General features: G+C 40.2%; 1 protein-coding gene across 1 annotated transcript; it reads left to right on the forward strand.

The window, feature by feature from the left end:
- Positions 1–14,713: 14,713 nt before the first annotated feature.
- On the forward strand, positions 14,714–105,466 carry LOC124622524 (aldehyde dehydrogenase, mitochondrial). The gene is made up of 10 exons (XM_047148256.1): positions 14,714–14,923; positions 48,512–48,616; positions 48,740–48,880; positions 52,224–52,470; positions 70,871–71,055; positions 78,856–79,005; positions 86,953–87,090; positions 87,224–87,388; positions 87,478–87,635; positions 104,951–105,466. Exons 1-10 carry the CDS (start codon positions 14,813–14,815, stop codon positions 105,096–105,098), a joined length of 1,548 nt encoding a protein of 515 aa, XP_047004212.1. The 5' UTR covers positions 14,714–14,812; the 3' UTR covers positions 105,099–105,466.
- Positions 105,467–144,179: the final 38,713 nt, after the last annotated feature.

A 144,179-nucleotide genomic window follows, 5' to 3' on the forward strand; every position in this document is an offset into this window, starting at 1 on the left:
ATCAAATATTAAATGCTCTGAATAACCGGACATCACCCATTGGTATTTTTTGTGATCTCTCAAAGGCCTTTGATTGTGTAAATCATGGAATTCTTTTAGATAAGCTAAATCATTATGGTTTGAGGGGGGGCAGTACACAAATGGTTTAATTCATACTTAACTGGAAGAATGCAGAAAGTTTAAATAAGTGGTTCATGTAATGTTAAAACAACAGCTGATTCCTCAAACTGGGGGGCTCTCAGGTACGGGGTCCCACAGGGTTCGGTCTTAGGTCCTTTACTGTTCTTGATATACATTAATGACTTACCATTCCACATTGATGAAGATACAAAGTTAGTTCTTTTTGCTGATGATACAAGTATAGTAATAACATCCAGAAACCAAGAACTAAGTGATGTAATTGTAAATGATGTTTTTCACAAAATTATTAAGTGGTTCTCAGCAAAGGGACTCTCTTTAAATTTTGATAAAACTCAGTATATACAGTTCCGTACAGTAAATGGCACAACTCCAGTAATAAATATAGACTTTGAACAGAAGTCTGTTGCTAAGGAAGAATTTTCAAAATTTTTAGGTGTGTCCATTGATGAGAGGTTAAACTGGAAGCAACACATTGATGGTCTGCTGAAACGTCTGAGTTCAGCTACGTATGCTATTAGGGTTATTGCAAATTTTAGTGACAAGAATCTCAGTAAATTAGCTTACTATGCCTACTTTCATTCACTGCTTTCGTATGGCATCATATTGTGGGGTAATTCATCGTTGAGTAGAAAAGTATTCATTGCTCAAAAACGTGTAATCAGAATAATTGCTGGTGCCCACCTATGGTCATCCTGCAGACATCTATTTAAGGATCTAGGGATCCTCACAGTAACCTCACAGTATATATATTCACTTATGAAATTTGATGTTAATAATCCAACCCAGTTCAAAAGTAATAGCAGTGTGCATAGCTATAACACCAGGAGAAAGGATGATCTTCACTATGCAGGGTTAAATCTGACTTTGGCACAGAAAGGGGTAAATTATGCTGCCACAAAAGTCTTTGATCACCTACCAAACAGCATCAAAAGCCTGACAGATAGCCAACCAACATTTAAAAACAAATTAAAAGAATTTCTAGATGACAACTCCTTCTACTCATTGGCTGAATTTTTAGATATAAATTAAGGGAGGGGAAAAAAACCAACTTAATCATTACTGTCATGCAATATTTTGTGTAATGTAATATCTTGTACAGACATCTTTTATTAACCTGACACGTTCCACATCATTATGAAGTGTTGTATTCATGATCCATGGAACAAGTATTAATCTAATCTAATCTAATCTAATCAACTAGAGATTGGTCTCTCGCTTTTGTATCCATAAACGCATTTTACCACTGAAGTAGCGTGTTAATATGTAGTGTTCACATTTTACTTGAGACAGTTATGTCAATTACCTTAGAGACACTGAATGCACCAGGAGCCGAGAACGTCAGTCCTAGAGGGCATCGGCATATTTCTGCAGCGATATCTTTGTACAAGTTGTAGAACTTTGGAACGTGTATCAGATCTTTCGCTATTTAAGAGCACAGCAATCTTGTTAAAACCTCAGAAATGGTACCTCCTATGATTGTAAAATGTTTAGTTGACAGTTATGAAGAGATTTCTCCAGAGGACAACCTTGCAAAAATTCCACACCTAAGATAATTTCTGCAAGTTGCCTAAGTTGGACATCTTTAAAGTTCCTGCACTATGTGGTTGCACATGTATTTCCTTAAGCTGCAGCCATGCGGGGTAGCCGTGCAGTCTAGGGCCCCTTGCTATGGTTCACACGGGCCCCCCATTCGGGGTTTGAGTCCTCCGTTGGGCATGGGTGTGTGTGTTGTCCTTACTGTAAGTTCAAAATTCAAATTGACTAGGACCTATCTTAGCTCCGTTGTGTGCAAGCACGCCACTACTTTGGCATCATTGTTAATCAAAAATAGTATACCTAGAGATATCGATTTTGATAACTCAGTGTCAATATTTGCAGCAGAAAAGATTAGAAAGAAAAGATTCCAAGCTAAATTTTAAAATCACCTATCAGTAAGAAGACCTTTAGTTGTTCCATAAAATTTCGGGTGTGCAGATGCATAAATTCAGCTTCTTTTTCTAACATTTCGGCTGAATACCGTCAAGCCATCTCCAGAGTGAGCCAAGATGACTAACGCTCCAGCACTTGCTCTGACCCTTTACACCCGAAGGCCGAAACACTGTGTATGCAGCCAAAGATACACAAAACGCCAGAGACATTGATAGGCAGCAAACAGATGTAACATATGCGTGGAAATCAAATCTATGGGTGCGCAGTCGTTCCACATGGTGATATCGATGTGTCACGGAGAGCTGCACAGTTGCGACGTCTTTGTGATTTAATTACAGAAATTCCATGACTTGTCCGAGCTGAAGCCGTTATTTCTATTAATTAAATTCGTCGCCAACTGAATTTCAATTGCTTGTTTCACTTCTGAGTCCCATGAAGGAGAAGCTGAATTTATGTGGCTGCATTCCCGAAATTCTATGGAACAGGCTTTACGCTGTGAAAACATGAAGATGCACAGACTGTCAGGACTCTTTCATTAATAATCAACCAAACTGTGTTATTTCTAAAAAGATGTTTTACTTATTTGTTTCCATTCATAAACACTGTTAACAAAATAGTTAACGTTATACTGTTGTTACTTAACCATTGGCATAAAAGATTTGCCTTTCTAAAAATAATTAAACGTTTGTGTGGGGTTGGTGGGGCTGTAGTGAGAGGTTTGGGGGGAAGTAGGGGGAGGGGGGGGGTGCTAAGGGCCCTGCTGCACTGACATGCCACGGCAGCTCTGCTGGCGGAGACGCCAGACAGAAGCATGGGACGCAGTTAGGTCTGCCACGATTGGCATCTACCTGAGCATGGCAGCTCTGCCGGCAGAGCAACGGCCATCAAGTTCTGCCAGCAGGCTTGCCAGCCAAACACACGGCAGCTTGCGACCACTCCCGCACCTGGACGCCAGCAGACTGCCGAGAGCTACATGCCATTCGCCCGTACCTAATTATTTTCGCCAATGTGAACGCTAAGGATAGTTTTGACACTGAATCTCTTATCTGCAAGATTCATATGAGACCAGCAACAAGGATACTCCATATCAGGACTACTCAAAACGACAACTGGAAAATGAAGCAAAGTTCAGAGGATAAACTTCCCCAAGCTACAATCACATTCAAACTACTTACAACAACGCACCTTCTGGATTCTGGCCAGCCGGAAATCGCGGAAATTATCTGTTCCCGATACTCCACTCCACTCACAAGAACTTTACACCACTGACAAAGCACGTTTTACTATCCAGGCTACAGAAGTTTTCTTCAGAACCTATTTCCAGACAGAAACAGCACAGCTACATGTCATGCTGCAGAAAGTGATGTTAATGGGTCTCACACATCAGAAACGCCAGAATTATTTTAAGAAATAAGATATGTAAACAAATGACGCAGGTTTCGTACTTTTAGTCTACAGCAATTATGAACTGAATTTCAGTCTATAATAATGTACTCTTCAAATAAAAACTGAAAAATCATTTCTAATTATACTTTACAGTTAGAGCTAAAAAGGTAAACATCACTCCAGACAACAGATAATTACATACCGATTAGACAGGTCATGAAAACCTTTTCCTCTGGTGAGATTACTTTCCTTAAAACAGCATCGTTTTTCTTCGGTTAATGTCGGGAGAGCACTACCTCATCAAATGAACATACTGACATTCTCACGAAACTGGAAAATTTAGCACTGTAATTTCTTAAATCGCTATACAGCATGTGAAATAATCTGTCCATGTCACGACCAGCAATGAAGGGATGCATTTTCCTGCATTCCCTTTTGAACTTGTACACTAGGCTACTAGGTCCTCTGTTCAGCACAGACTGAGAGAGTTCCTCTGGCGTCTCTGGTGGCATATCATACTGCTAGAGCTGAGCGCTGCCAGCAAAGCAGCCAGCAGACTTTCTGTGTCATCTCACAATGCAGTAGTACCCTTCGGCTCACACTGGGTACTGAACTATATAGCTACTCCACTGTCAAGAGGTACATGCCAGGGTTTATTTGTTGCTAGATAATGCATTGGGAAACTTTTTAGAGATTCACAGTCCTGTCTTTACGAGTGTATTCTTGAAAAATCGGTAACATTAGCCCAAAGCCCTTATCTGTTGGATCTTCTTAAAAGATCGGAAAAATTCCTCCATATCCGTTTTTACGTGTACAGTCTTGCAGAGTGGGGGAAAATCGGTAAAATAGATGCGGAATGCGTGGTTATGTGAGTCGTCTTAAAAATCGGAAAAATTACCCCAATTACCCAGTGGTGTCTCCTATATGCTTGATTGGAGACAGATCTGGTGATTGAGGAGGCCAAGACAATATGTCGACACTCTGTAGAGCATGTTGGGTTACAACAGCAGTCTGTGGGCGAGCATTATCCCATTGGGAAACAGCCCTTGGAATGCTGTTCATGGTCGAATCACCAGACTGTGATGTACAAATTTGCAGTCATGGTGACTGGGAAACCATGAGAATCCTCCTGCTGTCATACGAAATGGCACACCACACAATAACTACTGGTGTAGGTTCAGTGTGTCTAACATGCAGATATGATGGTTGCAAGCCCTCAAATGACTTCTTCCTGACCGACACACGACCAGCAATGGCACCAAGGCAGAACCAGCTTTCATCAGAACACGCAACAGATCTCCACCCTGTCCACCAGTGAGCTCTTGTTTAACACCAGTGAAATCGCAGATGGTGGTGCTGTGGGGTCAACGGAATGCATGCTTGGAGATTTGTAACAGTTTGCTGACACTGTGGTGCAAACTACTGCTCAAATTGTTGCTGCAGATAAAGTACAGTGCACTAGAGCCATACACTGCATATGACAGTCTCCCCTGTCGGTAGTGCCATATGGTTGTCTGAAGCCCAGTTTTCTTATGACTATACATTCTTGTGACCACTGCCGCCAGCAGTCATGTGCAGCAGCTATATTCCTACCAATTATTTCTGCAAAATCGCAGGGCAGCATCCAGCTTCTCATGGCCCTGTTACATGACCTCATTTAAACTCAGTTTGGTGTTGATAATGGCGTCTTTGTCGCCTTAAGGGCGTTCTTGACTAACATCAGCTTACCACATCCAACCTCGAAGGTACTTAGAGAAAATCTTATTTGCATCCTCATAGTGGGGTCACTCTGGTCTTAAGCGACAGGTGGCAAATTCCAATAGACATCATCTTTCAGATATAGAAACATGACTACCAACTTTTGCTTATGTCGCACAACTCCTTCTTGATGCTATGATCTTTTTCCATCGGTGCATATTTTAATAAAGTGATCTAATATTTTACACGTTATTGTTCCACTCCATCTCCTTTTGGAGCAAACCAAAGAACCCACCGCTGTGCCTGTGACTGTATTTTCGTACAGCACAACAAGGGAAACTAGGGCAACTGGCTATTATGTTTACAAAGGAGAACAGCGATGTCTTTGTCCCAGGAATTGTGCAGCTCCACTACTGTTATACTCTCTTGATGACTCTTTTTTTTACTTAATTTCTCTTATTCTCAAAGAATACAACGTTTCTGCTGGCCAGTATCAATGTAGGATTTATGGGTATGTAACCTACTGGATCTTCACACTAGCCTACAAAAATATACTTGTTAGCCGTTGGGTCCCATTTTCTACCAGAATTGTTTTGGGATCTGTACCATAGCCCCACATCCAAAAAGCTTTAAGTTGCTTAGATTTGGCTTGTTGCTGGCCACGCTTCATAATGAGATCTATTTTTTACTGCTTTGCTAAGCGATTGACTGATCAAATACACAGCTGTCTTCATCACCTCTGCCCAAAAGCATTTAGCTAACCCAGCATCAGTTAATATACTTCTTGCTTTTTCAATAGTAGTCCTACTTGATCTCTCTGCAACTCCATTCTGGGATGGACTGTATGTGATGGTGGTTTGATGTCTAATTGCTTCTTCCTGCAAAAGTTTCTTAAATTTTTTTTGTATGCTCTGTCTCATTATCATATCTGATAACTTTAATCTTCTTTCACGTTTCACCTTCTACCATATGACGAAAGTTCTCAGAAATCTCATTCACTTGATCTCTAGAACTTAAAAAATGAATATAGTTACATCTTGAGTAGTCGTCTATAATATTAAGAAAAACTGGCTTCCCAGTATAGACTCACACTCCATTGGCACACAAACATCCGTTTATATTAACTGCAAGACATCTGATTTTACTAGGCTTAATGGGTAATCTAATGATTCCCTTAAATACATATTTCACAGAGTTCCTTCCATTCTTGTTGTCACATCATGTAACAGTTACATGCCTTTTCGTTTAGGTGCTCAAGTCTTCCATATCATAATAAACCTTTCGCAGGGTACACATAAAGTTGACATTTTCATCGATATCTGTAGCAGTATCTAACTTCAAAATTTCCATTTCATTTGTCACCATAGCTAGAATTTCTCTATATTTGTAACTTATTTTTTTCCATTTATATCAAAGGTTATTCTGTTGTCCTTCATGACTACTTCAATTACATACAGCAAATTAGTTGCAACACCTTTTACGTAGTAAACATCATGTCATGTAATATTTTCTGGTTCTCCATTTACAGTTATGTTATGATCAACTTTCTGAGCAAGCTGACATTGTAATTTGGAACCATTCACTGTAGATATATCCATACATCTTTTATTAGTAACATGATAAAGAGCTCTTTTGTCTCTAATAATATGTTATGAAGCTCCTGAATCTGAGATCCATTCTTATTCTCTGTTACCTTTTTTTACCAAAACAGCAATAAACAGAGAGTGCCTTACCTTCATTAACAGTTCTCCTCTCTTGAATATGTGCATTATACCTTTGTCCTTTATACTTACCCTTCTGCAGCATTGGAATGAAATGTAATCCATCTTCCAAAAGTTGTAGCACTTGACTGGTTGCTTCTTTTTCTTCCTAGAATGAGGTTCTGCAGCTTCTTTCTTCTCTGAAATATGGCGGTCTGATATACTTTTGACTTCCTGCAGGATCTTAACTTTTATGCTGTCTCCAGTAATTTGTAATCCTGAGGTTCATAAGCCCATAATCATTGGTGCATATTTTTTCAGCAGTTCTGCTAGCAGTAATGAGTCTATTCATTCATCAGAAATTCCGAATCCAACGTTCCTTAGTCGATTTGGTGTAGATATTATGTTGACATACTCAGCCCCACTCTGGCATGTATCCATCAAGTGGTTAGAAGTTCACAGAGGTTACAGTTTTCAAATGCACTCCATGTGCTCCATAACTTGTCTCAATCTTCTTACATCATCACAGCTTTCTCTATATGTATGTGGTTCACTGGATCAATCAATAATATCAGCTTTGATCTTGCCTTCTGGTCCTTCTCTATGTGTACATAGTTGACTGGATGAATCAATAATATCAGCTTTGACCTTTCCTTCTAGTCCTTATTTGCGAAAGTTTGCTCAGTGGACTTCAGTGTACTATTCAGTATATCCCAAAATCGTCCAAGCATATGTATGCTTCCACAGAAGATTTCTATGTAGAGTAGTTCTCATGACCTACACGTCACTCTATTTGTGGTACCTGCACCACACTAATTTTTCACAGTTACCTTTACTGTTAGCAAATTCAGTGTTAAATTATGCAAATTCCTGTGCAGCCAGTTTGTCCTGATAGCTTTTACTACACACTTTCAGAAATAATCCGATTTTTTTCTTTGAATATATCAGAATACTTATTGTGAACACATTCACTTGTGCCTGGGCCCATAATCTCTTGGAGCTATATCAGCTAAAAAAATAATTCTGAGTAAAAAATTGTGGGAAGAATGTAAGCTGTATTTTAAAATCCACAATTACATGTAACAGTGCATTACACTAGTCAGTAAGATAGCCCCAAAGAGTATACAAAACACAGTCATAGAGGTCTATTGCACTCTGTGGAGTACACTTTGCCACAGACACATACACATACGAAATATATTGTTCATATACCCCCAACAAATGGTCATTATGCATACTTATGCCATGATATCAAGAATACTGGTGTTAATTATTGTGACAGTTATTGCTACATTGCCTTGGTGTACTCATATAATCAACACATAATTTAAATATACTTAACGAGGGTTTAAAATGTACTGATTTAGTTCTTTAAGTATTACTGTTGTGAAGTAAGGAATGTAAGTATCATAATGTTAAACAGTTAATTGTTGTATAGCAATATTAACGATATAAAATCTCACTATGAAACTTCTCAGCAAAAGCACTCAAACACAAGTCATATAATTTACAGTGTAGATTAGATTAGATTAGATTAATACTAGTTCCATGGATCATGAATACGATATTTCGTAATGATGTGGAACGAGTCGAATTTTCCAATACATGACATAATTAGGTTAATTTAACAACATACTTAAGTTAATATAACAACTTTATTTTTTTTGTGTTTTTTTTTATTTTTATTTTTTTATTTTTTTTATTATTTTTTTCTCAATTTATATCTAAAAATTCCTCTACGGAGTAGAAGGAGTTGTCATTCAGAAATTCTTTTAATTTCTCCATAAATACTTGTTGGTTATCTGTCAGATTTTTGATACTATTTGGTAAGTGACCAAAGACTTTAGTGCCAGTATAATTCACCCCTTTCTGTGCCAAAGTTAGATTTAATCTTGAATAGTGAAGATCGTCCTTTCTCCTAGTATTGTAGTTATGCACACTGCTATTACTTTTGAATTGGGTTTGGTTGTTAATAACAAATTTCATAAGAGAGTATATATACTGAGAAGCTACTGTGAATATCCCTAGATCCTTAAATAAATGTCTGCTGGATGATCTTGGGTGGACTCCAGCTGTTATTCTGATTACACGCTTCTGTGCAATAAATACTTTATTTCTCAATGATGAATTACCCCAAAATATGATGCCATACGAAAGCAATGAGTGAAAATAGGCGTAGTAAGCTAATTTACTAAGATGTTTATCACCAAAATTTGCAATGACCCTTATTGCATAAGTAGCTGAACTCAAACGTTTCAGCAGATCATCAATGTGTTTCTTCCAATTTAATCTCTCATCAATGGACATACCTAAAAATTTGGAATACTCTATCTTAGCTATATGCTTCTGATTAAGGTCTATATTTATTAATGGCGTCATACCATTCTCTGTACGGAACTGTATGTACTGTGTCTTATCAAAATTCAGTGAGAGTCCGTTTACAAGGAACCACTTAGTAATTTTCTGAAAGACAGTATTGACAATTTCGTCAGTTAATTCTTGTTTCTCAGGTGTGATTACTATACTTGTATCATCAGCAAAGAGAACTAACTTTGCCTCTTCATGAATATAGAATGGCAAGTCATTAATATATAATAAGAACAACAAAGGACCCAAGACTGACCCTTGTGGAACCCCATTCTTGATAGTTCCCCAGTTTGAGGAATGTGCTGATCTTTGCATGTTACGAGAACTACTTATTTCAACTTTCTGCACTCTTCCAGTTAGGTACGAATTAAGCCATTTGTGCACTGTCCCACTCATGCCACAATACTTGAGCTTGTCTAGCAGAATTTCATGATTTGTGTAGGGAAATACATTACTTATATTAATAGCCTTAAATATTTTACTTAAATATTCAAATAATTCTACTAGCTAGTCTTATTCTTGATATCTCTTTTAATTGCAATATACTGTACATTGCTTAACTTCTGGGGCCATCAAAAGTACATTCATATTTCAACACATTTCATGCAAAATATAATTTTTTTAGTCTTTTATAAATCTTGTTTTAACTTGTTAGTCAGGTGTCTATGTGTTACTTCTTACAATTTAGACTTTTGAATGCTTCACTGGTAAAAACTACATTTTTTCTCATATTACATTGATGGGAATAGTAAGTGATCTAGCAGCTAAATGCTAGATTAATATTCTAAAGATCACACCTTCAAAGTCCAACTATCCCAATTTTGATAGTCTTGGTGTGGTTTCTTGCATTGCACTATGTGAGTGTTGAATTGGTTTGCTTATAACATAATGACTGCTTTGATCTGAGAAACATAAAAGACAGAACTATAGGCCAATATGAGAAACTAAATGTTTAAAATTAAAAGTAACAATAGTTAATTCAACTGTGTTTTGTTAGCAAACACTTTATTTTTGCTATTAAATTGCATTGTTAACAAAAAGGAATTGTTTTCATTATATCTGCAAGAATCCTTTGTTTCTCATACAGCTGACAAACTTATCACAGCAACATAGCATGTGATCTATTTGAAAATTATTTTGAAAACTAGCTAACCACTTTTCAAATATGCACGTAATGTGTCTTAGTTTTTAGTGGTCAAGTATATGTCACAGTTGTCAGAAAGGTCAATGAGCTCTGTTAAAAATGATGCTATTTTCGAATTAGTAATGCCATAAACGTGAATCAGTAGTTATCACACACAATAAGGTATTTGAGCTGATCTAACACTTGACTTCCATTCTTGCATCCACTCAGAAGATAAACTCTTATAGTTTTGCAAAAAATCCATTTTTTGATAATATTGTTCAAATTCACTTAAGTAGTGTCTTTTCATAAAATTGAGCACCTCGTGAATTTTCAGAAGTTCAGGGAAAACCAATTTCGTGGGTTGTGATTGTTTCCAGTCTTTTATATTAGTGAGATTATCAACAGCTTCACATTCCATTTCTTGCAATAATGCTTTTCGTCTACTCTTTAAACAGTCTTTGATAAAAGCAATATTTCCTTCCTTGATTCCTTCATTTAATAGATACTGAAGATTAGACTCTATTTTCAAAGACTCTGAAGCAAACGCATCACTACCCAGCATGGATGGGTTCATTTCTCTGATAGTTTCTTTCAGCTGTTGTGGCAAAGAACAGAATATGTCTGCTTCAGAAATTTTGTCTTGGAAACTCTGTAATGTCTTGCAGATAGTTATAACACGATCTAAGTATTTGTTCTTAATGTTGTCCAGGTATTTTCTTCCTTTTGTAATAAATAGTGAAATTTTGTCTTCAAGATCAGAGCAAGTTCTCTCAATTTCCTGTTCTAGATCTTCCAGCAACGTTTTGTTGCTTGGGTAGCCATGCACCACTAGGAGTTTGCGTTTACAGTTTCCACGAATACATTTATCTTCTTCAAGTAGGTCAACTTTCTCTGATTGATACTGACTATAAACTTTCATAAGTTTTTGAATTTTTGTTCCATGATATTCAATCAGTCTCTTGGCTACATACAAATCAGCAGCATGTCTCAGTCTAGATAACCACTGAAACAATATTAATGTTTCTTCACAGCAAGACTCTAGACATTGCTTAGAATAATTTTGAAACATTTCAGTACATTTTTTCATGAAATTGTCATATGTTGTTGGGAGCACACTGTTCGCTAGAGGTGACTGTGTGTTTCTGGATGCGTAAAATAAACATGCCTTTTCTTGAAGGGAGGACACAGCATTTCCTATCTCTTTATAGACAATTGAGGCAAATGGTATTTCTTCTAAAAATGGTTCAGTGTATTCTGGAAATAGTTTTCTGTAGTCAGTAAGCTTCGTTTTTCCTACTGCAACTTTAAGAGCACTCCGCACTGCTTTTCCTTTCTTCATGAATGAATGACTTTTCCGTTTATGGTCTATCGTAGATAAAGATTTTCTGTTGCATGGATAGAGAAGTGCTAAAGCTCTTTTTCTGCTGTTTCTCATAAAATTTTCGAAAGTTTCAAGTAGATGAGACGACGGGGATGCCTGCAGTTCATTCAACAATATCAGGATAATAGTTTTGAATTCATCTGTGACTCTATTTCCATCTTTTTGTAAGTTACAAAACGTATTTTTTAAAGATTTTTCTGCTTCAGATAAGATCAAAGTGGTTTCTTCAGCAAACTTAAGCTCATTTAATACATTAATTAAATATTCACCAATATTTGAATAGCATTCATTCATGTCTTGCATGACTACAGCACAGCAGCTATTTAATTCATTATCAAAGGCAGTTTGTTTTGTAATAATAAGTTTATCAACATTAGCAAGTTCAGACAAAAATAGCTGCACTTCTTCTGAGCTATATGTTCCTCCTTCACTGAACATTCTCAATGATCTTATAAAATTTAATTGGCAGTCTTGGAGGTATCGAAATTTCCGATTGCATTGCTCTTTAAAATGAAGTACTGCATTTTCAAAAATATTTTCCTCTTTAATTTGTTTATTATTTATTTTGGTTACCAGATTGTCAACTAAACTTGAGTTTTCAGATCCAGCAGCTATCATTTCCACTTCAGCAAAATAAGCTTTAGAAATCTCTATAGTGTTACTAAAAATTGAAACAAAATGTTCTAAATCTTGAAAAATCTGAGACAAATATGATTCAACTGCATTTTTATGAAGTTCTAGTAACATTTGATGATTTCTCAATTCAATTAACCTTACATTGTACACTTGTTCCACTATTCTGTTATATTGTTTGCTTTCCATGTGAATGTAGCCATCAAGTTTATCAACTAATCCATAACTCTCATCAATCATCCAGCTTTCCATCCTGAGGGAAACATCTCTTTCACAAATCTGATGGTATTTATAAATCTCTTGCATTAGAGCACAATTCCAGTTTTCCATTGCATTCGTATGAAAATCACAAAGTTGAAGATGTTTTGGTAAATGTGCCACATATTCAAATTCAGCAGAACCATTCTGATCTAAAAAATAAGTGATTTGTTTTTCGAAATTATATTTTTCTTGCAACATACAGAATTCAGCACCAAGTAGCCGTCCTTCAATTTTAGCGAACTCTCTAAACTTTTCAAGAATGTTTATTTCTTCATTTAATTCATCTTTACAACATTGTTCTGTGTCTTGTACTAGTTTTGAAATTTTCTGCAGATGTTGATTAATAGATTTTTCACTGTATTCCATCCTTATATTGGCTATGGCCATTAAAATACCAGCCTGGTTTGACCTACGTCTCTCTAGCTGTGTTTCAACATCTTTGCCAAGAACGACTGCTATTAGAGCTTTTGTGTCCTTCAGTCTCTGTAGATGTTCGGTCCATATTCTAGCAAAGTCAGCAAGAAAACGAAAGCACCTCCCAATCTTTTTTTGCATTCTGCAAGTAGCATTGTGCCATGTTATTATTTTATAGTGAATATTATCTAAAGGGTTTTCTTCTTCTTCATTAACTGATATTTCCCATAATTGCTTCAGTGGTTGTTCTTTCTCGCCAGAGCCGTTACTTGTTGTCATACGCTCCATCTGAGATATTTCAGAGTAAATTGTATCGAAGCTATCTATGAACAACCGTAGTGCTCCACTCGATTTTTCCTTTGCTATTGAATATGTTTTTATCAGCAATTCCAAAACAAAATCGCACTGATTGCTTTGCAGCTGATCTGGCCAGTCCTCAGTTGTGTCGTCAAGAAAATAATCCCACATGAACTTACTTCCTTCCTCATTGCAAAGAAAATTAAGAAACAATTTTTGTTTTAGTTTTTGTATGTAGCTTTGACTTATTTGATCACTGCAGGGTTGTAGACTATCTTTATCCTCTACTGGCGCAATTTTAGGAACAGCATCTTTAAGGTATTCCGCCTCTTGCGCCTTCACTGAGATCCAAGCTTCAAGCTTAGATGCTAAACTAAGTTTCATTTTTATAAGTTTCGATAGTTGATACAGCACTACGTGACGCGAGAAATTGGCATATTCTCGAATATTATTCAAAAATTGGGCGTTCATATTCAGTATGTCTTGCTCAAACATGTCCTTAGGGAAATTGTTAATCACTCTCCGCATTGTTTCGTAATGATGCTTTATTAATTTTTCTGCTTTCACAGAATATTTTTTTTCACACGAGTAACAGTCTTCGAAGAAAGTTTCAACACAAATACCAGCGTCATATCTAACTTCTTTGCATTTTATCCATATTTCGATAAAATCTTGCTTTTCTATCAGCGATTGATCAGAAATTTCTATACGACTGAATTTTGTCTGTACAGTTTCTTCTATCAAATGGAGTTTCTGGACTAACCACTCCACTTTGCCTCGTATTTCAGTTTCTCTTTGAGCATCCAGATCGTTTTTCTCCGATATATAGTCTTGAATCAGACCAGTTTTTCGCATATCTGTACTCTTATTCATAGTTTTCTCTTTTTGCTTACACACGATTTTGTCTTTAACATCTAACGAAGTAACGTTAATCATTGTACACTTTATAACTTGATCTAAATAAATTAAAGGTGGCACAGATTGATGGTGTGACTGTAAAAGCAGCTAAACAAAGGAAATACGTATTTACAACTCCGTGTTTTATTTCATAGGTATTTATAACCTCCCTTCCTGTACTGCATTTAATATCATAAAGGAAAGTATATTTTCTTCATAATTTGTGTTTCAGTTGCTAACTATTCGGTAAGACTGTATTGCTTGTGCTGTTTTTTTAATTATTACTATAATATAATTTTGTATGTAATGTAAAAGAATCGAGCACAAAAAATTTTATGTTGTGTTTTACATGTATTTTTTGCATGTGTATTTCGGATAAATAGTTGCAATGAAATGCACTACGTCGCCGTACTTCATGCCTACCGCCACAGATTTGTGTTTGAGGTTGGCAGCGCCGTTAGCCTTGCGCACTTGCTGATAAGCAAACACAACACAGTAGTAGCCGGTATAAGATTGACAGCTTAGTGAGTAAGTCACTCAGTTGTAGTTTTTATCGAGTGAGTGGAGGTAGCCCTAAACAATATGTTGCGCTCATTTGTGAGGGCTGGCGTTAGCCAGATTCAGAAATCGTGCATGGCAACAGCAGCAGCCATTCCAGCACCAAATACAAACCCTGAAGTTCTCTACACTGGAGTACGTGAAATTTTGTTTTCTTAGGAACATACATACTACTTTCGTAATCTTAATGACCCTAGCAAGATGTTATTCATTGATTATCAAGTGTAATAATAACAGGTGTATTTTGTTGGTACGTGCCGCTTTTTTGTGTGTGTGGTGGTTTGTATTACTGACGTATCAATACTTTTAACGTATTAGTTTGTTTTCAAGGAACTGTACGTTTCGAATCCTCATGTGCAAGTTCGAATAAGTAAAAATGTAGTCAACAGTAGTGTACGATGTTGTGTAAGTCTTAATTGAAATGCATGAGATAATTTCAGCAGAAGCTTCTCTGCAGTATAAAATTCTTTCATCTGTTTGTATAATTTCATTGTTTCAGTCATGTAAATGAGTAAAATGACACTTTGGTTTAATATTTTAGAACTTGAAAAATATTAGCAATGTAATGTGTGAATGTTGTAGAACTTTTGCCATTGACTTTCACACTTAAGAAAGTTCCTGAAGAAGACACAATGCCTTTATCATATACGGAAGGGCTCTGCCGAAGATGAGTCGTCATAGGTAACATGCCTTTAAGACTTTCTGGATTCTTTCAAGCCATACACTTTTTTTTTCCTTTTTTTAAAAAAAAGAATGGCTGTGGTATTAGGCTAAATCCTGTATGGAGACACCATCTCACTTCTTTCACTACTTGCTTTTACTTCTTCAGGGGGCTACAAATGTTCAGATTTGCAGTTACAATCTTATCAGACTAATCAACATTGCAAGTATACAGGAGATCAGTTCTTTGGGGAGATTCAGCCAGCAAAAGATGGTTAGTTAGATAAGCTGGCGGAGAGCTTTCAGGTTGAAAAGTATGTGCTCAGTGAGTCAATACAACAGGCCTTAAGATGCTGTATGTACTTCAGTGAATGATGGCAAGAGGAATGTTCTGCCAACTAGTCCACCACCGTCATGCGTTTCATTAAAACCTCTGTGCTTTATGTGAGATCACGATTAGATTAACTTTCATTGCAGTTGATACATTGTGAGAAGATCCTCCAGGATGTAGAACATGTCAGAAAAACAATAATACATGATAAATATTTGCAACTAAAACAAATCAGCTAATGTACCTTCCACAGGTCCCATGTGGATTTCACAACACTCATTTACTAAAATTGCATTAATGCACTGATTTTAAAATTAATTTTTTTAAAAATATATAAGGCAATAAACATATAATAGGACTACTACAGTACTTATTTGCAATGAACACATTATTGTACGAAATGGTGCAGAAGTTTGATTGCACTTGTGGCACACACTCACTCGCACACAAAAATCAGTTGGTGCACCAATAAATCCTTTAGGCTTCTCTTAAACTGAATTTCATTGGTTGTTAAGCTTTTTATGGCTGCTGGCAGGTTATTGAAAATGTGTGTTCTTGAATAATGCACACATTTTTGTTCAAGAGTAAGTGACTTCAAATTCTTGTGGAGATTATTCTTATTTCTAGTAGTGAGCTGCTGGTCTGAAAAAGTGATATATTTTTAAAGACAAATTTCATTAAAGAATAAATGTATTGGGAAGTAGCAGTTAGTATCCCTAGTTCCCTAGACAGGCCTCTGCAGGATGTTCTTGAGCTTACACCACATATAACTCTTATTGGACATTTTTGTGCTTGGAAAACTTCAGCTTGGCTTGAGTTACCCCAAAAAATAATCCCATATGACATTATGGATGAAAGTAAGCATAGTATACCAGCTTTTTCATATTTATGTCCCCATGTCTGACAGAATTTGCATTGCAAATAGAGATTTGTTTTGATGCTTCAGCAGTTCTGTGGTGTGCTCCTCCCAGTTGAATTTTTTGTCAAGCTGTAATCCCAACAATTTAACACTGTCCACTTCTTTATTTGCTTGTCATCATAATGTTAAAAGTTCTGAACTGCATGTAGTGTGTTTTTTCAAAGTTAAGTGACAAAGAATTGGCTAGGAACCAGTGATTAATGTCCACAAATATTTTATTAGCCGATCTCTGTAAGGCTACACTTGATTTGCTATTTATTGCAATGTTTGTATCACTGGCAAACAAAATAAACTTGGCATTTGGTAATGTTACTGATGAAAGGTCATTGGTATACAGAAGAAAAAGTAAGGGTCCTAAGATGGTACCTTGTGGGGCCTGACATGTAATTAGTTTCCAGTTGGATGATTCCTGATAGCTTAATACACGTCTCTTTCCTAGTAACCTTTTTGCTTCCTGCCAGAGATATAAGACTTGAACCATTTTGCAGCATTTCCTGTTACACCATAATATCCTAATTTACTTAAAAGGATATTGTGATTTACACAGTCAAATGCCTTTGACAGATCACAAAATATACCAGTTGCCTGAAACTTTTTCTCTAATGAATTAAGTAGGTTTTCCCTGTAAGTGTAGATAGCCTTCTCAATATCGGAACCCGTTACAAATCCGAACTGCGACTATGACAGTATGTTATTTGTGATAAGATGGTTATAAAGATGATTGTACATTATCTTTTCTAAAATTTTTGAGAATGCTGGCAAAAGTGAAATTGGATGGAAATTTGATGCTATTTCTTTATCTCTCTTATTAAATAGTAGCTTAACTTCAGCATATTTCAACCATTCAGGAAATGTTCCACGGATAAACGACTGGTTCCACAGATAGCTTACTTAACTCAGAATCACATTCTTCTTTAATTAACTTTGTTGATATTTCATCATACCCACTAGATGTTCCTGATTTTAAAGATTTTATGATGGACATTACTTCTCTGGGGGTAGTAAGGATCAAAATCATATTATGGAAGTTACTTGAAATGTCTGGTCTGAAGTATCCCGTGGCAGCATCTACAGAGCCTGACAAACCCATATTTCCAGTAAAAGTTATAAAATGTTTGTTAAAATGTTCTGCAACATTATACACATGTCACCAATGTATCATTTACTCTTAATGCTATTTGCATCTCTTCATGTCTGCTTCTACTGGTCTTCTCCTTCACTATATCCCATATTGTCTTTATTTTGTTACCTGATATGACTGTCTTTCCTTGTAATATGTCAATATTACAGTCTTTAATATTTTGCATTATTTCTTGTAATGTGCAATAGCATCAACATCAGAACTGCTTTGGATTGACGGATACAGGTTTCTTTCTGTTTTACAAGATATCTTTATTCCTTGAGTAATCCATGGCTTCTTTTTAGACTTTGCTGTAACCTTGGTTAGTTTTGGGGGAAAACTGTGTTCCAATCAGGTAAGCACTTTATTAGCAAAAGTGTTATATTTTTCGTTCATGCCATGAACACTGAAAACATCATTCCAGTGCATGTCTCTGAGGAGTTTCCTAAGATAAATAATTTTTGGATTATTGATTATCCTCTTGAATTCAGATTTAACAGATTTTATATCCTGTTCAGTATTAACATTTAACTGAAGGAACTGCATGTCATGGTTAGAGAGGCCATTGACTATTGGTTTTGTAATATAATTTTGTTCATTGGACTTTTGATGTTATCAGTGGCTGTTTGTGAGCAATTGGCTGCCCTTGTGGGGAACTTTACAGTGGGAATTAAATTGAGTGATAGTGTTACTAAATTAACTCAGATATCTCATTGGGAGAGTCTTTAAGGAAATCTACATTGAAGTCACCGGCAACCACTAATTCTTTGTTTTTGGTTGTTAAATGGGCCAGTACAGCTTAAAGGTGGTTTATGAACAGATTTGTTACCTGCAGGTGCTCGGGCCCTCGAATATTTTGATGAAATAAAGATAGCTGACATTTCACATCAATTGAGTTAAAATTGGGTAAAGTTGAAAATTCTTAACCAACAGCTGTTTATGCTGATGTAATAAGCTAGAATAATGTTTTTTGGTTCCTTTCTCAAACTGAAGGTTTTTCTCAATCCTAGCCTCTCTTAAAACTTTGTTTCCTTCTGTCCTCCCTACCGTAAAAAAAAAAGGGTATTTTTCTGAACCCTATAACCACTGGTATTGTATCGCTTGTGACAGTGCCTTCCCCCTTTAACTTATGTGCTATTTTCGCAGCCAGTGTACCCTTTCCTGTTGAGGTGAAGGCATGCCTAGTATAATCGCACCTATTGAGAGAATCGACAGGAACAAAACCAATGTGTGACCCCGCACCCGATATAAACAGCCTTTCCAACTCCAAATTAACTCTCCTGACAGAAGAGCTCAAATGAGGTTGGTCATGGCACCCAAGAACAGATACAAACTCAACACTAGTATGCTTCGGTGCTGATGCAATCTTTGCAAGATCCCAATCTATACTGTACCCAGGATCTCTGTCAGTACTATTACCTGTCCCACTCACTGTAACCATGGTGTCTGCCTTAGTGAATCTTTACAAAGTGATCCTAAATCATCAGTCACGTGCTCGAGACCAGCACTAGTTTTAAAAAGATTGGTGACCTGGTATTCTGTTCCTAGTTCATCCTGCAAAAATTGGCCAACACCTCTTCCATGGGAACTACCTAACAACAACACTTTCTTTCTCTTTACTAATTTCCCTACATTCTTACTTTACGATTTGCTACTGAAAGTTTGTTGTTCCCTGTCTACACCTGCAACTGCTTGAGGTTCACCAGCTTCTAACTGAAGCAGCAGGTCAAATCTGTTTCCCACATTCACCATGAAGCTGTCAGACAGAGTTCTAGGCCTATCCGTCCTGTTGCCTGTTGCCACTTCCCACCTCCCTTTACCCTTCTCCCTCCTGTCAAGATCTCCTCTGACCTTATCTAACTCAGCCTGAAGGGTGGCAATTTTCCCCTCCAGTTCTAGTTTCTTCCTATCTCTACTGCTTACCCTACAATTTTCCCCTCCTGTTCTAGTATCTTCCTATATCTACTACATATCCTACAAAACGACTGATGAGTCGGGTTAACGGAAAAGTCTGATTCCACCCGTCAGCTTTGACCAATGACATCACCAATATGGTGGAAACATCCATTCATAACTACTACCATGTCGCGACTATGACATCATTACGTAAACATGACAACAAATGCAAAAATAGATCAAAAAACCATCAAATACATATTCGTCCAAAAATATAATGAAACTAATGGGACAACGGGGGAAATTGGGGGTTTTTGGGTGAGGACAAACTAAAAATAAACACACGCCACTAAACCAAACAACAAAAGCGATAAAATAAAATGATCACAACCTTCCCAAAAATCAACTGAAAACAATATCCACAGGAATCGAACACTTCCCTTGACCTACATAGGTCAATAGAAGATACAGATACCAAATCATGAAACCCAAACCTAAAACCGCGTCCACAATCATCGCTACCTCAAAAAGCACAACAGACCAACAAAATTGGAATCGAACACTTCCCTTGACATGTTACCCTTACATCATCTCCACATGTAACCGTCCTTCGTCTGAGACGCCGGAACTTTAGTAAGCCTCATTTCTTCATGACACACTGAACACTTCACGACTTCAGCCAACAGGCCGAATAGCTGAAGAAATTTTATTAGAGACAACGCACTGTCCCCCATCATTGCCGACAACCGGAAACTGTTGACGTTGTGAGTCATATCCATACCTACACCAAAGAGAAAGCAGTTTACCAAAATTTACTCACGACGAACAGAAAAAACTAAAATAACGTCGACATAACAAAATCAAAATCATTAAATCACTGAAAAATATTCCGCTGAAAGCACAATCACCACCAATACCACACATGTGCAATGCTACCATGCAAATGAACCCCATACGCCACATAACACACTACCCATAAACACTCCACCAGAGAGAACTACCGACCACAACAATATGCAACACATAAAACATGCCACACATGCAAACTAAACTGAAAACATCACCTAACACACAACACATACACACACCACCAGAGAGCACCATCTATCACATCAAAACACCACCTACAAACACTCCACTCTCACAAACTAAATTCCGCGCTGTCTAGACATCACACACAACAGCCGCCTTAAGTCACGGGTCAAAGCCTACGGGTGGAATCGGACACTTTGGTTGACCCGATGAGTCACAGTTACTTCCCCTACCCCCACGCCACTACAGTCACCCACTTGGAAAAAACTGCAGTACCTGTCACACCAAAGCCCCGACCTAACAATTCTACGGCAGGTTAATCACTTTTCATTCATGATAAATGTGATAGTTTATTATGAGTAAGTCAGTTAAACTACAAACACAAAAATATGATTCCACAAATTTGGACTGTATGCAACTGTATGAAAACAAAAACAATGGTGTAAAGTTTCTGAAACAACAACTTGAACTTTACACTAGTTGCTGGAAATGTGAGTTAAATAATGAAGAGCTACGCTACAGTTAAATTGCTGGACAGAGCAAAGAACGATTAAACAAAATTCTGTAGATTTACTGTGCCAAAACGTAAACAGAAAATATGACTATAACCCGACTGTATGATCTTTTCATGTTTTCTGCTATATTACATAAATAAAAATGATACCTTTAATGGTACGCTTAAAAAGCATACTAAAAGACCTATTTACCACATTATCAGTACTAAATCAAATGTTATTATAATCTAAAACGACTTATCTTTACGGCAGCAGCAAAACCCACGCTAGTCGCCTGGCTGCAGTGCTGCCAAAAGCAAATGTGCTGCTTTGTGGAATTTTTCGAAAGAAACTCACCTCCCAAATCAAGAGGATGTAGCTTATGGCTTGTGTGAGGTGTCAGAGTAAGCAAAATAGTACCATTTCCTTTTGCATATGAAACTGCCTTTCATGTTGGAAAAGTGCTGTAGAACTGGTGAAAATAACTCACATTTCATCGAAACTCAGATTATGATTCCATTCCTAGAGCCAGATGGGACATTGTTCAACATGTTAATCTTGAAAGCTCATGTTAGGAAACTGCAATGTGTGCATAGCATTCAAAATTGCAAAGACTGTCGCAAGTGAAGCTGTTTCACCAGATATAGCTTGTCCTACTGCTGGGCAGTCAGTGTGAGACAATACTTCCGGTGGTTTGATCACAGTGGTAGCTGCTTCCTCTTCCACATTGTGCATGTCTTGCAAGTCAAGCTTTTATTTTTCTTTAAGGAAAACCACATTTACCTGTAGCCATTGATAATATTTATGTTCTTATATACATTGTGAAAGTCTCTTTTATTTAGTGGATGACCTGAGCTGCTCCATTCCTTCTGTGTTTTGCCTTCCCAATTATTTAGTATAGGTTTTCCATTCCCCTTACCAAATTCATGTGCCAGAATTCTTGCAGTTTTTGTGCTTAAGCCATAATTCATTTTGCGTACAGAAAATATAACATCAGAAACTGTTTTTCTACCACTTTTTGTGAACATTTTTAATTGTCGTTTGATGGCCTAAAATTGATTTTGCCAATTCCTGGAAGAAAAGCCTTTTCTGTGTGCCTTTTAAGGGTTAATTTAGGAATACCCATGCTTGTTTCTAATTTATGCAAAAAAAAAAAAAAAAAACTGTTTCATGGCTATGTTGACTATCTTTTAGCAGTGAAGTAGATAACCTAAGTGACTGATGATTCTGTCATATTCTTAGCATTATGAACTACATCATTTCACAGTATGCCTAGTTGTTACGCTTGATAACACTTCTATTGGAATATAACAGTGAGCATAATCGTAGCTATAAGCTCTGTTTTTAGTGGGGTTAGTTGAACCACTGGTGGGGTACTGCTAAAATACGTGGTTAGCTTAACCCCATACGAGCTAGGGAAATACATTTTGCATCAGCATAACCTAAACCAAAAGAACATCTGAAAATGAGGTACATAAAGAAACTTTCAAAATAATATTGTTAATGGAACCGTCACAAACATAATTGATATTCAATGATTAAAGATTAAATTTAAAAAAATTAAAAAAAAAACAAAAAAAAAAAAACGGTACTTCAAATGTTAACTTGGAAATGGTTAATATCATGGCAGTTGCCTATTTTATTTGACAAAACATCAGATGTGGTGGGTTATGAACTTAAGACAACTAAAGACTACAATTTTTCTAGTTAGGTCAGTCCGTACCGAGTGGTCCAGCACTGGGTGCTTGACCATCTGAGAAAAATTTTATATTTGCTGGGTGAATTTCCCAATGTTTAGTAGCCACAAATTTTTTTAAAATTATTGTCTATTATTTTGAAATGGTGGCCATATTTGTTCGAGACTGCATGCGTTGTTTCATATTTTCAAGCATCTACATTTTTACAATTATTCAGTAGTGGATTGTCCTAAGCCTTTCAGATAAAATGCATTTAGTTCAACACACTATGTGCTACAAATTAACATCATTATCACTTAACTGAATGTACTCTTCGAAATATTTTTAATAGTTCAAAGTTATCAGCCACAAATTTAAAAAAAAACCCAATTGTTGAATAATAGTTTTCCAAAGAAGTCTTAATTTCTAAGCTTTAATAATTTTTCTGGTATTAAACTGTATAGTATAATTACTTTTTGTAGAGTATCAATGGTGAACAGCTTGTTGTTGTTGTTGTTGTTGTGGTCTGCAGTCCTCAGACTGGTTTGATGCAGCTCTCCGTGCTACTCTATCCTGTGCAAGCTCCTTCATCTTCCAGTACCTACTGCAGCCTACATCCTTCTGAATGTGCTTAGTGTATCCATCTCTTGGTCCCTTCTTCTAGTCAACTTACGCCACAAACTTCTCTTCTCCCCAATCCTATTCAATACCTCCTCGTTAGTTACATGATGTACCCATCTAATCTTCAACATTCTTCTGTAGCACCACATTTCGAAAGCTTCTATTCTCCTCCTGTCCGAACTATTTATCGTCCATGTTTCACTTCCATACATGGCTACACTCCATACAAATACTTTCAGAAACGACTTCCTGATACTTAAATCTATATTCGATGTTAACAAATTTCTCTCCTTTAGAAACGCTTTCCTTGCCATTGCCAGTCTACATTTTATATCCTCTCTACTTCGACCATCATCAGTTATTTTGCTCCCCAAATAGCAAAACTCCTTTACTACTTTAAGTGTCTCATTTCCTAATCTAATTCCCTCAGCATCACCCGACTTAATTCGACTACATTCCATTATCCTCATTTTGCTTTTGTTGATGTTCATCCTACATCCTCCTTTCAAGACACTGTCCATTCCGTTCAACTGCTCTTCCAAGTCCTTTGCCGTCTCTGACAGAATTACAATGTCATCGGCGAACCTCAAAGTTTTTACTTATTCTCCCTGGATTTTAATACCTACTCCAAATTTTTCTTTTGTTTCCTTTACTGCTTGCTCAATATACAGATTGAATAACATCGGGGAGGGCTACAACCCTGTCTCACTCCCTTCCCAACCACTGCTTCCCTTTCATGTCCCTCGACTCTTATAACTGCCATCTGGTTTCTGTACAAATTGTAAATAGCCTTTCGCTCCCTGTACTTTACCCCTGCCACCTTCAGAATTTGAGAGAGAGTATTCCAGTCAACATTTTCAAAAGCTTTCTCTAAGTCTACAAATGCTAGAAACGTAGATTTGCCTTTCCTTAATCTTTCTTCTAAGGTAAGTCGTAGGGTCAGTATTGCCTCATGTGTTCCAACATTTCTACGGAATCCAAACTGATCTTCCCTGAGGTCGGCTTCTACAAGTTTTTCCATTCATCTGTAAAGAATTCACGATAGTATTTTGCAGCTGTGACTTATTAAACTCATAGTTCGGTAATTTTCACTTACAGCTTACACTGAAAAAATACACATTTTAAAAAATGGATTTTTAAAATTTTTCTACACTCCTGGAAATTGAAATAAGAACACCTTGAATTCATTGTCCCAGGAAGGGGAAACTTTATTGACACATTCCTGGGGTCAGATACATCACATGATCACACTGACAGAACCACAGGCACATAGACACGGGCAACAGAGCATGCACGATGTCGACACTAGTACAGTGTATATCCACTTTTCACAGCAATGCAGGCTGCTATTCTCCCATGGAGACGATCGTAGAGATGCTGGATGTAGTCCTGTGGAACGGCTTGCCATGCCATTTCCACCTGGCGCCTCAGTTGGACCAGCATTCGTGCTGGACGTGCAGACCGCGTGAGACGACACTTCATCCAGTCCCAAACATGCTCAATGGGGGACAGATCCGGAGATCTTGCTGGCCAGGGTAGTTGACTTACACCTTCTAGAGCACGTTGGGTGGCACGGGATGCATGCGGACATGCATTGTCCTGTTGGAACAGCAAGTTCCCTTGCCGGTCTAGGAATAGTAGAACGATGGGTTCGATGACGGTTTGGATGTACCGTGCACTATTCAGTGTCCCCTCGACGATCACCAGTGGTGTACGGCCAGTGTAGGAGATCGCTCCCCACACCATGATGCCGGGTGTTGGCCCTGTGTGCCTCGGTCATATGCAGTCCTGATTGTGGCGCTCACCTGCACGGCGCCAAACACGCATACGACCATCATTGGCACCAAGGCAGAAGCGACTCTCATCGCTGAAGACGACACGTCTCCATTCGTCCCTCCATTCACGCCTGTCGCGACACCACTGGAGGCGGGCTGCACGATGTTGGGGCGTGAGCGGAAGACGGCCTAACGGTGTGCGGGACCGTAGCCCAGCTTCATGGAGACGGTTGTGAATGGTCCTCGCCGATACCCCAGGAGCAACAGTGTCCCTAATTTGCTGGGAAGTGGCGGTGCGGTCCCCTATGGCACTGCGTAGGATCCTACGGTCTTGGCGTGCATCCGTGCGTCGCTGCGGTCCGGTCCCAGGTCGACGGGTACGTGCACCTTCCGCCGACCACTGGCGACAACATCGATGTACTGTGGAGACCTCATGCCCCACGTGTTGAGCAATTCGGCGGTACGTCCACCCGGCCTCCCGCATGCCCACTATACGCCCTCGCTCAAAGTCCGTCAACTGCACGTACGGTTCACGTCCATGCTGTCGCGGCATGCTACCAGTGTTAAAGACTGCGATGGAGCTCCGTATGCCACGGCAAACTGGCTGACACTGACGGCGGCGGTGCACAAATGCTGCGCAGCTAGCGCCATTCGACGGCCAACACCGCGGTTCCTGGTGTGTCCGCTGTGCCGTGCGTATGATCATTGCTTGTACAGCCCTCTCGCAGTGTCCGGAGCAAGTATGGTGGGTCTGACACACCGGTGTCAATGTGTTCTTTTTTCCATTTCCAGGAGTGTATTTTGTGGCCTGCAACATCTTTGTTGGGGGACCAAATAAAAATCTGAAAATTTCACAGTTAATAGACCTTTATGATATCAAACTTCAGTATAAATTTCAACTTCGAGATTCAGTTAGAAGTTATGGAAAAAAGATTACAAACATGAATCAAAAATGTTTTTTAACATCTGCAATATCTAGTAGGCTAGTCAAATAAAGTACACCAATTGCATAATGTAGCACACCACATTACACTAGCTAATGATTATTTGTCGAAACAGTGCTGTGGTAATTGTTTCAGCAGGCTAACAATAGCATCTGCAAGCCTGTACAAGTCTGATTGTTGTATTCCCCCTTTCACTAACAGTTGTCTATTCACACTTATTTAGCTAGAAGTTCTTAAAGTATGCAGTTGAAAAATGGTGTCTGTGTTCTGTTGGTGTTGTTATTAATGAAGCATGTCATAAAGTGTGTATGGAGTGTATCCTAAAGACATTACTTTAATCAAAGATTACAGTGAAGAAGGAAAAAGTGTTGTTTTACGTAAGAGTCGGCCCAGATGTCAGATCAACATGCAAGTACCATGAAATGAAATACTTAAAAAAATTTCATCACCTTTTCGGTCAGTCTTGCATGGACCCTTTTGAGGAACGTAAGAAACCTATAACAAAAGGCCTGCGAGAAATAACATTAGATCATTATTCTAAAAATAAAAGTCCCCTTGTCAATCTCGTAACAGGAAAATCATTGTGTCCAACATGTTATTCTAAGATATTTGTAATTCGCAAGTGATAGTGAAACAGATACAGAATTTTGTGACTTATCAGCAACCATCAAAAAAGTAGATACAGATTGTGAAATCCTAGACACAGTAAAATTAGAAAACTAAGTCAAGATAAAAAACAAAGTGCCTTGAATACAAAAATTGAGAAAGTGGCAGCTACAGTCAAAAAGGATTTGGAAGTTTCATTTTAAAATACAACTTGTACTAAAACAGACGGAAGTTCTAAAACTTCACCAACTGAATATGATGATTAGATAGAAAAACTAAAAACTAAATGCAGTGCTTCAAACAAAGAGGATAAAATTATCAGTTTACTTCCTAATTTTTGGAGTTGAGCATTATTCATGAATTTAATGCGTCAGTGTCTCGTCATGTTAACAACGCTATTAGTAAAAGAACAGGGAATTTTTACAGCATTACAAAAGAAAAGTGCATCTAATTTGGTAGATGAAAAAACAATCAATAAAGTTATTAAGTATTATCACGATGACAATAAGAGCCGTTTGGTGTCTAGCAAAAAATACTGTGTCTGTGAAAGATAATGGTTCGAAGATTCAGAGACAAAAAAGGTTATTATCTGGAACCCATAATGTTTGTGTTTGTTTGTTTGTATCGTCAGAACGTAAAGTTGTTGATAGATGGGTCCAATCGTAGAGTTGACTATAAAGACCTTTTGGAAATTACGGTATGCAATATTGACAGTTACGATTGTATGATCAAGGAAAAATGTGAAGATTGTCTAGGCAAATAAGCCTTACTTGACATGTCTGAAGAATCCGAAGAAGACGATTTGATCCCTGACAATATAAAATACAAGTAGTGGGCGACACCAAGACAGAACTGAAATGTTGACAGTCATAAAATCATGAGAAGAGTTATTGAATTGTTGGTGGCTAACCGTGAAAATCTGAAAATGCATCATTTTATTGCAAAAGCTCAAAGTAAATTTTTGAAAGACAAAAAGGAAACCTTGGCAGCTGATGAATGCTTAGTTTTTGCTGACTTTTGTGAAAATTATTCCTTTGTAGTTAAAGATGAAGTACAAGGGCACTACTGGGTAAACAAACAGGCCACAGTTCATCCATTTGTATTCTATTATAAAGATGAAGATAAACTAATGAACCACAGCTTTGTGTCATAAGTGACTATCTTCAACACAACACTGCAGCAGTGCACATTTCTCAACTAAAATTAACAAACTACATTAAACAGCAGCACCCTTCCATAAAGAAAACCTGATTTACTTTTCAGATTAGGCAGAAAGTCTATATATAAACATCTCCTTTCATAAAGAAAATTTTGGGTTTGAGAGTAGAATGGCACTTTTTGCTTCATGCCATGGGAAGAATGCTTGTGATGGTGTTAGGGGTACAACAAAGTGAGCTGTCACAAAAGCAAGTCTGCTGTGGACAGATGACAGATCATATCATAACACCTAAAGAAATGTTTGAATTCTGTAAAATAAAAAAAACCATATCAAAGAAATTACCTATGTTTTTGTACAATGTGAGTAGATAAAAGAAGTCTAGGACAGTGTCTTGAGGTACAACACTTGTCAGAAGATTAAAGGCACTTGATCTTTTCATTGTTTTGTACCCCATTCACACAACTTACTGAAGTGTAAGATCACATCAACTTCATCTTTATTCAAAATAAAGACATAGTGGCTTGTGTTTACACTGAACAGTGGCAGATTGGCGAAGTTGATAATATTGACTGTCAAAACCAAGATGTACATGTTGTATTTTATCACCCTCCAGGACCAAGGACAATTTTTTTAAAAAAATTGAGAAGGATCAAGTTCGGATGCCACTTAAAAATGTACTAAGGAAGCTGTCTTCCATAGAATTTACAACTGTGACTGGGTGAACTTATAATCTAAGACCCAAACTGAGTGAACAAATTTCTCAAATGTTCAATGATCAATGTACTAGAAACAAGTAACAAGAGAACAATATAATGGAATTAGTAGGCTTATTTTCAATAAAACAGTAAGTAATCATAGGTATGATTAAATTATATACTGTAACTGATAAATTTTATTCCATAAGCCTAGATATTGCAGATGTTAAAAAACGTATTTTTGACTAGTGTTTGTAATTTTTTTCCATAACTTCCAATTGAATCTCAAAGTTGAAATTTATACTGCAGTTTGAAATCGGGAACGCCTATTAACTGTGAAACTTTCAGATTTTTATCTGATCCCCCCAACAAAGATATTGCAGGCCACAATGTGGAAAAATTTAAAAAAATCAATTTTTTAAAATAGTGTATTTTTTAAGTGTAAGCTGCTCACCATTGACACTCCATAAAAAGTAATTATACTATACAGTGTAGTCGTAGAAAAAATATTAAAGCTGGGAAATTAATCTTTCTTTGGAAAACTACTGTTCAAAATAGTTTTTTTTATTTGTGGCGGATAACTTTGAACTATTTAAAATATATTGAAGAATACATTCAGCTAAGTGATAATGATGTTAATTTGTAGCCCAGAGTGTGGTGAACTAAATGTATTTTATCTTAAAGGCATAGGACAATCCACTGCTGAATAATTGTAAAAGATGTAGATGCTTGCAAATACAAAAGAACACATGCAGCCTGGAACAAATATGGCCGCCATTTCAGAATAATAAACAATAAATTTCTTTAAGAATATTTTTGTGACTACTAAACACTGGGGAATTCACTCAGCAAATATAAAATTTTCTGAGGTGTTCAAGCAACCAATCATTTTTTTTTTTCTTAGACCACTTGGTATGGATTGACGCAGTTGCCCATGTTTAATAATGGTTCAGGTAACTTCAGTGGGCAGTTAACCTCACTTTATCCTATATCTAATATACACAAGTATGTTTTCTGAGGACAGAACAGATGGAGTCCTTTCTGAAAGACCCATTTTGGAATCTGCCTGAGATGATTGTAAGTGTCATAAGAACTGCAGTGCCTCATTTGTTGGCCCATATTGTGCAATGTTAGTTTCGTTATATGCAATTTACAATTTACATGAATAACGCCCCCCCCCCCCCCCCCCCCCCACACACACACACTCATACACACACTCACACTCACACTCTGCACTACCCCACACTACAGGCACCTGGTTGTGACTCGAAGTTCAGATACCTGCTTGTTTCCATGTCCACCCATCATTCTGTCTGGAACACTGAGTCAGCATCACCCCTGATGAGTGAGATGTTGAGATTAGAATGACAAGACATTACTATCATGAACTATAGATGGGACACTCCCTGGTGAAAGTTAAGTAGTGCCCCCCCCCCCCCCCCCTCCCATTTTTTTCATAGTTTATGCATGATATACATACATCTTCATCTATACTCTGCAGACCAACATGAGGTTCATGGCAGGTGGTACATCCCATTATACCACTTATTAGAGTTGCTTACCGTACTGTTCCCTTCACTTATGGAGTGCAGGAAGAATGTTTGTTTGAATGTCTCCATGCATGCAGTAATTGTTCTAATATTACCCTCTTGATCCCTATGTGAGTGATATGTAGGGGGTTGTAGTATATTTGTATAGTAATCATGTAAAGCTGGTTCTTGAAACGTTGTTAACAGACTTTCTTGACATAGTTTATGTCTATCTTAGAGTTTTCCAGTTCAGTTCCTTCAGTATCTCTGTGACACTCTGCCAAGGATTAAACAAACCTGTGACCATTCGCACTGCCCTTCTCTGTATACATTCAATATTCCCTGTTAGCTCTATCTGGTACGTGTCCCACACACTTGAGCTATATTCTAGAACTGATTGCACAAGTGATTTGTAAACAATCACCTTTGTGGACTGGTTGCACTTCCCCAGTATTCTACCAATAAGCCAGAGCCCACCATCTTTACCCACAACAGAATCTGTGATCATTACATTTCATATCCCTACAAAGTATTACACCTAGATATTTGTATGAGTTGGCCAATTCCAACAGTGACTTGTTGACATTATAGTTGTAGGATACTATGTTTTTTTGTGAAGTGCAAAATTTTGCATTTCCTAACATTTAAAGCAATTCCCAATGTCTGCACCACTTTGAAATCTTTATCAACATCTGACTGAATATTTATGCAGCTTCTTTCAGATAGTACTTCACTATAGATAACTGCACCATCTGCAAAAAGCCTGATGTTACTGTTAATGTTGTCTGCAAGGTCATTAATATACAATATGAACAGGAAGAGTCCCAACACACTTCCCTGGGGCATACCTGAAGTTACTTCTACATCTGATGATGACTCTCCATCCAAGATGACATGCTGCATCCTGCCTACCATAAAGTCCTCAATCCATTCACAAATTTCACTTGATACCCCGTATGATGGTACTTTCTACAATAAGGGTATGTTTGCAGTACTGAGTCACATGGTTTTTGGAAATCAAGAAAGTATGGTAGAAGATAAAAATAGTGTGAAAATTGGTCAATAGATGGTGCTGTATGTGTTAGAATACGTAAATGTAAACACCTGTCATGCGCACGACCCATTAAAGTTAGTATAAACAAGCCGGGTACACGGCCTTTCCTCCTTTCGCGTCCGTGACATTCGCCATGAGAGTCTCGATGCAGGATCGCACTCTGCTTGTAAAGCTATATTACAAAAATCATGACTGCACACATTGCTCTGCAGAAGTTCTGGACACTGAAGGGTTTGAAAAAAGTTGTTGTTCTGATGACTGCCGTGGGTCTGTAGAAAATGTAGGAAATTCGAAAAGACCGGTTCTTTTGGTGTTCAACCTGCTAGAGGGAGGAAACAAATTGATTCGACATCAGTGGCCACAGCAATGGAGGAAGAGACAAATGGTGGTGTGCAAACTTTTAGTGCATGGAGAATTGCCCGAACATTGGAATACCCATGAGCATGGTGAGTAAAATCCTACGAAACATCCTTCTTTGCTATCCATTCAAAATTACCCGTGTGCACGAGTTGCTTCCTGCTGACCTGCTAGCAAGAGAGACCTTTGCTTTAGAATTTCTTGCTCGCATGGAAGTGGACAGTGATTGACCGTGGAAGATTTTGTGGACAGACGAAGCCCGCTTCCATCTGACAGGATACGTCAACAGACAGAATTGTCGAATATGGGCAACGGAAAAGCCACATGCAAAACGACCGGTACCACTTCATCCTGAAAAGGTCACTGTGTGGTGCCGTCCTGAAAAGGTCACTGTGTGGTGTGGGTTTCTGGTATCATTTAACATAGGGCCGTATGTTTTTGAACAGATGGGTGCATCCGGTCCTGTTACCTGTACAGTCACTGGTAAGCGCTATGAATGTCTTTTGCACAACCATGTCATTCCTGCTCTTCAACAGCCTGGATGTGTGGATGGGATCATTTTTATGCAAGATGGTGCACCTCTGCATACTGAAAATCCAGTTAAGCACCTGCTGAAATGCCATTTCGGAAATGCTATAATTATCAGCTGCCATTTCTGTGCAGCCTGGCTGTCCTGAGCACATGATCTTAATCAGTATGATTTCTCGCTGTGGGGCTATCTGAAAGATGCTGTGTTCAGTGTTCCGATTGAAAACCTAGCTGCATTGAAGGCGTGCATTGCACAACACATTCTGAACATGACCCCAGAAGTACTTTGGTCAGTTGTGGAACTTGCTGTTTCTCAATTTCAACTTGTTGCAGAAAATAGTGGACAGCATATCATACATGTTGTGTGCCAGTCACACAGAAATTAATAATCCAGTTTGATTTTGATTGATGCTTTTTATGCGGTTTTTGGCCTCAGGACAATAGAAAACCGATTTTTCCCATCCAATGTGAAATGACCTTGCTGTAATGGATGGGCTTACACTCATGCACAGTAATACAGTTTGTTTAATGTCAGATGTACACCTTAGGCATTGTTGTATGATTCATTTGTCATTTGTAGTTGACCACTGTTAAATTATGATGCTTACAGTCGCATCTATTGCTACATTTTGTAACTTTTTTTTTTTTTTTTCTGCCATACATTTTCCCATTCTCCGATAATATTCTGTTGCAATTTGACGTCATTGTGACCAGTGGTGTTATTTCTGCAGTGGTTTGAAAGTTTAATAATAATCACCCTGTAGTTTTCCATTTTATTTGTGAGTGGGATTTTTATCACACTATCTAAGGGTGGACATCTGGCCTTCTCTCGCAGGCATTCACCCTCCCTCCATTTTAACTCTTCCTCGCTCTTTATTTGCTGGTTGTTCACTTTGGTGTTTGTCTTTTCCATATCTGTTTTCCTTCAGTCTTTTAGGCTTGAGATTTTAGTGTGTTGCAGAGTGGCTGGCTGAACCTTTTTTCTTCTCATGGTCAGTAAGCCCAGGCCATCTGCTGTATTGCTTTACTACCTTCTACCGCCTTTTTCCTTTTAGTGCATGTTCTCCCTTTTGTTTTGCCTTTCTTTTTCTTTCTTTTAGTGTCTTTCCTGGTTAGTTTTCTGGATTTTTTACTTCCCAAACTCTTGTGGGGAATGGTTTTACTCGTCTGAAGACTGTGTAGTTTGGTTCCTTACTCTCCAAACCAACCAACCAACCAACCAACCAACCAACCAACTGGCTCTTGCTCCACAATTATCTGTAGCACCATAAGTACTCGTAGTCATGTTTTCCCTGACATGCACAACAGATTGGTAGGATACCCTGCTGTATGAGCTTGATTACTATTTTTAATTATTATTCTTGTGGTCCTTTCCTGCAGTTCGTAAACTTTGTCCATGTTTCTGTGTCTGGTGTCTAGGAAAGATTTCCGTATCTAAGAATGGAGTGTATGTAGAAGTATGTCTCCAAAAGACATTAGCTGTTACAAACCAATGCTAGAACCCAAGAGCATAACATGGGGATGGAATTCTTCTTGCTCTTATCTTTGTATGTTCATTCCATGTTAATTGAGTGTAGATGTTCATCCGTAAAAGCTATGTTAAACAAGCTATAGGTTGATCATCTGTGCTCAATGCAACAGATGGTTTTTCCTTCCTGTGTGAAGAAGTGCATGCTATTCCATATTTAAAGCCCATTATTATATGTAATAGGCTTTTCATGTTTTTACCAACAAGGTGAGAGAATTGAGAAATTATAAATCACTTTTGAGTGAGTGAGTGATTGTTGGCCATCTTCACTATCACCTGCACAGGTGACTTAAACAAGAATTGTTTGTGCAACTGACTTCTGACATATGAAGCCACTTCAAGGTGATGTAACAGGAACTCTTTTGTAAGCCATTCCATATTCAGCTCCCATTGAAGGTCAGCCTTGCTTTTATTCTCATATGAAACTGCACGGTGCTGCAGAAATTCCACTACACTCGGCTGGTGATGCCCTCCTTTAAGGGGACCTGCTTGAGAAGAACAGATAGCTTTTTTTCATCATGTGCTTTCAAAGTGCATTACTCTTTATCTGTAACACTCAGGGTGTTGTTATTTTGTGCCAACATGGAATGGCATTATGTTAAGCAGTAGTGTAAATTATATTTATTTGTGTAGTATACTTTAATTACTAAAACAGCTTGTTTAGGTGATGAATTTTGAAACTGTGTTTAATTATTGACACTATTACCTGGGATATCGTGCGTTTAATATCACTTGGGCTTTGTCATGTGTTCCTCAAAATCCATAGAATTAGGTTATGCCTCGCATTATATAGTTTGCCGTAGACTGTACACCATTGTTGATAATCATCCTTAACGAAAATGATTGGTAAAACTTGCTGAAGATTGTCTATTATTATTCTTAACCATGTGAGTGCAGGCTTGCATTGCTCCTGTCTTCTGCTTGGTGCAATGATTCGGACTGCTTTCTTTTGTAGCATTAATACATCTTTGCAACCTGCTGTGTGTCCTCATAACAGTAGACCATAATTCGGATGGTTCTGAAGTAGTGCATAATATGTATCAGTTAATACACCTTTCCCCCCCCCCCCCCCCCTCCCCCCAGGGGGTCCACAACTCTTTTGTGGATACATGCGTGGCGAGCACGGGGCCTCGAGCTATTGCGGCCTTCCTTTTTTCCATGGGTGCATTTCCTTCCCCTTCCCCTCCTTTCTTCTCCTTGCTCCTTCCCCCTCGCCCTCTCCTCTCCCTCTGTTGGTGTCCTTGCTTATGTTGGCTCCCCACTATCCTCCTGGTAATGTTGGTTTTGCAATTTAGCTTTGTTGCGTAATCACCTCCTCCTTTTGGCATTCCCTGGTCCCCCTCTGGGGTTTGACCTCCATTGCTAAATTTCTCTTCCGTAGTGTGAGCCATTTGGGGAAGAGCACCTTACCTAGTGTCTCAGACGTGTGCCCTCCTAGTTCATTCCACCTTTTCTTTCACGTCGTTGTCTGATGCTAGGGTGCATAGCCATCACGGTAGCCAGCCCATATGGTGGGGTCGCTATGTGCCCTTTTGGTTGAGCCCCCTGAACACACAGGGTCACACTTCTGATACCTGAGCTGTGACATCCTCATGCAAACCTTGGAGTGGTTGCTCGTCATCCTGGAGCATCGGAACTCCCAGCAATGGCTGCCGTGCCAGACGCCCTTGCTGTGGCTGGGTGGCGCCCGTGAGGAGAGCCCCTGATCGGAGTGGGTGGTATCAGGGCGGATGCTATGCAAATGAAACGCATATGGGTCCAGAACTCTGGCCGTTCTTCTGTGGCCGTCTCTCTGCATGGAACTGATTCTTCTAGTGCTGCTTCTCCTGCCCCTTCGGCCTTCCCTTCCATGCCTACCCCCTGGGAAAAGGGTCAGGCCCGTCGGCTAGGGGCAAAGCCTTTCCCCCGCTATCTGGTTTGCACCAGGACTGATGGGGATACTTTCACCAATACCAAACCTTTATTCTTTGTGGAACACATTCAAGACAAGTTTGCCGAAGTGGACTCCCTGAGCAAGATGCGGTCGGGTTCGTTGCTGATCAAAACTGCTTCAGCTGCCCAGTCTGTGGCCCTTCGTGCCTGTACCCATCTTGGCACAATTCCTGTGTCCATTACCCCCCACCAGTCTCTAAATATGGTTCAAGGTGTGATTTTTCACAAGGACCTCATCCTTCAAACTGATGAGGAACTCCCTGACAATCTCTGACGGCGGGGTGTTCACGTTGTTCGGCGTATTCAGAAGGGTCCTAAGCACGCATTGATACTGGTGCCTTTATCCTGGCCTTTGAAGGGGATACCCTCCCTCAGAAAGTAAAGATTATGGTTTATCAATGTGATGTGAAGCTGTACATCCCACCTCCTATGAGGTGTTTTAAGTGCTTGCGTTTTGGACATATGTCTTCCCGCTGTTATCAGGCCCCTCTCTGTGGTGACTGTGGACGTCCACTCCATGAGGAGAGTCCCTGTGTTCTCCCTCCTGTGTGTGTTAATTGTCATGGCAATCATTCTCCACATTCACCAGATTGCCCGGTATATAAGAAGGAAAAGAAGATACATGAGTATAAGTCCCTTGATCATTTAACATACACAGAGACTTGTAAGAAGTATACACGTCTTCACCCTGTGTCCATGACATGTAGTTATTCTTCAGTTACATCTTCACCCCTTCCTCCCTCTTCCTTACCCCAGTCCTGGACCCCTCTCCTACCCCCCCCCCCCCCCCCCCCCTGTGGCTCCCACACCTTCTCCTCTGGCTGCTGCTCCCCCTCCCCAGCCAAAGAAGTGTCCCACTCCTTGGGCGTCTGCCGGTCAAGGGCGCCCCTCCCGGGATGCCCCTTCCCGGCACCTTCCAGGCCAAAGGTCTGCTGCCACGCGACGACCACGAGAACCGCGGTCTGTCGGCCCCCAGGTCGCCCGATCTCTTTTTGTTCCCGATCTTGCTGCAGCTGGCTCCTTTATGCCACACAGCCCTCCTCGATCTCAAACAGAAAAGAAGAAGAAACATAAGTCCCGGGACAAAGAGCCTCTGGTGTCACCAGAGGTCCCATCCCTGGCTTCACAACCAGATTATGACCTGTCGTTCATGGATGTCACCCCCTCCTTGTCGGTGACGGGTGGTGACCCGGCAGTATGACTGGCTTTAGCCTGTTAGACCCCCATTTAAATCAAAATTCTGTGATTATCCAATGGAATTGTAATGGATACTACCGTCACCTTCCGGAATTGAAATCCCTTATTTCGTCTTACTCTGCAGCTTGCGTGGTTCTACAGGAATCTCATTTTACTGATGATCACTCACCGACCCTCTGTGGGTTCCATGTTTTGTGTCGAAATTGGGTCGGACCCCTGCGGGCTTCTGGTGCGTTTGTACGTTGGTCCGTACAGATATTGCTAGCACGTGGATTCCTCTTCAAACTACATTGGAAGTGGTTGCTGTTAGGGTCCACCTGGACTCTGAGGTCACAGTTTGCAATCTTTATCTCCCTCCTGACAGGACTCTTACACTTGCTGCCTTAACTGCCCTTCTTCAGCAACTTCCTCCTCCCTTCCTCCTTCTCAGGGATTTTAATGCTCATCATCCCTTGTGGGGCAGTGCATTTCCATCTAGACGAGGTCTTCTCTTAGATCTGCTTATTACAGACCACGACTTGTGCCTTCTTAACAATGGCTCCCCTACTCATTTCAATGCCGGTCATGGTACCTTTTCTGCCATTGATCTTTCTCTTTCTTCTCCCTCTCTCCTTCCTGCATTACACTGGTCACCACACGGCGACCTTTGTGATAGTGACCATTTCCCGTTGATTCTCTCTCTCTCTCTCTCTCTCCCTTCCTGCTCCCCGATGGACAGGTTACCTCGTTGGTCTTTCCAACGCGCCGATTGGCCTCTATACACTGCACAGGTCGTGTTTTCTCCCTCTTTGTCGGGTTGTATTGATGACGTCGTACGTGACGTGTCTGATGAGATTGTTCGCACTGCTAGCCTTGCTGTACCACACTCATCTGGACCATTTCATCGCTGGCAAGTCCCATTGTAGAGTATGGCCATTGCTATTGTCATCCGTGATCGCCGTCGAGCTTTGCAACACCTTAAGAGGCACCCATCCATTGCCGGCCTTATTACCTTTAAACGCCTTCGTGCTAAAGCCCGTTATATAATCAAACAGAGCAAATGGGTGTGTTGGGAAACATTTGTTCCTTCCCTCGGTTCTACTGTCCCTATGTCACGGGTATGGGCTACACTTTGCTCTCTCCAAGGTTGCCATTGGCAGTCCATCCCCCCCCCCCCCCCCCCCCTCCTCCACCAGGCCTTTGTACGGACCCGTTCATTCTTGCGGAACATCTTGTGACCCATTTTGCAATGGCATCAGCATCAGCCTCCTATCCAGCTGCTTTCCTTCACCGGAAACAGTGGGCCGAAGCTTCCACCTTGTGTTTTACCCCTTGTCAGTCAGAATCTTACAACGAACCTTTTACTGAATGGGAATTTCTTTCCACACTTTCTTCTTCTCATGTTACGGCCCCTGGCCCAGACTCAATTCATAACCAACTGCTTCAACATCTCAGTGCAACATCTTCTCCGGGTGTTTAACTGTATCTGGCTCCAGGGTGACTTCTCTTCTCAATGGAGGGATAGCATCATGGTTCCTGTCCTTAAGCCTGGTAAGAACCCCATATTTGCTGACAGCTATCGGCCAATTAGTCTGACCAATGTTGTTTGCAAGTTACTTGAATAGATGGTAGTCCGTCGGCTCAATTGGGTCCTCGAATCTCGGGACCTATTGTCCCCTTACCAGTGTGGCTTCCGAGAGGGGCGGAATCCGCAGTTTGGCAGGTTTTTTCCCAGCACCGCCATTTGGTTGCAGTATTTTTTGACCTTCGCAAGGCCTATGACACGGCCTGGCACCATCGCATCTTACTTCCACTTCATCAGTGGAGTCTTCGGGGCCCACTCCCGATTTTTATGCGCCAGTTCATGTTCCATCGGTCATTCAGGGTTCGGGTTGGTATTGTTTTTAGTTCTCCACGGACCCAGGAGACGGGCATCCCACAGGGTTCTGTCCTGAGTGTACTTCTTTTCCTCATTGCTATCGATGGACTTGTGGCCTCTGTTGGTCCTTTGATTGCCCCTGCCCTGTATGTGGATGATTTCTGCATTTGGGTTAGTTCCTCTTCGATGGCCTCTGCAGAGCGGCAGCTCCAGGGAGCTATACGGCGTGCCTCTGCATGGACCCTCTCACACGGGTTTCAATTCTCTCCTTTAAAATCGCGGGTGGTCCACTTCTGTCGCCGTACTATGATCCACTCTGATTCAGAGCTCTATCTCGATGCACAACGATTGCCTGTGGTCTCACAGTTTAGTTTCCTGCGTCTCCTTTTCGACAACAAGCTCACTTGGCTGTCCCCATATCAGACTTCTGAAGGTAGGATGTTTCTGTAAACTCAATGTCCTTCGCTTCCTTGCCCACTCCTCTTGGAGTGCGGACCGCTCCATCCTTCTCAGTCTTTATCATTCTTTAGTTCTGTCTCCCTTGGACTATGGTTGTCAAGTTTATAGTTCGACTGCTCCTTCCATACTGCACATGCTGGATCCAGTCCACCATCGTGGTAGCCATTTGGACACCAGTGCCGTCCCTACTAGCCCTGTTGATAGTCTCCTGGTTGAAGCTGGGATCCCCCCCCCCTCCCCCCCCCTTTCTGTTCAGCGGTCCTAGCTTCTGGTGTCTTATGCACTCGCTGTCTGTTCCTCTCCCACTCATCCTTCCTGTTCTATCCTGTTCCAAGACCATGGAAGTCTCACACCTGATTCCCACCCTTGGGCGTGTTTACCAGTTGGGCTCCGCCTTGCATCTCTTTGCCATGATTTTCAGCTTCCTTCTTTGTCCTGTCTTCCTCACTCCCGCCCCTCCATCCCCCCTTGGTTAATTCCTCGGCCTCGAATTCGGATGGATCTCTGCCAAGATCCGAAAGATTCCATCCCCCTGACGGTGTTCCATTCCTTTTTCCGCCACATTTTATGGGAGTTTTGGGATGCCGTTGTTTTTTACACTGATGGCTCTAAATCTGCTGATCATGTGAGATATGCCTTCACGTCCTCTGTTGGAATGGAAAATCATCTGCTGCCACCTACATGTGGGGTGTTTACTGCGGAATTGATGGCAATTTCCCAGACCCTTACCTTTATTAATCAGTCTCAACACAACCGCATTTTGTTATGTACGGACTCAATGAGTGGCCTTCTGGCTATTGACCGGTGTTTGTCGCGCCATCCCTTGGTCTCTGCCACCCATGACCATCTCGCTGATATTCACTGTGCTGGTTGTTCCATTGACTTCCTTTGGGTCCCTGGCCATGTGGGTATCCCGGGTAATGAGCTCGCTGATCGTTTGGCTGGGGGAGCAGTCACTTACCCCCCGTTTTCTGTAACCCCTCCTGCAGCGGATTTATGGCTTCATATCAAATCCCACTTCGCATAATCATGGGCCAACTCTTGGGAGGCTACTTCCCTGTCTAATAAACTTCGTGCGATTAAGGTGACACCAGGCCCGTGGCGTTCTTCCTTTCGCCTCTCCCGAAGGAACTCGACCACACTGTGTCGTCTCCACATTGGCCATACCAGGCTGACCCATGGTTTTCTTTTGCTTGATGCGCCACCCCCACTTCATGGTTGTGGAGCCTTCCAGGCAGTAGCCCGCATTTTGGTTGAATGTCCCCTCCTTTTGGCTCTGGGTGGTAAGTACAGACTCCCCCGCACTTTACCTTTGATGCTGGCTGACGATTCCCGGATGGTTGATCTGGTTCTCGGTTTCCTCCAGGAAAGTGGTTTTTATTCTCAGTTTTAAGGTTTTTAATCTCTCTCTGGTGTTGGGGCAGGGCAGTGAGTGTTGGGGTGTTTCCCACTGTAAGCAGTGTTTGGAGATTCCCGACTACCCTCCCTGGCTGAGATTCTCTTTTCTTCCCCTTTTACTCTGTTTTTATCATTTTTTAGGGTTGGTTAGTCTCCTTTTCCCATACGCACTTCTACATTCTAGCGGTTGCACCTTTTAAGTCGCAGGTGGTCTTGCCTCTGCTGCTTCAGAGGTGGGATATTTCCTGCCTCTAGCATAGTGTTGGGTTTGCTCTCTTGCTGACTTACCTCATTTTGTTTTTACCATTGACAACATGACTGCCCTTTTCCATTTTTTAGCCTTTTCCCTTTTATCGTTCTGACTTTTCTGAGATGTCACATATCGGAATGGACCACATTTGAAACAAGGGGCTGATGACCTTGCTGTTTGGTCCCTTCAACCCCAACCAACCAAACTTAATACACCTTTTAATCTTCTCAGAAGGTACATTACATGGGAGAGCTTGAAGCACACACGCATTTTGTGCTCATTCATTGATGGTTTGCTGTCAGTCATGAATGCCAGCAGTTTGACTGCATTCTTATTTTTGCATCCAACATTACTAAAGCTGCATATCAGATTTTTTCATTCATTTTCATTTTAGTGTCAATGAACCATTATTTGATGTTTTCAGAGAGCACATTTGTTGCTTATAGAGTTTGTGCAGCAGCTTTTCCTTTCGCAAAAAGAATAGTGTCATTGGCAAATGTTCTTAGGAGATACTGCCAGCTTTGGGTTCTCAAGATAAGATTGAAGAGTGGCCAGCACAACTACTGCAGTACCACAACACTTTAATTTACTAAGCAGTATTTTGTGTGAGATACAGTCAGATGCCTTGCTGAGAACACAGTGCCACATTTTTCCCTGTCTTCAGACCCTTGCCTTATCTTCCTAATTAAATCTGTTGTTGCTGTAACTGTGGACTTCCCCTTGCATGAACCAAGCTGTGTGTCCTGAAAGAGTTTACTGTCTTTGAAGTAATTTTGTAGCTGGTGTTTCATTAGACTCCCTAACTTCATCTACGAGGGGGAATATATATTGGTCTAGAACTGGACACTTCACATGGGTCACCTTCTTTGTAGACTGGTACTGCCCATGCCAGTTTCAGGAATTCTGGGAAGACACCAAAGGATAAAAATTTGCTATGGCTAGTGGTTGAGTAAGCTCTGGAATAATCGTCTTCAGGACTGTACAGGACATGCCGTAGATATTGGCGCTCTCTGACTGTGTATCTGTATTTACTTCTTTTGCAATGTCCTTAGGGGTGCACTCCCTAACAGATTTTAATAATGCAATGACTTAATGAACTGCGGGATTTAAGCCTGAGTCCAGAATTTAATTTACGGTGTTTCTTACTATCCTTAAAAAGTACTGATTGAAGGCATCAGGACTTCTTCCTAAGCTCATGTACCAGATTCCAACCTGCTTTACGTGGATTATGGGCCTCTTTAATGAACTTGCCATTGTATTTCTTCTTTGCATCCTCCACTCCCTTTTTGTAAATCCTCTTGGCTCTCAAGGAGTTACAGTGAAGCATTTCTTCATTTGAAAGATCTAAAGCTGTCTTCATGCAGTCCCAGAACATTAATAAAAGCCTTTTAATTTATCAAGCTCTGACATATACCACATCTTCCCTTTAAAAGGTTTTTCCACTCATTGTCATTTGCCTGCAGGATACTTCTGGAGCACTATTGGGAACATGTTATCAACTTCTGTTTTCCAAGGTTTGGAACTGACATTCAAATGAGGCACTGGCCCCCATCTCTGCAATTTTCTGCCACAAATTCAGGCAGTGCTGCTTTAAAATTAAATAATCTTGCCCCTTTAATAACACTTCTACTGAATTTGTAGTTAGTGCCATGTGCGTGGTAGCAATTTACTCTTACTCTCCATGCTGATTTCCTTTACTAACGCACTGTAGTCTGCAGTAATTGGTCCAACTACACTGATGTTGTAATCCCAAATATTGAGGTTGGGAAGTTGGTGATAACTGTGGCTAGGCAGGGCATCACCCCTTGTTGAGAATATGTTTGTAACAAACAGCCGATAGCTGTTTAAGTTCATGAAGGTTCCCTCTTTAGAACTTCCATCACCTATAAGCATGTTGAAGTCACCACACAATGCAATCTCAGATTTAAGACAGCAAGATAAGATAAACAGTTCTTCATTTGTGCAACAAAGTTTTCAGAGTTACCATCTGTTGAATGGTACACACAGATGAGTGAGTTAATATTTCCTAACAGCAGCGAAGCCATTTGAAGATCTAGGCCTGTAGAAAAGTTTTTTAAAACACTTTCCTTTATGCTAAGCTGCCTGATTGCATATACCATGAATTATAGTAACTAGATATCATGCATTTACCATTTATGTAAAGGACATGTGTATGTCCTGCAGCCATAGGTGTTCAGAGTTGGCACACCTGTGATTCCAAAAATATATTGCCAGCTTCGCAGTTTACTGCAATGAGACCAGCAAGGCTACCACCATTGCAGTGTTCCTTCTGGATCATCATATTGGTAGTTTGTTTATCTCTGTTACCATCAAAGTTCACATTGCTGATAGTAGTGATACCTCATTGTTCTTAGAATATGTTTACATTCATTCACTTAAGTATTAAATGTCAAAAATAAACACTGTTGTAGTAGATGTTAATCCTCCTGGTGGTTTGAGTAGTTACATCTGAGATAGTAGTGATAACAAAGAATGCACTCATATTAGCGTTTGGATTTAAACACTGAAAAGGATGATCACCATGAGAACATCACAAAACAGACAGAAAACTTTGATCATCAAAAAATTAATTTGTGTCTCCTATAAATTACTTGCCAAAATGATGATACTGCTGAGGTGTAATTACCATGTTACAAAGATCTAAAAGATCCTTCAGCACCTTATCTTTCTCTGTAGGAATTGGTGAATAATACAAAGGCTGAGATGTGAAATATTCTTGCAGCCTCATTTAGCTTTGTGGGAGATTGCCATTCTTTCAAATTCTCCAGATATATAGTATACATTAAAAATAAACATTACGAGTTTTATTTCTTGTAGTTAAGCCATATCATCTTGAGCCAGCTGACATTATTTCCAGCACTGTCAACTTTTCTGTGCTTTGCTTTGTAACATCTCAGTTGTGGGAAATTTAGTACATCTTTCTGTTGAACTTTAGTGACAATCATTCTGACAACAGTGTACCACCCTGATAGATGAAATATAGCAAGCGGTCTTGTCTTCTCTGTCGAGGCATAAACAGAGTTGCACTCCATTTGAGTCTCCTCAAAGAATGTGTGATTTATTACGGGAATATCAAGATGATCAGCAGCATACAAGAACATAGCAGACATGTTTGCATTTCTCTTTTGCCCTTCACGTGTATCTATAAAGAAATTTCAGTGTTTACTGTTAACATTTTTTTCAGAAAATTAAATAAGCTTGAAGATATATCTGCAGATTCACATTTGATGGTCCCTTCACTCCGCATCTAGCATGCAGCGACTATTGTACCTGTAATAACAAGGCATTATAGCATAATTGAATATGGCTGTATGTAGGATTGCAAAGAAAGTTGAGATCTTTCTGCCTAGCAAGAGCAACAAGAAACAGTTTCAAATTATGAGTGGTCAGCACAAAAAAGTTTAGCTCCAGCATTAACAGTGTTGAGTATCAATGGACAAAGTTAAAGAAAATTTTACAATATGCTTTATATTGGTATGCAGCAGGCAAAGTTGCGAGGGATGGAAGAGACCCCATCATGGTTCAACAGCCATATTAGAAACCTGCTACGGCGAGAGGGCTTTACTACAAATTTAAATATAGCCAAAGTCTCAGGGACAGACAAAAGTTAAAGTCAAAATTTTGTTTAAGGAGACCCATGAGTAAATCATTCAAAGAATTGGAAAAGAAAATTATGTCGCTCAACTTGACAGAAAATCCTAAGATTAAATCTGTAAATGAATAGAAGGCATCTGCCAAGTCAGTCAGTGACCGTCATGGCAGTGAAACGGATGATGACACAGAAAGAGCTGAAATACTCGTGTCTTTTTTCAAAACTGTTTCACAGAGGAAGACAGCACTGTAGTGCGTCTTTTAAATCAGAGTACAAACGAGAAAATGGCTGATGTTGAAATAAGTAATGTAGTAGAGAAAAGCATCTGATTTCCTTAGCAGAGGGAAGGCCACTGGACCTGACAGGATGCCAGTATGATTTTCTATAGAGCATGTGAAAGAACTTGCCATCCTCTAGGAGCAGTGTACCATAGATCTTTGAAGGAGAAAAAGGTTACTGACGACCTGGAAAAAAGCTCGGGTCATTCCCATTTTCATTTTATGTTCGCATATTGTGACATTTCTGGAGACCAAAAATCTCCTCTGTAGGAACAAACATGGATTCCGAAAACAAAAATCATGTGAAACCCAATGCTTTCTGTTCACTCACAAGATCAAGAAAAGGCATCAAGGTATGTGCCGTGTTCCTTGACTTCTGGCATTATAGTCCTGCACTGCTGCCTAATGAACAAAATAAGAGCTTATGGAATACCGGACCAACTATGCAATCGGACTGAAGAGTTTCTGACAAAGAGAACACAGCATGTCAATCTGAACAAAGAGAAGTCCAGAGAGGTAAAAGTAACTGTGTGCCCCAGGGGAATGTTTATAGGATCATTACTTTTCACAATATATATGAATGATCTAATAGATAATGTTAGAAGTTATATCAGGCTTTTTGTGAATGAAGCTGTTCTGTTGTAGACAGAGAAGTAGCGATGCAAAAAAAATTGTAACGAGATGCAGGAAGACCTTCAGAGGATCGATGCATGGTGCAATGGATGTCAATTGACAATAAACATAAACAAATGTAACATATTATGAATGCATATGCAGAAATACTCTGTTGTATGGGTACACAATTGCCCAAGCAGTACCTCCATTTAATACTAGAAAGGATGTGTATGGAGCGATTTGAAATGAAATGACCACAAAAGTTAAGTGCTAGTAAAGCAGATGCCAAAGTGAGTCACTGGAAGAATCCTCAGGCACTGTAGTCCATTAGCAAAGGAAGTAGCATGCAGAATGTTTGTTAGACCGATACTGGGATATTACTCATCGGCATGGGATCTATACCAGATAGGACTGATTCAAGGAATAGAGAAGATATGGAGGAGGAGGAGTGACAGTGACAGTGATATACGGAGTACCCTGCACCACACACCCTGAAAGTGCTGAGCTGCACCACACACTTGCAGAGTATAGTCAGGTTGTACACAGCAAGTTTTCATCAATAAAACAATGCTTTAGCAGTTGTCTTTGGACAGCAGCAGACAGCTTCCAGATCATATTCAACTAAATGGGTGTTTCTTCCATCTTGATGCAGTCTTTTGTAGCCCCTACTAAACACTTCCAATCTATGTGAGCATCTTGCTCCAAATGGTGGTTTCTTTGCTGCATTGTGAGGAGAGAACCTATAGCATGAACTACACAAATGATCTTTAGATACGAGGGTAATCCCAAAAGTAAGGTCTCCTATATTTTTTATAAGTACATAGACCTGTTTATTTCTACAATGGTTTACATCAGTTTACAGCTTGAACATGTAGCTATTTTTTTGACATAATCACCATTTCTGTCGATGCAATTTTGTAGACATCGGCAGTTTCTGTATGCTGCCATGCTGTTCAGAAAGTTATGAACCTCTTCTTTCACCTCGTTGTCTGAGCTGAATCGCTGGGACCATAATTAATGCTGACAGGTACTGTGAGACTCTGAAAAAACTCATACTGGCAATTCAGAACCGGAAAAGAGGAATGATAAGCAAGAGCGTACACGTTCTCCATGACAACGCTCTCCCACCCATCACTCGGCAGACCATTGCTCTGCTGCAACAGTTTCAGTGGAACATAATCACCCACCCACCCTACAGTCCTTACTTGGCTCCCAGTGACTGTCACCTGTTCCTTAAGTTAAAATAACATTTGACCGGAAAGCGATTCAGCTCCTATGATGAGATGAAGGAAGAGGTTCATAACTTTATGAACAGCATGGTGCTGAGCTGGTCTGACGTGGGCATACAAAAACTGCCACTATGTCCACAAAAATGCATAGACAGAAATGGTGATTATATCAAAAAATAGCTAAATGTTCAAGCTGTAAACTGATGTAAACCATTGTAGAAATAAACAGGTCTATGCACTCATGAAAAAAAAAAATAGACCTTACTTTTGGGATTACCCTCGTACATGGAAGGGCGGTTTAAATTTTGTGCTCCAACCCTCCTTAAGTGTTAGAAGATGACCCTAGCATGTATACGTATGTTTTCGGTTTCTTCATGGTTAAGCACCTGAATTTCGTTCATGAATTGGAGTCCCTTGGTTAGCATTGACCTGGTTTTGGGAACCTTTGGCCTTGCCTTTACACCAGCCAGGATTACCTTCCCCCATTTTTCCTACATTTTGTATAGCCTTTCATGCATTTTGTTTCCCTCTTTCCTTGTGACATTTTTCCCCTTGGTGTTGTCACTGTTGTGCGCAATCATGGTATGGTGTGGGAATCAGGATGGGTCAATTTGGTGGCAGTGCCAGTGCCCCTTTGTGCATCATGGCTCTGGGGCGCTCCCTGTTCTAGTGCATCCCACTTCCCCCCTGTTTTTTATTCTTCCTCCCACGCCTATGGTCCTTCTGCCTCTTTGTTTGCACATTTTCCTTTCCCATCAACTGGACTGTACTGTTGGTGTTGTTCCTTCCTTAGTTTCTGCCACCTTGGATCAAAGGACTGATTATCTTACTGTTTGCCCCCCACCCCCACCCCTAATCTATCAACCCACCAACCAACCAACCAACCAACCAACCAACCATCTGCTCCTCTCTCCTCTCCCTGTCAGACTACCTGTGCCTCTGTCACATCTGACAAAATTTTATTAATGTGTTACAACGTGTTACTTGACCGGGCAAAGAGCTGTTCTGGGAGAGCCTAATTTCAAATAGGTGGCAGTGCTAACTTAAGCAATTTTGAGAAAATAATGGAATTACTAACTGACTTGTCAGCATTGTTGTATATTCATTTTAACAATTTTCTGTTAGAAATGAAAAAAAGAGAACTGTATTTGTAGTGTAAAATTTCATTTCCATGTATTTGTGAAAACACCTGTGAAATTGTGAAACAGTTATACAAGATATATGCATAATATACAAATGTGAAAGTACAGTTTCCAAATTAAGAAACATAGTATGCAAAATACAAGTTCTCTGTAATGTTTATTTAAATTGAAACTTGATTACAAGCATTATGTCTAGTTAATGTGTTCAGGCAGCTGGTTGCAGCTGCATTGTATGTCTGTGATGCGATGCCACAAATGTCTCTATGGCAGCACCTCTTCATAGCCCAATAGATGGCTATTGTCTTTACTTACAGTCATTTGTGCTTAGAGGTTGAAAGCTTTCAAAAGCACTGTCAGGTGTCATGGGTGTCCTTAAGTTGACTTCATTATAGGAGTGTCTGAATAGTAATGAATACATGAGTTAAAACTTCATGCATGATGCAGCATTTTTTCATGCATCTCAGTTTTTATGATGTTATATCTCCTGTGTTACAATAGGTTGCTTGTTCTTACTCCCACAGCAGTTGTTGCCTGACAGTACGAGGTATGTGTACAAAATTTGGTTGAAATCAGTCCAGTGTTTTAGGAGGAGATGTGGTACATACATTTTTATAATGTGTGTATAGATTGTTCTTTGCAATTAAATTTGATGTTAGCTTTCTGATATCAGGACCAATGCTTTTACCAACATAACATCACTACAAAAAGTAATACAACACAAGTAATTGGTCAAAAAAACTTTCAAAACTGTGTAGCATACAGGCACCAAATTTTAGTGTTTTACTAAGTTTAATATTTTTATGTATAGAATTTCATTTATTGTTACAGATTTTCATAAACAATGAATGGCACAAGTCCTCTTCATCCAAAACTTTCAAGACAATTAATCCAGCCACAGAAGAAGTGATTGCAGAGATACAAGAAGGTGATAAGGTAAGCCTAATAACTTCTGGCACTTAAAACTTTGTGTCTAGTTGTTATAATGATGGGGAAAAAATCATTTATAATTTCCCATAAATATTAATATTTTATGTCTTTTATTTTGCTGTTTTGCAGGCTGATGTTGATAAGGCAGTGAAAGCAGCTCAGGATGCCTTTAGATTTGGAAGTGCTTGGCGAACCATTAATGCAAGTGAAAGAGGCTTACTGCTCAACCGGCTAGCTGATCTCATTGAAAGAGACAGGCAATACCTGGCTGTAAGTTACTGGACCACTTAGAATATCACCAAGTACTCTATGACAATGAAAGCAAATTGTAAATACTGAAATGCACTCGCTAAATGTTTTGTATAGCTAATGTTCAGGATGTTCTTCCATGTAGAGCTACCTTTTTTATCATTTCAGTAACATTTTATTTACCAGCAATGACTGAAACCAGTAATGTTTATCTTGCATTTGTAAAAATTATTACCAGAGTTGTATAAAAGAATATAAACACCTGTGTAATAACAGTGCTTAAAGGAAACCTGCCATACTCCTGCCCTCTACTATTGAAGAGAGCAATCTAACAGGCAAGACTGTCCTAACATCAGTGTATGCAGTGGCCAAATACAAAATACAGGGGCAGTGAATAAGTAAGGTTTCCTATTTTATTACAAACAATTTATCACGTTGAAATAATTTAATTGGTATTATACAAGGCTTGTGTTATTTTTCTGCAAAGTCACCATAGCTTTTTAAGCAATTTTGGTAACATGACAAGACTGTGATCGTAGCCAACTGTTCACCGTTGATGTGACTTCATTATTGGTGTTGTAGTGCTTACCTCCAAAATGGCCTTTCGAGTTGAGGGAACACCGGAAATCACTTGGGGTGAATATGGAGCATGCGGGAACACTGACCATTCAAATGTCCCCAGCCCCCCTCAGGTCATTTGAGCTGTATGAGGCTGAGCAGGTGAATGCTCATACAGTGTTCCCCATAAACATAGGTTAACTCGTGATAGATATTGACAGTGGTTAGTTGTTTTTTTTGCAAAAGAATGAATGAGAGTGCAGCTCACAAGCATGTGCACTTCGTAGCACTAACTCCATGCTAGCGAGCAGCCTACTGTCATGATACTGGGGAAGACAGATTTTAAGAGGTACAATTTGTTAGGCTTGTCTTGCTGAAGCCTCACTAATTAACAAATCCATGTTGATCAGTGTCATGAGAAGTACTGTGCAGACTGTAATGACAGCCTACATCAGAAAGAAAAACAAAACGTTGCCTGCCAAGCACAATAATCATCGAAATTCGAAACTGACTGTTAATGACAGGTGTCACATTACTTCAGCAGATGGGAGAATTTCGTTTTGCAGGTGAATCATCAATGATATTATTCCTGGTCAGTGAATGTGTTAATATTTGGAGAACACCAGTGGAAATCTATCATGTTGACTGTCTCTGTGTGACTGAATCATGGAAGGTGTTGAATGAAGCTTGTCTGTTGTGATATCACAGTACAATTTTTGCCTAGTTGTTGGCCTGCAAGAGTGTGTTTCAGGGCAGCAGTATGCTAATATTCTAAGTGACCACTTTCATTCATTATTGCAAACTGTGATCCTTGGAGAATGACGTGTCTACCAAGACAGTAATGCTCCCATCCACCTTTTGAAATTGTTGGAGATTGATTTAATCAGTACACCAATCAAGTAAAACACTTGGTGTCACATTTTAAGTTCCTTGATCTGAATATAAATGAACCTGTGTGGGGGTATTTTGGAGGCACAGTTGTGCATTCAATTTCCTTCTCTAACAACACATTGGACAAGTGACATTTTTGCAGGAGTAGTTTGAGTGTTTATATTATTTTGTTCAATTCATTTATGTGTCACACTTGCAAGTAATCATACCACCAGACCATGACCTCATATGGAAATGAAATGTGGACAATAAGCAGTACACAAAAGACAGAAATACAAGCTTTTGAAATATGGTGCTTCAGCTAATGCCAAAGATTTGATTGATAGATTATCTAACTAATGAAGAGATACTTAATTGAAATGAGAAGAAGAGTTTTATGGCACAGCTTTTCAAGAAGATGGGGTGAGTTAAAGGGACACATCCTGAGTCAATAAGAAAAAGTTAGTTTGGAAATGGAGGGAAATGAGAGAGGCACTTAGGTCATTGGCAGGGATCAGGACTTGAAAACAGTTGGCAGATTCAAATTTGTGGGTGTAGTAGTTACCCAGAGATGAAGGGAATGTGACAAGATAGACTACTGTGAAGAGCTGTATCATACCAGTCTTACCATAACTACTACTACTACTACTACCACTACCACTACCACCACCTCTACCACCGCCACGGCTGCTGCCACTGCTGCTATTATTATATATTTTATTTATTGTATGGCAATATATGTTTACAAAGATTACAAAACTACCACATGCCAACATTTAAACACAGTTCTCCAGTGTAAAATAACACAAATAAGTTATATACGGGTATCAAGGTCTTGTATGTATTGGATCACACTATTTGTGTACTATTACTAGTACCATAGTCTATAAACTTAAGAGCATTTAGCATTCAAGATGGGGGAATGGTCTTTCCTGGAAGAACACCACAGCTCCCTTACAGGATGAGTAAGAAACGGTTTTGTGCCTAACACTGCAGCATCCATTGAGTTATTTAGATTCTGTTCCATGTGTGTGTCTTGTGTTAGTCATAATAGTTACTAATTTTTTGTATTCAACATAGTGTTAATGGATTTAGTAAAAAAAAAATAAACAAGCCCAGTGCATAGCTGTGCACTTTTGTGCCACTGATTTAATAGATGCCTTATGGAAGGATTGATAAATCATTGTTAAATAGTTTGAAGTTACTCTTTGTGACATAATTGTCTATAGAGTGTGGGTACTTGCCTGCTTGCTCTTGTTTGGAGTCAGACAATGCTGGTGGTGCTTTAACAATGAAGAGTTTCATTCTTCCTCCCTCTTCTCTCAAATCTCCAAGTTTGGGCACTTCTGCTTATGCAGAACCAATGGTGCAGTGTAAATACAGCTTTAATTTGATGATATTGTAATTGTACGTACTGCAGAAATGTGCTGAGGAAGGTGATGTAATTGTTAGGTACTGGACATGCATCTAGAACATGTTTCCGCTATACAGTCATCCAGCTTTGTTTTTCATGGTTTCCTTCAGTCATTTAAGATACATGCCAGGACGACTATTTTAAAAAGGACATGACACGTAATTTTTCTTCCTTATACTTGTTCTATCAGAGCTTGAACTTTTGGCTTATGTTTTCATTGTGAAATTTAAGTTGAACGTTAATCTTATCTCCTTCCTGAACTACACTGCATGGTTTTTACTTCTTGAAGTAATTTACCATGAGTCATATTAGCTGTGACATGTTTATTGTATGGAGGGAACTACTACTTCAATAACGCATTTGAATCAATGGTGGATTGGAAACATTGAAATAAATCATTGACATGTATGCAGGGGATCTCGGATAGTATTTAGATATCTTGATCTCCGTAAAAATTTCCTGTTGTTTCTACTGATTACACTTTATTTGTGAATTTATTTTATTTTTAAAAATTGGTTCCAGAGCTTAGAGACGTTGGATAATGGGAAGCCATACACAGCATCATATGCTGCAGACTTAGATCTGAGTGTAAAAACTCTGCGGTACTATGCTGGTTGGGCAGACAAAATTCATGGCAAAACTGTACCTTATGATGGAGATTATTTTACGTATACTCGACATGAACCTGTGGGTGTATGCGGTCAGATAATTCCGTGGAATTTTCCTCTTCTTATGGTGGCATGGAAACTTGGTCCAGCACTTGCTGCAGGTAAATCATGTACATTATCAGTTATCTATAACAAACTGTGACTAACTTTAGTGGCTGAGCTATATTCTTGCCATGCTTCTCAATAATTTCATTTTTAATAAAACATTAGAGAAAATAAGATCCTTAAATGAAACTGTTCATGGATGCCAGAAATGTAACACCAATCTTACGAAAGCATTCTGCAATGTCAAATTAGCAAATGTCAGAATAGACAGCTACATAAGCATCACAAATTACAAACAAAAAGTCACTTCATTTGCCTGAGTTAAATGGTTGCTGTGATTACTCACCAAACATTGATGGTTATGCATTAAGTGCCATGAGTAGGTTCGCTGTTTTCTCCTCTCTATTTCACCAGCTACTTTGCCTCTGATATCTGGTGATCCTGAGGCTATAAAAGAACAAATTTTGTGGAGAGGTGTAGGCCGTAGAAATAGCAACAATCCCAACAGTCTCATTTACAATGGCATCAATTTGTTTGCAGTGGTAAGACTGCTCCCATGTACTGGTGCCACATATTCTCCAGCTACGAAAATAGTCCCATTACTGAAGATCGAACAACTGCAGGCTGCACTTCCCATGTTGATTCAGTCAGTAGTCGCACAATATTTGCACATATTTTTCCTTTAAGCTCAGTACAGTCTCTTTAATATATAGTGTATGGTCTAGGCTGACTCCCAAATATTGGGAGTTGGTGCAGTGGTCTAGCCTGACGACCCCTCCCTATCCTATTGTCAACTGGCTTATGGCTTCTCTAAGACACAGACGGAATGCACATACCTGGGTTAGGTCAAAGGTGATTCTCCTCGTAGTAGTTCCCCAAGGTTTCCAGAGCCTTTGTTGGTTTTCTTTCGACCTCTTCAAATGTTCTTCCTTGAGCAGCAGTGGGAATGTTGCCTGCATATATAAATCTTCTTATTTGTAACTGGTGTGGCTGGTCATTTGTGTACATATTGTAGATAGTAGGGGAAAGACTCTTCCTTGTGGTAATCCATTCTTTTGGCCTCTCCATGTACTTTTCTTTCCTTGGAGGATCATGTGGAATCTTTGATTCTGTAGCATGCTTCTTAACATGTAAGTCAGTCAAATGTTCTTTATTTCAAAGACTTTCAGGAGGAGTTGTTGGTTGTTCACTGTATTGTAGACGCAGAAAGGTCAACAAAGACACCAGCAATTATTAATTACCTTCCAGACTGTCTTCAGTATGTGGAGTGACGTTTTGTATGTGACTTTGTATTCCCTGGTCTGAAACCAGCTTCTTCAGGAGTCAGTTTTGTGCTGATTTTGTGTGTTGTTAGTGACAGATCTTTCTTTCAGGTAATTCCTATACATGGTTGGTTAAGGAAACAAGGAGGAAATTGTTCGGCTCAGTTGGCTCTTTGCATAACATTAGTAATGCTAGCATTTGTGCTCTCCTCCACAGTTTTGGGAACTTGAAATGTTTCCAAACATCTGTTCATCACATTCACTTTCCATTCATTACTTTTTGGAACCAAACTGCTTGTTTGTTCAGTTCGTATGTTATGAGATCCTGATGATTTATTTTCTTGGAATTCTTGCACTGCTCTTCCCAGTTACTCAGGTGAGAATGGAACTTGTAATGATTCGCTCTCTCCTTCCATGTTTCACCTAAGACTCACTCTAGTTGCCTCCTGTCTTGTCTTGCTGAAATTCGGTAGTAGTTAGTGAGCAGTCTGGTTCGGAGTAACATTTGTGCTCAGCAGCAGCCTCGTTGGATTATTGCTATGCCCTTAGACTGTTCTGTTCCATGTCCAGGTTATATAGTAGTTTAGCTCATTTTTCCCATCATTGTTCATGTATGTTTAAGAGTAGATCTTTTCCAAGTTCAGTTGTATCTGTTGAATAAGGATGAGTTTTGTACTTGATACAGTGTTCGTTCAAGAGATCTTGTGAACTTAAGTCAAGGCCAGGCATGGTTTGGGGCCTCTATCCTTGTGGAATATGCCTCCTTGACATTTTCTTTGCAAGTATGACAGATTCTTGTAATTTTTTGGATCTGCCTCTGTGTATTCCACTTAGAGATCCAGTTTCCAAAAACCTTGGCTTTGCTTACTTCAACTTAAATGTTTGAAGGGTTTAGTTTGTACTAGGACAACTCTAGAAGCCAAACAAGATAAAAGGCGCTGTTGTATGCTGGGGATGGGTTCTTCTACATGGTGAGGAATGTTCTCAGTAATATCCTCCCTGCCATCTGCCACATTAAACAGTGCTGTTAGTTTAGGGACAAAACAGAATCAAGCCCCTCTCTTTATATCCAACTTTCTAGTCCTCTATTTTAATCAGTTGAGTTATATCCCAGTTGATTCTACATCAGTTAAAATCCCCCAGTACAGTTTTGATGTTTTGGTTATGTACATTATTTGGCTTGTGGAAGATAAAATCAATGTTAAAGTGGCTTGTACACTGACGTAATAGTACATGACTGTAGCTCAGTTGTTAAAATTTCAATGTCATTTGTGTGTGTGTGTGATATGTGTTGACTTAATTTCTAATCTACAAGCTACATATAGACTTCACACTTTTACTGAGAAGTGCATGAAGTGCGCTATTGTACCCGTTACAGTGAAACTCCTATTTTATGTTTTCATACAGTCCAGGCTTAAAAAGCAAAAAAATTGAGGAAAATGTTAAAACCCCCCCAAAATATGAGCAAAAATGCATGTAATTGGCATACAGAATGGAAAAATACCTTGTATAAAATTTAAGTCAAGGAATTTAAATGTACAATACAATATAATAATTTGTAGTAATGAATTTCATTAGTTCTTAAAAAATTACAGGTGTTTAACAGAAAGTAAAAACTACTCAAAAGAATTGAAATTAGTATTTGGGTACATGGTAATATAGCTGTTTTCTGACATGCTACGACCACAAATTATATGTTCTAAACACACGTTTTTGAGACATCATCCTTTGTTTTCACCCAGAAAAAAGCAAAAATTGATGAACATGTTGTATTAAACCAAAAACATCACAGCAGCTAAGTGATTAAACCATAAGCATAAATGTGAACATCTGCTTAATTACATACTTTGTCCCCCATTGCCGTTATTGTTTAATGCTTTTCTTATGAGTGGCACTTTATATGCTCAACATCGTTAGTGTTATCTTAGGCTTGGTGAGAGAAACGGACATGGAAAAAATGAGTTTACTTTCCCAGTTGATGTTAACAATCTTAGTAGATGTCAGCTCAGTGAATTTCTGTACACTGTGTAAGATGTAAATCTGAAAGAAAGCTCAGGTGCTGCAGTTTTGCTTCATGCCCTCTATCACTGCTGCCAATCTTTACGATCTACAGTGTGTGGTGCAAAGTAAATACACTAGTAGCATCTGTAGTGTTTTCAACTGCATCATGTCAGATTTAAACACGGTAGTCTGTAAAATGTGCTATTGCAAAACCCTCATTCTATTTCCGTGTGACATCTCTGTCATAGCACATCATCTGCACGAAAAGTATATTTTCAGCACTTCACAAAATGCTTTCACCCCTTACCTGCATTTCCGTCGCTGAATGAATGGCGTCTCCCCTCTCAACACATACTGTAGGTGAGCTCATTTTGTGTGTTAGTCTGGTGTGGTGGCTGCACTGGCTATTGAGTGACTTAACAAATCGCCAGCCAATAAGAGTTCATTAACCAGAAATGGGCGACGTTTGCTTGATTATGACAAAGCATATTCTACGAGACTCAGTGTCTGAATTTAAAAGGTAGGTGGTTGGTATTGTTGCTGAATACAGTACATCAGAAATACATGCAAAATGATGAGACTGAGTTATAAGTGGCACAAGAAAAGGTGGTGGCTGGGCCCCTTCATCACATATTTGCTCAGTCCGGAACATTTCACATAGACTGTCATGTTTCTCCATTACGGCTACAACATATCAGTAGTGTCATAATTGTGGGGTTGAAGCTAAATTGCGGATTACACCAGCATTTCCTCTCTTGCATCTCCCCACTCCTCAGTGGCCTAAAATATTCCCTGAATTCCATCACCACCTGTTTGTGAACCATCTGTCTTCTGAGCCACTTAACTTGTTCAGTCACATCAAATATCAACAGGAAGAAAATGGGACGAAGTCATGTGAGACGTCGAGTAAGAACTTAGAATAGAAGTAAGCCTTAACAGGAAGAAATGAAAAAGTGGAGAATTTTTAGCATTGATCTTACGGGTTTTTCACAGGGTCTATGAATTTCTGGCATAGAATCACGAAAAATAAATCGGAGAATGTAAAATCGAAGTTTCACTATATTAGGGCTTTTTCATGTTCCATGCAGATATTAAGTGTGGGGATGGTGGGGGACAATTGTGCTCAAAAGTCTCTGTGCACACTGTAAATAATCTTGTTTTCACTATTCCTATGAGAGTGATATGTACGGGGTTCTAACATATTCCTAGATTCAACATTTAAGTGGGTTCTAAAAACTTTCTAAATGGGTTGTGGTGGGATAGTTTTCATCCATCTTAAAGAGACCCACTCTCCAGTGGGTCAAACAAACTTGAGGCCATTCATGCTGCCTTTCTTTGTATGCATTCAGTATCCCCTGTTAGTTCTTTGTTTATTTATTTACATTTTCTTTTCGTGGAGCCATCGTAATGATGGCTTTTGCAAACGTCAGACTTAATACTATGGTTATGTTTATACTTATAAAATACGCTATATTCTGTAGCTGTTGCTTCTTATGTCTATTTTTTGCATTTATCACATTACAACTGATATGCTAAAGCCTCATGTTACAGTCACGACCTTAAATTCATGGAAGGAATATAAACATTTTTCTATTAGCAAAGATTTTAATTTTGTTTTAAAAACATTTCTTGTGTACATTCTTAGAGAGTTTGGTAGCTTGTTATACCAAATCAAACCACTGATATATGGACTTCTGTCAGTCATTTTTAACATTGTTCTGTTACGGAAATAGTTACACTTTGTTCTAGTGTTGTGATTGTGTACATCACTGCCCTTAATAGCTTCTGTTGGTTGACTTATAAAAAATACAACTATTTTGAAGATGTACAGAGAATATATTGTCAGATATTCGTGCTGCACAAACGCTTCATGACATGAATCTCTATGTCCCATCCCATGTATAAGTCTTATTGCTCTTTTCTGTAGTAGTAGTAGTAGTAGTAGTAGTAGTAGTAGTACTAGTATTCTTTTTAAATGTACATCAGCTGCACAGCCCCATAGTTCAATTACGTAATTGAGAAAGGGGTAAAGTGTTCCATAATATACTAATTTCAGTGCTTGGCTACGAACTATCTTTGCGAGCTGGCTGAGGAGATATATGGCACTACTGACTTTTCCCAATACGAAATTAATGTGGTATGTCCAGCGCAAATTTTCATCAACACACACACACCCAGGAATTTACAGTTACCATTTTCTGTTGCAGAGAGATTATGCACACTATTTGTATTGTTGTGATGAGAACTGCCTGTTTTAAATGTCAGTAGTTGAGATTTGGTGGCATTCACCTTAAGTCCCTGATCATTGAAGTATTTTGTTACTTCTGTTACACCACTAGTAGCAAGAGATTCTAGCTCTTTAGATTTGCTCCCATAGAATAAGATTGACGTGTCATCTGCATAGCTTACAATATGAGAGTTGATGGGTTGTGCAATGTCTGTAATATATATAAGGAAGAGAAACGGTCCAAGGATTGAGCCCTGTGGTACACCTTGTAATACAGGTTCACTGGTGGACTGGGCATTCATGATTTTATTATCTAGTTTGTATGACAATTTAGTGCTTTGCTTAAGATTCAACAGGTACATGGTTAGAAGATTGATTCATGGCTTGATCCCCAATACTAAAATATTTTAGCTTTTTAAGAAGTACCCTATGGTTTACCATATCAAATGCTCTTGCCAGGTCCAAAAATATACCTGCAGTCTGCATCTTCTGGTCAAACAGACAGTAAACTTCATGGGTGAACTGTGTAACTGCTGTGGTTGCACTTAGCTCTTTCCTGAAGCCATGCTGCGAATCTACAAGCAGTTTATGTTTTGTGAAAAAGGCACTTAGCTGAGAAAGGATAATGCTTTCGAATATCTTGCTAAAAGTGGGAATTAATGATATTGGTCTATAGTTGGAGACTTCTTCCTTACTTCCCTTTTTATACACTGGTTTCACTACATTCATTTTTAGAACCGTTGGATACATGTTTTCTCTAATGCTGCAATTAATCAGGTGAGTAAGAGCTGTTTGGTATGGGTTCTCACAAACTTGAGCAATATTGTAGGATGGTTTGTATGAGTGATTTGTAAGCAATCTCCCAGTATTCAAACAATGAATCAATGTCTGCCTCCTGCCTTACCTATTACTCAGCCCTTATATATTTGTTCTATTTCATATCCCTACAGATTGTTACACCCAGGTATTTGTATGAATTGACAGATTCACTGATATTGTAGTCAATAGGATACTACATTTTTATTATTTTTGAAGTGCACAGTTTTACATTCTGAATGTTTAAAGAAATTTCCATTGTCTACACTAGCTAGAAATCTTGCAAAGATCTGGCTTTATATTTGTACAGCTTTTTTTTTTTCAGGTGTTACTGCATTGAACATAACTGCATCATCTACAAAAAGTATGAGGTTACTGTTAATATCCTCTGCAAAGATCCAACACCCTTCCCTGGGGCACATCCAAAGTTACTTCTATATCTGTTGATCTCTTTCCATTCAGTGTAACTTGCTGAATCATCCCTGCCAAAAAAATCCTCAGTCCACTCAGATCTTGCTTGATATGCCATAAATTCATACCTCAGATAATAAGCATAAATGGAGTACTGAATTAAATTCTTTTCGGAAATTCAGAAATATTTTATCTATCGGACTGCATCATACCAGGCTTTCAATATGTCACATAAGAAAAGTGCGAGTTGGGTTTCACATAATCGATGTTTTCAGAATCCATACTGCGTGGCATGAAAGTCATTATGTTTGAGCTCAGATTATATGTTCCAAATTCTACAACATAGGGATGTGAAGGATATTGGAAGAACGCCAAGTGAATCACTTCCTTATTGTAAAGAGGTGTGATTTGTGCTTTCTTCCACCTATTCGGCAAGTTTTTTGTTCGAACGATCTATAGTAGATTACAGTTCAGAGGTGCTAGCTCAGCCACACATTCATTATGGAACCTGATAGGAATTCCAGTGGGTCCTGGAGCATTGTTCATTTTTAACTACTCCAGTTCTTCCTCACTTCCACTGACAGTAATCTTATCCTGCTCATCTTTTCAATAGTACGGGAATGAAGCTGGGGCAGTTCTCGTGTTTTTTGTTTGTAAAAGAACATTTGAAAATGCTTGCTACTCAAAATTTCAGCTTTGTCTTGCCTAAGAGTGTTTAGACACTAACTTTACATATAACAAGAATTTTTTTGGATAAAAGGTCTGTAGACAGTATTGTACTCAGATAGTCATATATGGCTTCATTGCTGTCTTGGCAGCTAAAGGCGTTTCATTTAGTATCTCCCTATCTATAGTCGTATGCTTTGTTTTACACATATTATAAAGTAGTCTCTGTTTCTTAAGAAGTTTCTTTATGGTGACTATGACAAAAGGTTCCTCCTATTGTGAACTGCTCTACCATGTACATACCTGTCCAGTGCGTGGTCAACTATTCTTTTTGGCTTCAGTCATAGTTACTATACATGCTCCTGTTCTGAGCTAAAGGTTTCAGGTTCCTGATTGAGATGTGACACAACTGTTTTATGTAGTTTGTTGAACATATAGTTCTTTGTGCGTCTTTTAGTTCAGTTTCCATGTTTATTTGTTGCAGTAACTTCTGTGAAATCGGAGTCTCTAATGACAAGTAACTGTTGATACATCTGTTATCAGCAGCAAAAATTAATTCTGTTTTAAGAGATTGTCGTTCTTATCTTAGACAATAGTGAGAATTACAGAGTAGATTTTTTTCTCTTTTTTTTATCTTTTTACATTTCAACTTCAGTAATGCCACAGTAAGGTAATTTTCTGTTTTGTTGGGCTGAGCTCATTATTTCTCAGTTAATGCAGACTGCTTTGTTTCCATATTTTTGGGATTCTATACAGGTTTTACACAGTATGGTGTAGATAAGGACTGTTCTTGTCTTTAGACACAATGGAAATTGACCACTGTCCGTAAACAGATGGAAGTTGTGTTGGCGTAGTCGACAGACTTTTGGCTACTGCTCAAAGCTATGGCAAAATACGGGCACCAGAAATGATACCTAAGACATCTTTGGTGCTGTTGGAATCCCATGGTGACACATTTTTTGCTGGGACTCCAGATGCGCAGCATTCGATTGGTCTCCTTTTCACTCAAGACCAAGTGGCAGACTATGGTGGGTCTGCGTGTGTCTGGGCAGAAAGTGAAAGTGAGAACTGGCTCCTTGGATTGTTGGTTGAAACTGGAAGTGAACAGCAATGGAGTCCCAAATTAAGATTGGAATTTATCGGAAGGATGGGTTAATCACCAATGGGCAGCATATTTATTGCACCAAAGAATTGGATAATATCTAATGAATATAATAGAAAGAAACATTTCACATGGGAAAAATATGTTATAAAACAAAGATGCTGTGACTTACCAAACGAGAAAGTGTTGGTAGATAGACACAATAAAAAACACACACACAAGTTTCAAGCTTTTGCAACCCATGGTTGCTTCATCAGGAAAGAGGGAAAGATGAAAGGATGTGGCTTTTAAGGGAGAGGGTAAGGAGTCATTCCAATCCTGGAAGCAGAAAGACTTACCTTAGCGGGAAAAAGGGACATGTATACACTCGCTCTCTCGCACTCGCGCGCGCACAGACACAAGCAGGCATTCCATCAGACATATGTCTGCTTGTGTCTGTATATGTGCGGATGGATATGTGTGTGTGAGTGCGAGTGTATACATGTCCCTTTTTCCCGCTAAGGTAAGTCTTTCCACTCCCGGGATTGGAATGACTCCTTACCCTCTCCCTTAAAACCCACATCCTTTCGTCTATCCCTCTCCTTCCCTCTTTCCTGATGAAGCAACCATGGGTTGCGAAAGCTTGAAACTTGTGTGTGTGTGTGTGTGTGTGTGTGTGTGTGTGTGTGTGTGTGTTTTATTGTCTCTATCTATGAGCGCTTTCTCATTTGGTAAGTCACAGCATCTTTGTTTTTTAATATAATATCTAATGAGGTTATCATGGTTTCTGAATGTGAATTAATCTCTACGAAGTTAAGCATCAAAGGTCAGTGATAGAGTACTTCAGAGAGAACTTTTACAATGTCAGTAATTTTCCTGATCATGCTGTTGTAATAGGGGGTGACTTCAACTTACGAGGTATGGATTAGAAAAATCATTCCATCAAACATGGTACTAGAGACAGGGATTTGCATGACTTTATTCTGAATGTCCAGTCCAAAAATTACTCACAGCTGGTAGTTAGAGCATGAACTTGTGAAGGTAACATCATAGACGTCCTAGAAACAAACAAACCTGATAATCTTTGAAAACATAATTGAAGAAAAAAAAAAAAAAGTGATCTGATTAGATAATTTGAAATAATAATCAGTATTGATCATAATTTTTTTTTTTATTAAAAAGGCTGGTCATTATTTCAACAGACCTAAACGTCTCGTGTTAGTTAATGTCAAGGAGGGTGTCAGTGATCATAAGGCTGTGATAGTATCTGTGACTGTGGGTAGGACAAGGAAAGTTAAGGAAGATAGGAAGCATGAAGAGAGAAGATCAGACAGAATAGTGTGCTTTGTCATGGGATTATTCAGTCCATGTGGGAATGCTAAGAGATGCTCAACAAACTCCAGTGGCAGATGCTTCACGGGAGGCATTGTGCATTGTCCAGAGGTTTAATATTGAGATATTGACAGAGTACTTTCTGGGAAGAGTCTGACAGAAATTAATTTATTTCCTTACAAATGTCTCGTGAAATGACCTCAATGGAAAAGATTCCAGACATGAGCGCTAATACGAAGCATGCCAACAATTGTTCTTCCCACACGCTGTTCGCATATGTAACAGGGAATGGGGATTAGTTAGTGGTACCAGAGGTACCATCTGCCACTCCATGAGGTGGTTTTGGAGTTTTGATCTAGTTCTAGAGATACTTTGGTAATCATCACTGCTACAACTGCCTCATAGTCACTGATAAGTTTCAATGTGGATGTCCTCAAAGAGGTAAGGTCTATTTGTTGCCATTAGATCTAATATATATCCAACATGAGATGGATTCCAAACCATGTGTTCTGGGTAGTTTTCAGAGAAGGCATTTAATAATGTTTCAAAGGATCTCTCTTCATGACCACCATTAACAAAACTATAACTATCCCTATTCATAATGGGATGAATGAAATCTCTTCCAGTTATCGCAGAATAACTGGGAAACACACATTAGCTGCACTGAGGTTTTTAAAAAGTTTTCAGTTTAATCAGGAAGTGATGCAAGGATACAATTAATTTTATGCCCATCCCTGACCTTACAAAGATAGCACTCCCATATTGTTCATTAAACTGTTCTAATACCATCTTCATCCCTTCAATTTTTGGTCTTCAGTTTACCATTATGTGTGTTTCTCGTAAAGCTAAAATGTCCCATAAATGTTGTTTGCACATGTCTGATAGTAAAAACAATCTCTTTTGAACAGTTGTCCTATATTTCACGAAGTCATCAAAATTATTGGTTTTTAAAAGGACCAATTGTGTTTGTCATCTTTCTCAGATGTTTCCCCAGTGGTGGAAGAATTATCTAGCTAATGACACTATTCAGTGTTCCCAGAGTAAGTGTGAATTTGTTCTTAATACAACTGTCATTTATGAAGGTGCCTTGCATGCACCCCATGTCTTAGGTTCAAACTCTAATCAGTTCCAGGATTTTTTAACGTCACTTCTTTTAACTCTGATAGTCCTCCACATAAATGAAATTTTACAGTATTTGGGATTCCACATTAAACTGTAAGTCTCCATGTTATATTTTCCCAACTGTATACATTGTGACTGGTTTTATTTCTAGGTGTGCAATTAGGTGAATTACATTTTCATGAACAGGCAGGCAGGCAGTCAGCTGTCTGTCTTCCTCAGGTCCTGAGAATGATGACTTAAATTGATCAGCATCCTCGTACAGCACAGACACAATGGATGTGTTTGCCACAGCATGTGCAGAATGCCAGCAAATTGTGCTCTGTACTTCTAGACCCTCAACTCTCATCAGTTGACACAGAAACCCACTGTGATAGAAACTTACATACCTGTGAAAGAACCATATCTGACTGGTTGTCCATAGGCTTCAGAACCACAGCTATAATGATAATCAAAGGAATTAAGTGATCTCAGCTAGTAAACCCAGTAAGAACACAGCGAAGAGCAGAGAACGAAGTTAACATGTCAGCATGTCAGCTGTCCTGTGACTCCATGCTGTCCTCTGACAAAACACACAAATATATCCATCTTCAGGTCTTCATCGAAAATCTGACTATTATTAACAGTACAAGGTGTGGCAGCTCTGAGAATGCTTGCTTGGTGTTCTTAAAATACCCTGTTAGTGTGGGCAATATTACATCAGACAAATAGTATGCAATGTGAAAAAATGCAGTAAAGGACATGTCAGGCCGTACACTACCCCAAAAAGTCTGGTAAGGCTTAATATATTTTGGAAATGGTTACAGGTTCAAATTTAAATACAGCCCCTTTACTGTTTATTGCTCAAACAGTTCTTTGGGATAGTGTAATCAAAGTAAGGATTAATATGTTTGTTTGCATGTTCATCCTCTGCAGCACTGTTAAAACTAATTATCATTGGTTTCTCTTTATTAAGCTTACTAAAATTAATTAAAGAGAATTTTACACCAGACACATTTTGTTTTCATTTACAAAGCATCTTCTGTGGTTATTGTGTAAATATGAGTACATATGTTCGTACATTTTGGTTGTTATAGATTCAAGCAGTATTCATTAGCGTGTAATTTACTTACCATGTTTCTGCCTATTCTTGACATATTTAGCAAATCACTGTATTTTCCTTCTTTGTTAGTGGAGACAGAGGTAGAAAGAAATTTCATTGTACATAAACACTTAGCATGTTTTTGGCTTTTTGCACATTCTCTGAAACTGCACTGGTGTTCCTTGCACTTCACCTCACTTTTGGAAACAGAACTGCAGTTACATGTATCAACACTAATCACAGTATTAGTGTTTATGTTTGTTCATTTGTTTTTCATGAAAGTTGTGGGTGTTGTCAACCTGTGACTTTTTTAATAATGTATAATAATTTGTGTGTGTGTGTGTGTGTGTGTGTGTGTGTGTGTTATGTCCCACCATGGATGTGAGTGGAAAGGGGGAGAGGGGGATGGAGAAAAGAGGGATGACAGTTGTGATTTAAATTTTGGGAGGATAGCAGTCATAGGAAAGAGACTGGGAGGAGACGGCAGAGTGTATGGGTCCTCACTAGGTGTTGGTCATATGTATTTGTATATTAAGTGCTCAATTAGTTGAGTGTGTGGTTGGTCTGATCAATTATAAGTTGTTTCTTTTGTCTAGGTTTCCTGAATGTGGTAATTTCCCTCTAAGGTGAGGCTTTTTGTGTCCCCTTATGATTTCCACATCTGTGTTTCTAGTGGTAATTTTAGATTTGTATTGGTGTAAGTGTTTTGCAAAAGTTAAATGATTTGTTGTATATTTCTATGTTCGTTGTACACTGCCTGAAAAAATTAATATACTGTTTTAGAGGTTTCCAGTTCACTCAAGATTTATTGTTGCAATAGTATGTATGGAGTACATGAAATGATTACATTTACATATCAATAGCACAAGTGGTTTTAAAGTACCAGGTATGGACCCGTACTCAAATACCTATTTTAGTACATAATGCAGTGTCCACTGTAGTGTTGGCAGAAGAGCCAACACTGTGTTTCTAGAGGTGGCCGAAATGCACGCGTTTAATTACACGCTGACTCGCGTGAGGTCTGGAACAGGACAATATCTTGAGAATTGCAAATAAAGTAGGTAGATGATGTAATACTTAACTTTAATCCACAATTGTAGAACATCTCTCGTTACGGTACATGCTTCATAATATTAATTATCAACTGCTATGGCGCCTTGCTAGGTCGTAGCAAATGACGTAGCTGAAGGCTATGCTAACTATCGTCTCGGCAAATGAGAGCGTATCGGTCAGTGTAGCTTCGCTAGCAAAGTCGGCTGTACAACTGGGGCGAGTGCCAGTACGTTTCTCTAGACTTGCCGTGTGGTGGCGCTCAGTCTGCTATCACTGACAGTGGCGACACGCGGGTCCGACGTATACTAATGGACCGCGGCCGATTTAAAGGCTACCACCTAGCAAGTGTGTTGTTTGGCGGTGACACCACATCCACGGGTGGCAATACGGATGCGGACTCTCATCCAGTCAGTTATACAGATAGCAAATACTGCCCTGAGACTTGTTAGTCTACTCCTGCTCGACCTGTTCACATAGTTCTGTAAGTGTTGTTGGTTGACAAGTTGCACAAGTCACTTCTTGTCCCATTGTATCCCACATATGCTCAATTTGAGACATGTCTGGAGATCTTGCTGGCCACAGAATTTGCCATGTCTCACAGAGCATATTGAGTTTCATGAGCAGTGTGTGAGTGAGGATTATCCTGTTGGAACAAAACATCATTTTCCTTTTGGAAGAATGGCAAAATAACAGGTCTAACATCATTCTGCTTGTACAGAGTGCTGGTTAGTGTCTTCTCCAGAATCACCAAAGGTGAAACAGAGTTGTAGCTTACCACACCCCACGCCAGAAGGCCTGGGATGGGGCTAGTGTGTTTCGGATGAATGCACTTTGAGAGACAGTGCTCAGCAAGTATATGTCGAACGTGCAAACAACTATCACTTGTGTGCTAGCAGAATCTGCTTTCATCGCTGAAGACCATGGTGTGCCGTGCCATCCTCAAAGTGATCCTGTGATGGTACCAGTCGAGCCGTGCATATCGATGCTGTTGCAGGTGTGGGAGATGGGCTAGAGTTGTTGGTGCCCAAAGTCCCACTACTGGAACTGTTTCACAACAGTTCATGTTGACACATATGGGCTCACAAGTCCTCTTATCTGTGCAATTGTACCTGTATGATCGGTTGCTGCTGCCTCTGCCCTTACAGTAAGGTGATTGTGTCGGGAATCTGTGCTGCGTGGATGTCCAGAACTTTATACACAGGTGTGAGAATGTTCACATGATCACTGATATCAGCATTGTTGAACAACTGATGCAGCACATCCGACTTGTGGTAATTCTCCATAAAGACCAGCCCACTGCTTGGAAGGCCACAATTTGACTCCTTTCAAATGTGCTCATGTGGCTGTAAGAAGCAAGAGTGTATGTTAGTGGCATGTTTGCCACTTGCTTTGCGTATTTGCACCACACTGAGCCTTTTGGCTGTGAGCATTCCCTGTTACAGGGTAGACACAGATGGCTCTGTGGTAGCTGTGCCACTACACTATCTGTTAGCAGACAATGTTGAAGTCATATCAGTAAATTTACTATCCCATAGGCAGCACATGCCATCATCCGATCAAAATTTATATTGTATTTCCAGGGGTGTGTGTGTGTGTGTGTGTGTGTGTGTGTGTGTGTGTGTGTGTGTGTGTGTGTGTGTGTGTGTGTGTTCGTGTACCTCTATTCTGTTCTTGATGTTATTGTGTTCAGCTCTGTTACTATGTTTCCTATGTATCCTTTGTTTGTTATTTGTACTGTGTCTAATGGCACCATGTTTAGTCAGTGGAGCATCTATTTAAGTGCTGCCTGCTTTGAAGGTTTGGGTGCTGTGATGTCTGGTGTAAAATGCCTCTTGTTGTTAGTTTTTTGTTTAAGTCAGATGCGGTTGTTTGTTCTGAATCTTCATGCTAATGTGTAAGAAATTTAACTGCCTATTATGCTCTTTTTCTGATGTAAAATGTATCTTCTCATGAATAGAATTTGTCACTATAGAACTGGTGAATTTTGCTGCTTGATCCATCTACTGGCACAGGATATCATCCATGTATCTAATCCAGTACAAGATGTTGTACATATTTGGCACCATTGTGTTAAAGATGACCTGTGCTACATGGTTCATAAACATCATTGCTATGGTTTCAGATACTGGTATCCCATTGTAATCCTTCACTTTGTACATAAAATTCATTATTGAAATGGAACTAGGTCTATTCTGTTTATTATCTCTAGCGGCTCAATTGTTTCTTTGACGTATTCATGTGGAAGTGTACTGTGTGTCTTAAGATCTTGGTCTGTGGAGTTCACTGTTTTGGTTTGTTTGGATAGATGTTCTCTACATCAAATGACTGGAGGTTGACTGTGTCTCGAACTTGTGTGTGTTTTATGTACTGAGTCAATTGTGTGGTGTTTCTTATAGCTCTGTCCTCCTATAATTTGTAGTTACCCGATAAGATTTTAAACATGTATGTTACAAGGGGGTATGTGGTATTGCGTTATATTGTATTGTTTTATTTTCTTGAATTTCCTTTCATCATGTTGTTTTTAGACCAATAGTTGTCTCACTTGTTTCATTTGTTTGCTTTTATGAGAATGCATTTTTGCTTAAACTATGATTTTCTATTTATTTTTTGTTTGTTTGTGTAGTGATGTTGTGTTTCAGAACTTTCCAAGCAGTTTATTTATTTCGTATGAAACACAATGTTGGCGAGGTTTACCAGTCTTGGATGGAAGTGGTTTTTGTTAGACTGGATGTAATTTGTGCCCGTATTAGGTGTTTATTTAGCTTGTAAATTTGAAATCTTTAAATCTTCAGTTCCCCCCCACTGAATATGTAAGATTTTCAACCTCGCTAACAAGTTAGGAGAAAACAAAGTATTGTTCAGAACTGTCATAAGATTAAGATGTGCTTTGCATGTCTCCCCATCTAGGGCTTGCTTTTTGGCATGGAGACAGGTTTCATTGTATAGTGAAATTTTCTGACCTATTTTAGTTTTTTTGTGCACTGGTGGGACTGTTTTTTGACTTGTACATTAATTTATTTTGGTACAATATAATTTGCTAAGCAAATTTGGTTAAACTTCATATTTTGAACAGCTTTTCAGAGTTTGAGATGTATTTGCAAACCTCATATAGAGGCCACTTAATAAAAAATTAACTACATACATATGCCCATTCCCAAGTGACCCACATTCACCCCTACGATCTCTTTGCAGTTTCTTCCTATAATCACTGTCCTCCCAAAATCTGAACCACAGATCTCCCTATGGTCCTCCCCCCCCCTCTCCCTCTGCCCCCCCCCCCCCCAAAAAAAAAACAAACACTGTAATACTGTGCTTAATTTGAACACATGTAACTAGAGTGAGGTGAAGTGCACATAATGCCAATGCAGTGTAAGAGAAAGTCCAAAAAGACAAACTGCCAAGTGTGTATGTACAACAATGCTTCTTTCCAGCTCAACCTCCGCCATCAGAGAAGGAAAAAGCAGGGGTTTGCTGAATATGTTAACAAGAGTCAGAAACACCATAAGTAAAGTGCATGCAAAAAATACTGTTCTAATCTATAACAACCAAAGTGTACAAACATATGTATCTGTATTTACAGAATGACCACAGAAAATGCTTTGTTAATAAAGGCGATGTCTGGTATAAAATTCTCTTCAATTGCAGTAAGCTTGAGATCGTAATCTGCAGCTAAGTATGATGTGGGATCCATCAATGGCAATGTTTAAGCTGGTGCATAATTGTGAGGAGCAATGTATACCTGTTTATGGTGATACCATGGGAACCAGTGCTGTCAGTCTGCCAGCTTGATTGCTAGCAGGTGAACATAAATCATTCTCAGGTGACAAAGGCCAAGGATTACTTGAATGAAAGCTCGAGACATTTTAACAACTTGGAGCAACTCAAAGCCTGAGAGTGTTTCAATGAATATTATTGCTGTAAGACTATGACTTTTTCCTAAATAATTTTGGAGAGGCTATGTTGATTTATTGATACCAGAAAATTGTTAAATTGTTACAAATAGAGGTAAGTGCAATTGATTTGGAATATCAGATAGTTAGATAATGAAGTATCTGCAGTCTTGTTGAATTGGTTGTCACCTGAGAAGACTTATGAAGCTCTTATAGTTGGATTAAAGCAGGAGGAATAAAGGGCTGCTCATCTTTCCTATTTTATGACAAATTTGTCACTCACTTTGTTCCTATCCTAAACACCTTTTTCTTCATCTCTTCTGATGACTTCACCTTGACACATATCATATTCCTCCAGTTTCTTTCCTTTGTGATATGTTGCTGTGTCACATACATCCTTTTCCTCCCATCTTGCATCCCCTCCATAATTAATTTTTTTTCCCATTTAATCCAGCAAATTATAATGCCCATTTACTATGCTTCTGTGTAGTATTTCTATTGAAAACAAAATTTTATGAGCAGTGGAATACGAAAATCACAGAACACTTTGAAACAATAACTAGAGAGGAGGGAGTGAGAAAGGATTGTAATCTGTTCCTGATATTATTCCATCTGTACATTTAGAGAGCTGTGAAGGTAACCAATCAGACAATGCTTAGGAAATAACACATTAAAACTAGTCAGAGTTCTGCTGCTTGAGCAGCAAAATAAATAACAGTGGATGATGTAGTGTGTGTATAAAATGCAAACTGGGAATGGCAAGAAGAGAATCTCTTTAAAAGAAGAATTTAACATCTGATACCAATTTAAGTACTAGGAACCCTTTTCTGAACGCATGTCTCTGCATTGTAGCTAACTGTGGATGCTAAGTAGTTCAAGCACGAAGAGAACAGAAGCTATTGAAATGTGAAGATTGTGAATATATCGATTAACAAGTGAGTGACACTTAATCAAATAGAGTTAAAAGGAATTCGCAGCACAACTTGTCTAGAAGAAGTGATAGACTGATAGGACTTGTCCCAAAAAATCAGCTAGAATCAAGTGTAAGTGTGTGTGTGTGTGTGTGTGTGTGTGTGTGTGTGTGTGTGGGGGGGGGGGGGGGGGGGGGTGGTATGTAAGTTTTGCAGAGATTAATAGGCTTGTAGTGGTAGACTAGCATGATGAGCTGCAGGAAACCAATCTTCAGTCTGAAGACAAAACAAAAACGACAAAAAACAGCAAATGGCTTGGAAATTGTGAGATGCTACAAGTAACAGTGTAAAGTTAGGAAGTTGTTGAAGTATTCACAACATGGTGCAGTAACTATTAAATATTTGGCTGCTTTATAATTACTACATATGAGCCATATTGAGACCAGTTTCAGTAAAAGTTTCTTAACACAGTGAATGTTATCTCATACTTTCATCATTCAATTTCCCACTAGTTAAAACTATCAAATGATGGTGGGAAAATGTTAATTTTTCTTCATTTGTGGTATTGTACTGACAAAATGTTTTTGGTGTGGACTTAATTTTCAGGTAACACTTTGGTGCTGAAACCAGCTGAACAGACACCTCTAACTGCACTATATGTAGCACAGCTAGTAAAGGAAGCAGGTTTTCCACCAGGTGTTGTCAATGTTGTACCTGGTGATGGAAAAACTGGCTCATTCATTGCAGAACACATGGATGTGGACAAAGTGGCCTTCACGGGTTCTACTGAGGTAATTTTGTTTGTTTATTCACCCAGCATTAATCTTCAAATGATACATCATAATGCAGTGAAAATAAATAGTTCAAAGAATAAAGTTCAAAATATATATCTCTCTCTCTCTCTCTCTCTCTCTCTCTCTCTCTCTCTCTCTCTCTCTCTCTCTCTCTCTCTCTCTCTCTCACACACACACACACACAAAAGATAAGCATGCTTTAAAGAGGATTGGCCATGACTTTGTTTCTGAAAAAAGCCTGTAGAATTGGTTGCAGTAATTACCGTTGCCACTAAAGTTGATGCTTTAGCATTTTATTAGTGTTAGTGACTTTTAACATTTCATCATTCTGCATTTAACCTGTTGTTCCTTCCTTGCGTTTACTGTTATAACTCTCATTTGTTTCAAATTATTCTGCACACATTGACAAAGTGCTCTTTAAGGTAGCAGTTCGCCATTCCACATACATCTAGCTCCATTTCAGATCTATTCATCTATTAAATACGCATTTTCCTCATGCACTTCCTTGTGTGGAAAATGCAACATATATTTGTTGAATTCTTGAGTTCAGGCAGTGTTACAAAATGTTAAAATTTATTAACTTTCGTGGACACTAATGCATGTCCCTCATTAAAGATGTTTAATACATGCACAATTAAGAGCAGAATACACTGTCTGACAAAAAGTATGAGTCATCCAGAAGACGTGCCTGATCAACAATGTAACTTTGTACGTGTATGCACTGATTCAAGTGATCAGAGTTGCAATTCTCTATGGCAAGTAGTACGGCTACTAGAATGCATTGGTGGTGTTCCTGTATAGTATTGTTACTAAGTGTGTGGAGTATATAAGGGGTGTTAACAATGTTAGATGTTAAGTAATCACTGCGAAGGACACAAATATGGTGCATACTCATGTGAGACAACATTATCAGCACATGACAGCATTTTGATGTGGTCTCAGTGTGAGACTCCATTCGACCAGGTCGTCGAATTGTGAAACATCCAGATTTGTCAAGCATTCTGATGTCTCAGTGACTGAGTGTGAGACTACGTGGGAACACAAGGGCAGGCACACTAAGTGGAAAGTTTCCAGTCAACCAAGACTGACCATCACAAAGGATGATTGACATGGTGCACCAAGAACATCATGCCGCCTTCACATCTGCACCTGTCATCTGAGAAAAAGTAAGACACTCCACAACGTTCTGGATTGTCTTGCACTACTGATGAGAAACTAGCTGCAGCTGGACTATAGAATTACTGTCTGCTGCATATGCTGCTATTAACACCACAGCACAGATGGATGTATTTGGAGTGGTGCCTTGACTGGGAAGCATGGATTGCTGAATGGCATCACGTTAGGTTAAGCAATGTATGGCAAGCATGGCAGTGATCTGGGAAGATGTCCCATTGTTACAATGTTTTGGAGAGGCATACCAGGGAGCGTCAAGCTTTGGGGAACCATTAAATATGACTTCAATTAATGGCTAGTCTTCTTCGTTCACATCTCCCCATCCACTCCTTTTCCATCTCACTACTGAACTGGGCTCCCTTCCCAGTAGGGGCAGACAAGAAAGCACGTTTCTGTAACAGATCAGTTTTTGAGGAGTCACAGTTTTCATAATAACAACTTCACAGAATCCACCTAAAATTTCAGCTGTAACTATGTCAACTAGCAACTGATGGTAGCATTTGACATTCAGTGCCATGTGCCATCTGTTGACTGGTGTTTGCACTTCATCCTGGGAAACTTGGGTTTTACCCTATGGATGTGTAACCTACTTACGATAGAGAAAATAAACAAAGATACTAATTCACTCTGACAAAAATTTTATGCTTGTTGTTTCACTTGGCAGCAGCTCTGATATGTTTGGTGAATGTGAATGATAAATAAAGGTTGTGCTAATAGGCAGGCCTATAGCAGAGCTTGATCTGTGTATTCATGCCACATTTACACACACGTAATGCATATTTTGTCATAAAAACTAAAACTGCAAGGTAATTTCAGAAAACATCAAATGGAGAAGACTCGGAGTATTGTGATGATTGTTACTCACGCATTTTATACGTAAACTATTAAGGGGAGTTGGTATGCCCTATCCCGACAATGTTAAATTTAGTGACTTGGCTTCCCGGTATTTCAGGAACCACTGTAGCCATTGACATGAAACTTATGCGGGACATAAAACTGTATGTTCTGAGTCTACTGAACAGTAATTGCATTTCAGCCACTGCTTTCGGAAATAAACTTTTTTAATTACTCAGTTAAAATTTTGTGTGCCCTTTTTTGTAATGTTATCCTAGATAATTTTAATTATACATAACATTATGTTCTTCTTTTAGTTCAATAGACTCAGAATATGTATGTTATTACTCCCTGAAAATTTGAATACTCTACTCAAAGTGGTTTCTGAGATTTAGGGAAAAATGCTACAGAAAATGTAAATTTTCAGGAACAGCTTCTAAAGTTTCAAAAGACTTTACTCGCTTAATTTTTTTATTTTTAGTCACTCAGAAGCACCCTGCACCATGCTGTGTATCATCCTCATGATCTTTTTCAAATTCTTTTCTTCTTTCTGAAGTCCTTAGTGGGCAACTGTGCTGCATACTCTGCTTTATCAATGTGAACCTTGTCCATCCATTCAAGTTCTCTGATGCAGTTTGCTCTAGGGTTAATTCCCATATGCTGTAGCACTTTCACCCTACCAGTGTTGCCATCATTAAAAGCAATGACGGCATCACTGACTGCCCCCCCCCCCCCCTCCTCCCATTTTAGTGTCTTCATTCCAACAAAAACATTTTTTGGTAAGAGTCTGTATAAAATTTTTGAATGACTCATTGGGATTTTGAATCTGACCATGCAGATATGTCTTCAGTAATTCAGGATTTGCCAGGTCTCTGTAAATAGGCTTTATGATATCCATGACTGCTGCTGGGATGGAATGTTTATGGCTGTATGAACTGTTTGAGTACTGGGCATTGCGGTAATTGCACCATGAATCAGGTCCAGGAGGGCAAAGGTGGTGTACTGGTTTTTCATCAGTTGACAGTCTGTGGAAGAAGGTAGCCCATACTGCCTGCTTCATTTTCAACAAATCCTCAGTATTATTTCTAATCGCCATCCCATAATACAGCTGTAGTTCATCAATCATCTTGTCTGTCAGCCTGCCTCTTATGGTTTCACCATCAGAAAGTTTCTTGTTTCTCAAACTTCATTTCAACTTCCTCAACCTAGTGCCCATCTTCTTCTGGACATGACCATCACATTCCAGTTTTGTGATAATCTTCTCACCATAAGGCTGAGTGGATACTACTGTTATATGCTTTTGAGTCTCCATCACCTAAGAACTTAGTGTATCACACTCCCCTTTCTTTCACAGATCGACTGAAAATTTCAATAGCTGCACAGGCCTCCATACCACCACTTGTTCCTTCATAATTTCTGTCACAGATATGATCCTTCTTCATTCCCTGATTTACACTTATAACAATGTTTGGTTAAAATCTGGAAATCTATTACCTTTCCAGTACTCACAGTGGTCACTGTAGCAGCAGAATTCTTCTGCCAATGCCATTTTTTATTTCAATAGCGTTGTTAGCAGCACATTCATTGACTCACATGCAACAGATTCCATAGCTGCTCCAATAAATCCTGCATCCTATTCATCACGCCACACATTGTTTCTGCTTCAGTGTGTCCTTTGCCAATAGCTCTCAATCCATAAAACCACCTAACATTTACTTCAAAATAATTATCTTTACACTTAATAGACTTCCAAAATGAATGAGTATATTTGCAACTGGCACAATTAATAAGTTTCCTGGCTAGGCCATTTGATACCTCACTGTCTTCATGTAAACTAACTGGCCCTCCAAATATTTTACAACACACACATTCATCTAACACCCTTGTTAGGATGTGTAAATGTATGAGAATATAACCTAACCTACATTTACATCACTTTTTTTTTAATCGAGAAAACTGTGTATCACAACATTTTATTTTGATCTTTGAAGCACTAATGGGAGTTTCCTTAGGTACTGACAAGTTTGCCTGTCTTTCATTGTCTGTAACTTCATACGCCACATGTTGAACACAATGTTTTCCTTCATTCAAAAATCTATTACCACGAAGCCCACGTTTCTTAAAAACATTTAGTTTCGGCATCATACTTTACTTTTTGAGAGAGCTAGCAATCTATTTGTCACTTTTCCTGGGAAAAACATTAGCACTTTAACGTACAACGCATGTTCATACTATGAAATGAAATGATAGGATACTGTTTTTGACAGTGCTACCAATACAAACATATAATTTAACATTTTATGACACAGTAATCCACAGCATTCTATTAAAAAAAATTACTGATTTTATTGGATCTTGAAGTAATGCACGTAAAAATTTCAACATTTTCAACTGGTGCAGATTGTGAGTAAAAAGGAGGGATCCACTATGTAACTTTTAACAACTGTTTATTCACAAAACTGATTTTTTTCATTACTACAACAGACAGGTAAATTTTTATGTGTATTTTCATTTATTGCACTTAAACTATTCCTTATTTCAGCTTTTAACTGGAAGATCCATACTGTCCCCATTTATCACCTTGAACCTTAAAACGTGCAACCCCCCAACCCAACCTAGACCTTGTGCTGCACTACCGATCATTCTGAACCAAGATATAATCTATTGCAGTCTAGTCAATATTCATACATGGAAGAAAATTTTGGGGTATGGCACAGTTTAGATTAGATTAGTACTTGTTCCATAGGTCATGAATATGACACTTCATAATGATGTGGAATGCGTCAGATTAATAAAAGGTGTCTGTACAAGATACTGCATTACACAAAATACTACATGACAGTTAATATTTTTATTTATTTATTTATTTTTGTGGGGATTGGGGAAATTAGCCACTTACTATATCCAAAAATTCATCTTATGAGTAGGAGTTGCCATTAAGAAATTCTTTTAATTTCCTTTTAAATGCTATATGGCTATTTGTCAGACTTCTGATGCTATTAGGTAAGTGACGAAAGACTTTCGTGGCAGCATAATTTACCCCCTTCTGAGCTAAAGTTAGATTTAACCTTGAGTAGTGAAGATCCTTTCTCCTAGTGTTGTAGCCATGTACACTGCTATTACTTTTGAATTCGTTTGGATTGTTAATAACAAAATTTCATAAGTGAATACATATATTGTGAGACTACACTGAGGATCTCTAGGTCTTTAAATAAGTGTCTGCAGGATGACCTTGGATGAGCTCTAGCAATTATTCTGGTTACATGCTTTTGTGCAATGAACACTCTTTTAATCAATGATGAATTACCCCAGAATATGATGCCATACGAAAGCAGAGAATGAAAATAGGTGTATTAAGCTAATTTACTGAGATGTATATTGCCAAATTTGCAATGACCCTAATGGCATAAGTAGCTGAACTCAAAACGTTTCAGCAGATCTTCAGTGTGTTTTTTCCAGTTCAATCCCTCATCAGTGCATACACCTAGAAATTTTGAATATTCTACCTTAGCTACCGATTTCTGACCGAAGTCTATATTTATTGATGGTGAAATTCTGTTTACTGTGTGGAACTGTATGTACTGTGTTTTGTCAAAGTTTAATGAGAGCCCATTTTCAGAGAACCACTTAATGATTTTCTGAAAAATGTCGTTTGCAATTTCACCAGTTAATTCTTGTCTGTTGGGTGTAATAGCTATACTTCATCGGCAAAAAGTACCAGCTTTGCATCTTCGTGAATATAGAACGGCAAGTCATTAATATATATTAAGAACAGCAGAGGACCCAAGGCCAAACCTTGTGGCACTCCGTTCTTTGATTGTTTCCCAGTTTGAGAAATCACCAGTTTTTTGCATATTATGTGAACTGCTTATTTCAACTTTTTGCACTCTTCCAGTTAGGTATGATTTAAACCATTTGAGCGCTGTCCCATTCATACCACAGTACTTCAGCTTATCTAGAAGTATTCCATGATTTACACAATCAAAAGCCTTTGAGAGATCACAAAAAATCCCAACAGGTGACTTCCGGTTACTCAGAGCATTTAATATTTCGTTAGTGAAAGTATATATAGCATTTTCCGTTGAAAAACCTTTCTTGAAACCAAACTGACATTTTGTTAAAACTTTATTTTTACAAAGGTTTGAAGCTGCTCTACAATACAATTATTTTTCAAGAATTTCGGATAAGGCAGTCAGAAGAGAGATTGGGCGATAGTTGTTGACATCAGACGTATCCCCTTTTTTATGCAGTGGTTTAACGATGGCATACTTCAGTCTATCTTGGAAAACACCCTGCTTCAGAGAGCTACTAGATATGTGGCTAAGAATCCCACTTATCTCTTTAAACAAGAGGAGAATGGAATTTTCATTAATCACTCACAGTGCATTTCACATACATTTACCATCCCTTTCAAATTGCATAACAACTTCTGTGGCACACTGTTCAGGTATTCATTTTGCACTCTTATGTAATAAGTTGTGGCTCTTGTAAGCTGGGTGTTCAAAAGCTGTCTTGAATCTTCACGATTATCTCCCCTAGATATCAATGGGACATACAGCAGCCATTAATCAGAATGCAAACTGTGTCCAGAAAATCAAGATTATTACTAGTAATGTAATTCAGTGTACATCTGCCAACATTTCCAGTAATGAAAGCAGGTGAGTGGGCCAAGTTTTAAACTTGGCAACAAATGATCTCACGTATGTTCATTTACAGACTTAGAGATTAACCTCTCTCTCTCCAGTTCTGCTGTCAATGATATTCTGGATTATTGCTATAGCAAATGACTAAAAACACCGTTCCAATTCCTGTGAACATATCAAATCAGTTAGAATTCATATTCGAAACACATACTGTATTGTGTGGGAACTTATGATTCTCAGCATCACACTATTTATATTTTCAGACTTTTTCTATTAACATTTAATTAAAGCCAAAGGAAGAAATAGTGTACACTGTACTTACTACTGACTGTTTTGTTGAGATCAAATTTTCTCTGTGCATAAGCACAACTTTCGTATATCTGGTAACAACTGAAGTGTTGCAAATATCAACACAATCTGATGTAACTTTTCTGCCAGTTGAAGTACTGAAAATGCTAACCTTAGGTCTTGACAGGGAATTACTTGCCTTGACAGATGAAAACAAGTAATTTGGTTGGTTGTGTTGAGACATTTTCAACTAGCCAGAAATACCAATTAGCAGATATCAGATATACTCTACTTTGCAGTGCTTCTTAGATCTTACATGCAACTAATCTATACTGATAAATCACAGAAATAGCATAAGCCGCAGAAATCATATAAGTCGCAGGAGTTGCATTGCTAGAGTGCAGAAGGGGATACAAGTGTTAAATTCAACTGTGATTTTAAACTACAACATATCACAACTAAAAATCAGTTATCGAAAAGTAGCATTCACAGAAATCACTGATATCGGAAAGTAGCAGTATAGCCCATCCCTTCTTCACCCCTCTCCTTCCCTGCAGTCTGCTCCTTTCCTCCCCCACCCCCCTTCCAACAAAACTCCCTGTCTTCTTTTATACTCACACTTCTGCCACTCATGACATTTAATGGTCAATTCTGCATAACATAGGGGCATCCAGATATGTGTACCTTTTGTTTAGAAATTGCTTTAAGTGTACCTAATGTGCATTTTTTGTGGAAAATAAATAAAAAATATAGAACGTTGTTGTTGAAAGAGCCATCTCTAAGACATGACATTAATCTGAGCACAAAACGCTCTGAAGTATGTATTACTTATATTCTCTTTTATGTGTGTTCCCTTTAGGTTGGGAAGTTAATAAAGCAAGCTGCTGGTCGTACAAACCTTAAGCGAGTAACACTTGAACTAGGTGGAAAGTCACCAAATATCATTTTTGGTGATGCAGATTTGGAATACGCTGTTGAGCAAGCACATTTTGGACTGTTTTTCAATATGGTGAGTGATTTGTGCATTGAAATGCCCTTATATGTTCATATGATATTCCATATTGTACCTTAGTCTTTCACTTTGTTTCATTTTCATCAGTTTGATGTAATCGTTTCTCTAGATTAAGAAAGACCAACTAAAACCTAAATGGTATTGGCAGTTGAGTGCGAGGTGGAGAGGTGTTGATGAAAGATAACTCTGAAATGAAAAGTTGATCATTGAATGTGGTAGTTCTTATGTATTTACTGTAATATATATCCTTCAGTACATTGTACATTGCAAAACTGTGATCTGTAATAAGTATTGTGAAGTATTTATGAGTAATTGGGTGCTTAGGATGCAGCTTATTTTTTAGTTTCTTTTGTACGTAATGCAACAAAACACTTGCTACCTGCATTGCTTCCTGCTCATAAGTGCCTTTAATGTTGTGTGCAGAAGAAAAATAAACTCCGTAAAATTTGCTTCAAAGTTCGTAGCTGTTAATTCAGGTGACAAGCTGTGTCCTTCAAACTGTCAACTGAAGTACATCAGTAAGTGCGTTCAGAGAGTACCACACCCAGTGGATGCCACATAAAACTACATAATTAAGACAGGTAGGGAAAAAACTAGTGGAAAATCCAGATTGAAATAATGACAGAATTGTAAAAGGGATGTCGAGTAATTGACAGACAGCTAAACTTACGAGCTTTTGGCCAAAAGGCCTTCTTCTAAGGTAGAAAACACATGTGCATGTACACATTTACACAAGCACAACTCAATCATACATCACTAACTGGCTGCTCAGTCTAGACTAGATGCAGCAGCTGTGCTGATGAGAAAAGCAGTTGATGGTTGGTAAGGGTATAGGGGTAAGAAGGAAGCTTGGGCAGCGAGCGGGAAGGATAGGGGTGTGGGGAGATGTAGTGCTGCTCATGGGAGCATGCAGGAACATGGTGGGGCAGGGTAGTGCTACTGTGTGCAGTTGGATGGTTGGGGGGGGGGGGGGGGAGGAGAAGTATAAAAGGAGTAAACTAATAAGTGCATTGGTGGAATAGCAGGCAGTGTTGCGCTAGTGGGAGCAGGGAAGGAGAGGTGGGTGAAGGACAGGTACAGGCAAAGGTTGAGGGAGAGTTCCTACCAACGCAGCTCAGAAAAGCTAGTGTTGATAGAAGGATCCAAATGATACAGACTGTGAAGCAGTCATTGAAGTGAAGCATGTTGTGTAGAGCAGCAGCCCGGTACTCCAGCTTGACCACACTTTGTCAGTGACCATTTCTGTGGACAGACAACTTGTTAATTGTCATGACTGGACCTAGAAAGCAGCACAGAGGTTGCAGCCGAGTTGCAGCTCACATGACTGCTTTCACATGTAATCCTGCCTTCTATGGGATAGATGATGCCTGTGAATGGACTGGAGTAAGTTGTGGTAGGAGGCTATATGGCACAGGTCTTGCATCTAGGTCTATTGCGGTGAGAATAATCTTGAGTCAGAGGTTGGAAGCAGGGATGGAGTAGGGGACGGACTGTTGCATGTGTTGGGTGGGTGGCAGAATACCATTGGGGAAGGGATGGGAAGGATATTGTGTTTGCTATTTCTCATTTTGGAGCATAATGAGTAGTAGTCAAAACTGTGGTAGAGAATGTGATTAGATTACTCTAGTCATTGGTGATGGCCTGTTAAGGGCCCAGTGTGATACTTGCTGTATTGGGAGGAGGTGTGTTCATCACAACAGATGGGACGGTCACAGGTGGATGGCTAGGCTGTATGGAAAGAGTGGCAGCTGGCAAAATTGAGGTATTTGCTGGTGGCTGGTGGGTTTGATATGGATTGAAGTACTGGTGTAGCCATCCTTCAGATGGTCAACATTAAGGAAAGTGGTTTGTTGGGTGTAGGAGAATGAGGTGAAGTAAATGGGGGAGGAGATATTTAGGTTCTAGAGGAATGTGGATAGTTTCCTCACCCTCTCTCCAGATCATAAAGATGTCATCAGTGACCCTGAGCCACGTAAGGTGTTTAGGAATCCTTCCTTACTACCCACAATCACATAGATGGCCCTTGAATAGGTTGGCATAGGGCATTGTCATGCGGGTGCCCATTGCTGTACCCTGGGTTTGTTTGTAAGTGATATCTTCAAACGAAAACTAATTGTGGATGAAGATATAGTTGGTCATAGTGAGGATGAGCAGGCTTCTTCAATCTCGTACTGTTTCCACGTTGATTTTAGTTCATTTGCACCTTTCACTATCAGCCCTACTTCCTCAGGTTTCACCTTTTTCCCCGTACTCCATTCAGTTCATCCTTCTTGAGATTTTTGTCCATGCACATTTTTAGATATTTAAGTTTTCTTGCATATAGCTTTATGTAGTTTTCGTATTTTTCAGCATTTTGTATCCTTCGTCATGGATCCTTGCTTCTTGCTTATGTGCCAATACAGAAAAGTTCCTTATTTGTATCCAGAACCAAATCCCACAACTTGTTCCTGCACTGCTGCCTAGCTCATGGAATCCCCCGACTCCTCCTAAATGGCCTTGCCATCAAATTACTTATCTATATCTGCAACCCCTCCTTCCACTATGACCTCTTGTCTGTTCAAATTCCATCACTCCATAGCCTTCACTAACCTAATCCTGCAAAACTGTGTAAATTGGGCCCAAGCCTCCTTGCAGTATCTCCTCATCTGTAAAAACCTACTGCTTTGCAATCCTAAATTCCAGCATCCCATCTCTTACATTGAAACTCTTGCCATCCGGAAACTAAAGCAGCATGCGCTATGCCACCTTGAAAAGTTATCTAACTGGTTAACCTCAAACTCCCGTCTTGGACTACCACTATCCACCACCTCTGAAACAGCGTCCAAAACCTTCCCCACATCGCCCCATAACCAGCAAACCCTGCCTCACAGACATACTACATTCACCCCATCCTCAGAAACTCCTCCCATCACCCTCCAAAAGCCCGGTGTCAGTTTCCAACTTGTCCCACCCTCAACTTAAGTGATGCTGGACTTTTTTCAAGACCTCTACTCCTCCTCCTGGTCCCTACAGTGGAAACACTTTTTCACCACCAATCCTATCAATCAGACACAACCCAAAGCCAATGTTGAACTCTACCTGACTCAGTTCACTCTTCCATCAAACTGCGACTAACCACCTGTTAATACAATACTGGCCGTTAAAATTGCTACACCAAGAAGAAATGCAGATGATAAACGGGTATTCATTGGACAAATATATTATACTAGAACTGACATATGATTACATTTTCACGCAATTTGGGTGCATACATCCTGGGAAATCAGTACCCACAACAACCACCTCTGGCTGTAATAACAGCCGTGATGCGCCTGGGCATGAGGCAAACAGAGCGCTTGGAAGGCGTGTACAGGTACAGCTGCCCATGCAGCTTCAACACGATACCACAGTTCATCAAGAGTAGTGACTGGCGTATTGTGACAAGCCAGTTACTCAGCCAGCATTGACCAGACGTTTTTAATTGGTGAGAGGTCTTGAGAATGTGTTGGCCAGGGCAGCAGTCGAACATTTTCTGTATCCCATACAGGACCTGCAACATGGGATCGTGCATTATCCTGCTGAAATATAGGGTTTCGCAGGGATCGAATGAAGGGTAGAGCCACGGGTCGTAACACATCTGAAATGAAATGTAACATCCACTGTTCAAAGTGCCGTCAATGCGAACAAGAGGTGACGGAGACGTGTAACCAATGGCACCCCATACCATCATGCCCGGTGATACGCCAGTTTGGCGATGATGAATACACCCTTCCAATGTGCGTTCACCCCGATATCACCAAACACGGATGCGACCATTACGATGCTGTAAACAGAACCTGGATTCATCTGAAAAAATGACTTTTTGCCATTCGTGCACCCAGGTTCGTCGTTGAGTACACCATCGCAGGCGCCCCCGTCTGTGATGCAGCGTCAACGGTAACCACAGCCATGGTCTCTGAGCTGATAGTCCATGCTGCTGCAAACGTCATCGAACTGTTCGTGCAGATGGTTGTTGTCTTGTAAATGTCCCCATCTGTTGACTCAGGGATCGAGACGTGGCTGCACGATCCATTACAGCCATGCGGATAAGATGCCTGTCATCTTGACTGATAGTGATAAGAGGCCGTTGGGATCCAGCACGGCATTCCGTATTACCCTCCTGAACCCACTGATTCCATATTCTGCTAGCGGTCATTGGATCTCGACCAACGCGAGCAGCAATGTCGCGATACGATAAACCGCAATCTTGATAGGCTACAATCCGACCTTTATCAAAGTCAGAAACGTGATAGTACGCGTTTCTCCTCCTTACACGAGGCATCACAACAATGTTTCACCGGGCAATACCGGTCAGCTGCTGTTTGCGTATGAGACATCGGTGGGAAACTTTCCTCATGTCAGCACATTGTGTCGCCACCGGCGCCAACCTCGTGTGAATGCTCTGAAAAGCTAATCATTTGCATATCACAGCATCTTCTTCCTGTCGGTTAAATTTCGCGTCTGTAGCGTGTCATCTTCGTGGTGTAGCAATTTTAATGGCTAGTAGTGTATTATAGAATTTCTCATCCTCAAACCTGGCCCCACAATCATTTCCCAGATCACTCAACATGGAAACTAATGTTACATCCATAGAAAGAACTGCAGTTCATCACCAAAAAGCACATCAGATTCGTCCACCTACAAACCCTGCCACAGTGTTGTCCATTACAGAAATTCAACAGAATCTCCAGTCTTTCCCCAAATCCTCAGTGCCATACCAGAACCACTCCCCTAAATTTCTGTCTTCTCACCTCTACCAATCCTGGCACCCTACCTTCTACAAGCTTCTTAAAGTCTAAAACTCTACCAGCCAGTACGCCCCATTGTGGCTGCTTACTGTGTCTTCCCCCCCCCCCCCCCCCCCCCCCCCCCCCCCTCCCCCAAGAGAGGATCCCTGATCTCATGTACCAACACGTTTGGCATATTATCCCTAACCTACATTTCTATATAAAAGACACCACCCATTTCCTCCACAGACTCTCCAAAGTTTGTGTTCATTTACACACAGTGCCCTACTCATTACTGTTGGTGCCAACTCCCTGTACCCTAACATTCCCATGTCTGTGCCCTTGCCATTGTTGAACACTATCTTTACCAATGCTCAGCTGACTCCAAAGCTAAAACCTCCTTCCTGGTCACAATGGCCGGCTATGTCCTAACCCACAAATACTTCTCCTTTGAACGCATCACCTATGAATAAACCTGTAGTACACCAGTGGACATCTGCGTGGCACCATCCTATGCTAACGTATTCATGGGCTATCTAGAAGAATCCTTCCTAACCATCCTGAACACTAAACCATTCACCGGGTCCGGATTTGCTGAGAACATTTTCGCAATTTGGATCAAGGGTGAGAGCATCCTGTCCACATTGTTCCTGAATCTAAACATCTCCTTCCCCATTCACTTCACCTGGTTCTCCTCAACCCATCAAGCCATCTTCCTCAATGTTGACCTCCACCTCAAAGATGACATCAGTACCTTCATCCATATTAAACCTACCAGCCACCAGCAGTACCTCCACTTTGACAGCTGTCATCCATTCCATACCAAAAAGTTCCTTCCATATCACCTAGCCACCTGTGGCTGTCACGTGTAGTTAAGAGCAATCCCTCACCGTATATACCAAGAGTCTCACCGAGGCCTAACAGACCGAAATTACCCTCCCACCCTTATACAGAAATGGATCTCCTGTGCCTTCACTCTCCAGTCAGCTACCAAAATCCCACCATCCAGCCAAAAGGTCATTTCCCAGTGACTAAGTACCACCCAGGACGGCAGCAGCTGAATCACATTCTCCTCCCGGGTTCTGACTACCTCTTGCTGTACTCTAAACTGAGGAATATCCTACCCACTACCCTTTCCACCCGTTCCACAACGTTACTCAACCACCCACAGAACCTATGCAATATCTCAGTCTGTCCCTTCTCCATCCCTGCTCCTAACTCTTACCTCCTGGCTCATACCCCTGCAACAGATCTAGATGAAAGACCTGTCCCATATACTGTGTCGCCACCACCACCACCACCACCTACTCCAATCCAGTCACAGGCATCACCATACCATCAAAGGCAGGACTACCTATGAAAGCAGTCATGTGATCTACTAACTAAGCTGCAACCTCTGTACTGCTTTCTATGTGGACAAGACAACCATCAAGCTGTCTGTAGGAATGGCCACCAACAAACTACGGCCAAAAGACAGGTGGACCACCCAGTTGCTGAGCATGTTGAAGATAATGCCTAAACAATGTTCTTCACTTCAATGATTGCTTCACAGCCTGCACCATCTGGATCCTTCCCATGAGCACAAGCTTTTCTGAATTGCATAGGTAGGAACTTTATCTGCAATATATCCTATGTTCCCATAAACATGTCCTCTGGTCTCAACTTTCATTTGTCCCTGCCCTTCACCCACTTTTCCCCTTCCCTGTCCCACTGCAGCACAACAGTCTTCTATTCCACCGACATACCCACAAATTTCTTTCCCCTTCGGCACTTCTCTTCTTTACCTCCCCCCCCCCCCCCCCCTTAAATAAATCGAACCTTTGTGCTGCACTTGGCAGTCGTACTCTGTCCCAACCACAGCAACCACATCCCTGCTGCAAGCTCCCATGAACAGCACTGCACATTTTCCCAACCCACCCTTCTATCCCTCCTGCTCCCCACCAAATTCGCTACTACCATACCATCGCTAGCCACAGATTTCCCCCCCCCCCCCCCCCTCCCCCCCACCTCCTGCTGCACGTGTGCATGGGCATGAATGCGTGCGCAAGTAGTCTTTTGTCATTAACAGTCATATTTCAGATCCATATTTATTTCCTTTAAAGAAATAATGCCAGTTCCATTATGGACAACATGTGGAAACACACAATGGATAATTTTGTGTTGATACAGAGAAGGTAAGAAGACAGGAAAACATTTGAGAGTGATTTCTGGAAACTAAAAAAAGGAAACTGGTGTGCATAAGAAAATTGTAATTTTACACGAGCACTCAGCTAGTGTAAGGCACAATGAAAAAAATGAGCTGTATGTTTATGGTGCAGGCAACTGATGATGTGAGGTAAGGGCCGAGACATTCAGTGTAATATTGTTGGAAGTTGTTGTTGTCTCCCTTAACAACAAAACTGTTTTTGTGACTATATAATGGGATGGGAGTCACATTAAAAATATTCATGCTTTGTGCCTGTCACTCATTTCAAACATTATAGTGTAATGGTTAGTTGTTTTGATTTGAAAGAAAGTAACAGTTTCATTCAATTAGTTGTGTAAAATAACTCTCCAAACTATTTGTGGATACCAAGGAAGTGAGACTTCTAATTATTGATGATTCCATGTGTTTCACATTAAAATTCAGCATGTGGTTAATACACCCTTGTCTTCCTTCTGATGTGTGAAATAGCTCACCCGACCTCGTTTGGACTCATTCACAGTTTAGTGTCAAGACGAAACTATAATCACATTTGTAATTTTTCACATAAATCAAACTTTGCCAGACACAGCAGAAAAGACAGGTGGCGAGTCACCTATGGATTTAATCACAACCTATTCTGTTGCTAAGCTGACAATGAACAAACAGAACAGCAAAGCATTGTATACCTGAGTGTATGCTGTTTGTTACTGCTGTAAAAATAACATTGTAAGTTGTCAGATTCACCAAAAACACAGGGTACTACTTGGAATAAGACAGTAAATAACTTAGCCACCTTGCTAGTTTTATTCCTGAAGTGGTCGTATGGACTTCTTTTCGTGTTTGATGTTCGAAGATATGCAGATTAACATGCGCTCACAAATGTTGTTCTTACTAGTGTAACCCACTTCCAGACAAAATCTCTAATGTGTATAACTGAATATGCAATAAATACAAAAATTCTGAACACGTGAAGCTTGCCATTAATAACGTTAAGTGTAATCTGTTTTGCAACAGGGACAATGTTGCTGTGCTGGTTCCAGAACTTTCATTGAAGATTCCATATATGACAAGTTTGTGGAGATGAGTGCAGAGAGGGCAAAGAAGCGTGCCACAGGAAATCCATTTGATATGTCTGTTGAATCAGGACCACTGGTATACAATTTTCGTAACTAAGAATAATTTCTTTTAAGTATTATTATGATAAATCACTTGAACTGTAATGGAGTATTTACACAAAATTAAGTTCGTTGGTTACAAATTATAAAATTATGTATTTTTTCCTTAGATTGACAGTGACCAGTTCAATAAAGTTCTTGGCCTTATAAAGAAAGGTCAGAGTGAGGGAGCAAAAATGTTAGCCGGAGGTGGACGTCTGGGAGACAAAGGGTACTTTGTGCAGCCTACAGTATTTGCTGATGTTAAAGACAACATGACTATTGCAAAGGAAGAGGTAAAGTTGGTTGTGTAATATTAAATGAAGGATATTTTACAAACAGAAATGGAAATGAAATTGTCAAATTACTAAATTTACTTTTACAGATTTTTGGCCCAGTTCAGCAACTAATTAGGTTCAAGAAATTAGATGAGCTGATTGAGAGAGCAAATAAGACTGACTATGGTTTGGCTGCTGCCATTTTCACGAAAGACATTGATAAAGCAAATTACCTGCTTCAAGGAATCAGGGCAGGAACTGTGTGGTAAGTGAATAAAATGCCTGTAATACTTCAAATTTATTTAAATACATCATATGTGTAATGAAATCTTAATGTGTTCAGCATTTTTTATTGTGCTGTACTGCAAATGTGTTCCCCAGTTTACAACAAAAAATTAATGTACGTAATCCTTCTTCCATATTTTCTTGATTGAGGTAGCAGTGAAGTTAAAATTTCAGTGCCTCTTGTAGAAATACCCCAAAACCAATGTTCCATTCACCATTCCAGTTCGGGAAGTCGTCAGTTACAAAAGGATGCAAGTGTGCACAATGTTCACATAGCCCATAATTGTCATTGTGCCTTTGATTACTACCACAGGTTCTATGGAAGTCCAGGTGAATGTCCCCCATAACATAATACTGACCCCACTGACCAGCTGACATGTTTCATTTATCCATGGTCCATCAGAGAAGAGATAGTGTCTGCTGCAATCGTAATAGATGATTTTGTTAGGCCAGTGTGGGATCATATTGGTTTCATGTGCTCCACAGCCGCAGGTTAAAAAACTGTGCACTGAGTGGTGCGTTCCAGAGCACTTCTGTCTGCACAAGCTTTTTACTGTCACACCTGCAGATTGCTGCCTATCCTGTTGTGCAGAGCTAGAAGCATCCAACAGTGCTGATATTGAACTTGTTGCCTACTCGTGGTTGCACTATCCATTAAGTACTTCCCATATACCCTCAAGACAGTATTAAACAAATAGCCAACTAGCTTCAATGTTTCAGAAATGGTTGTTCCCTAGTGCCAGGCCATAACAAGCTGCCCTTTGTCAGAGCCACCTATGTCAGTGGGTTTCCCCATTTGTTGTCCGTATCACTGCTGAAAGATTATCATTCGTCTCTTGTCCACTTACGTGCGTTCCTTAATGCATCATGTTCCTGTAATGCCACCGTGTGGTAATTCAGTCTTGCTGTTGGTGTTGGTCGTAATGTTCAGGCTGACCAATGTATCTGCCCTCTTGATTGTTGAAACTGAAGCTGCAGTTAGCTTTGTAGTAGTATAGAGAACTAACTCTTTAGAAAAATCTAACATTAAACATACTCACAAAATAAAACTGATTGTAAGAGAGAGCCTTATCAAAGTAAAAAAAAAAAAAAAGAAAAAAAAAAAAAAGAATGGAGTAACTGCTGGCATATGTAAGCCTGACAGAGAGTGGAAGCAGGGTAGACACAGTTGTCAACAGTCGCAATTGGTGGTTGTGGTCACAAGTGTACGCTAAACAGTTCTCTAAAGCACACATCAAAAAATCTGCTCATTTGACATATGTAAAACATGGTTATCATATGTTACCCTATCCACACTTGACGTGGAATTTTGATCATGAACTTATCTTTCTTCATGCCATATGTTATGTTGAAGTTGACTTTCAGTAAGATAGACCACTCTCATTTCACTCTTAAGTAAAAAACCAAGAATCCTTTCAGACAGATTTTTCTGTTACTTGATACATGAAATATCTTTTTTGTATATTCCATGTATCATGTACACTGTTTGTCCACTCCTTGTTTTATTATGCTGGTCCACTCCTTGTTTTATTATGCTGGTTAATGATATCCTTTGCTTTGTAACTTAAGCCCCAGCTACTTGTTTTAATGCATTGTTTTTCATGACTTTACTCACCCCAATTTGGAGGTAGACCTTGTATTATGTGCATCAGAGACCATAACTATGCCTACTTCCTACCTTACTGCAATTTGATATGTATATATACAAATGAGTGATTGTTTTCGTGCCATATGCATTCCTATTCCCATACATCTGATAGTGACGAAACTTTGCCGCGTTGTTGTACACATGTCTGTGGGGTTTCTGAATTAGCAAATCAATTTTACAAACTACTGTAGTGGTTTCAATAAATGTATTTCATGTACTTTTATGGGCAGTTTGTTTTCTCAATGTTTGTGAGTGCACATGGAGGACATAACTGAACTGAATTGAATAAAATAAAAGTGACGACATTTAGTTTCACATGGGAATTAAAAAGTGGTGGTGTTAGTGAATTCTGGATTGCCAGTTTACATTTGGTAGTAGATATCACTTGCATTTTTTTTGTCATCAAAAAGCATTGCTTTTGCTGTCAAATAAGTTATGCCACCCAAGTGACAACTGACTGGTCAATCCACTCCTCAAGCACAAAAGAAAAAAGCATCATGAGCTTCAGAAACAGAAAAGTAGTGAGAAGCAAGAGTCACAAGAGTACACAATGCTTAATCCTGTTCATCTGAAACATTTGAACAACCAAAAGCAAGACTGGATACTGTTAGAGTTCACTCTTCTTGATCCATACAAACACTGCATGCTGATCTACATTTTGATGCACCCCCTCACAAAGCTAATTATGATTACAGTCTTCATCCAAGTGTGGTGACTGGAAAAATGGATAAATAATGTATCAGTATTATGAAAAGGAAAGTTGCTGTTCAGAATATACAGGAGATGCTGAGTCACAGATAGGCACAACAAAAAGACTCTCACAATTAAAGCTTTCGGCCATTAAGGCCTTCATAAAAACACACACACACAACACACACACACACACACACACACACACACACACACGACTGTAGTCTCAGGCAACTGAAACCACACTGCGAGCAACAGCAACAATGCTTGGTGGCAGCGGTGGCTGGGTGGGGGTAAGGAGGAGGGTGGGGAGGGGAGTGATGGACAGTGAAGTGCTGCAGGTTAGATGGAGGGCAGGGGAGAGGTTGGGGGGGGGGGGGGGGGGGGGGGGTAGCGGAAAAGAGGAAAAATAAAACCACTGGGTGTGATGGCTGTGTAAACGTAGGACGTATTGCAGGGAAAGTTCCCACCTGTGCAATTCAGAAAAGCAGGTGTTGGTGGGAAGGATCCATATGGCACAGGCTGTGAAGCAGTCATTAAAATGAAGGATATCATGTTCAGCAGCATGTTCAGCAACAGGGTGGTCCACTTATTTCTTGGCCACAGTTTGTCGGTGGCCATTCATGCAGAGAGACAGCTTGTTGGTTGTCACGTCTACATAAAATGCAGCATAGTGGTTGCAGCTTAGCTTGTAGACAACATAACTGGTTTCACAGGTAGCCTTGCCTTTGATGGGATAGGTGATGTTAGTGACTGGACTGGAGTAGTTGGTGGTGGGAGGATGTATGGGACAGGTCTTGCTTCTAGGTCTGTTACAGGGGTATGAGCCAAGAGGTAAGGGATTGGGAGCAGGGGTTGTGTAAGGATGGAAGAGTATATTGTGTAGATTGAGTGGATGGCAGAATACCACTGTGGGAGGGGGTGGGATGGATAGTGGGCAGGACATTTCTCATTTCAGGGGATGATGAGAAGTAATCGAAACCCTGGTAGAGAATGTGATTCAGTTGCTCCAGTCCTGGGTGGTACCGAGTTTTGTGGGGAATGTGCCTCTGTGGCTGGACGGAGGGACTTCGGGAGGTGGTGGGAGATTGGGAAAGATAAGGCATGGGAGATTTGTTTTTGTACAAGGTTGGGAGGATAATTATGGTCAGTGAAGGCTTCAGTGAGCCACTCAGTATATTTCGGGAGGGACTGCTCATCACAACAGATGCGACGAGCACGGGTGGCTAGGCTGTACGGAAGGGTCTTCTTGGTATGGAATGGGTGACAGCTGTCGAAGTGAAGGGTATTGCTGGTGGTTAGTAGATTTGATATGGACAGAGGTGCTGATGTAGCCATCTTTGAGGTGGCTTGTAGGGTTGAGTAGGACCAGTTGAAGCCAATGGGTGACAAGTTGTTGAGATTCTGGAAGAATGTGGATAGGGTGCCCTCGCCTTCGATCCAGATAGCAAAGATGTCATCAATGAATCTGAAGTGGGTGAAGGGGTTTAGGATTCTAGGTTTTTAAGGAGGATTCCTCTAGGTGGCCCATGAATAGGTTGGCATAGGATGGTGCCATGTGAGTGCCCATAGCCGTACCCCAGATTTGTTTGTAGGTAATGCCTTCAAAGGAGAAGTAATTGTGGGTGGTGATATAGCTGGTCATGGCGATTGGGGAGGAGGTTTTTGGTTTCGAATCTGTGGGTCATTGGGAAAGTTAGTGTTCAATAGTGGTAAGGCCATGAGCATTAGGAATGGTTGTGCAAAGGGAGGTGACCATCAGTAGTGATGAGCAGGGCACCATGGGGTAAAGAGACAGGAACTGTGGAGAGTCAGTGGAGGAAATAGTTGGTATCTTTTATACAGGAGGGTAGGTTCTGAGTAATAGGTTGAAGGTGTTTGTCTAAGAGAGCAGAGGTTCTCTCTGTGGGGGTGCAGTAACCGGCCACAATGGGGCATCCTCGTTGGTTAGGTTTATGGACTTTAGGAAGCATGTAGAAAGTAGAAGTGCGGGGACTGACAGGGGTGAGTAGAGAGATGAATTCCGGCGAGAGGTTCTGGGATGGGCCTAAGGATTTGGATAGTGACTGGAGATCCTGCTGGATTTCTTGAATGGGGGCACTGTGGGAAGGTTTGTAGGTGTTCCTTTCACCCACACGCCATTCGAGAGTGGAATGGTAGAGAAGTAGTATGAAAATAGTTCAATGAACCCTCTGCCAAGCACTTCAGTGTGAATTTCAGAGTAACGATGTAGATGTGGATGTATCTGACAACTGGTGAAGTCCTTTCGCCAGGTAATCCTTGCGGTTCAAAACAACAGTTACGGAGCCTTTGTCTGCAGGTGGGATTATAAGGTCGGGATCTCTTTTTAGATGATGGACTGTGGTTCTTTCTGCGGATGTAAGGTTACTTTGCATGATGAGGAATTTGGGGAATGATGGTGGGGCAAGGTTTGAGATTAAGAAATTCTGGAAACTTGACAGGAGGTGATTTGGGGGCAGTGTGGGTGAATCACGGTTGGATGGAGGAGTGAACAGAGTTAGGCAAGGTTCAATATTGATCTTTGGTTGAGTCCGACTGGTAGGGTTTGGTGGCGAAAAAGTGTTTCCATTGTAGGGACTGGGAGAAGTCCTGCATGATTGAATTTCAGGGTGTAACAAAAGGTGAGGCCTTTGGAAAGGACTTATATTTATGTGGAGCCAAGGTATCTGGAGGGAAAGTTCATGTCTGTGTTGCGGGTCTGTTTAGGTTCTGGAGTCTGTGTGGTGGTGAGACGGAGTTTTGGAGGGTGGGGTAAGTGCAGTAGGTCTGAGAGACAGGGTTTGTCAGCTATGAGGGGAGGTGGGAGGCAGTGGTACTCAAAGGCAGGAGTAGGACGTGAGCAGGCGGAGAGCTTTTTTAGATGGTGTTGTGCATGTTGCTCAAGTTCTTGCAGGACAAGAGTTTCAATGTGTGTTATGGGTTCCAGTAATTTGGGATTGCATAGCAAGAGACTTTTGCGGATGGAGAGAAGGTACTGCAAGGTGGTTTGGGCTTGGTTCGTAGGGTTTTGCAGGATTATGTTGGTGAGGGCTAAGGATTGGTGGATTATGAACAGGTGGAGGTCATTGTGGAAGGAGGGGTGGCAGCCAGAGATGGGTAATTTGATGGTAAGGCCATTAGGGGGGATTTTATGAGTCAAGCAACAACGCAGGAACAGTATGTGGGACTGGGATCTGGCTAGGGGTAAGAAAACTTTTCTGTATTGGTGCAGATGGAAGGAGCAAGGAACCATGATGGTGGAAAAATGTGAAACATTACATAAATAATGTAGAATTATGTCCTAAAAGTTTCACAAAAATATACCCAAATACAGTTGAAAATTCACGAAAAGGATAAATTGGATGCAAAAGGACGAAACAAGATGAAATCTGAGGGAGTCGACAATAGCAAAAGGTCTAAACTCACTAAAATTGGTGAAAAGTCACAAGGATCAAAGTAAAAAAATATATATTTTACCGTGGGTAGCAGGTCTGAGGGTGGATAATTGTGAAGGAGGGGGACAGTAGATGTGACTGAATGAGGTGGAATAAGTGGGTGCGAACTGGGATAGAAAGGAGAAAGAGTTGGGGGGGGGGGGGGGGGAGTTCATAGGATGAGATAAGATCGTGTGGCTCCGGAAAGGTGAGGGAGTTAATGTGCAAAAATGCAGGAAATGACGCAGGGAGAGTGATCAATTTGAAAGTGTAGGATTAATTATATCGGTGGGAGTAATGTGGGACACAAGATGCTGCACCAACAATCCGCATGGTTTTGTAGCCGTCTGTTTTGTGCAGCCGAGACAGTTGATACAATGTGGCTCGTAAGTAGAGCATGCAGTGCAGTTTGTAAGGTGACTAGAGAAACACAGGAAACAAGAGAAAGAAGGACGGACATTGAGTATTGTGAGGCAAAAGAAATTAGTGACAAAGGAAAACAGCACTGGGTTAGGATTGAAGAAAAACTGTCAGGCAAAATTCAAACAATGGAAAATCCAGGAAGACATGCAACAGTATTGAAAAGGAAAGTTGCTACTCACCGTATAGCGGAGATGCTGAGTCGCAGATAGGCCCTACAAAAAGACTCACAATTAAAGCTTCCAGTCATTAAGGTCTTCGCCAACACACACACACACACACACACACACACACACACACACACACACACACACGTGCAATTCACACATTATGTGAGAATTTTAGTGCCTTCAGATTTAATAATTAAATGTGTGTGGGTTGAAAAGTGGAACTAGCAGAACTACAGTCACCAACAGAATTGCATTTTTGTAGAAGTAAAACTCATTTTTAAATGACATTGTGCAAGTACAACTCGTGCAAAAATTGTGTGACAACATTGAAAGTGCAAAGGCAAATTAATCATTGTGCAGGATCACTACTACCTACCATTGCTGGATGCAAGCCACAAATTTCTCCAGATTTATTTCATGGGAAACATTGATGAATAAATCAGTCAAAACTGTCGATTCAATATGGGCACTAAACAAGAAATTGTCACTGCATTACAGATGTCATTCAATCGACACATTGAATTAATTTAATTGTTCACAACTGCACTTGAACAGTTGGCACTGATGTTACAAAGTTGTAATTGGAGCAGACGAAACATCTGTCAACCAACACAAAAGATGGTACAATGCACCAACAATTCATGAAGTAGCAATAGTTCTAGTTGGTGAGGAGTTTAACTCAGGTGATATAATTCTTCAATCCAGAAATGATGTTGAGTGAGTCTCCAAAACTCATCGCTTACGTGATGAATTGCAATGTCAGTTTTATTTTGGCAAGGAGAAGATGGCTATCATTTCAGCATCAGATTGAGAAATCGACAAACAGATGATGAAATAAATAAGAAAGGTAGTGTTACATCGATTAAAGATTCATGAAAATGCTGAAAATTGTGTCTTGAAATGTCAACAATCGTTCCATTAACACGCCATTGATATTGACGCAGAAATCTAAACTGAACAGCTCCACTACATTCAATGAAATCAAACCAAGTTGCGTTTTGAAGAGTACATTCATTTACGTAATGCAGTTGTTAACGATGGTAGATGGGTTCCAATGAATTGGAAAAAATAGTCGTACTACAAGCTACATTTACAGGGTGTCCATAGCACGAATACACACAATATTCAGTGACGTTCAAGGGAATGTGACTGACCACAAGTTGTTGTTGTATTCCCACGCACTCCTGCTTGGGAGGAAATAAAAGTACGTTTGTTAACTGGCTAATCATCGTCAGCTTGCCATGATATTTGTGTGTGCATATGTTCAAACAAAAATTGAAATCTTTAATGGACTTTATTGTCAAGCATCATGTTTTTGGAGAGAGAGAGAGACTGCTAATTTAGTTCACTGAATGCCAAAAGAGAGGATTGTCACATGTAGGCATTTTGATTTGGTTGATTAATAGTCCTTACAGCAGGAATACTAGGTGTTGACATTGATACAGACTTATTTGAAGTTGTCACCAGGATGAGAAATTCACTAAACAGTACCCAAGAGACTATCTTTCCAAGTCTACTGTTGGCAATGAACTGAAGATGGCAACAAATATATTACTTTTAAAAGTACAGAACAGTGATGGTGAAACTGCTATTCGTTTTGTTATACCATATTCCTCATTACTCTCAAATGTACAAAACGCACATAAATGTCAAGTATTGGGATTCTGTGAAATCTGTCAAATATATTTGCAAATATGTCAACAAAGGAAGCAATATAGCAGTTTTTGGAGTGCAAGCAATGTAGAAGTATTTTGGAGTGGGAAATAAAACAGCAGCTATCAATGAAATAGACCACTCTACCAAGTGGAACATTACATTACTAGCAATGAACACCCCTTGGGTGTACATTGCTAGGGCAGCACCTCTTTCCTTTCTGTGCTGCATGTCTATCCTCCTCTGTTTGAGTGTTTAAGGTTTCTCATTGTTTCTTCTTGCTCCTGAAGGCCGGCCCACATGTTTGCATGTAAGAGGTGGCTTGGTAACACGTAATTCCTAGCCTTGGATTGACAGTTGGAGTTCGCACGTACTCTCTGGTACAGGCCAGGCACAGGGACAGGTGATTGGTTGAGCTGTTACCTTTCAAATTGCCAATTTGTCTCTCTGTCAGGAGTTTGGGAAGTGTGAGCAGCACCTAAAGTGGGCGCTATCGAAGACACTGACAATCGTGGTTCTTCCCCCCCCCCCCCCCCCCCCCCCCCACAATGACCCAATCGCCATCTTGGTCTACATCAACTTAACGTAAATGGAATGGGCTAAAGATTCAAAAGACTCTCCCAGCTGCACCTCAGTTCCTCTCGGTATCACATACCGAAGGAAGTTAGTACATTGCTACAGTTAATCCATTTGTTATTCAAAAAGGTTGTGATGCAATTACATGCCCTATGAAATCCTGCTCTCACTTAGGTAATGTTTGCTTCTGGAGACCAATTTTATTTTTAAGCCCAACAACTACTTACACCTTCACTCCTCCATGGCTATCCCATTCGTGTTGAGGCCCATCAAGCACTGAATTCTTTGGTGGTGGTGTTTACGCTTGGCTACTTGATGGTCTGACCAAGGGAGAAACCCAAATTTAACTCCCAGATCACCGCATCACTGCAGTCCGTCAAGTAATGAAACGGATTGACATAACCTTAGTGCCTACAAACACTCTTTTTCTCACATTTGATTGAGTAGTGCTTCCATCCAATATCAAATCAGGCTATGAAGTCGTCATGGTCTGTACATTTCAAACATGATGTGTTTCTACAAGTGTCAGCATTTCAGCCACACTCGCATATCCTGTCAAAACATGGGCAAATGTGTTACTTGTCATAGGGGTGCACACAATGGCAATTGCCAGTCTCCTCCTCCCTATTGTATCAATTGTAATGGTGACCATGCCACCTCATCCCATGAATGACCCATGTTTCTCAATGAGCGTGCCCATTCAGGAGATCCGGGTGAAGGAATAGGTCCTTACCTTCTTGCTTGCAAGTTGTTGGCTAATCGAAAGCCCTGCATTGCACCATGTGACTTACGGTACTGGTCTTGCTATGCCTCACTCCGTGAAGAACGTCAGCACTCCAATTGTAAAATCGCCTAGTATCATGATAGCCTCCTCCTCCTCCTCCTCCTCCTCCTCCTCCTCCTTCTTCTCCTCCTATGCACGACAAGCCACCAGATATTCGCCCCCAGGAGTAAAATTACCTGCTGCAAAACTGGCAAGCCAGAAAGAATAAAAGGAATACTCCTGTTAAGACTTTCTATGTCCCTGCAACCAACAACTGTCTGTGTCTTCTTGTGCCAACCAAAAAGGCTTAAGAAGTTGAATAAAGGCACACGGTATTCTCCTTCCCCGACTTGGAGATCCTCTATGGTGTCATCGTGATACCCCCTCCTGGCTGATGCCAGTTTCACTGGTGCTAACTGCCTGTCATTGTTCTACCCTGGAATCTCTAGGTTAACCTAGAGAGATTGCTGAGACCACTGTAGATTTCATGGAACAGAATCCTGCAGCTTCTGTGCCCTGTAGCAATGAATCTCCGAAGGCTGGCGCCTGGCAGCCAGCGAGGTGACTACCCTGTATTTGTTCCCTCCAGCCCAGTCCCCATTATTACTCTTCTCCACAAGAACATTCATGCCATTGGATCCAACAAGGAGGAATTACAGCTGCTTTTGGAATCAGTGTCTGGTTATTTTATACCTCCAACAAAAAAAAAAAATGGGTGCTTGTGACCACTTTGATCTCTCACGTTTCCTTCCTGTACATTTTGACCTCCATGCCGAGGATGACATTCTACCTCCTGGGGTAGGCCTGCTACTCATTCTGCAGCCAAACTGTCTTGCTGAACAGTTGGTTGGAAGCTATCACAATCTGCATTTTTCTTCCTCGCACCATCTTTTCTCTTTGTAACGTCTGCATCCCTCCAACATTTGCTGTCAATAGGGTGGACTTACTCTAGCTTATTGGTAACCTCCCTCACCCCCTTTTTGCTGTTTGGTGACTGTAATGTGCACCATCCCATTTGGAGCTCTTAAAGAACCTGTCTAAGAGGTGCTCTTTTGTCTGACCTTCTCAATCAACTCAACCTCATTGTTCTTAACATTGGTGCACCCACATTCCTTTCAGACTCCATGCACACCTATTCCCATTTGGATCTATTGTTCTGCACAGCACAGCTTGCTTGTTATCTCAAGTGGACAGTTCTCTTTGACACATACTCGGGTGACCATTTTCTGTACACTATCTGTTTTCTGACTCTTACCCCACCCATGTGTAAAACCAACCGGCCAGTTTCTAAGGCCAACTGGACACTTTACTCCTCACTGCCGATCTTAGATGAACATTATTTTCCCAGTTGTGATGACCAGGTTGAGTACCTTACGAACATCATCCTTACTTCTGCAGAACATTCCATACCTGGCACTTCATCGTTACCGCTTTGTGTCCTAATCCCCTGGTGGACTGAGGCATGCCGTGACACGATTCACACATGGAGATGTGCTCTCCATGTTTTTGACAATCGTAATACAGCGGTAAACTGAATTCGTTATAAACTGTTGCATGCGCAGTGCTGTCGCATTCTTTGGGTTAGCAAAAAACTAGCTGGATTTCATTTAAGAGTTCTTTTAACAGTTTCACTCCCTCCACCACTGAGTGGGGGCAACCTCTGTTGGCTCTCTGGGACAAAGGTCCATTCCCCAATTTCCAGTTTTACTGTAGCAGATGCTGTCATTGTATCCCTACTGCTACCTCCAACACCTTAGGCTGCTATTTGCGGAGATTTGTAGCTTCAGCCACCATCACCCCACCCTCCTCCCACAGAAACGAGTACAAGCTGGGCAGACTGTCATTCAACAGTTAGAACTGTGTGTACTTAATCAATGGAACCGCACTACACATACACGCCTTTGAACAATACTAATATAGCTTTATTGATCACAGCCACAGGAGACTGCAAAGATTACATGGCTTGCTCGATAATTCCAAGCTTGCAGTTGAAAATAACTCAACATGCAGGGAACAAAAACATCAGTGTTATCTTGTAACTATGCGTGAACTAACTACCAGCATGGAAAATACAAAATAATAAAAAAAGCACAATCAGAGGACAACAAACACACATAAAACACAGCCTCTGGTGGCTTCTGTGAAATGATTGACGGCACAATTGCTTCTAAACATCCACAGATGACACACGCGATAAACACTATGTAACTGCGCGATGTCGCCACATCAGCTCCCATTTTGGAAGTGGAGCATTATACCAAGTAGTGAGCTGGAAAGTGGATGCGGCGATTGGATCTTCAGGTATATGTTGGTAGGTCCACTGCTGTTGTAATCTGTGCTGGCAGCTACGAAGGCGGTGATGAGGCAGCTGTTGGGTGAAGCCCTAGTCTTGGAAGTTCTGGCATTGCTGCTTTTTGGAAGACATTAGCCAGTTTAACCCTGTCAATAGACACAGTGGTCGCCTTTCTGTTGATTGAAATGTCAGTTGTCTTCTCTCCCCTTGCCACTACAAGGTAGGGTCCTGAGTTTGGTGGCTGCAATGACAGTTTGATGCCTTTCATGCATAGCATGACGCGTGAACATGTTTTAAAGTCTTGATTCATGAAAGTGGTAGCTGTACTGTGTCCGTGAGGCTGGTGTGGGCGAATTTGGGCCACATGATCTCACAGTTGGCATAGTTGCCTTAAGTTAGCGATGCCATCTCTCAATCATCCCATTACTGGCTGGGTGATAACGCCTCATTTTGTGGTGAGTTGTGCTGAAAAATTTCACATCTTGTCTGAGCAGCTTGGATTCAAATCGCCATCCCCTATCTGCCATGACAGGTATGGATAGCCAAAGCATGACACCCAATATGACACAAAAGTGACAGCCAGAGTTTCTGCCATAACAGTCTATCGTTATAAGTATGTAACATCGGCTGTCAGGTGGTGGCAATGGACCAACAACGTTGATGTGGACATGACTGAAAAGGGCGGTCGTGATTGGAAATTTCCCTATCAGTGCTTGCATGTGGTGGTGTATCTTGCGTCTTTGGCATTTAAGACACCACCTTGCCCATTTAAGGCAGTCTTTCTGTATACCCGGCCACACGTAACTATTCATCACTAGGCGGTTTGTCAGTCGAATACCTGGGTGGAACAAGTCATGAAGCATATTGAAGCCGTTCATTCTGAAGGCAATTGGTAGGAATGGCCATGGTTTTGATGTGTTAAAGTCACAATACAGCCTGACATTACTCCCTGGAATTTTGCTTAGTTGCAGATCCAATGGTGATGTTCCTGCTGATAACATTCCTTGTAGTTCTTGATCTGATTGTTGAGCAGTGGCAAGTTTGGTGTAATCAATCATGCTAGTAATGCTTCTTACCTGAGACAGACAATCGACTGCCACATTGTCGATGCCAGAGATGTGCCAGACGTCCATACTGAACTGTGAGATGAACATTAGCTGATTGTGTTGCCTAGGTGAATAGTTTGTGTTGTTCTGGTGAAAGGCGTAAGTTGGTGATTTGTGATTGGTGTAGGTAATGAAGTCTCTAGCTTCTGGTTGAGACCTGAAGTATTTAAACAGCCGAAAGTTCTCTGCCATAAGTGCTCCACAAGGTGCAGTAGGCTAAGGGTGCACCAGTAGTGGGGCATCTACAGTGCTCTTCAAATGCCACACACATGCTATCAGTCCATGTTATAACAGAGTTACCGTTTGTCTTTGAGCCACTGAGTACTGCAATTACTGGTTTTTGTAACAGCAGAGTGTGGCAAGTGATGGCGATAAAAATTTAATATACCAAGCAATCGGCGCAATTCCTTTGCCTTATTTGGGCGTGAAATCCATAAGACGACTTCTACCTTCTCTGGCAGTGGTAGTGATCCTGCTGCTGTAATCATATGCCCTAGGAATTTCACATGGGATGGCCAAAGACACATTTGGCAGTGTTCAGGACGACACTGTAGTGTTCCAGCCACTTAAAAACTTCCATTAAATGCTGCCAATGTTGCTCTGCTGATGATGAAAAGACTACTTGTCATCCAGGAGAGGAAAAGCAAAAGTGAGGTCCTGTAGCACAGAGTCAATTAAGTGTTGCCATGTTCGAGAAGAGCTCCTGAGTCCAAAAGTCATAAATTTGTTCTCAAACAGGCCAAAAGTAGTGACAGTCACAGTCTTGGGAATGTCTCATTCAGCTACAGGGATCTGTGTGTACGCTTTTGCACCGTCCAAGTCGCTAAAAACTACCCCACTCAATGCAGTGTTGTAGTCACGTGAAAACAGCATTGGGTATCTGTTCGGTATTGTTCTGGCATTCACGGCTCTGTAGTCACAACAGGGTCGCCAAGCACCATCGTTTTTCAGGACCAAATGTAATGGTAAGGACCAGGGGCTGTTGGATGGTTGCACTACACCTTCCTAAACCATACTGTAGATGCGACTCTTCAAAGCTTTCCCATCGGATGTGTTGTAAATAGTCTTCACGGGTTTGCCACCGGATCACATTGTGCAAATTCCACAATATTTCCTCGGAGCAATTGTCAGATGTCTTCAGGTGGTTCAACCTTGCTCATGGCTAGGTATGACTGATGGTCTCCGCACACCGTCGCCCCGTTTCTAGAACACGTGCGCAAAAAAAGCGCAGCCATGGACATCGCGCATGCGCAGTGATTTGCCCTATTCAAACTCCCTCTGCCGAAAATCGCAGAGCAGCTCTCTTGCACAGTTGCTAGTTCTAGTATGCAATATTAAAGTATTTTACACTTTTCTGTTAATCTAAAAGTTTTCATTATGGATCTGACTGGCTCTTCCCTTCCTTGGAATTTGTTGAAGAGGCTTCATCTGCTTTGCATGTGGCACATCTTTGAAATTAGGAAACACAGAAGGTAAAGACAGTTTCAAATTACTTTCCTTGTGAAGTTTGTTCCTGGATTTTTTAAGAAAGAAAAGCTTTTTCGTTCTGATATGTGGACGAGACAGGTAATAAACTTGTTACTGCTTTATCTGAAAGCATTGGAAACTCCATCTTTAAGCTTAACCAGAAATTTACTGGTGATAAAGATTTCTTTTCTGTAACTTAGTCACTGGAAGTTTCAAGTAGCTGCTGGTTTCAATTTACACTTCATGTGGATTCCAAAATTATTGCCTTTTCCAAGCGATTGTGAATCCCGTTGTTAGACAGATTTCCCAAATTTCAAGGCTTTTGATGAACAGTTCATACAGTCTTACACATTAAACAGGTTTTTGTATCATCCTTGAAGTACTAAATTTCAACTGTTGATTTTTTTAACAAAATTTCTGTGAAACACATTACAGTCGGAAGCCAGACTTTGTCTAGGGGAAAATGTACCTGGTGAGAAAAGATAAGCCATACAGTATGAGAAAATTTCTGTGGTGATAAAACCATCTTACATCTGTATTAATCACTAAAAACTTTTAAATACTTAGTGTTACAAAAAATCGCTAATTAATAGGGTGGTAGGATGACCACTTAACTATTTTCACTGCATTGTAAGGTACAGAGGTTTTTCACATGCACCTAACAAGAAGTTGATTTAATAATTGCAAGCAGTGGTGGAGATTTGAATAACCATGTTGTTGTTCATGTTACGGCCATCTTTTATTGTAATATAAGATTGGATGTAAAGTACTGTGTTGGTAAATACTGTGCAAAGTAAAAAGCTGCTTGCAAATGGGCCACAGAGATTTAGTTTCGCACCCGCAACTGTGCGATGCCTGGCAGGCATGCCACTTGACGAGCAGCCGGGCCACACAGGTGCCTTGGCATACTTGGATTTTTTAACGGGACACTGCACGGCCCAGTGGGCCCCAGCGCGGCTCGACTGGCTGACTGGGTAGTGCGGGTCGAGGCTTGTCGGGCAGTCGAGGCTATGGTCCCAGGCAGACCATGCAGGTTTAGTGCGTACCTCTGTCTAGTAGTTTAAATGCCCTGCTATCGTAGTTAAAACTGACTGCGGGAAAGAAAACTAAACACATTTGTCCAACAAAGTACAGAAGTTTCTTTCCTGCAGTTGGTTTTTACAGAAAACCTGCAAATTGTCAAAGTATGTAGCTCATGTCCGTCTGAATGTTCATTAGAGTATAGGATAACATTTTGAAGAAAATTGATCCACAACTTATTGACATTTTTCACGACAATGTTTAACAATGTCTTTTTCTTTATATTATAGTATACATATTCGAGAAATAACGTAGGCAAGTGAGAAAGGTTTTCTTATCGTATGTATTACATTGATTATAGTGGCTTTCGACATCCTTCCAGCCTACTAGCTAACCCTGTAGAAATATACATGAAGATGAAAATATACTGTTCTTGTAGACTTTCAAACTATATGGATCATTTTATATTGCAGCCAGGAAAGATGTTGTCACACTGGCTTAGAACAGTTTATCATTGATTGAGGTGGAATCGTGGTTAACACTGAAATTGCATTCAGGAGTATTGTTTAAATTGTAGTTCTGCCACTCATATTTAAGTTTGCTGTGATGCCCCAAATCACAAGGCAAACTGTGGGGAAGTTTCCTTTGAAAAGGACCCAGCTTATGCAGTACCCTCTCCTTGTCAACTCAGGCATGTTTGATCTCTAATGACCTCATCATTTGTGGTCCTTTAAACACTGTGTTCATTTTTTAAAGATATGTGCAACACTCTCTAATCTGTTAAGTTTCTTCTTGCTTAATATATGCTTTTCCTTGCTATTTTTCTTGCATTATACTGAGAATTAGATAATTAAGTAAACAAATGTTACTCTGGCATTGTGCTGCATAAGAGCCGTGGCTTTAGCAGTGTAAGTGCACGGCAATCTGTAATGATGTGTGTGTACATTGGTTTAATCTTCTGTCTTTCAATAAACATTTTTTGCCAAGGTTCAGAGATTAAGTGATAAGGCACTGTAAAAGTATTTTTATCTGTAATTCAGAATATGTATAACTCTTTGAATAGAAATAGTTGTTTGAAAAAAAAAAATGGACTGGTTTTTACATTAATATTATATATTATAAATTGCCTTGTGGTAAAAGTGTAGCACAAAGACGACTTGTCAGATGTCAGTGTAACTTCATGCATGTACACACCATTGGCGACTGTGTAAATGATTAGAGCTACTATTCTCTGTGACAGGCAGAATGGCCATCAGTGTGCATTAGTGTTGCTTATGCTCATTGTTGCCACCAGGGGTGGTAGATTATGTAAAGGGTATGAACAGCTCCAGATGTTGAGTGATTACAGTAAAGGACACGCATTTCCCGTCTGCTCCCATGAGACAGTGTTATCTGCACTTGATAGTTTGCAGGGGGCCTCATTGTGGATCTCCAAATGGCCAGGTGCTCAAATTGTGCAGTGTCCAAATTTGTGGGGCATTCAGATGCGATAGTGGCCCAGTGTTGGAATGTGAAGGTACAGGTATGCGCGTTGCCAAGGTTTGCACTCATAATACCTTACATTTGAGCCTACCATCTAAGACCAAGTAATGAATTCCCTGCAACATTCTGTGTCATTGCATGCTATTGGTTGGGGACTACCAGCAGCCAGACTAGGGAATTACCGGCCCGTGCATAGGCTCCTGTTAACACCCTAGAGCTAGTATTCTGGATATCAAAGACCAATTCCAACAGCTGTGGGCAAGCTTGCCTCAGGAGGGTATACAACAGTTCTGACACCCTTCCCAACCAAACAAGTGCTCACCCTCAGGCCAAAGGGTGAGCAGTGTCATGCTGATAAGTGGGCTCATACTGCCAAGTTCTTTGTAAGTCTGACTCGGTTTTGTAATCACTGTGGTAACATCAAATACCATTTAACATGTGAATTTTCATTTCATTTCCTCCTCTATGCTTTACTAGAATTGGATGGTGTATGTAATTAGTGTAGCATTTTGTCTTTGAACAGAAATTATGTGTGGTTTATGGAAAATAATAATACAATTTTTTTCTTTCAAGGGTTAATTGTTACAATATTCTGAATGTACAAGCTCCATTTGGAGGATTCAAGATGTCTGGTAATGGACGTGAATTGGGAGAATATGGTTTAGAAGCATACAGTGAAGTGAAGACTGTAATTGTGAAAATACCTCAGAAGAATAACTAAATTTCTTTAAGAGAAATGTCTCAACTCACATAATTACAAAATAGTTATGCTAAGTTCTGATTGTCAGCATCCACTACTCTTTTTTTTATGAGTATTATGTGTTCCACAAGTAATGAATCCACATACGTCGATATTGATACATATTATTGTCACGGAATTTTTTTTATACTGTGTAACAATATTGATGGAAACCAGTTTTGATTTGCTTATTGAGGAATGAAACTTCTACAATTGAGTGTGATTACATAGTTTTATTAATATGAGACTGTTTATTTTAATACTAGAATTAATTTTGTACAGCTCGTATGTTTCGATCAGAATACTTATTTTTGTATTCCTTCAAATAAAGTGCCTCTCTACAGTTTCAATTCCTTTTCATGTTTATAGAAAATCTTGCTTATATTTTTTTAACCATGATTCAACTTTTTAAACACAAATTTAGTGGAAAATTTGCATGTTGAAGAATGGAAAGATATGCCTTGTAGCATTTGGAAACTGAGAACCATGAGAGAGTAAAAATAAATATCACAATACTGTAAAGGTACAGTGTAAATAATAATTCAAGAAAATCTACCATCTTTACAGCTATGAGATTATTCCCTATGTTGGGTTTTACTGGTTTATTGTGTGTGCCTCCAGTTTAGTAGTTGGATGACACTACTACTACTACTACTACTACTACTACTACTACTACTGTCATCATTCTTCTCCTCCATCTCCTTATATTTGAGCTGTATACCTTTCAGTTATTGTTACTGTGAGTCTGGAGTGTTACTGGAGTAAGTTAGAGTAGTCTACACACATTCACTATGTACGATCTGCCATCCAGTTGCACGTGTGTGCCAACTTTACCTGCAAATAATTTTTGGTTGCTGTTGTTTAAATTAACTGCTTCTGTGGAAACAGTGCCAAGTGACCTCTTCCTTTCGCAGTTGTGCAGGAAGACAGCTCTGATATATCTAAGCTACTCAAATGACATAATCAGATTTTTGTTAATTCTTCTGTATTATAACAGCAATGTTTCCACTACAAAATTAATTTCATAACTGCAGGTGATGCAGATCACTCGTACCTTGTAGCTCGCAACAGATCGTAACATGTATGTGTCATGCTTTGACATTAGAGACCAAATGACCATTCTCATCACGATTCTTCTGTTGTTCAATCCTTTACAATCTTGTAAGCACTCCTTTTCTCCTTGACTTCCAAGGCACTTAAAAGCCACAATGCCAAAGCATAAGCTGGTCTCCCCAGCAGGTGGAGACACGCATTTGGCATCATGCCTTGCCGATATGCTGAAATGACTTCATTTTGCATCTGTCTGCACATACATCAAACAAGAGCACGTACAATGGGATGTTCCACATGTAGTTTCCATGAACCTCCTTCATCAGCCAAAGCATATAAAAGGGAAACTTAGTATTCCATAGAAATCCACATTACCTCATGGATCCCCCCCCCCAACAGAGGCGAAAGATGATTTGCAACCCAAGTTACTTAACGAATTGTAACATTCTATAACATTAAAAAAAGTAGTCTTTAAATAACAATAGGTTTTAGCTTCATTTCAATTATCACTATTTTCAGTAGTCTCTCAATATAAAACCCAATTTTATTTTTGAAAATAAATCTCCATCGAGTAATTCAGCTTTGACAAAGGATATACTTCATTCAAAATATTTGTGTATGTGCAGCTGATCAGTTCTTCATTCATTCAGTCATTCATTCATTTCTGTATTACAATAAACGATTTTTGCATTTTTTTTTTTCCCCTCCCTTTATGTGGGATTTCTGTGTACATTGTTTCCTTTGTATGGAGAACAGTAAGGAAATAATTGACTTGTTTAATCAGGTTGTATCGTAGTTACTGAAATGTAACAGCCTAGATCTGTGGTCAGCATACCCTGCCGAACGGACTTGTCTCAGCATCACCCAACAAGCCCTCAAAAAGATCCTAATGTACCCCTGTGTTAAGTATGAAGGTATGGAGTAACAACGCATGTGTAATTCATCAAGAAATCGTTACCTGTCTGTCAGTCAGTCTATTGTCTTCATCTCCACAAGCTGCTATTTGCATACCATAATGCATTACAGTGTATGAAAGAGTATAAAAATCTTACATAACAAATGTAATAAATCGTTCTTATTCTGCTACATCATATTTTGTAGCTGTAGTTGATTTGCTTGTATTATCACTGTTGTTTCTTTTATTTATGAGAGAACTATGGTAAGTATGTCCATAATAGGACACTGGCAGTTTGAACATCATCCTAAGACTGACATTAGGATAGATCAGTGAAAGATAGCATTCAAGTTTAAGATCAAAGTAGAGAGAGAGTAGAAGAATTTATTCACAGAAAATAAAATGTGAAGTATGGAAACAGTTAACTCGACATTAAAGTGCTGTCAAACCACCGAATCTGTGGAAATCGGATTCTCCTGGGGATTTCAATTTCTTAACATGATGGTATTATATAAACATTTTCTTTGATCTGTTCTGGTATCTGCAAGAAACATAGCTTTAAAAATTCCTTGCTTGTGTCTTCATATTTAAATTATAATAATATGATGTAATGAATACAATGCAGAGAACACACAATGCTCCTTGGGGCTTCAATTATCATCTTTAATTTGCTTAACCTCACACATGATTTAACATCTGGAGGCGATGCTTGCTTTATTCGCCACATAGTTTACAACCTCACCTTCACCTTCAACATTTTATTTAATAAAAAGGTAATGTGCTAATAGATCCTCAGATATTTAATAAAATAAATTGCAAAAAGTTCAGTGTACAGATTTTTTGTTCAAAGACTGTTTAACTTTAGATCTAGACTACGTCGCTGGGCCATTTATGCTGTTTTACACTAGCCTTTCTGCTGTGACCCAGATCAATTCTTATGTTAGTTAAATACTTAATCTTTTTAACATCCTCTTTTTCATTTACCAAACAATAAGAAAATAAGGCTACATTTATCTCAGTTATGTAAATATAATTGTATGACAGTTACAAAATAACCTGTGGAGTGATTGAAAGTCTTCCCAGCTCTCACTGGTTCATCTGAGGCATATCAGCTGCTGTCGATACATGATAGCCTCCTCCAGGAGCAGGAGAACAAATACATCTTACATCTTTACTTTCTACCACTGCAGCAAATAATACATATATTATTAGCAAATACCACACACAGACATAATGTAGCATACCGAACCCAGCACAGTCCATTTGTGACAAACATTTTGTGTTTCAGCTGACAGTAAATGACATGACAACTTGCATATCACGTATTCATACCTTCCTACTCTATTCATCTGTTCTTTCATATTCATATGCTAACTACCCTCAAATTTAAAACCAGTCAATACTTCAGTATTCAATGTGTAGTCAGACTTTCCTGCCACAGATTTCATCCGAAGCTTAAATCTTCTGTGGAGCATTCTTCTTCTTCTTCTTCTTCTGCTTTTACGGCCTCATTGGACCACTTCAGTCAATCATTTCTGGTCCTCTTCTTTGGTATTTTCCCCTTCCGAGTGGCCCAGTATCTCTTCATTCGTTCCGATGCTTTTCGTCGTTCCTCATCTGTAAATACCCTTTTCATTGTATGTCGTTTGTCAATTTTTGGTTTAAATCTTATTTCCGTGTCCCTCAACTTCTTTAAATTTGGCGTTTTGTTCTGCAAATCATCCAGAGTTATTTCCAGTTCTTCCATATCCTCTCTTATTTCCTTAAGCCATCCTCCTTGTTGTTTCAAATTCCAGAGTTTCTCAATAATTTTCCTTGATAATCTGGTTTCTGGTGTCCTCAGAATGTGACCACAAAAAGAGATCCTTTTCTTTCGTATAGTATCGGTGATGGGCTCCAGTTCTCTGTATACCACTTCATTTGGAACTATCCGCCATTGCCCAGCTTTTTGATATTTCTTATTTATGCATGTTCTAACAATTCTTCTCTCTACTTTTAAAATTTTGTCAATTCTGTTTTTCTGGGTGACTTTAAAAAGAGTTTCACTTCCGTATGTAACCTCTGGTTGAACCACCGTCTTGTAATGTTTTAATTTTGTTTTAATTGATAGACATTTTTTATTGTACGTAGACCATGTTAGTTTTTGAGCTTTTATCATTTTATTAGTTCTTGCTCGCCATGCAGGTTTCTCGTCCAATTTATGTGTTATAATTTCACCCAGGTATTTAAATTGTTTCACTATTTTAATTTCCCTATTGTTCACTGTGATGTGATCTATTACAAGTGGATCCGTTACCATTATTTCAGTCTTTTCAAATGATATCTCGAGTCCTAATTTTTGTGCTATATTTTGTAAGCTTGTTATTTGTTTCGTGGCTTCCTGAATATTATTAGCTAGTAATGCTAGGTCATCAGCAAATCCCAAGCAATTTAGGTTTATTTTATCTTTCTTAGTTCCAATTTTAATATTCATAGGATTTTCCTTGTACCATTCTCTCATTACATATTCAAGAGCACAATTGAATAGCAATGGTGATAAACAATCTCCCTGTCTCAACCCTGTTTTAATCGTAAATGGTTCAGATATTTCTCCTCTAAATTTTACTTTGGATTTGGTGTTTGTTAAGGTTAACTGTATCATTTTTATTAATTTAGGATGAAGTCCAAAATTCCTTAATATTTTCATCATTGAAGATCTATGGATGCAATCATACGCCTTTTTGAAATCTACAAAGGTTATGACTAGTTGTTTTTGCCTTCTTTTGTAGACATCCATAACTAACTTCAAGGTGATTATCTGTTCTGGGCAGCTTCTCCAGGATCTAAATCCTCCTTGATATTCTCCCAGTTCCAGTTCTAGTTGATCTTTACAGTGGTTGTATAGTATTCTTGACATGATCTTATACGTGCAGTCCAAAAGGGAAATTCCTCTATAGTTGTCTGGATTTGATTTTTCTCCTTTCTTATGTAATGGATGTATTATAGCAGTAGTCCAATTTTCTGGTAATTTCTCTTCATTCCAGATTTTTACTATGCATTGGTGTAATGCTATCTTTACTGGTTCTGCTGCATACTTCCAAAGTTCAGCAAACGTTTGATCTTCTCCACTTGCTTTGTAGTTTTTGAGTTCTTTCAAAGCTCTGTAGACCTCATTAATTGTAGGTGGATTTATATTTTCTGCTGGTGTTTTAATTGGGGTTTCTGTGTTTATCTGAAGAAGTTCTGGGGGATCTTCACAATTTAGTAACTTGTTAAATGTTTCTGCTAGAATTTCTGTATTTTTACTATTGCTATGGGCTAGGTTATTATCTTTATCTTTTAACATTAATGTTGGAGGATCATATCTTTGTAATTGTCTGCCAAATATTTTGTAATAATCTCTTGAGTTTGTTTTTTCACTATTTGTTTCTATCATTAGAAGTATATCTTTTTGGTACTGACGTTTAACTCTCCTTATTATTTTTTGTGTTGTCTTCCTTTGTTTTGTGAGTTCCAAATATGATTTTTCTGTTTTTTCATTTTGATGCCTTAACCAGGCTTGGTGTCGACCCAACACTGCTTCATCACATTCATCGTTCCACCACTGGTGTTTTTTCCTTGGATTTATAGGGGCAACTTGTTCAGCTATTTGTTTCAATTTGGGAATTATTTCTTCCAGATCATCTGTTATTTTTATATCCCTGGTTTGTGCTTCATAATCCTCATTTTGTATCAGTTTATGAGGGTCATAGGTTCTCTTCTTCTTTTGGTGGGATTTTTTCTTTGCTAATGGGGTTAATTTAATTTTAATTTTTATCATGTAATGATCTGATCCGGTATCTGTCCCTCTCAGTACTTTCACATTGTAAATTTCCTTGTGGTAATTCTTATCCATGCAGACATGGTCCAGTTGCCATTCTCCTTTTTTCCAGTCTGGATGTTTCCAAGTTTTTAGTTTACTTGGTCTTCTCTTAAAATATGTCGACTTTGAGATCATGTCATGGTTTCTGCAAAATTCCACTAGTCTTATGCCATTTTTGTTTGTTCTTCTTTGTGCTGTCCATTTCCCTATTATGTCTCTATATCTCTTTTCCCTTCCTAGCTGGGCATTGAAGTCTCCAATTAAAATTTTGATGTGATTTTTATTAATGTTATTCGTCGTTTGATCTAAGAGCTCCCAAAATGTTTCTACCTCTTCTCTGTGTTCTTTTTTATTATTTTTATCATTTGTCGGGGCATGGGCATTTATTATTGTGTACATTTTATTTGCAGCTTTTAGAGTTAATGTTGAGAGCCTGGGAGATTGTGCTTTAAATTCTATTATGGACTCTATTATTTTCAGACTCACCACGAATCCTGTTCCAAATTGTGGACACTGTTTCATGACTCTTTTCCCTGGTATTCCCTTATAAATCCTATATCCTTGTGACTCTATCGGCTCCTGATCAGTATTTCTCATTTCTTGAAGTCCGGTTATGAGAATCCCCTTGCGATCCATTTCATCCGTCAGAATTTTGAGTTTGCCTGGTTGTATGAGGGAATTTATATTGTGTGTCGCAATGTAGTTTATTTGTCCTGTCTTGAGTTTTGGTCGTCTGTCCGTTTTGGGTATTTTCAGATGCTCCGACTCATCCAAGTTATCTTTCAGGTGACTGCCCACCGTATCCGAGTGCAGTCTTCCTTGGTTATTGCCAAGCGGTGGATTATTCCTTGAAAGATTTCCTTCCATGTTTGACTTTCAAAGGTAGTCAACCTTGTATGGAGCAAGCTCCGAGTTACAACTACGGTTGTTAGCCGTAGAGGTTGTTTAGTGTTTGGTCCGCGAGAGCTATTTTATTTCGCTCAAGTCCGCCGGTAAACCGGTGAGGACCCCCCTATCCGCCACCTGGGACGCGCCACGTCGGAGTATCACCTCTCCGCCTGCTACGACACCGTAGTAGGTTCGTGGTGTGGAGCATTCACTATGGTCTAAAAAATTTTTAAAAATGATGATGAGCATTATACGCTCTAGTAAGCTCACTCAGACAAACAAACTCTTTTTGATTCTTGAGAGTATTGCCCAAAGAATTAGTTATAGCACTAGTGGCTTTGATTTTCTCTTGCACCTTTTGTTCAACTAACTCTTGTAGACATTCCTCCAAACTAGTCAAGTGTTCGGGGGCATCAATTACTTCACCAAAAGTTCTAATGCCACAACTTTGCCTCACATACCTGAGACTTGGTTGTTAAATGTCTTTTCATTCACTTTGTTTCCTACAGGGTTACATTGTTTATTTACTTTTCTGTAATTCCTTAGAAAAATTTAATATTCTTTAGGAAATGCATAATATAAATGACTTTCATGCAATTTATTTACTCACCGATTTCAGTCCAGGACCGTGTTCACATTAGTCAAATATGCAACTATAAAACTGTTACATATCATAGATTTTTTGAACTCCAAGGTACATAACTGATGTCAAGCCGAACAATTCTGAACACAACAAATGTGTGAAATGCTTGCCTGGATTGACCCCTTAGCTACGGTCAACTAGCACCTGTTGTACAAAATTTCTAAAAGTGTTTAATACTTCTTTGAGTTTTGCACAAAATAAACTTACTCCTTGATTAATCCTATCAATTCAGGCAACACCATTGTGTGTGCCTGCTCGGTTGCTTTGGGCTACATCATATCTTCTATTATTCTTATCAAAATTCTTGAAAAACCATGAATGCTTCCTTCTTATATTCCATCAAAGTTGACTGTTACTGCAGTGAATTGGCGAGTGTGAGTTACTCCATGTACGATCTGTCACCCAGTCCCATCCTCCCTCCCCTCCCAGATTCATAAATTCTGTCCAGTTTTCAATTGCTAATTTATTTGATCATTGTTTAATTAACTGACAAATGCTGTTTTTTATAGATACTGAGCTTTATTAGTTGGTAGCCTGATAACTATCCAGCTTGTACAATGTAACATTTTAATTAATATTGTGCAATATTGTTTCACAGAGCAAAGCACACACATCTCTGTTCTCAAGTACATTCATTTTATGAGTCTCTTGCTTCAGAAATGCTTGAGGTCTTTGGAACATGTCTAGAGTCATCTTGTTGTCACAATAGTAGTTACGGGTGCAAGTGTTATGTAAAGTTGTATTAAGTGCATAGCAAGAGTGGTAGCAGAATCCCTAAGCTAAATAGTCATCCAAGGTCCATGATCAACTAAGTCAATTTCATGAACACAATACACGAAATATTCACGAGCTCATAATAATTCAGAGTTCAGTATGACCATTTACTCATTGACGCATGAGAGATAATGAGTAGGAACTCGTACTCTTACTATTCTTGATTCCATAATGCAAGCAGAAAACAAAGTTTTGCACTGGAGCACATTCAGGCCTTATGAGAGTTAGTCCTTTCAAAAGTTGCCCAGAATCTACTACTCAGATGACCAAATCTCACAAACGTCTTCTTTCAGAATTAACGTAAAAATGTCCTAAACCATACTCGTAAGCACAGCACTTAACAATGTCTGTCTCTACTTGCTTCAAGTAGTTTGGCCATTGCCACCAAAATATATCATTCCAAATATTCTACACAAATGATCTGACTACTTTCCACACTTAAAAAATGTATTTTAACAAGACTTAATAAAGAAATGTTATAAAAATTGTCATACCTAGGCCATTTATAATAAGTAATAATTTTTTCATAAATAAATAAGACAGTGGTCTTGTGCAAGTTTGTTATCATTAAATGACAACAAGTGTTGTTAATTTTTGTTTAAACAATTACTTGCTGCTTCTTGGTAGAAGTGTCCTTTAGTGCTTTCTTTCTCAATGGTGTTGTCAGCTAACACGTGTGATTGATAGGCCACTTCTAAAGTACTATGGTTTTTAATATCGATTGTGATGGTGGTGGTGGTGGTGGTGGTGGTGGTGGTGGTGGTGGTGATACAACACCCAGTCATCTCGAGGCAGGAAAAATCCTTGACCCCGCCGGGAATCGAACCCGGGACCCAGTGCTCGGGAAGCGAGAACGCTACTGCGAGACCACGAGCAGTGGATATCGATTGTAATCGTATTTGAATAAAGTGAATGGAAAAAATAGTAAAATATTCAATGAATAACTACACAAGTATGACGAGATAATGGGTAATGATGCTTCATTCAGTTGATGTGTTAACGAGAAGGTTGTGTTGTGGGTTGCACACACAGTGTTTGAGTTGTTAATTTTAACATTCATTGTGGAAATATTCAATCAGTCTCAAATATTAACTTTTGTAGTTTTTAAAATATTGCAAATATTACTATTTCACTGAATGCATCTCAAATATATTCAGATTCGCTTTGCTATGGAACTGTGATTTATTATTGAAGTTCTAAGAGCTTTAAGTAACCATGTGTCAGACTGCCTCAAACTCTGCCATTTCTGTCCTCTGGTAAGTGAGCAGTTGCCGTTCACATGCTCTGGGATTTAACCACATCCTGCCATGCCCTCCCCACCTTTGTGCCTGGGCTGGCCAGTAGCGGTATCTTCGGCTGAGCCACTCCACCCCACCCTGAAACCAGATCGCAAGTAGAATTCCCACTGATAACCTACTAATGAGATTAATGATTTTGACCAAACAATAAGTTCCATGCATCCAAAGACTAAATTTGCGGTGGAAACAAAAAGAGAAAACAATGTAAATTTCCTAGACCTGAAAACAGAAAGACAGTAAGCATTTGTTTTGAATTTATAGAAAACCTATGACCACAGATAGTACAATCCATTCAAAATCGTGCCATCCTCAACAATACAAAGAAGCCTTCTTTATTTCAGTGATTAATTTTATGACAGTTTTCTTTGTCACAAGAAGACATAGGTAAAGAACTCAACTCCATAAACAAACAGCCTGTGGTAATGGATACAAAAGTAAGGTGTAGTGACCATTTATTACAAGAGCAAAGAGAGACTGACAGCACATGGAAACAAATGTCGGAAGGACAAAAGCAAGAAAATAAAATACGTACACTACTGGCCATTAAAATTGCTACACCAAGAAGAAATGCAGATTTGATTGGCTGGGGAAATAGCAGGAAAGTTAAAGGGGGGAGGCACTGTCATGAGTGGTAAAATACCAGTGGTTATAGGATTCAGAAAAGACCCTTTTTTAGGGTAGGGAGGACAGAAAGAAAGCAAATTTTAAGAGGTTAGAGCTGAGACAAACCTTCAGTTTGCGAAAGAAATCAAAAAACATAATTCCAGCTTATTACATCAGCATAAACAGCCATTGGTTAAGAATTTTCAACTGTCAGCAGATATTTTAACTCCACCCAATTTTAACTCAATGTGAAATGTCAGCTATCTTTATTGCATCAAAATATTCAAGGACTGAGAAATAAAATTAATGAATTAACTATTTGCATAGATGAATTAGTCTTCAAACCCAGCTGACATAATCTGCCTCTCTGAACATCATGTGACCACTGGTATAGAACTTTTAAGTGTTACAGGGTTTAGGTTAGCATCTCACTTTTGTAGATCAGAAATGGAGAAAGGAGGAGTTGCCACATTCATCAGGAACTGTCATAAATTTAAGAACATAAACATTCATAAATTTTGCCTAGAACAGCATATGGAAGCATGTGCAACAGAATTAGAATTTCACAAAAAATCCTTCATAATATTAAGTGTATATCGAGCACCTGCAGGTAAATTAAATATGTTTGTAAACCACCTTGAAGCTGTACTGGCCCATTTAACAACCAAAAACAAAGAAATAGTGGTTGCTGGTGATTTCAGTGTAGATTTCCTTAAAGACTCTCCCAATAAGAACTTATTTGAGTTAGTAACACTATCATTCAACTTAATTCCCACTGTAAAGTTCCCCACTAGGATAGCCACTTGCTCACAAACAGCCATTGATAATATCTTTATAGAAAAGTCCAATGAACAAAATTATATTACAAAACCAATAGTCAATGGCCTCTCAGATCATGACATGCAGTTCCTTCTGTTAAATGTTAATACTGAACAGGATATAAAATCTGTTAAATCTGAGCTCAAGAGGGTAATAAGTAAGCCAAAAATTGATTATTTTAGGACACTCCTCAGAGACATTCACTGGACTGATGTTTACAGTGCTCAAGGCATGAATGAAAAATATAACATTTTTGCTAATAAAGTGCTTACCTTATTCGAACACTGCTTTCCCCCAAAACTTACCAAGGTTAGAGCAAAGTCTACAAAGAAGCCATGGATTACTCGAGGAATAGGGGTATCTTGTAAAACAAAAAGAAAACTGTATCTGTCAATCCGAAACATTTCCAATGTTGATGCTATAGCACATTTTAAGAAATACTGCAAAATATTAAAGACTGTAATACGGATGTCAAAGCAAATATATTACAAGGAAAAGATAGTAATATCAGATAGCAAACTAAAGACAATATGGGATATAGTGAAGGAGGAGACTGGTAGAACCAGACATGAAGAGGAACAAATAGCATTAAGAGTAAATGATACATTGGTGACAGATGTGTATAGTGTTGCAGAACTTTTTAACAAACATTTTATAACTGTTACTGAAAAGATGGGGTTGTCAGGTTAGGTAGATGCTGCTATGGATTACCTTAGACCAGACATTTCAAGTAACTTCCATAATATGAATTTGACCCTCACTACCTCAACAGAAATAATGTCCATCATAAAATCTTTAAAATCAAAAACATCTAGTGAGTATGATGAAATATCAACAAAGTTAATTAAAGAATGTGATTCTGAGCTAAGTAACATATTAAGCTATCTGTGTAACCAGTCATTTATCAGTGGAATATTTCCTGAATGGCTAAAATATGCTGAAGTTAAGCCACTGTTTAAGAAGGGAGATAAAGAAATAGCATCAAATTTCCGTCCAATTTCACTGTTGCCAGCATTCTCAAAAATTTTCGAAAAAGTAATGTACAGTCGTCTTTATAACCATCTTATCTCAAATAACATACTGTCAAAGTCACAGTTTGGATTTCTAAAAGGTTCTGATATTGAGAAGGCTATCTACACTTACAGTGAAAATGTGCTTAATTCATTAGACAAAAAATTGCAGGCAACTGGTATATTTTGTGATCTGTCAAAGGCATTTGACTGTGTAAATCACAATATCCTTTTAAGTAAACTAGAATATTATAGTGTAACAGGAAATGCTGCAAAATGGTTCAAATCTTATATCTCTGGCAGGAAACAAAGGGTGTTATTAGGAAAGAGACATGTATCAAGCTATCAGGCATCATCCAACTGGGAACTAATTACATGTGGGGTCCCACAAGGTTCCATTTTGGGGTCCTTACTTTTTCTTGTGTATATCAATGACCTTTCATCAGTAACATTACCAGATGCCAAGTTTGTTTTGTTTGCCGATGATACAAACATTGCAATAAATAGCAAATCAAGTGTAGTCTTAGAAAGATCAGCCAAGAAAATATTTGTGGACATTAATCACTAGTTCCTAGCCAATTCTTTGTCACTAAACTTTGAAAAAACACACTACATGCAGTTCAGAACTTGTAAGGGGTGTCCCACGAGTATATGTCTAACATCCGATGACAAGAAGATAGAAGAAGTGGACAGTGTTAAATTCTTGGGATTACAGCTTGATAATAAATTCAACTGGGAGGAGCACACCACAGAACTGCTGAAGCGTCTTAACAAATCTCTGTTTGCAATGTGAATTTTGTCAGACATAGGGGATATAAAAATGAAAAAGCTGGCATACTATGCTTACTTTCATTCCATAATGTCATATGGGATTATTTTTTGGGGTAATTCATCAAGCCAAGCTAAAGTTTTCTGGGCACAAAAACGTGCAGTAAGAGTTATATGTGGTGTGAACTCAAGAACATCCTGCAGAAGCCTGTTTAGGGAACCAGGGATACTAACTACTGCTTCCCAATATACACTCCTGGAAATGGAAAAAAGAACACATTGACACGGGTGTGTCAGACCCACCATACTTGCTCCGGACACTGCGAGAGGGCTGTACAAGCAATGATCACACGCACGGCACAGCGGACACACCAGGAACCGCGGTGTTGGCCGTCGAATGGCGCTAGCTGCGCAGCATTTGTGCACCGCCGCCGTCAGTGTCAGCCAGTTTGCCGTGGCATACGGAGCTCCATCGCAGTCTTTAACACTGGTAGCATGCCGCGACAGCGTGGACGTGAACCGTATGTGCAGTTGACGGACTTTGAGCGAGGGCGTATAGTGGGCATGCGGGAGGCCGGGTGGACGTACCGCCGAATTGCTCAACACGTGGGGCGTGAGGTCTCCACAGTACATCGATGTTGTCGCCAGTGGTCGGCGGAAGATGCACGTGCCCGTCAACCTGGGACCGGACCACAGCGACGCACGGATGCACGCCAAGACCGTAGGATCCTACGCAGTGCCGTAGGGGACCGCACCGCCACTTCCCAGCAAATTAGGGACACTGTTGCTCCTGGGGTATCGGCGAGGACCATTCGCAACCGTCTCCATGAAGCTGGGCTACGGTCCCGCACACCGTTAGGCCGTCTTCCGCTCACGCCCCAACATCGTGCAGCCCGCCTCCAGTGGTGTCGCGACAGGCGTGAATGGAGGGACGAATGGAGACGTGTCGTCTTCAGCGATGAGAGTCGCTTCTGCCTTGGTGCCAATGATGGTCGTATGCGTGTTTGGCGCCGTGCAGGTGAGCGCCACAATCAGGACTGCATACGACCGAGGCACACAGGGCCAACACCCAGCATCATGGTGTGGGGAGCGATCTCCTACACTGGCCGTACACCACTGGTGATCGTCGAGGGGACACTGAATAGTGCACGGTACATCCAAACCGTCATCGAACCCATCGTTCTACCATTCCTAGAGCGGCAAGGGAACTTGCTGTTCCAACAGGACAATGCACGTCCGCATGTATCCCGTGCCACCCAACGTGCTCTAGAAGGTGTAAGTCAACTACCCTGGCCAGCAAGATCTCCGGATCTGTCACCCATTGAGCATGTTTGGGACTGGATGAAGCGTCGTCTCACGCGGTCTGCACGTCCAGCACGAATGCTGGTCCAACTGAGGCGCCAGGTGGAAATGGCATGGCAAGCCATTCCAGAGGACTACATCCAGCATCTCTACGATCGTCTCCATGGGAGAATAGCAGCCTGCATTGCTGCGAAAGGTGGATATACACTGTACTAGTGCCGACATTGTGCATGCTCTGTTGCCTGTGTCTATGTGCCTGTGGTTCTGTCAGTGTGATCATGTGATGTATCTGACCCCAGGAATGTGTCAATAAAGTTTCCCCTTCCTGGGACAATGAATTCACGGTGTTCTTATTTCAATTTCCAGGAGTGTATTTATTCCTTAATGAAATTTGTCATTAAAAATATATCACTTTTTCAAACCAACAGCTCAATTCATGGAGTCAATACTAGAAATAAGAATAATTTCCACAAGTCATTTAGTCTTGTACAAAAAGGTGTGCATTATTCAGGAACACACTTTTTCAATAACTTGCCAGCAGCCATAAAGAGCTTAACAACCAATGAAATTCAGTTTAAGAGGAGCCTAAAGGATTTATTGGTGGCCATTCCTTCTACTCCATTGATGAATTTCTTAGTAAAACCAACTGATTTGTGCATTAGTATTTGTAAAATGACTTAGTGTTCATTAAAAAATGACGATCATTCCACTTGGGACCTGTGGAATGGTACATTAGCTTATTTGTTTTAGTTGTAAATATTTGTCATGTATTGTTGTTTTTCTGACATGTTCCACATCCTGGAGGACCTCCTCACTACGGATCAATTGGAATGAAAGTAAATCTAGTCTAATCTAATCTAAGATGATAAACGGGTATTCATTGGACAAATATATTATACTAGAACTGACATGTGATTACATTTCCACACAATTTGGGTGCATACATCCTGAGAAATCGGTACCCAGAACAACCACCTCTGGCCGTAATAATGGCCTCCACACGCCTGGGCATTGAGTCAAACGGAGCTTGGATGGCGTGTACACGTACAACTGCCCATGCAGCTTCAACACGATACCACAGTTCATCAAGAGTAGTAACTGGCGTATTGTGACGAGCCAGTTGCTCGGCCACCATTGACCAGACGTTTTCGATTGGTGAGAGATCTGGAGAATGTGCTGGCCAGGGCAGCAGTCGAACATTTTCTGTATCCAGAAAGGCCCATACAGCACCTGCAACATGTGGTCGTGCATTATCTTGCTGAAATGTAGGGTTTTGCAGGGATCGAATGAAGGGTAGAGCTACGGGTCGTAACACGTCTGAAATGTAACGTCCACTGTTCAAAGTGCCGTCAATGAGAACAAGAGGTGACGGAAACATGTAACCAATGGCACCCCATACCATCATGCCGGGTAATACGCCAGTTTGGCGATGACGAATACACGATTCCAATGTGCGTTCACCGCAATGTCGCCAAACATGGATGCGACCATCATGATGCTGTAAACAGAACCTGGACTCGTCCGAAAAAATGACATTTTGCCATTCGTGCACCCAGGTTCGTCATTGGGTACACCATCGCAGGCGCTCCTGTCTGTGATGCAGTGTCAAGGGTAACAGCAGACATGGTCTCCGAGCTGATAGTCCATGCTGCTGCAAACGTCATCGAACTGTTGGTGCAGATGGTTGTTCTCTTGCAAATGTCCCCATCTGTTGACTCAGGGATCGAGACGTAGCTGCACGATCCGTTACAGCCATGCGGATAAGATGGGTGTCATCTCGACTGGGAATGATACAAGGCCGTTGGGATCCAGCCGGCTTTCCGCATTACCCTCCTGAACCCACCGATTCCATATTCTGCTAACAGTCATTGGATCTCGACCAATGCGAGCAGCAATGTCGCGATACGATAAACTGCAATCTTGATAGGCTACAATCCGACCTTTATCAAAGTCAGAAACATGATGGTACACATTTCTCCTCCTTACATGAGGTATCACAACAATGTTTCACCAGGCAATGCCAGTCAACTGCTGTTTGTGTATGAGAAATCGGTTGGAAACTTTCCTCATGTCAGCACGTTGTAGGTGTTGCCACTGGTGCCAACCTTGTGTGACTGCTCTGAAAAGCTAATCATTTGCATATCACAGCATCTATTTCATGTCTGTAGCACGTCATCTTCTTGGTGTAGCAATTTTAATGGCCAGTAGTGTAAATTTTCTAATACAGGAATTTGTAAAATTGCACTTGACAATTGCAGTTACTTTTCTATTTGGCAAATGTGACATACTTCTGAAACAAGGTTTAAATAGTACACATACACCTGCGATAACACAGCATTTAGTGACCACTTAAAAAATCAAATACATAAAATAAGTTGCAGCACATAATTTAAAATTTTGCACACCACTCTTAAAGTAGGTACCTCAGGATTTTGGAAGAACTTGAAATTTTTGGCAGTACGAGGTAGCATCCTGATGGTGTCCTTAGTGATAAAAGTGATTTCAAATAAAACTTCTCAAATCTTTTAAGAAGTTATTTCATAGCATTTGAGTTCCTTAGTGTAGATGTCAGCATGTGCCATCAAAGACTTGCAGAGGTCAACAGTACCACTGTCATCTATAGCTTTGTGCTGGGTGCACAATACATGGGGCATCTAGGCTGCTCGCTGCAAGAATATCTGCTACATCGAACAGCACTACAAGAACTGTAGCATAGATAAACTAACATGAAACTATGAACAGTCTGTGCCATCTAGTAACGACTGCTACTTCTCACTACCTTCCAACTACAGATTATTCTAACTCTCAATTATTTGTTTGAAAATGATGCTGTAATTTTTGTTTTTTGAACACACCTCTGATTTGATTTGCATTGTCATTTTTATTACTCATCATTCTAACCATAATATAAATTGGAATATGAGAAACAGACTGATGTACATGTCCTCATAGTTTTTTTCCCATCTTCTTCCTTCATAAATACTTACCACAGATTCTGTTTTAGCAGAATTTATGTACTGATAAGATTTTATTTTTTGAATATTTTATGAAATTCTGATCAGCTGTAAATTATCAGAATTTTATAGACTTTTTCATGTGTTTATTTTTTAAATAAAGTTTGCTTATTTACATACAACTGAGAATATTTTTCGGAACTGTATTACTAAATGAACCTAATAATTATTTTGTACAATTATTTGTATGTTATGCATGCAGCAATAACCTCTAGCATAGCTCTGCATCTTATATACTGGCTGAAACATGCATGGTAACTTTGACTCAGTTTATTTGTACATGGTTGTGACTTGCAGCAGTATGAGAGGTATATCATGTTTGTATTATAATTTCAGTTTTGTTTTTCGACCTGTTAATGTGACAGATAGTAATGCTTTCTTCTTCCACTTCTACTGTAGTTTCTGAAGATGGCTATTGCATAGCTGAAACTGGTAATTCTGGTCAAAAAACTTCACAACCAAGACAAATAAATAGAAAGCAGTGTTGTCAATAAAGTACAACACAAGTGGAAGACCTCAGACATGGCTATCCAATTGAGCTCATACTTGGCAGACCTAAAATGAAAGACTGTTAAGGTATTTTGAGTCAACAGTCCCCAATTTTTGAGAAAGCCTCCCCAAAACTTGATGACACACAATTGATTCAAAATTGACAGAATCAGTAGATGATTGAAAATGGCATTTTTGATAAATCTAGAGAAGAAACTTTTAAAACTGCTGCTTATGTAAGCATAACATAAGTACCATTGAATGTAAATGGCACCGGCATAAGCAACCAAGGTGAGCACAGAACCTGTTTTCAGTTCCCATAGAGATTCTACTTTTTTTTCCATTTGTATTTTTCCACAGTTTGAAACTGACAGTAATTGGGGGGTTAATAAGGTAAGCAAATTGGTCAGGAATAAAAATAAAGTAGACAAATCAATTTCTGAAACTACTTGCATTAGAAAAGAATTAAAAATTTGGTCCTAGTTGCTTTACAATGACTCTTTCAGTCACACAACTAACTGGATGGTACCTGTCATATATAAACATTCATGGCAAATACACTCTCAACACCAAGAACATATAATGGATGTGCGGGAACTCCATGACAGTATATAGTATTGCTGGCAGTGGACTGAGACAATGTATGAGTGATCTCTGACAGACTGTGTGGTTAATGGGTTCAACCAGTGCAGACAAAGCTCTGTTGTACTGACTTCAGAATAATAAAGTGTGTGCCTATTGTACATTCCACATCCCATACAGTATATTGTAGAGTGATACATTGGTGAACTATGACAACAATGTTCACATTCATTTCAGGACCTCTGCGGTTATTGTGCAGCTGCATTGCTGCTATCATGTCTGGACTGTGCTGTGTAATCCACACTGCAGTTCACATACTACAATAAGCAGTTTTGTGGGTAACACCCTCTATGCTCCTTGAGTTATCAAAAGTGATACTGACGTTCCCTACAACAGTCTTCTGACAGTGAACATTGGTGCTGAACAATGGAGTGCATTGGATAACCTACTGTGTGATTTCATTATGGACCCTACCTCACTTGCAAACTGCACTGCTTCCGATCCGCACCAATCTGAATGATCAGATACCCCTTTACTCACTTTGGGCAAGCTGTCATCCAGGCTGCATGTGAATTCATTTGTTCCAGGCCTCATCCAACTAACAGCAGTGTCTTCTAAATTTGCATACTGCACACCAACTCACACCACTTATGGAACCAAACTGCACAGCTGTTCTTCCTCTACGGATCTCGTCATGGCAGCCTACTGTACTTGGTGGGACATAATATACTGCCACCTTATTGCCCAAATCAACCAGACTTGTGGTTCGCCATTGTGGAAAGCGTACTCGCATCGAGTGACATCATCATCACACTGCTTAGTCACCTGGGTGAACATGCAGGTACTATCAGCAATATCATCTTCACCCCACACTTGGCCTGTAAATATTAGGCAGCTCAAATAGCACTCTTCTGCCGCCTCTCCCACAGTTATATGACGTCATCTACTATGAAAATTTAAAGGGCAGGACTCCATCACAAGTAAGGCATTGGTTACACACATAAATATATTTGCACCTCATGCCTGATAGCACACTATGGGTTGGAAAGCTAGCTCACCCCACCCCCCACCCCACCCCTGCGAATTCAACTGGCCATTGTTGCACACAAGCAAGAGCCACTAGATGCACAGATGCCCCTCTCAAACTTGCAGATAGAATATTCGCCATCATTGGGCATCAACACTGTATTAGTAAAGCAGACAGCAATGGTGTTGGATGTGACTTGGAACCGCACCAAGAGTGGAACCAACCTCCTGCCTACCAGGAGGCAAGCCAATCTTGCCTGATTTCTGCTGACCTTGACATCACTGCCACTAGCTGGAGCAGTGACCTATGCACTGTCACAACAAAGCACCACCCACCAGCCAACCATGCCAGTGCAAAACTGCTTTTGCTGGTACCACACACAATTTGGTGACTAAACTCCCAACTGTCATCAGCCATGCAACTACCCAGATTTGATGCATGATTCATAGGAGGTGCCTAGACAATTGGAACAATGATGATACTGGCTCTCTTCTGCCTTGCTCTCATCATGACATCAGGGTAAACATCAGTGCCAATGCTTCCTTGTTGATTCTGGCTGGGAGTCAGTGCTTCATCACCCTCTGTTTCCATCCCCGAAGTGTGCCTACTCAGCTGTTCAGCTTTGCACAGCAAACAACTGAAGCATAGAAAACTAACTATAAGTGCCCAAAGCACAAAGTGTCAGTTTTGTGTTTTGGCCCAATATGGAAGTGAATATCAGAGAAACTAGGGAGATGGCTTTTGGGAAATATTCTTGTAAACATCGTGGAACTACAGCTGGTTCACAATAAGATCAAGAGACATCAGGAGCATGCATATACATTACAGTCTCAAAACCACCAATGGTGTGCTTTAGGCTCTTATGATCCTCAGTTCCATAATTCAAATTTATGGATCTCAGAGCTGCATGCTGGACTGGGTTTTGATGACATTTCCATCTGGTTATTCATTGCTGTGGATGTTAGTGAGTCAGTACCAAGTGCAATCTTCTTTCAAAACTTCTGTTCAGTTCCTGATCTGTACAGCAGCATTTCAACTCATTGTTAGTCACAGGTGTAATTGGCCATGTCCTCCACCCCCTGCAGCAAGCTGGCACAACAGGGCCACCCACTTCTTTATGCAACAGCTTCCACTGCTTACCCGAACACCTGACGGCCAGCAGTTCCATCGCACCATTGTTCACATTCGGAAATATTGCAGCTCTATTTTGACTTCACACAATGAACTTCCATTTGCAACATGAAACTAATACCATCCATCATAGAACTCCCAAAATTGAAAAGCAACTCAACGTGGCATGGGCCTAGTGGCTAGCATTGGCTCTCGTCTGCCTTGCTCTCATCATGACATCAGGGTAAACATCAGTGCCAATGCTTCCTTGTTGATTCTGGCTGGGAGTCAGTGCTTCATCACCCTCTTTTTCCATCCCGTCCGTGATTTCCCTGTATCACTTCAGGCAAATGCCGGGATGGTTCCTTTGAAAGGGCACGGCCGATTTCCTAACTCGAGCTTGTGCTCCGTCTCTAATGACCTCGTTGTCGATGGCACGTTAAACACTAATCTCCTCCTCCTCCTCCTCCTCCTCCCTTTTCCATCCCCGAAGGTCCCGGGTTCGATTCCTAGCCAGGTTGGGGATTTTCTCCACCCGGGGACTGGGCGTTTGTGTTGTCCTCATCATTTCTTTATCATCATCATCATCATCATCATCATCATCATTCATGACAGTGGTTTGATTGTACTGTGTAAAAAATTGGACTGTGAAAAATTGGGACTTTGTACGGGTGCTGATGAATGCGCAGTTGAGCATCCCACAAACCAAACACCATCATCAGCATGGCATGGCACCCTCTCAACCAGTTTTGTCAACCACCTCCATCCAATTCTGACATACCTGCTGTTACTCTGCACTGAACCGACCTTGCAGCTTTTTCGTCATCCGCGGATTCACGTACAACATCGTCAGCATCTGCCAACACAAAGATCAGTATTGTGATTTCCGCTTGCCTCCTCCTGACCTGTTCCCCAAAAGACTGGTTTGTGCAGTGTGCCATTAAAAAGAGAACAATTCATAAGCACATCACCATGCCCACTCCCTGGTACATCATAGACTGCATAGACTAACGCTAGACCTACTCGAGGTCACTAAGGAAGTGGTTGGCAAACTCCTACAGGCTAGCATTATGTGGCCCTGTTAACTATTCCTGGGTTCCACACATCAGATTAGTTCCAAAAACAGATGGCTCTGTCAGGTTATGCCATGATAACAGAACTCTCAATGCTCATACTATACTGGACAGCTACCCAGTCCCAAACATCCAGCACTTCCCTCATTATTTGGCAGATGCCGTACCTACAACTCCCTGTGTGCCTGGATGACATGCCAAAATGGGTATTATCATGCCTTAAATTGGCTTGTTTGAGTTTATTTTTAAGCCACATAGGTTTAAGAACACCACACAGATCTGGCATTTCTTTACCAATGGAATACAATTCAAGTTCCAATTCTGTTATACTTACCTTGATGATATTCTTATTTTCTGACCAGATGAAGACTCCCATAACATGCATCTCACATAAGTTTTTGATGTTCTCGCTGACAGTGGAGTTGAGATCAATGAAGACAAGTGCCAAATCTGACAAAAGGAAGTTGTTTTGCTCACCCACATAGTAAACACCTCTGGCATTTGCCCTATTCCACAGTGCATAGAGACCATTCAACAACTGCCACCTCTGCAGTACTACCATGAACTATGCTGGTTGTCAGCCATGGTTAATTTTTACCACTGGCACCTTCCACAAGCAACTTCTCTTCAGGCATCACTCACTCTTAAGCCCTCTTTGGCAAGAACACTAGTGCAGACATGGACATGGACATCAGAGATGCAATCTGGTTTCAAATGTATTAAGACTGTCTTGTCCAAGCCATTACTCTCTGATGCACAGTTCATCATAAGAGCAGACATAAGTGACCCCACTGTTGGCACTGTCCTTCAGCAAGAGGTGTAGGATGTTCAATATCCATTCAATTTTTTTCTCACACAAGCTCTTGCCTTCACAATCCAAGTGGTCAGTGTATTATCAAGAGCTAATAGCAGTTTATGAAGCAGTATGTTACTTCTGGCCAGATACTGAGGGGTGCCCTCTGATTAGTTAGCTGGACCACCAACTGCTTGAAAGTTCTGTCTGAAACCCCTCCAAGGACACCCATCCCTGACAGTTTTGGCACGTAGATTAATTACACAGTTCACCACCAATGTCAGTCATATGAATGGCACAGAAAACTTCTTGGCTGATTACCTCTCACAGTTCAATGCCATGTCATCCCACTTTGACTATGACCAGCTCCTGGAAGTGCAACAGAAAGATCAGCAGTTATAGGCTCTTTTTCATGACTCCTCTGTTAACCTCCTGATCAAACTTTGGCCTATTCCAAGTGTGACCCATCCCGTCCTCTCTGATGTCTCATGAAAACTGATATGCCCCCTTGTTCCTCAACCATTTCACCATGTAATCTTTTAACCAGTTTCATAAACTGGCGTACCCTGATGTACATCCAACTATGCACATGATGATGGATAGTTTGTATGGCCCAATGTGAAGGATTGTAAGCTCTGGACTAATATGTGCATTCCTTGCCAAAAGAGGAAAGTATCCCACCATGCTCAACTGTGCCTAGGTCACTCTGAAGTCCCAAAAGGATGTTTGCAACATTGGCATGTCGATCTCGTAGGCCCACTATCATTCTCTGGTGGCTATCGGTACATCCAATTGGTGATTCATTGCATCTCTCAATGGGTAGAACCTGCATTGATTAAGGACATTAAGCTGAATCCACCACCAAAGCCTTTATCCACTTGTGGATTTTGAGCTTTGGTTGTTCTACGTCCATAACAAATGAACAAGGTTGGCAGTTTGAATTGGCCCTTTTCCTCAGTTAGTGTAACATGGGTGGCATCTGTTGATTTAGAACTACAGCATATCATCCAGTAGAGGAACAAGCTCATCAAGCCCTAACATCACACCTTGAAGGGGTCTCTCATATGCCATGGCGAACTCTGTACAGAGGCACTACTGCAGCTTCTCTTGGAAGCACCTATGGCCTGGTTCTCGTGAGATTGCGTATGGCCCACAAGAGTGGCCTTGGAGCTTTGTTTGATGAAATTTTGCATGGAGAAGTGCTCTCCTTACCTGCTGACCTCATGTTCCAACAACCATTATCTACGCCTACCAACCTGCGTGATCTGGTCTTGAGAGTAAAACAACATGTCACCCACTTCTTTGTACCTCTGTCTCTTCCTCACTCTGCACCTAAGGTATTCCTCCATGAGGCTTTAAAAGTTTGTGATGCTACATGATGATACAATCCAACCAGCCTTGCAATCCCCATACTTAGGTCCCCAAAAGGTAATTTGACGGGCTGACTGTACCTTTGACATACTGCTACAAGGGAAACCTACAATAGTGTCTGTCAATCACCTTAAGCTGGCATGGGCTCTGCAGGACACTTTACCATGTGATGACCCCTTCCAACCACCCTCTACTACTCTGTCAATCATATCATCCCCTACTGGTGACATACTCCCTCTACTACCCTGTCAATCATATCACCCCATACTGGTGACGTACTCCCATCTTTCGAGTTTCATCTTCAAGTCCATGATTTTCTTCCTAATGACCTTAACAAGAAGTTGAATATGAATGGCCTCCTCATCAAGGGACAGCATTCAGACTGCAGATCGCTCAATCACCTGTCACTTCATGATAACACTTAAGATTCTGTATGACACTGATACTATTGCTCTCACTTCCTGCTTCTCTGCCAATGGTCTCCTCATCATCACAACTCTGGCCCCCTGCTACCCTCTTTGGATCACTCACCCTCACTGGTGCCATCCGGCCCCTGGTAGCCTCTCTGCCAACACCTCTCACCTCCAACACCACCACACAGTCATCCCTCCAGCCACACCTACCACACACTGGCACGTCTTCAGGACTACTACCTGTACACCATGCAGTGTTCATTGCCTTGCTGCACAGACTCTGCCAGTGATGACAACATGCCCATTGCATGCTACACTGTGCCCTGATGATCTCTCCACCTCCATGCCTTCCCCACTCCATGCATCTCCTCTCACAGCGCTCCACATCACCTGCAGAGGTGGGAGGGGGGGAGGGAAATGTGCTGTGTGGGAACTCAGTGATAATATATAATATCACTGGTGGTCGACTGAGACCACACGTGAGTGATCTCTGACAGACAGTGTGGTTAATGGATTCAACCAGTGCGTATGTAGCTCTGTTGTACTGACTTTGTTATGAGGGTAATTTCAAAAGTCCTGCACACTGTGCACGCACAACTATTATGTGGACATGATCAAGTTGAAATTCATGTCAGTTGTGAATGAGAGTTTAAGTGTGATGGCCGTATAAGTATTTGGTGGTTCATGTGGTTATGTCATGAGTAATTTAGCTTTACAATGGAAGCCGAAACCGAGTCAGACTGGATTATATGTAGTAACTAACATTTCTACATAAAATTGAATCCTTGTGTGGAAAGAACCCAATGGAAATTTACATCACTTTGAGAGAGATGTGTGGGAAGAATAGAGTGCATCATAGCACAGTATCACAGTGGTCTGCTTGTTTCCACGAATGTTGGCAAAACACTGAAAACAGCCAAAGAAGTGGAAGGCCATCAATTGCAACAGACTACACCTCTCGTGTTATTGTTAATCACATTTTGAGAGAGGATCAATAAAAAGCATGTGAGGAAATTGTATATGATGCCAGAATGCCTGCAGAAACATAACTGAAAAGTTAAAGATGACAAAAGTTGCTGCCAGATATGTTCCACATGATCCGAGAGAAGAGCAGAAAGCAAGTCACTAAAGAGTCACAGAAGAATTTCTGCAACATTATCAAACAGTAGGAGCACAGTTTCTGAAAAGGACTGTTGCACTTGATGAAACCTGCATATGAGATTCTGAGTGAGGACTGAGGTCTCAGTCATTTTAGTGGAAAAGTTCCTACTCTCAATGCCCAGAAAAATTCTGACGCCGACAATCAAATATGAAACTCGGGATTATATTTGTGTATGACATGAATAGAGTCATAGCTACAAATAGAGTGCCACAAAGGATGTCTCCTAAATGGTGCATCTCACAAGCTGTTACTGCAATATGTTTTGCACCCTAAAATTCATCAAATGCTTGCAACTTGTGTCCTCATTTTGCACAATAATGCAAAACCGCACATTGCCCTTCTAGTGGGAGAAACGTTCAACAAGTATGAATGGGAAACACTTCCCCATCCACTATACAGTACTGATATGAACCCACCAGACTTTGGCTTGTTTCCCAAATTGAAAGAACAACACTATGGAAAATGTTTTGATACAACTGATGAAGCTCCCAGTGAGATAACCTGAGCAATCAAACAGCTCATCAATGAAGTTCCCAAAATGTTTGAAAACATTCATAACCAAGAATGGAGATTATACTGAAGGCGTGTACAGGTATCCTGTAAAATAAATTATTTTCTTCAATTATATCTTACAGTGTGTAGGCCTTTTGAAATGAGCCTCATATAATAAAGTGTGCAGTTATTCAGACACATGTTGTGTTAGCGTACATTCCACATACCACAAATGCAATCTGCATGCAACTACATCATTCCTTACAAAGACTGATCAGAAAACAAACTTTATTTACATTGAAAAATATTTTTTTTGTGAGAATTAATTTTGGTGTGTACCTCACATATGATAATATTTTCCGAAAAATCGGTGCTGGAAGTTGATCATGAATTATGTTGTGAATCATTATTGCATCCATGTGGTTGTATAAATGCCACTGTGTTTCTAAAAGCAGACTGCAATTTTGAAGCCTCAAAATAAAGTTTTTAACTTGGAGATAAAAATAAACGTCATATGGCTGGCACCCAGGTATGTAGTCTGTGGTATTATTTCCACTGTGCAAGTCGATAGATGCTCAACATCTATAAACATGTTGTCAGACATGACAGTATTTGTTTGTCCACTATATGAATCTAGTGCCAGACAAAACTTGTTATGAGGAACAGATGGTTTTGCAATGTTCTCATAATATGTTTTTTAAAATGAATTTGTGTTTCCCAGACATGGAGAAAATGACATACACATTTTTTAATGAGTTAGTTATACACGTGACCTGTTCTATATGTCACAGACCAAATTAATCAATAGTTTTTTATAACCACAGGAAAACTCCAGCTGCAGTAATGGAATACTTCACCATGTAGAACTGCATTATTTTACATAAGCTACCAACTGTGACAAGGGTTCATTTTTCTCCTTTACGTGATAAGCTGTATAGAATGCTTGTCTTCACAGCCATCTTTCTCAGAAGCATTTTCATACAGGGAGGCTTAAAATATTAATTACTCAATAATCCTATTTGTTTGAGAAATTTATCTACTTTGTTATTATTCCTCATTGATTTACTTACTGTGTTGGCCTTCCTATTACTATCAGTTTTGATGTGGAAAAAATACAAATTAAAAAAACTTGTTGATACATCTGGGAATTGAACATAGGTACTCAGCTTCCCAGTCACAAGCTTTGGTCACTAAAGTGGTAGGGCTTCTGCTGAAGAGCGTATACCTTATGGGTACATAAGTGACAGTCATAATTTTTTTTTTCTCGATTTATAGGAAAACGGGCATTTGTGGACCACGTATATGACAATGAACAATGCTCTGTTTTCTATCTGTTGCTCCCATAAATTTTGAGTTGATTACACACTGCAAATTTTAGGGACAAGTTTCTCAAACGTAGTAGGGTGTTGAGCCAAAATAACTTAAGAGTCTTTCATTTTAGGTTATAAACAGACAAACTACCAGATGTGAGCTGAATCTGTTAGTTGTGTTTTTGGGGCCTTCCCTTGATAGCCCTGAAAATATGTTTTTTATAGACATAACAGAGCAGCCTCCTGGACAGAGTGTTCAGAATATTCAAACATTACAATCATAAAAATTTTGAGAACATTGTAGAAATGGTAAATGCTATGTAATAAATGTTTACTGGTGATCAGATTGAACTGATGACTTGCAGCATGCTAACCACTACACCGCATTACATGCAATACAACTTCTGGAAATGTGGAGAGAGTCTCAGGTTTATTTTCATATTTGTTTCTATTTAAACTTTAAATATATATTTTGTGAGTTGTGGGAGGTGATGGTCTTGTGATAATGTGTTAGCACAGCACATGTAATTGTCTTTCAACCTCTCTTTAAATGAAATAAGACTGAAAGGGTTTATTCTGGCCAAGGGGGAAAGAATAAGCTGAGGAAAGCCATTTGCTTAAGACAGAGGATGTGCCAGTGTGTCAGATTTGAAGTCTAATACAAGGGTTTCTCCTTCAAAGCCACATTGAAACCTGTCCTCACATCTTAAAGCCATTGTATTGACATTACCTTCTAAGTATGTACTTACATATGATGTTCTTTCGTGATGGAAGATTTATTATTTATTTATTCATTTGTTATTTAGCCTAATCATATTAGGGTCTTAGAGCACTTTCTTACATCTGACCAGGAAGAACAACACATACCAAAGAAGTTACAAAACTTTCCCAATAGTAGTAGTAGTAGTGCAAAGGGCACTTAGAATGATATAGATTAGCTGAGCCCATTTGATGCCATGGTTAGTATTATCGAAGCAGAATGGATAAAGGAAGGCAAGAAGATTGAAATAAGAGTCACAATGATTGTTAGGTAAAGACAGAATATCAACAGAGAACTACGCCGACAAGGGCTAGGGAAAAGTTGTAGGAGAGAGGGTCCGATGACAGCGAGCTGCTCAGAATGTGAGAGAGATGGTTACTGTGGTAGGAGGAGGACCATTAGCTGTCATTTGAAGTTTGGAAGGAATTTAATTTCTCTGACAGTTTCAGAATTGGATTTCTGATACAGAAAATGATTTAGAAAATGTGGCACTGCTATGTGATTATAAAGAAAGATTTTAGTTTGCTGGGAATGAGTATTTCAGCTGTGCTGTTCAGATAATAGAGTAATAATTGAAAATAGTTGATAAAGTAACTTGTTCCAAAATTTCATCCATTAAACAGCACTGTAGCATAACAGCTGAACTATCAGATGCAGTAATTCACAGCACTATGTGTAATATCAAGAGAGTAGAATCTCAATTCTGTGATGGCAATAATTTCTGCTGTCTCTTTCATAAGAATCCACAGACACTTTGTATGTGAGTGTTCAGTCTTTGTAATCCTTCTTCTTTCCCTCACGGCATTACAAAAATTATAAAAGAAAATTCTGAGACCTCCATTTTGCTGTTATCTATATGAGAGAGTTAGTAAGGACGCATGTATGTATTGGCACACAAGCACTCTATTTTGTAACATGTTTTGTCTGATAAACCATTAAGCTATTTCGCAAGCAAGTTAAAAGTAAATAACATTTAGTGATCATAACTGACTAACTGATGATTATTTTCTATCTGTCTGATTTCATGGGTGTGAACTGGAAATGTTTTTGTAACACGTGGGATTTGCGTGTCTATCTGACAATATAATAAATTAAAATGTTAAATGTTCATTCCTTTTAGTATAACCTGCAGCTTAATGATTTCTTTCCAGATATTAATTTTATTTTGACTTACTTATACTTCAATGTCAGATAGTTCAGACAAATATTTCTTATACATTACAACTGGTGCCTGCTGCCAGGATGTGTTGTAAGTCAAAGAAAATAAGTTAAAATTTAACTCAAATATCACATTTATAAGTTTGAAATATAATTTGCAATTACATAAAATAATTTGTATTACAACTGTTGTTCTATCTATTTCACACAAACCATATTTGGATGATCTGAGTCGAGGACGTCTACCAGAAAAATAATTCTACTACAGAGAGAAACTGACAAAATAAAAAATTTGAAATTTGTATAGCAAGAGGAAAAAACTTGTTGTTGATCTTAAATGCTATTTGGAACAATCTTACTTATTTCTAAGACATCTTACTTGCTACCAGGTACCTCTCTTGGACTAATTCAAAATTCAGCTTTTTAGTTTAAGGATATTTTAATTGTGAAATAGTTCTTGTAATTAGTGATTTTTTGTATGCCCAAGATGGAGGAATCTGTGTCTCATGCAAACAATAGTGACATGCACTGCTAGATTTTTTTGGCAAGACAGGCGAAAAGGAATACAAACGTCTAAAAAATGAGATCAACAGGAAGTGCAAAATGGCTAAGCAGGAATGGCTAGAGGACAAATGTAAGGATGTAGAAGCATATTTAACTAGGGGTAAGATAGATGCTGCCTACAGGAAAATTAATGAGACTTTTGGAAAAAAGGGAACCACCTGTATGAATATCAAGAGCTCAGATGGAAAATCAGTTCTAAGTGAAGAAGAGAAAGCAGAAAGTTAGAAGGAGTATATATAGAGGGTCTATAGAGGGGAGATGTACTTGAGGTCAATATTATAGAAATGGAAGAGGATATAGATGAAAATGAGAAGGGAGATACGATACTGTGAGAAGAATTTGACAGGGCACTCGAAGACCTAAGTTGGAACAAGACCTCAGGAGCAGACAACATTCTATCAAAACTCCTGACAATATTGGGAAAACCAGCCATGACAAAACTCTTCCATCTGGTGGTTGTGTGTAATATACCATGGAGAATGAACTCTAATTTAATCACAATGTTTAGTTTTCATGTTCATGTAAAAATTAATAAATAATCGTAGCAAGTGGCTGAACTTACCCCATTTTCGATATATAATTTCAAATGGTGAAAATCCTGTTGATATGTGCTGTAAACTATTCATAACTTCTTCAAAGTCACTGACACACACTATCCAGTGGACATGATTGTTACTGCAGTATGTACTGCAAAGTCTCCCAATTTCTCTCATGTATCTTTCTGCTGTGTTAGTAAACAGCTGATAAGGATTAATACTGTTTTATTTTAGTATGATCAACAAAATCTTCACAGGACCGGGAAGTAAACTGGGACCAAAGAGGATTGCTTTTGGAATGCCAAGATCAGTGAAATAATTATTTTCCCAGATTTTTTGTACGTTTTTTATGTGTGTTTTTACACACGTTATTTCGTGTATCTGTGCGTGTTTTTACATATTTGTGCTTGTCTGTACGTACTTTTATGCATCTTTTTCTGCTATCCAGCTCCCCTCACAATGTTTCCTGTTTCTATAAAGCCAACTGTGTCACAATGGATGTTGCTCTTGGTATCTGCACCAACTCAAAAAAGTGTCCCTTTCACTGGCTAAAACCCATTCACACATATTCTTCCCTAAATGTTGCCTAAACATGGAATCCTCCAAATGGCCTAACCATAAAAATTTCTTTCTCTGTATCCCATCCATCCTTTCACAATGACATTCATTACACCAGTCCCTGAGTTTCACAAACCTGGTACTCCATAAACACATCTCCATGGCACAGGCATCCCAGATCTACCTATGCTCCCTGTGCAAGATACTGGTACTGTGCAATTCCTGCTACATACATCACATCTCTGAAACTGAATCCCATGCTCTCTAGCACCTGGAAGAGATGACCAGAAACCATCTCCATAAGTTATCCGACCTGCTGACATCCTATTGTTGACATCCTTGGAACACCACTATTCAAATTCTATCTTATCTACAATGTTCCTCCTCACCAAACCATCACAGCATCCAGACCCTGCCTACACCACATTCCCCACAACTCCCTCAACTCCCTGTCAACATTAGTAAATTCAGAGCCAAAAGAATGCCGGAACCTGTTGTTAACCCCCCCCCCCCCCCACCCCGCACACACACACACAAAACCTCAGCCCCACAGAAGTTTCAGTCCTATCCAAAGGCCTCACCTTAAACCCTACATCCGAATTTAACCATGTTTGACTTGTCAAAGACCTACTCTCCTGCTCCCAATTCCAGCAATGAAAACACTTTGTCTCCAGTCCCTCAAAGAGGTCCCCATCTAATAATCCATCTTGCCGACAAAGATTCCACAATTGTCATTGTGAATTGCAGTGATTATCTGGTGGAAGGCCTTGCCAATAGTCTAATTCCTCAGCCTAGGCCTATAAACTCCCAGAAGTCCAACATAATCTGCAGCCCCTGCTTCAAGCCTTTGGCCCTTCCCAGAACCTCTGCACAGAACTCCTGAATCCATTTCCCTCCCACCCCTATGGCACCACTTGTATGCACTCCAGCTAGTTATTGTGCCCCCACTGACAGAAGTTTGGCCCTTGTTGACCGAAACCTTCAACCAAATGCAAAAATTTAGCCTCTCACATCAAAGATACCAACCACTTTCTCCACCAGTTCTCCACCATCCTCACCCCTTTACCTCTTGGATTTCTAATTTTCACTGTTGGCGCCACTTTTCTATACAACAACATCCTCTTTCCCATGATCTTCCCGTTATTGAACACTACCTCTCCCAACGTCCGTCAGACTCCATACACACTACTTCATTCCTCATACACCTTAAGAACTTTATCCTAACACACAACTACTTCTCCTTTGAAGTGAAAGTATACAAACAAATCCACAGCACAGTCATGGGCACCTGCATGACACCCTCCTATATCAACCTCTTTATGGGACATCTAGAGGAAACCTTCCTAGTCTCCAAAAAACCTCAAACTCCTGGTCTGGTTCAACTTATCTGATGACATCTTCAAGGTCTGGACTCGAGACAAAGACATCCTTTCCTCATTCCAACACAACCTCAACAGCTTCTTTCCCAACCTCTTCACCTGGTCCTCCTCAACCCAGTGTGCCACCAGTCCTTTCCCCTCCTTTCTGATGTTGACCTCCTCCTTTGTGATGGTGGCTGTACTTTTCAAAAACAGTGGAAAGACAAACGTAAGTGGATGTTATTAATGAGAAGTGTATTAAAGTATTTGTTCTGTATGTTTCATAATGAGGTCCTCTAGTGTTCCTTTGGCTATTAAAACTAAACAAGACAAAAATGTGATAAAACATTATTTGTGCAATGAAAAGTCAAATTATCACATGTCCTGCTGCAGTAGGAATAGTGCTGCTAATAAAGGTGTGTCTACAAAAGTAGCTGTGTCAAGAATGTTATCTTCATTGTGTTATCTCATGATGCAGGGTTTAGCAACCTTTGGCCACACAGATGAAATGTCAGTTATAATGGATTGTTAGAGTTACTGGCTGAAGATAACTCAAATTTGCCTCCTTTGCCTCATTGTACAAAGTGACTTTTGCATGAAACAACAAATGAGTAGGTTCTGTTATGGCTAACAAAGTTGTACATAATTTTATGAAGTTTGTAAAATGGTGATAAATTTCAAATTAACGAATTATTTTTTGGTTTCTATAACACTGAATCTACTACAGCTGAAGTACTGTTGACAATTTTAATGAATGTTCTCACTAGTTTTTCTCTAGATATCAACAAATGCAGATGTATTGCTACTGACACAGTGCCAAATGTGACTGGCATTTTTCTGGCTTGCAAAAAAAAGTCAGAGAAATTGAGCCACATGTCTCCATGTCCTCTGCTTCACTCATTCTTTGAACCTTGTGATTCAATGGGCTATGAAAATGATACCAGGGTGAGAGACTGTCTTTATAATGTGAAAGACATGGGCAAATTTGTATGCAGGTCCTCCAAATGACTAACAGTGTCTGAGCCTCTGCAAGCTGCCCAAGGTGCTAGCTACATTTATCCTGTAGCTCTTTTGCCCTTTTGCTCTGTAAGGTGGCGTTGCAGAATAATTTATTTGAAAACAATTTTCCAGAATTGCAAACAGTTAATTTTGTTCTTTGTGAAACTAGAGCTAAAAAATCCAGTGCTGATGCTATACCTAAAGGTGCCTTACATTTTCTGAGTTCTTTTGAATTTATGTTTGTCACTACACTTCTTACTTACAGTTGAGATTTAGAATGCTTTTTCCGCAAAATTTCACTCTACAACTACAAAAAGCCATGGACAATGTTAACAGTGTCTGAGATGTTGTGGGGTTATATTGAAGTGATGAAAGTTTTGATGATGTATGGAGATCTTGCTTGGAATTGACCAAAATTTGGATGTCAAAGATCCAAAACTTCCAAAGTTCAAAAGATTTCTCAAAAACTTGATGATGCTGGCCTACTCTATGCTTTGGCTACCCCTGTGATTATTGCTGGAGAATATATGTTGACATTTTAGACAGTGCAATTCAGTGTTTCCAAAATCGATTTCCTAAAGCTACTGTTTGAAATTAAAGATTGCAGTGTGAAGGAAGTGTCTGGTCAGCAGCACAAGGTCGCTGATATAAAGTCAATTCATAGTAAAAATATTTCTGTTACTGATAAATCAGATATATGTACAGTATATAACAATAATTTCCTGAGCATTGCTGGTGAATTAAATAGATATTTAGTTTCTACAGGGAATCAAGTAACTTCCTTGGGAAATGCCTTTCCGAGATTGATGTCTGAAATACTCCTCTGTAACACAGACAAGGGGGAGATTGAGTCAATTATTAAATCACTGAAGACTAAGGGCTCTCATGGTTATGATGGAGTGCCTAGCAGAATATTGAAGTACTGTGATGCACATGTTAACCCTGAATTTAGCCATATTTGTAATTTTTCCTTTAGCGATGGTCAGTTTTCTGAACAATTAATGTACTCAGAAGTAAAGCTGTTTTATAAAAAGGGAGAAAGGGATAATGTAGATAATTTTTGATGTATCTCTATGTCATCAGTGTTTGCTAAAGTTATTGAAAAGGCTATGTATGTAAGGATAACTGATCATTTTATATCACACGATTTGCTATCAAATGTACAGTTCGGCTTTAGAAGTCATTTAACAATGGAAAATGCTATATTCTCTTTTATATGTGAGGTAGTCGATGGGTTAAACAAAAGGTTTCAAACGCTAAGCATATTTTGTGTTGGTCACAAAATATTGCTCCAGAAGTTGGACCATTACAGAATATGGGGAGTAGCTCACAATTGGTTCACCTCTTACTTTAGCAACAGACAGGGAAAGGTCATTATTCAAAATGTTGAGAATGGCTGTGATGTGGGGTCTGAGAGGGTTACAGTCAAGTGGGGGGCGCCACAGGGATCAGTGTTGGGGTCACTCCTGTTCCTTATTTATATAAATGATATGCCCTCTACTATTACAGGTAACTAAAATATTTTTGTTTGCTGATGACACTAGCTTGGTAGTAAAGGATGTTGTGAGTAACAATGGTTCGGTATCAGATAGTGCAGTTCATTACCTAAATTCATGGCTTGTAGAAAATACACTCCTGGAAATTGAAATAAGAACACCGTGAATTCATTGTCCCAGGAAGGGCAAACTCTATTGACACATTCCTGGGGTCAGATACATCACATGATCACACTGACAGAACCACAGGCACATAGACACAGGCAACAGAGCATGCACAATGTCGGCACTAGTACAGTGTATATCCACCTTTCGCAGCAATGCAGGCTGCTATTCTCCCATGGAGACGATCGTAGAGATGCTGGATGTAGTCCTGTGGAACGGCTTGCCATGCCATTTCCACCTGGCGCCTCAGTTGGATCAGCGTTCGTCCTGGACGTGCAGACCGCGTGAGACGACGCTTCATCCAGTCCCAAACATGCTCAATGGGGGACAGATCCGGAGATCTTGCTGGCCAGGGTAGTTGACTTACACCTTCTAGAGCACGTTGGGTGGCACGGGATACATGCGGACGTGCATTGTCCTGTTGGAACAGCAAGTTCCCTTGCCGGTCTAGGAATGGTAGAACGATGGGTTCGATGACGGTTTGGATGTACCGTGCACTATTCAGTGTCCCCTCGACGATCACCAGTGGTGTACGGCCAGTGTAGGAGATCGCTCCCCACACCATGATGCCGGGTGTTGGCCCTGTGTGCCTCGGTCGTATGCAGTCCTGATTGTGGCGCTCACCTGCACGGCGCCAAACACGCATACGACCATCATTGGCACCAAGCCAGAAGCGACTCTCATCGCTGAAGACGACACGTCTCCATTCGTCCCTCCATTCACGCCTGTCGCGACACCACTGGAGGCGGGCTGCACGATGTTGCGGCGTGAGCGGAAGACGGCCTAACGGTGTGCGGGACCGTAGCCCAGCTTCATGGAGGCGGTTGCGGATGGTCCTCGCCGATACCCCAGGAGCAACAGTGTCCCTAATTTGCTGGGAAGTGGCGGTGCGGTCCCCTACGGCACTGCGTAGGATCCTACGGTCTTGGCGTGCATCCGTGCGTCGCTGCGGTCCGGTCCCAGGTCGACGGGCACGTGCACCTTCCGCCGACCACTGGCGACAACATCGATGTACTGTGGAGACCTCACGCCCCACGTGTTGAGCAATTCGGCGGTACGTCCACCCGGCCCCCCGCATGCCCACAATACGCCCTCGCTCAAAGTCCGTCAACTGCACATACTGTTCACGTCCACGCTGTCGCGGCATGCTACCAGTGTTAAAGACTGCGATGGAGCTCCGTATGCCACGGCAAACTGGCTGACACTGACGGCGGCGGTGCACAAATGCTGCGCAGCTAGCGCCATTCGACGGCCAACACCGCGGTTCCTGGTGTGTCTGCTGTGCCGTGCGTGTGATCATTGCTTGTACAGCCCCCTCGCAGTGTCCGGAGCAAGTATGGTGGGTCTGACACACCGGTGCCAATGTGTTCTTTTTTCCATTCCCACTGCATTCAGTTTCCAGCATTTTTTCTCTGTGACTGATCACACAGCACGGTGCAGAGTAGGGTGGCCAGGGAGGTGGCTGTACTGGGTTGGTATGCAACATGACGTGGGTGCAACACAGCAGCATGCACAAATACTTTCCCAGTACTGTGCGACATTGGTGCATGTGCTTGGAGGCTGTACATGTCAGTGTGCAGACATTCTGCCAGGGTGGGAGCTGTGGCGTCATGTGGGAATGGTACTTCCCGTACAAAATCATCTGGGATTGCAAGAGGTTGTCCATAAACAAGGTCAGCAGGTGATGTGTTGATCTCCTCCTTTGGCATTACTCGCTGGCCCAGCAACACCACTGGGAGTGTCTCCATCCAGGTGGTGCCGTGGCATGTGAGTACTTCTTTCAGGGTCCTACGGAGCCATTTGACCATGCCGTTCAATGTCGGATGGTAGCTTAGTGGTATTGTGTGATCAGATGCCACACAGTCTGGTGACGTGCGTGAACAATGCGCAGTCAAATTGGCAGCTGTGGTCTGTTGTTACATAACTGGGGCATCCTAAGCATACTGCCCAGGTTTCAACAAAGGTGGTGGTGACAGTCTTGGCAGTGATGTCTATGATGGGTGTTACCTGCAGCCAGTGAGTGAAGTGGTCCACCATAGTTAGTAGATACCATTGCTTTGGGAGAGAGGGAGTGTGGCTGACTACGTCCACGTGGACATGCACAAGTTGGCTTGTCATGTCAGGAAAGGTGCCTATGGGTGCACGGGTGTGTCTCCCGACTTTTGCACGCTGGTACAAGATCCAAGTGTGTGCCCATTCACGGCAGTTCTTCTGAAGCCCGGGCCAGATGAAACATGCAGCCACAAGTGTTCGAAGTGGTGTTGGTGCTGGGGTGTGATAGTCCATGGACTCAGTCAAAGGCAAAGTGGTCGAATTTCTCCAGAAGGAAGGGTTAGTGTGTACCAATGGAAATGTAACACCAGATCTATTGTGTAGAGCTGGGGACAGGCACTAACTCCAGTTGCAGGCTGCTGAAGGCATTGTGACGAAAACTGTACAGTTCATCACTGACCTGTACTTGGATCACATCCTCAAAGTTCACAGGGGGTGAGATAATGACACACGCTTGGGACAAGCAATCAGCAACTATATTGTCTACCCCAAAAATAAGGCTTATGTCAGTCGTAAATTGGAACACACATTCTAATTGCTGGAGTTGGCGAGGTGAGCTATTGGTTTATGGTTGGTGAAAATGACAAATTGTCGGACTTCTACCAACGTTCGGAAGTATTTCAGCACTGAGTATACTGCAAGTAATTCCTGGTCATAAGCACTTGAAGAACATTGTGATTTCGATGACTTCTTCGAGGAAAAACTGAGTGGCTGCCAGCTTTCACGAACATGCTGTTGTAGAGCACTGTGCTGATGGTGGCCGGACTAGTGTCTGTCACTGCAGCTAAGTCTGTGTTGTTTACTGGATGCATAAGCAGCCGGCCAGAGTGGCCAAGTGGTTCTAGGTGCTACAGTCCGGAACCACGCGACCGCTACGGTCGCTGGTTCGAATCCTGCCTCGGGCATGGATGTATGTGATGTTCTTAGGTTAGTTGGGTTTAAGCAGTTCTAAGTTCTAGGGGACTGATGACCTAAGAAGTTAAGTCCCATAGTGCTCAGAGCCATTTACTTCTGCAAGATTCCGTTTGGACCCCATGAAGCTCTGCTCCAGTGTATCTATGCAGTTCACAAGAGTCTTCCCTTTAGAATTGGAGCTGTACACTGCCTTAGTCATATGTTCTTGTATGGTGGCAGCATTGGGCAGATGGCGGCCATAAAAAATCAATATGCTGAGGTAAGGGGGCAATTCTTGGCATATCTGCAGATGTGTCATGTTCAGAATTGCTTGTTCTTTCTCTGATATTTGCGTCGATCCAGTGGGGGTGATTAAATGTCCAAGGAACTCTATTTCCAGCACACCAAACGTGCATTTCACTGAGTTGATAACGATTCTGGCTTCACTCAGGGACTGAAGGACAGTCATTAGGTGGTGGCGGTGGTGCTTGGGCGACTTCGAGAACACCAGGAGTTGGTTGAGGTGTGTGAACATAATGGCAAGTCTCACAAGACGCCATACTGGAACCGCTGACAGGTCTGGGCAGAATTCTGAAGACTGAACGTCATAAACAGGCTTTCGAAAAGCCTAAAGTGCATGATGATAGCCATTTTATGAACGTCTTCAGGCGCCACTGGTATTTGTGTGTACACCTTTGTGCAGTCGATCTTAATAAATATGACACAGTGCATCAAGGCATGACTAAAATCTTGAAGGTGTGGTACTGGACACGGATCTGGCACCATTCATGAATTAAGAGCGTAATAGCCCAACAAGGGCGCCACAAATTGTCTTTTCTTGGAACTAAATGCAACACAACTGAGAATGCGCTGCTTGATGGTCAAATCATGCCATGCCACAGCATGGTCTCGAAGTCGGCCTTCACCACTGGAAGCCTGTCAGGTGTGAGTCGATATGCTTAGCATGATATGGGTGGTTTGGGATACTTATTATATGGTGCACTGTTGAATGTCTGATGTCCTTCAGTGCACCAGCCTGGTTGGTGAAATCCAGAAAGGTTTCCAAAATGTCAGTATAAGGTCCAGGGCACTTCACAGATTTTTTACTGTAGAATGAGACATGCCAGCGCTGTCCTGCCATCTTTAAATTTGTTGCCACATCAATGAGCTGGCTGTCTGAGACGTCAGCTACCAGTCTGTAGTAACTGAGAAAGTCTGCCCCAGGATTGGCTCATTGACTTCAGCCACAGTAAATGTCCATGAGAATGTGTGGTGTGTTCAGAGATCTATATTTCTGTTTTAACAGACGAATTGTTCACCACAGTGAGAGAGAGTGCCTCAGCCTGACTGCAGTCTCTTAGTATAGAACGGCAGAATATTGAGAGGTGCGAACTTGTGTCAGTGATATACCTCACGCAGCCCACCTGTTCTGCTATGAACAGATGCCTGGATATTTAACCGCCGGTGGGTGCATCCAGGTCCAATTGCAGCTGGTGTTTGGGTGCAGGGAGAATGACACTTTTTGCTTCATTGAGACGTGGTACCAGCAGGAGTCACTCGGTGGCAGCTCTACTGTCAGTGGAGTACCATTAGAATGGCTTCAGCTGTGTTATTGATTGCATGAGCTGATTCATTAGTGACTCAGTTGAGAGCTGCTATAGTGCCTACTGCCCTCTGTCTGTGAATGTGTCAACAGGTCGACCTGCAGGTGAGAGCTGCTACTCACGTGGATAAGTTGTGAACTAGCTGGTGCAGGCTGTCATCTGTGGCAGAGGCTGTGGGAGACATGTGCCTCT

The sequence above is a fragment of the Schistocerca americana genome, chromosome 7 (assembly GCF_021461395.2).
Source record: "Schistocerca americana isolate TAMUIC-IGC-003095 chromosome 7, iqSchAmer2.1, whole genome shotgun sequence".
NCBI classification, from domain to species: Eukaryota; Metazoa; Arthropoda; class Insecta; order Orthoptera; family Acrididae; genus Schistocerca; species Schistocerca americana.

Excerpts from the sequence above, each read along its gene's own strand:
- LOC124622524 (XM_047148256.1), top strand. The coding sequence starts at position 14,813 with ATGTTGCGCTCATTTGTGAGGGCTGGCGTTAGCCAGATTCAGAAATCG. Across the intron at positions 52,471-70,870 it reads TGGTCCAGCACTTGCTGCAG|GTAACACTTTGGTGCTGAAA; the intron begins GTAAATCATGTA and ends CTTAATTTTCAG. Across the intron at positions 87,636-104,950 it reads ATCAGGGCAGGAACTGTGTG|GGTTAATTGTTACAATATTC; the intron begins GTAAGTGAATAA and ends TTTTCTTTCAAG.